The sequence below is a fragment of the Chiloscyllium punctatum genome, chromosome 28 (genome assembly GCF_047496795.1).
Source record: "Chiloscyllium punctatum isolate Juve2018m chromosome 28, sChiPun1.3, whole genome shotgun sequence".
Classification (NCBI taxonomy): domain Eukaryota; kingdom Metazoa; phylum Chordata; class Chondrichthyes; order Orectolobiformes; family Hemiscylliidae; genus Chiloscyllium; species Chiloscyllium punctatum.
In genome coordinates, this window is record NC_092766.1 from 9,206,369 (window position 1) to 9,350,547 (window position 144,179).

Genomic DNA, 144,179 nt, shown 5'->3' on the forward strand with positions numbered 1-144,179 from the left:
GCAGTGCTCTGAAAGCTCATACATCCAAACAAACCTGTTCGACTATAACTTGGTGTTGTGTGATTTTTAGTGTGGAGATGGGAGCTGTGAGATTAAAATTGCACACAACAGGTGATGAGCTGAATCCTCTCCCTGATGTCCTCAGCACAGAGCTTCCAGCAGGGACCTTTGGAGAGCACTCAGGAATTCTGGCTAATTTATTTTCTTCCACGTCCTGGTTGCAGAAGTCATGTGCCTTTTTAACTGCTGTGCAGCTGAAATCAGCTGAGCAAGGTTTACAGGCACTACATGAAAACCTCCAGGTGTGACCACACAACATCCATGCACTGAGATACCAGTGATGCTTCTGTTATTGATAGAAGAACATGAGTCTAATGGTTTCAACAGGAGAGGCAGGTTATTGGTACATTTTGTCTATGTTTTGTTTCATGGTGAATAATTTAAAAACAATTTGTTTCTAGTGTTCTGTTCACCCAGAGTGGAGCAGCTACAGTCCGAACATCAAAGTAAATGTTAGCAGATCCGGTTCCTTGACACTTGGCTGTGAGCCACTCACCTTTCAGAAGTGGAGTCACATTTAGATCTGGAGCTGATTAAATCTCAAAATGTACTTATACCTCCCCCAGGTGGTAACATTCAAATTCACAAACTGTAACCTTGGGAAAAAAGACATCACAGGGGAGACAGTGACATAGTGGTAATCGAAATCCAAAGTCACCAGATTCCAAGGCTTGGGTCTGATTCCCATGAGGAAATGTAAATTAATTTTTAAAAAAATACTGGAACTAAAAGTTATTCTAATGTTGACGAGGTAACCACTATCAATTGCTGTAAAACACCACCTGGTCACTAATAAAATGCCCATTAGGGAAAGATATCTTCAGTCTTTACCTGGTCTGGTCTACAAGGAGAAAGTGAGGACTGTAGATGCTGAAGATCAGAGCTGAAAATGTGTTGCTGGAAAAGCACAGCAGGTCAGACAGCATCCAAGGAGCAGGAGAATCGACATTTCGGGCATAAGCCCTTCTTCAGGAATGAGGAAAGTGTGACCAGCAGGCTAAGATAAAAGGTAGGGAGGAGGGACTTGGGGGAGGGGCATTGGGAATGCGATAGGTGGAAGGAGGTCAAGGTGAGGGTGATAGGCTGGAGTGGAGTGGGGGGCGGAGAGGTCAGGAAGAAGATTGCAGGTTAGGAAGGCAGTGCTGAGTTCGAGGGTTGGGACTGAGACAAGGTGGGGGGAGGGGAAATGAGGGAACTGGAGAAATCTGAGTTCATCCCTTGTGGTTGGAGGGTTCCCAGGTGGAAGATGAGGTGCTCTTCCTCCAACCGTCGTGTTGCTATGGTCTGGCGATGGAGGAGTCCAAGGACCTGCATGTCCTTGGTGGAGTGGGAGGGGGAGTTGAAGTGTTGAGCCACGGGGTGGTTGGGTTGGTTGGTCCGGGTGTCCCAGAGGTGTTCTCTGAAACGTTCCGCAAGTAGGCGGCCTGTCTCCCCAATATAGAGGAGGCCACATCGGGTGCAGTGGATGCAATAGATGATGTGTGTGGAGGTGCAGGTGAATTTGTGGCGGATATGGAAGGATCCCTTGGGCCCTTGGAGGGAAGTGAGGGGGGAGGTGTGGGCGCAAGTTTTGCATTTCTTGCGGTTGCAGGGGAAAGTGCCGAGAGTGGAGGTTGGGTTGGTGGGGGGTGTGGACCTGATGAGCGAGTCACGGAGGGAGTGGTCTTTTCAGAACGCTGATAGGGGAGGGAAGGGAAATATATCCCTGGTGGTGGGGTCCGTTTGGAGGTGGCGGAAATGATGGCGGATGATACGCTGTACATGGAGGTTGGTGGGGTGGTAGGTGAGGACCAGTGGGGTTCTGTCCTGGTGGCGGTTGGAGGGGCGGGGCTGAAGGGCGGAGGAGCAGGAAGTGGAAGAGATGTGGTGGAGGGCATTGTCGACCACATCTGGGGGAAATTGTGGTCCTTGAAGAAGGAGGCCATTTGGGTTGTACGGTTTTGGAACTGGTTCTCCTGGGAGCAGATGCGGCGGAGACGAAGGAATTGGGAATTTGGGATGGCGTTTTTACAGGGGGCAGGGTGGGAAGAGGTGTAATCTAGGTAGCTGTGGGAGTCGATCGGTTTATAATAAATGTCCGTGTTGATTCTGGTCTGGTCTACATGTGACTCCAGACCTACAATTATGTCATAGAGTCATAGAGATGTACAGCATGGAAACAGACCCTTCGGTCCAACTTGTCCAATCCGACTAGGTATCCCAACCCAATCTAGTCCCACCTGCCAGCACCCAGCCCATATCCCTCCAAACCCTTCCTATTCATATACCCATCCAAATGCCTTTGAAATTTTGCAAACGTACCAGCCTCCACCATTTCCTCTGGCAGCTCATTCCATACACGTACCACCCTCTGTGTGAAAAAGTTGCCCCTTAGGTCTCTTTTATATCTTTCCCCTCTCACCCTAAACCTATGCCCTCTAGTTCTGGACTCCCCCACCCCAGGGAAAAAACCTTGTCTATTTATCCTATCCATGTCTCTCATGATTTTATAAACCTCCCTAAGGCTGAGGTTCCCTCACCCTCTGACGCTCCAGGGAAAACAGCCCTAGCCTATTCAGCCTCTCCCTATAGCTCAAATCCTCCAACCCTGGCAATATCCTTGTAAATCTTTTCTGAACCCTTTCAACTTTCACAACATCTTTCCAATAGGAAGGAGACCAGAATTGTACGCAATATTCCAACAGTGGCCTAACCAATGTCCTGTACAGCCGCAACATGACCTCCCAACTCCTGTACTCAATACTCTGACCAATAAAAGAAAGCATACCAAACATCTTCTTCACTATCCTATCTACCTGGGACTCTACTTTCAAGGAGCTATGAACCTGTACTCCAAGGTCTCTTTGTTCAGCAACACTCCCTAGGACCTTACCATTAAGTGTATAAGTCCTGCTAAGCCAAAAGAGAGAATGCTGGAAAGTCTCAGCAGGTCTGGCAGCATCTGTAAGGAGAGAAAAGAGCTGACGTTTTGAGTCTAACTGACTCTTTCTCAAAGCTAAATAAAGGGAGAAATAGGGAGGTAGGTGTGATCTGTGTGGACTTCAGTAAGGCGTTCGACAAGGTTCTCCCTATTTCTCTCTTTTTTTTGCTTTGACAAAGGGTCAGTTAGACTTGAAACGTTAGCTCTTTTCTCTCCTTACAGATGCTGCCAGACCTGCTGAGATTTTCCAGCACTTTCTCTTTTGGTTTCAGATTCCAGCATCTGCAGTAATTTGCTTTTATCCAGTGTTTAAGTCCTGCTAAGATTTGCTTTCCCAAAATGCAACACCTCATATTTATCTAAATTAAACTACATCTGCCACTTCTCAGCCCATTGTCCCAAAAGATCAAGATCCTGTTGTAATCTGAGGTAACCTTCTTTGCTGTCCACTACACCCCCAATTTTGGTGTCATCTGCAAACTTAATAACTATACCTCTTATGCTCACATCCAAATCATTCATATAAATGATGTAAAATAGTGGACTCAGCACTGATCCTTGTGGCACTCCACTGGTCACAGGCCTCCAGTCTGAAAAACAACCCTCCACCACCACCCTCTGTCTTCTACCTTTGAGCCAGTTCTGTATCCAAATGGCTAGTTCACCCTGTATTCTATGAGATCTAATCTTGTTATCCAGTCTCCCATAGGGAACCTTGTCGAATGCCTTACTGAAGTCCATATAAATTACATCTACTGCTCTGCCCTCATCAATCCTCTTTGTTACTTCTTCAAAAAACTCAATCAAGTTTGTGAGACATGATTTCTCAGGCACAAAGCCATGTTGACTATCCCCGATCAGTCCTTGCCTTCCCAAATATACGTACATCCTGTCGCTCAGGATTCCATCCAACAACATGCCCACCACCGACGTCAGGTTCACTGGTCTATAGTTCCCTGGTTTGCCCTTACCACCCTTCTTAAACAGTGGCACCTCGTTAGCCAACCTCCAGTCTTCCAGCACCTCACCTGTGACTATTGATGATACAAATATCTCAGTAAGAGGCCCAGCAATCACTTCTCTAGCTTCCCACAGAGTTTGATCAGGTCCTGGGGATTTATCCACTTTTATACATTTCAAGACATCCAGCACTTCCTCCTCTCTAATATGGACGTTTTTCAAGATGTCACCATCTATTTCATGACATTCTATATCTTCCATGTCCTTTTCTACAGTAAACACTGATGCAAAATACTTGTTTAATATCTCCCCTATCTCCTGCGGCTCCACACAAAGGCTGCTTTGCTGATCTTTGAGGGGCCCTATTCTCTCCCCAGTTACCCTTTTGTCCTTAATAGTGATTGACTCTTAAATACCTTCTAAAATAGCTTAGAAAGTCACTCAAATCAAAAGGAAATTAGAGCAGTAGACAAAAAAGTAGTGGCCCCTTGAGGTACACTCACATCTCATGAATGAAGGAAACAAACTTCAGAGATTAAAAGAAAGGGAACATTTGAAATAACACCGCAGCTTTGACAGCATCTGTGAAAAGGGAAACAGGTTAATAAAGAGGTCAGAGACGAGGGATATTGCAGCGAGTAACTCACCTCCTGACACCCTAAAGTCTATCTACCATCTACAAGGTACAAGTCAGGAGGGTGATGGAATACTCCCCAGTTGCCTGGATGGGTGCAGATCCAACAATACTCAATACTCCAGGACAAACCAACCTACCTGACTGGCACCACATCTACAAACATCCACTCCCTCCCCCACTGACAGTCAGTAGCAGCAGTGTGTACTATCTACAAGATGCACTGCAGAAATTCACCAAAGATCCTTAGACAGCACCTTCCAAACCCACGACCACCTCCATCTAGAAGAACATGGGCAGCAGGTACTTAGGAACACCACCCCCTGCAAATTCCCCTCCAAGCCACTCACCACCCTGACTTGGAAATACACTGCTGTTCCTTCACAGTCATTGGGTCAAAAGCCTGGAACTCCCTCTCTCCTGGCACTGTGGGTGACCCCACAGCAAGTGGACTGCAGCGATTCAAGAAGGCAGCTCACCCCCACCTTCTCAAGGGGCAAATAGGGATGGGCTATCAGTGCTGGCCAGTCAGTCCCACAAACGAATAAAAAAATCAAGATCATTGACGTTTCATTGTTGACCCTGAGGAAAGCTCTTCAACTTTCAGCTGTTAACTGTTTCTCTCTGTGTAGATGTTGCCAATGCTCCTGAGTATTTGCAGCATTTTCTGTTTTAATTTTAAACTTCCAGCACAGCTGCCTTTTGATTTTAGTATTTCAGAAGAGGTATTTTGTATTCTCCCTTCTGTTGAGAGCATCAATTCAAATAGCCCCTCATAAGCTGGATCTGCCATTCATGAACTGAAATCTCCCCTTTACAATCCTTCACTGCTTAAACCTCGCGTTCACTGGGTCAAATTCTGGATTTCCCTCCTTCAGAGCATTGTGGGTTAACCTACAGCATGTGGCCTGCAGCAGTTGAAGACAGCAGCTCACCACTACCTTCTCAAGAGACCAAGGGGTGGGCAATAATCGCTGGCCCAGCCAGCAGTGCCCATGTCCCCGAATTAATAAAATAAAAACCAACAGACAATCACTGACTTTAACTGGCAATCAATAATTAAGTCTATCGCCAGTTATCACTGGAAATTATCAACAATAACCATCAATCGTTGCCATTCACCAGCAATCACCAATTACTTGTTTTCAACAGCAATTACTGGTGCTCATGAGTAATTGAAGAAAATTACTGGATTTCACCAGGAATTGCCATAAACCCCTTGGTATTGGAAGATAATGAGACTACAAAATTGAAAGAAAAAAACATAAGATTTTTGAAAAATTACATTACAGTGTGGAAACAGGCCCTTCGGCCCAACAAGTCCACACCGACCCGCCGAAGCGCAACCCACCCATACCCCTACATTTACCCCTTACCTAACACTACGGGCAATTTAGCACGGCCAATTCACCTGGCCTGCACATCTTTGGACTGTGGGAGGAAACCGGAGCACCCGGAGGAAACCCACACAGACTCGGGGAGAACGTGCAAACTCCACACAGAGAGTCGCCTGAGGTGGGAATTGAACCTGGGTCTCAGGCGCTGTGAGGCAGCAGTGCTAACCACTGTGCCACCGTGCCACCCTTAAACTGTGGCAAAGATCAGTGCTAACCTTCAGGATTGAGAAAGATTTAAAAACCAACAAAAAATGGCCAAAAATTAATAAAGAGGGAGAAAGTAAACTTTGATGGGTAACTAACAAGTTTATTTATATATATAAAAATAAACTAAATGATCCATTAAATATGTAAAAAGGAAGAAAATGCTAATACTAACATTGGCTGCTTCGAGAATGGAGCTAGAGGAAGAACAAAATGGAGCCAGGAAATAGCGGAGGAGTTGAATTAATACTTTGCTTCGGTCGTCACACCAAAAAAAAACACGAATAGCATTCCAAAAATACTAAATAATCAAGGGGAAAAGAAGGTGAGCAGGTGGGACCACCATGACCTCAACTGGTACAGGAATTGAACCTGTGCTGTTGGTAATAGGAAAAGCAAATGGAGTTTTAGCTTTTATTTGGGAATGAGGATAAAATTATGGAAGAACTATATAAACTATACTATATAGCTAAAACTATACAAACATGAGTCAGCGCAGACTTATAATACTGGGAACAGCTTTGGGCCCCTTACCTAAGGATATATATATACCAGCATCGGAGGCAGAAACTTCTCTGGGTTGATCCTGGGCAAGGATGGTTTTTTTGGTGAGGGGAAGTTCTGTAAACTGGTTCATTCATTAGTGTTTCGAAGAAAAGAGGAGACATTATTGAAATATAAAAAATTCTCGGGGACTTGACTAGGTAGATACAGAAATATTGTTGCTCTGTTGGGAGAGGTTAGGACTAGAGGCATAATCTCAGAATAAGTGGTCCCCCATTTGAGTCTGACATGTGATGTCATTCATTCCTGATGAAGAGTTTTTGCCCGAAACATCGATTTTCCTGCTCCTTGGATGCTGCCTGACCTGCTGTGCCTTTCCAGCACCACACTAATTTGGAGGAATTTCCTAGATTTTAGTGAAACTATGGAATTCTTTCCCACACAGACCTGTCAAGACTGAGTCACTAAGTCTATTTAAGGAAGAGATGGACAGATTTCTAATCAGTAAGGGAATCAAGGTTATGGAGAAAAGGCAGGAAAATTGAGTTGAGGATTATCAGGTCAGCCATGATCTCATTGAATTGCAGAACAGATTCAATGGGCTGAATAGTCTATTTCTGCCCCAACATCTCTCGCCACACCAACAATAATTAATTCTCACAGAAAGGAAAGAGTTTTAGAGGTGGGATAGATAGGTTTACAAACCAAAAGGACATGGCAGTTTGCAGGGCAGTTATTTCGGTAATGATACCCAGAGTGGATAGGAGGAGGCATGAAGGAATTCTGGCACTAAACAGGAAAGGTGGCCTGATTGTCTTAATATGGAATATGAGGATTATTAGATCTAAGGAAAGGGCATGCAAATTGGCCCCTGAGGTGTGGGAGGACTTTAAATTTCAAAAAAAATAGGTTAGAAAGATTGATCAAGAAAGGGAAAATAGAGTACAACAGTAAGTTTGTTCAGAGAAAGTGATTAGTGAAAACAAATGTCGGTCCCTTACAGTCAGAAACGGGGTAAGTTAGAATGTGGAACCAACTAAATACATCATTTGTTTTTATTTCCTAAAGGAGAATTCCAAAAACATTGAGGAACCGTTGGTCACATGGGAGGAACTAAAGGAAATCAGAATTAGTAGAAAAATAGTGTTGGGAATTTTATGGGTTTAAAGGCTTTTTTAAATCTACGTCCCAGAGTACTTAAGGTAATGACCCAGAAATGATGGATGCATTGATGGGTCATCTTTCAAGATACTAAAGACTCTGGAACAGTTGCTGGATTGGAAGGTACGTTCTTTAACATCACTATTTTTAATGAAGAGGAAGAATGAAAACAGATAATTATAAACTGGTTAGCCTGATGTAGAGTAGTAGGAAAAATGTGAGAATCTATAATAAAAGAATAAAGAATATCAGAGCACTTGGAAAACAGTGATAGGACTGAATAGAGTCAGCATGGATTTGTGAAAGGGAAATCATGTTTGACAAACCCAGAATTCTTCAAGGATGTAACTAGCAGAGTTGATAAGGGGAACCGTGAATGTGGTTGACTTGGATTTTCAGAAGGTGTTCAATAAGGTCTCACATAAAAGATTAGCATGTAAAATTAAAATACATGAGATTGGGGGTAATATACTGACATTGGTAGAGAGCTGAAAAAAAAGAGAAGGAATCAACTGCTTTTTCTTTGTCTTTTAGGGCAGTTTAGGGTACACTGTTGCATACTGTGAACTCGCGTTTTGTGAAATAACTTTTCCTTTTCTTTTGAGGCAGGCCTTTGGGATTGAGGATGACTTGCTTCGATTCCAGTTCAGCGGGTTTTCAGACAGGCTGCTAAATCCAACACATGGTCTGCAACTGTCAAATGTGAGGGAGGTAGTGCTTTTGGGTCAGGTGGTTATGGGATTTGGAAAATTGTGCTCTCTCCAATGCCTTGACATGATATCTGTGTTTCTGACAAAGTCTTGTGATGTGTTTGGTCTGTCCCCAAATTACCCATCTCCACTTGGTTGCTCACAAGCTGAGCATTCCCAGGAGATAGCAGTGAGGTACTTTGTAGACATACCTAAAGAACTTGCACTGTCCACCTGGGAGACTTCTGCTGTGACTGGTACAGCAGTTGCTTTGAGGGTCTGTTGTTAGGCGTACCAACAACATGCCCCACCCTACAGAACTGGTTTTAAATGATTAGCACCTCAGTGCAGGCCGTGTAGGAATGGAAAAAGACATTAGTATTGGACTGCTTTTCTTACAACTGAATTGAATCAATCTTACAAAGGCACTGCTGGAAGTACTAGTTAATTGCGGTGAGTACTAGTTAATTTGCAGTCGATTACTCCTAAAGCACATTGGACATATTAGGTGAAATCACATCAACAGTCCAGTTCAAAACTCCCAACCATGTACTGGCTGTATCCAGTAGAATGGTGAAGACAGATGTGACGTGATGTGATTAAGTAGCCCGAAAGGTGAATTTCATTGTCCTATCACAATAAGTGAATCACTTGAGATAATGAGTTCTTTGGACAAGTAATGGCAGTTCCCTTGGTATTACCCAAAGCAGCTCTGTTCCTTCTAACTTCTTTCACACTTTCCCCAGTCTTTCACTATGAGGGTCGACTGTTACTGAGCATGGAGAAGTTCTTTTTTTATAAATATCCTGTACCACCTTTGATTGTAACTGGGTATATATGGGTCTATTGTGATCAGATTCTGTCCAACACTGACCCTGTGTGTTCACAATCGCATTCTGGAAGGGGTTTTGACCTTATTATGAATTGCTCAATGTCCAATGAGGAAGAAGCTGTCACTGTCCCAGGGCAATTTGCCAGAAGGTGCTGAAACTTGCAGAAAAAAAAGTGGAGGCCCCTTTAAGTGTCAGTTCAAGCCCGAGTGAGCAGAGTCGTTCCTTTTGTTGGTGTGAGGGAAAAGGGCGGGTTCCGAGAAACCCTTTTAGACCAAATGCTGTTGCAGGGGAAGCCGCAGACTGCTCCCTCGGAGCTGAAGACTGAGTGCTGCCGAAGCAGGGAACCCTGTCCCCAGGGAGGAGGGCAGCTGTGAAAGATGTGTTTCTGAGCAGAGAAGCTTCGGAAGCTGTTGCAAAGAAGTTAATAATGCAGTAAAATGAACCGAGGTAAGAACAAAACAGAGAAAATAAATCGTTGTTAATTTGAAGTGAAGTTGAATTCTCCAGATCTGTTGGGTTTACAGTTTTATAACAGGGAGTTAACGTTTACCTTGCTCTTTGAGTAAACTTTGTAAAAACTTTCCCCCGCTCTGGTTTCTAGTTCTCCTTTTGTTCCTCTCCTTTTTCATCACTTTCTCCCCCCTCCTTTTCTCCCTCTTCTGCCTCTCTATTGAGCTGGTTTTGCGGAGTTGCTAGGTGCCCCGTCACCATGACGACCACCAGTTCCTCTATACAGCCCAGTTATTCATTATGTAATGTTTGTTTTTGTCCTTTCCCAAGAAACCCAACTTGGCTTACCAAGTGAAAAAGAAGAATTTGCAGCATCGTGGCCCTCTGTTCGAAGCAGGCATTAATCCATACACCGTGTTTCTTTAATTGTCATAACCTGAGCTCAACCACAGTCTTTGCCTTCACTAAAATCCTCTAATCAAGAAAAATATTTTATCCAGAGCTGGAAAAGTGATGGTGAAATTAATTCAGCGATCTCAAAGAACTTTGATTCATGGATGCTAATATCCCGTAGAGATTAGTTTAGACCAAGAACGATTAAGTCAAGGATTAGGTTAGGTTAGATTCCCTACAGTGTGGAAACAGGCCCTTTAACCCAACAAGGTAAAAACAATTACTACAGATGCTGGAAACCAGATTCTGGATTAGTGGTGCTGGAAGACCACAGCAGTTCAGGCAGCATCCGAGGAGTAGTAAAATCGACATTTCGGGCAAAAGCCCTTCATCAGGAATGAAGGGCTTTTGCCTGAAATGTAGATTTTACTGCTCCTCAGATGCTGCCTGAACTGCTGTGCCCTTCAACCCAACCAGTCCACACCGACCCACCGAAGAGTAACCCACCCAGACCCATTTCCCTCTGAATGATGCACCTAACACTACGGGCAATTTAGCACGGCCAATCCACCCTAACCTGCACATCTTTGGACTGTGGGAGGAAACCAGAGCACCCGGAGGAAACCCACGCAGACACCGGGAGAATGTACAAACTCCACTCCGAGGCTGGAATCAAACCTGGGTCCTGGCGCTTTGAGGTTGCAGTGCTAACCACTGACCCACCATGCCGCCCAAAGCAGTAAGGAGCAGACCAGTAGGCCCCTTGATACCTGATAAGATCATAGCTGATCTGATTGTGGTCTCAAGGTCACCATACTGTCGACCCTGGTTATAGTCTTTGACTCCCTTGAATTGGGAATCTATGTCAACTCAAGCCTTGAAAATATTCTTTGACCTTGCTCTCCTTGACTAACAACTCTCTAAGGAAAAGAAATCTCCATCTTAAATTTGAAGCCCCTATATTTTTAAATTGTGTCCTCTGGTATCTCCATCAGGAACTCACCTTGCCAATCCCATTAGCATTGATGTGTTTCAATAAGAGCATCTCTCAATCTTCTGTCCTCAATCTCCAAACAAAATAATCTCCACTGGGAAATTAACCTCAAGACCTTTCCAGCGAGATTAATCCAGAAATTCCCACATCTGAAGTAGAGGGTTTCAACTGAACATGTTTCACATCACTGCTTGCAATGTTGTATCACAAAATGATTGCAATTCTGATGTAGGTAAGTTTGGAACATTTTAGCTTTCTCCATATTGGAGTTGATGTGTGTGCTGGTGTTAGATTTAGGTGGACTACATCCAAACTCACACCACACCAGTAGCTCGACAGGTTTATTTGAAATCACATGCTTTTGGAGCAATGCTCATTTGTGCGATGGAATAGTGCTCCAAAAGCTTGTGATTTCAAATAAACCTGTTGGACTATAACCTGGTGTCGTGTAACTTCTGACCTTTACCAGATTTCTGAACTAGAACACCTTCAATAATATTCTTTCACAGATTAAAATTTATGAAACCAAAATAACTCCTGAAGAATGAATTTAAAACATTGTGTTTTGCTTTAGAAATCTAAGATCATCCAAATAAATGCTCCTGAGACTGGCTTGTCACTTTATTTCTGAGACAGATACTCAACCCGTTGGACTTGTTTCCTTCCCCACCAATTCTTCCTTTGTTTAAATGCTGCTATTATCTCCTTCAGGTTGATTGGTAATGTTACAGAATTGAAGAAGCTACTCTAACTGACCGTCTGGTGCGGGATGAGGTGCACTGTTGTCTCATTACCTTCCAATATTGCACTCGTCCCGGCCTCCTGGTCTGGCTGGATTGCCACGCTGGGTGGTAATTGCTGTGATCAGATATGGCAGGATTCCTTTCATTCTAAGGTTGGGAGGGCTGTAATTTGCATTGAGTTTTTTCTTAAAGGCATTGCACTCATCCCGGCCAGAGTCTGAGAGGGTTGCACAGCTCAGGAACATGTCGCTTTAATTGGAAGATGCTTAATGGACTCTCTTCTTGTCCACGAAGAACTCCACAACTGGCCTGGTGTGTCCTCTTGCCTCATCCAGCAGATCAACAGGAAACAAGATACATAGGCTGGGATCCCACCTAATAACTTAAATATTCACTCCCACCCACCATTGATACACAGTGGCAGCAGTATGGATCAACAACAAGATGCACTTGAGCAACTTACCCAGAGTTCTCTGACAGCACCTTCCTAACCCGTGACCTCTACTATGTAGAAACAAAAGAGCAACAGATACGTCAAACATCCCCACCTACAAGTTCTCCTCCAAGTCACACACTATCCTGATTTGAAATTTGATTGCATTTCGTTTACTGTTGCTGGGTCAAAGTCCTGGAGTCCCCTTCGTTAACAGCACTGTGCCTGCCCGTGTTACATGGACTGCAGTGACACAAGGAGGCAGCTGAACTTCACTCTCTCATGGGCAATTAATGATGGAAAATAAAGCTGGCCCACCCAGTATGGTCTTATGCTAGCATGGGACATGGCCAGTATTTGTCACTCATCCCTAAATGCCATGAAGTCAATAGTTTGCTAGGTCACTTTAGAGGGTAGTTAAGCATATCACAACGTTTGAAGTCAGACAAAGGCCAGACCAGGTAAGGATGTCAGATTTCTTTCCCTAAAGGACATTAATGAACTGGATGGCATTTTATGACAATCTGCAGTGGCCATAGGCCTTCCATCAGACCAACTTTTAATTCCAGATGTTTTTTAAACCGAATTCAAATTTCACTAATATGCCAAGAAATGTTGCCAGAACAGAAATGCTTTGCTTTCAGATGATCTCCTGAAGGGCAACATGTCGACAAAAAAATGGGAGGCAGCTAAGGAGGACATCCGATATTATGGCTCAGGAACAGGTCACCATAGTCAGGAATAGGAAGAGTGTCTCACTTTGATGAGATTGAACCAGATGACAGCAGTTTCAGTTGGACGTTGATGGAAAAGCGTTGGAGGAGGATGGTGGGGACTCCTGTGTCAAAACTTACCGACAGGTCAAAAAGGATGACAAAGGAAAGTTTACTTTTGTCACTGAGACAGTGAATATGAATTATGATTTGGATAAGTTGCTTGTGATTGCATACCATGGCAAGGGCAGAAGTTTGATTAAATGTCTCCAAGAATGGAGTTCCAGAAAAGATGGTCACAGATTTAGAGGTGACAGCATAATCAAGGTCCTTATGGAAGAGAGAAAGGTTGGGAATGGGTGTTACTTTACAGAGATGGTGGGATCAAGGATTTATTTTTTATTTTGACTTCAGAGATGGTAATGGCAGAGAGAGAGAGAGAGAGAGCGAGACAAGAGTCTAGATTGGAGTGGTGCTGGAAAAGCACAGCAGGTCAGGCAGCATCCAAGGAGCAGGAAAATCGACGTTTTGGGCAAAAGCCCTTCATCAGGAATAAGGCAGGGAGCCTCCAGGGTGGAGAGATAAATGGGAGGGGGGGTGGGCCTGGGGAGAAGGTAGCATAGAGTACAATAGGTGGATGGAGGTGATAGGTCGGAGAGGAGGGTGGAGTGGATAGGTGGGAGGGAAGATTGGCAGGTAGGACAGGTCATAGGGATGGTGCTGAGCTGGAAGGTTGGAACTGGGGTAAGGTGGGGGAGGGGAAATGAGGAAGCTGGTGAAGTCCACTAAGTCCGAAACGTCGATTTTAGATTAGATTACTTTTACAGTGTGGAAACAGGCCCTTCGGCCCAAGTCCACACTGACCCGCCGAAGCGCACCCACCCAGACCCATTCCCCTACATTTACCCCTGCACCTAACACTATAGGCAATTTAGCACGGCCAATTCACCTGACCTGCACATCTTTAGACTGTGGGAGGAAACCGGAGCACTGGAGGAAACCCACACAGACACTGGGAGAATGTGCAAACTCCATACAGTCAGTTGCCTGAGGCGGGATTTTCCTGCTCCTCAGATGCTGCCTGACCTGCTGCGCTTTTCCAGCACCACTCTGATCTAATCTCTGATCTCCAGCATCTGCAGTCCTCACGTTCCCCTAGACAGAGAGAGAGAGAGAGAGAGAGAGAGAAAACCCCTTCAGAGAAACAGTTTATAATACAAGTCAGCATGGGTCCAGAACGAAAGGTTAAGTGGTGAACAGCTTTGTGGGAACTGGTTAAGAGAGGACGGGAGGTGGAAAAAGTGAGCTTGAAGGGGACGGGGATGGGGATGGGGACTGGGGTGGGGGCGGGGGTGGGGTGAAGATAAGCAACAAATAGGAGAAAGGTGAAATTTGAACTTTCAAAGACATTTGGCCCATTGGTATTGTGGAATGACAGGACATAGCATAGTCAGCTATCAGGTACTCCCACTCATAGTGACAGAGAAGTATGTGAACTGTTTCTACTTACAGCTTCAGGTAGGGGTGGAGGAAAAGGGTGGATGAATAAGTAACTGATGAATATCTACTTCCTTACTGAAATAACTCCATAGAGGCCAGTATGCCGTCACCAAGTCACCCTTTATTTACATGTAGAGATACTGATCCAGCTCCTTCAGAGCCAGTTTTCAGAATGAACAGGGTGTCTGACACTCCTGTTCTTATCTGTCACACAGATTGGACCAGATTAACAGCTCCAGTCAGCAAACCACCTGGTTTCTCTCACACTGGAAGGGGAGTAATGTGTCTGATGTGCATAGTGACACCACTGCTCCCTCTCAATGGAAAATCTTAGACATGTACAAGAGTAAAAACTTCAAATGCCTGGCTGGAGTGAGTCAAACTGGCAGACAACAGCTGCTCAACGTGGAGACGCTGATACCAAGGACTGGCCTGTGCCAAAGACAGTGGTGAGATGAGGAGGGGTAATTTACGAATTGGAAGCTCAGTAGTGAAAGACAGATTAGAGGGAGAAAACATCTGTAAATATTTGTTATTGAAATGGAAACCTTGGGGGAAATAACATAATGACCCCTCGCTGTCACCCCTCGTAACCCTTGCCCCCTGGCAGTGACCCTGGACCAACATTTACTTTGACAATCAGACTGCCAGCCAGGTTTTACCATTTTCTTTTCTATTTTAAAAATTTTTTTTTGAGTTTTAAACAGTTGTTTGACGTTGAAATTTTGGCCAAATTCACTGGTTCTGGAAACGATTGACAAGGGCTCCTGATGTCACCTGGCAATAAGAACCTCTCAAATCTTCAGCGTGCTCCCATCTGGAGTTGCAGCAACTTCCGAAATGGCTCAAAGTCATCAGGAATTGTGTCTGTGAGACAAACAAGCAGAGGAAGGAAAGATCAAGTGAGCTGAATAATCAATCTGACATATTTCTCCTCTGTGCCCAGCCAAGCATTTCCATCACTATTAATTTGAAGTTAGTATTTTGTGGGCTATGGGCAGCTTCCAAGCCAATCACCATTCCTGACTTAGAATTGTAACACCATTCCTTCAATACCACGAGCTCAAAATCCTGGAATTCCCTCCATAACCGCGAGGTGATAGCTCAAGAAGGCAGATCACCTTCACCTTGTCAAGGGCTGTTATTGCTTGGGCTGCAGAGTTTTGGCTATGAAGTCAGATTGGATGGTCTGGGGTGGTTTTCCTTGGAACAGAGGAGACTGATTGAGATGTTTAAAATTGTGGGGGGGCGTAATCAGGATAGACAGGAAGAAATGTTTCTTCCTAGCGAGGGGACCAATGATCAGGTAGCATAGATTTAAAATAAAGGGTAGGAGGTTTAGAAAGGATATGAAGATATGTTTTTTTCATGCAGAGGGTGATGAGTATCTGGAACCCACTGCTGGTAAGGGTGGTAGAGGCCAAACCCTCCACATTGAAGGAAAATTCACGCAACAATGCTAAGGCATGCAAGACCATTGGCAAAGTGCTAGAAAATGGGACTAGAACAGTTTGGTGGCTGTTCTGATTGGCAAGACTCAATGGGCCGAAAGACTTTTTTTCTGTGCTGTAGACCTCTATGACTAGAGACAGGCATTAAGTGCTGACCCAGCCAGCAATTCCCACATTTTAAGTGAATGAATAAAAAAAAAGCTGTTCTCACCATTACACCTGTAGCGCAGATTGGACCAAATAATATTCTCCTGAGAGAAGCAGAAGACACCAAGGCGTCCTCCACGCATGGTTGTATCAATTGTAACGCCTGAATCTGCCACAAGATTAGGTCCTTCATACAATTTGACTCTGAAAGGAGAATGAAGACACAGCTTTATAACTAAATGAAATGTTTATTGTTTGTACCCCTTAAAATGGCACAGTGTGTTTGTAATCACTAACATTGTCTGCCTAGTGAAATAGAGCTGGAAATATACAGCAGATTATTCAGTCTGCAAGCTGGACTACGGACCTTTGGCTGTGTAGCCTTCAGACACCCATGCTGCGAAAAAAAATGGAGGACGTGGATCTGAAATCTTGGCTCAATGTTAGGTCAGAAGGCAGCAGAGTAATCAGATGCTGAGCTCAAAATTTGTGTGAAACTACACTGAAACAGTGGAGGGGAAGAGAGATCAGTCAATTAAAGTAGGTGTGGGTGTGTTCCAAGAAGCGGGTGATGGAGGAGGGTGATCGAGATCACATGCAGACACAAAGACATTGACAAATATAGAAAGTGCGAGAGAAACTGAGCAGGTTTGGCTGCAGCTATTGAGACAAAAACAGAGTTAATTTCTCATGTTGCATATGACTCTTAATACTTAAGACATTAAGCTCTACAGACAGATACTCAATATTTAATCTTGAGAAACATATTTCACTCATACCTTTTGAGGAAAGTGGTTAGGGTATGGAATGTCTGCCCAGGAGTTTAGTGAAGGCAGGTTCAATCACAAAGAAATTGAATACGCACCTGAAGGGACAAAATGTATGAGGTGATAGGGAAAGAATGGGACTGCTACTTTATCCTACAAACCTATGACAAGGGAAATCACACTCCAGAACTGTACACACTAACTGAGAGAGGGATCAATCGAGTAAAAGTCAGAATTCACAGAAAACTAGACAATATTTCTGTTTTCCCAGGAGCGTTAGAGGCTGAGGGGTGACCTTATAGAGGTTTACAAAATTATGACAGGCACGGATAGGATAAATAGACAAAGTCTTTTCCCTGGGGTGGGGGAGTCCAGAACTAGAGGGCGTAGGTTTAGGGTGAGAGGGGAAAGATATAAAAGAGACCTAAGGGGTAACTTTTTCATGCAGAGGGTGACACGTGTATAGAATGAGCTGCCAGAGGAAGTGGTGGAGGCTGGTACAATTGCAACATTTAAGAGGCATTTGATTGGGTATATGAATAGGAAGGGTTTGGAGGGATATGGGCTGGGTGCTGGCAGGTGGGACTAGATTAGGTTGGGATATCTGGTCGGCATGGATGGGTTGGACTGAAGGGTCTGTATTCATGCTGTACATCTCTATGACTCTATTTGCAACTCAACTTTGCACTACCAATATTTCTCTCTAACTGCACTGTGTGGCTGTGTGTCTGTCTCCTAAGTTGGCCTCTCTTTGACCCTTTACCCTACCTCCTTTCTCAGTCTCTAAATACACTGTATGTGCCTCTGACAATTGTCTGTGTTTCTTGGTCTGTGTGTAAGTATGTTTCTCAATCTCTCACTGTGCTTCCCTATCTTCTCACTATCTGTGCCTCTCTGCCTTTAACTGCACGTTTCAGCAAACTGAATCTTTTTTCTGAGTTTGCTTTCAGGATCTGAAATCGGACAGAGTTCTAACAACGGAACAAATGGAATTGCTGGAAGTTGGGAGTCATGCTGAACTGATGATGCAGAACTCAGATTCCAAACAGTAACTTCAGCCTGTCAGCTATTGTCTCCAGATTTACATTTCAATAGAAATGGGGCCCTAACTGACCTGCCAGGATCCTGTTGCTATGGGAATGTTTCTTGGTTACCAGAGGAAAAGGATGTCTTTTGTGCTTGGAGAACGTGTTCAGCATTCACTAGAATGACAAAACACAACTCCAAAATCAAACCTCCAATCAGCCAACATATGGGCTGTCTCTACTCATTGGGACTGATTCCAAGGTACAAGATTACCAGGCAAACCTTTGTCAAACCTTCAAAATCCCTAAACCATCCATGGCTTCCACAGATTCTTTAATAGCCATCACTGAAAATTCAAATCTATTGTGAATACGCAAAGGATAACTGACCAATTCTTCTGGGAAGAAATAGGGAAACTTTGACTCGGGGTTGGGGAGATTTCTGATGACCATAACTCTCCTATGGCCAGGTGCTGGCAGGTGGGACTAGATTGGGTTGGGATCACTGATCAGCATGGATAGTTGGATGGAAGGGTCTGTTTCCATGCTGAACATCTCTGTGACCCTATGACGATACTGGCTAACAAAAAGGCAAAGGCAAGGTTCAGTATTCCACCTTATGTCCCCTGGAATTCTCTCCCTCAACCTCTCCACTCCCCTCCTTTAAGATGCTCCTTCAAATCTACCTCTCATCTGTTCCAATGTTTGTGACACAGTGTCAAATTCTATTTACGATTTCACAGTGAACCGTTTTCGACATTTCACTCTATAATAGCACTATTTAAATTAAAGGTACATTTAATAAGGGCTCAGTGTGTGTTTGTGAATGGGACTTAGACTTACCGGTGTCTAATGAACATGTGACTGTATGCTCACCTGATATAGCCGACTTGTGGCCTGTGCACCAGCTGCCATCTGTAGGATGTCTTGTCCTTCCATCCCACATCACGGGGATCTTTCCACAGCAGTGTGACCTGGTCTTGGGTGGTGCCAGTATTCCACAGTGCATTCCTGAGGTATTCTCCTGGGCCAGTCTTTGATTTCACGGCCTGATTGGGAACCAAAGTGAAGGACAAGTTAGTAATCTGAATGATGCATCATCGCCATAAACATCATATTTAAATTCATTATACAGACCCATTGTTTAGGCTAATTGGTGGATCACTCAGTATGTGTGTGTGAACGTCACACTTTTGAGCCAGTGCTTCTAATGGTGTGGGAAGCTGAATGGATTGATCCCCTTCCTGTATTTCTGCACCAAAGTGGTCAAGTTCAGTGTTTACATGTAGACAATCTAATCATTTTGATCCCTGAACTCTCTTTCTCTTTGGTGACACAAAGCAGGGCTATTATACTGTTAGTGATCGCTTTGCTGACATGAGGGACATCTGGAGAGGAGGTGAGCCAGATTTGTTGGGGGCAAGGCCAGGGGGAGTTGTGAGGAGAGAGTGAGTAAATGTAGGGTTCTTTGGTGATGCCAAAAGAAGGATGCCTCAGTGCCAGGGACCTGGGTTTAATTCCCGCCTCGGGCGACTGTCTGTGTGGAGTTTGCACATTCTCCCAGTGTCTGCGTGGGTTTCCTCTCACAGTCCAAAGATATGCAGGTCAGGTGAATTGGCCATGCTAAATTGCCCGTAGTGTTAGGTAGATTAGTCAGGAGTAAATGTAGGGGAATGGGTCGTTCTTCGGAGGGTCGGTGTGGACTTGTTGGGCTGAAGGGCGTGTTTCCACACTGTAGGGAATCTAATAAAAAAACCTGAGGGTACAGGGCAATGAGGGGAAGGGCAGGGGGCTGATTTAATGTTCAAGGAGGATGCAGACCGGGGTGGCCCGCCAAGGATTCAGCAGCATTGGCAGTCACCCATGTACCTGGCTGTCTGGGGTTAAGAGCCTGAAAGAGGGAACAAAGCTGAAGAGGGTCTTTGTTTACTGTGGCTCCACCAACAATGTGTAGTCTGGAGAATTTCAGCTGCAATAATTTGATAGCAGTCTGCAGCAACTCAATGTGTGTCTGTGAGTCGAACACAGCTCCTTATTAGGGGAGGATTGGGTACACAGTTAGGTCAGGTATACTATGTGCCTCAAATTATCAGCTTGGAGAATAATCACTATTCACTTGTTGAGATTCTGGTTACTGAGTTAGCAGGAACAGTCTATTAATTGCTGAGAATCTGATTACTGAGTTAGCTGAAATGTGTCTGGCATTCACTGAGATTCTGGTTACCGAGTTAGCAGGGACAGGTCTGTCACTCGCTGAGATTCTGGTTAGTGAGTTACCAGGAACAGGTCGGTCACTCACTGAGATTCTGGTTACTGAGTTAGCAGGAACAGGTCTGTCACTCACTAAGATACTGGTTACTGAGTTAGCAGGGACAGGTCTGTCACTTGCTGAGATTCTGGTTACTGAGTTATCAGGAACAGGTCAGTCTGTTTATGAGACTCTGGTTACTGAGTTAGCAGGGACAGGTCTGTCACTCACTGAGATTCTGGTTACTGAGTTAGCAGGGACAGGTCTGTCTCTCACTGAGATTCTTGTTTCTGAGTTAGCAGGAACAGGTCTATATCTCGCTGAGATTCTGGTTACTGAGTTAGCAGGAACAGGTCTATATCTCGCTGAGATTCCGGTTACTGAGTTAGCAGGGACAGGTCTGTCAGTTGCTAAGTTTCTGGTAAGTGAGTTAGCAGGGATTAGTCTGTCACTCACTAAGATTCTGGGTACTGAGTTAGCATAGACAGGTCTGTCTCTCACTGAGACTCTGGTTACTGAGTTAGCAGGAACAGGTCTGTCTCTCGCTGAGATTCTGGTTACTGAGTTATCAGGAACAGGTCTATGTCTCGCTGAGATTCTGGTTACTGAGTTAGCAGGAACAGGTTTGTCACTCACTGAGATTCTTGTTCCTGAGTTGGCGGGGACAGGTCTGTCTCTCACTGAGATTCTGGTTACTGAGTTAGTAGAAACAGATCTGTCTCTCACTGAGATTCTGGTTACTGAGTTAGCAGGAACAGGTCTATGTCTCCCTGAGATTCTGGTTACTCAGTTAGCAGAAACAGATCTGTCTCTCACTGAGAGTCAGGGTACTGAGTTAGCAGGGACAGGTCTGTCTCTCACTGAAATTCTGGTTACTGAGTTAGCAGGAACAGGTCTATGTCTCACTGAGATTCTGGTTACTGAGTTAGTAGAAACAGATCTGTCTCTCACTGAGATTCTGGTTACTGAGTTAGCAGGAACATGTCTGTCTCTCACTGAGGTTCTGGTTACTGAGTTAGCAGGGACAGGTCTGTCTCTCACTGAGATTCTTGTTGCTGAGTTAGCAGGGACAGGTCTGTCAGTTGCTAAGTTTCTGGTAAGTGAGTTAGCAGGGATTAGTCTGTCACTCACTGAGATTCTGGTTACTGAGTTAGCATAGACAGGTCTGTCTCTCACTGAGACTCTGGTTACTGAGTTAGCAGGAACAGATCTGTCTCTCACTGAGACTCTGGTTACTGAGTTAGCAGGGACAGGTCTGTCTCTCACTGAGATTCTGGTTAATGAGTTAGCAGGAACAGGTCCGTCTCTCGCTGAGAGTCTGGTTACTGAGTTAGCAGGAACAGGTCTATGTCTCCCTGAGATTCTGGTTACTCAGTTAGCAGAAACAGATCTGTCTCTCACTGAGAGTCAGGGTACTGAGTTAGCAGGGACAGGTCTGTCTCTCACTGAAATTCTGGTTACTGAGTTAGCAGGAACAGGTCTATGTCTCACTGAGATTCTGGTTACTGAGTTAGTAGAAACAGATCTGTCTCTCACTGAGATTCTGGTTACTGAGTTAGCAGGAACATGTCTGTCTCTCACTGAGGTTCTGGTTACTGAGTTAGCAGGGACAGGTCTGTCTCTCACTGAGATTCTTGTTGCTGAGTTAGCAGGGACAGGTCTGTCAGTTGCTAAGTTTCTGGTAAGTGAGTTAGCAGGGATTAGTCTGTCACTCACTGAGATTCTGGTTACTGAGTTAGCATAGACAGGTCTGTCTCTCACTGAGACTCTGGTTACTGAGTTAGCAGGAACAGATCTGTCTCTCACTGAGACTCTGGTTACTGAGTTAGCAGGGACAGGTCTGTCTCTCACTGAGATTCTGGTTAATGAGTTAGCAGGAACAGGTCCGTCTCTCGCTGAGAGTCTGGTTACTGAGTTAGCAGGGACAGGTCTATGTCTCGCTGAGATTCTGGTTACTGAGTTAGCAGGAACAGGTCTGTCTCTCGCTGAGATTCTGGTTACTGAGTTAGCAGGGACAGGTCTGTCTCTCACTGAGATTCTGGTTACTGAGTTAGCAGGAACAGGTCCGTCTGTTTGTGGAGATTCGGGTTACTGAGCATGCAAGAACCAGCTTGACTGTTGCTGAGATTCTGGTGACTGTGCGTGCAGGGAACGACCTGTCTCTCGCCCAGTTTCTGGCTATTGGGAGTGCTGGGACAGGTCTATTTATCACTGAGCTTCAGGTTGGTGAGTTAGCAGGAACAGGACCATCTCTCGCTGATATTCAAGTTATTGAGTGAGGAGGAAGAGGCCTATCTCTCACAACTTGGTGCATTGGTTTCACCTTGAGCTGAAGACCAGGCTCAGCCATTGCACGGAATGGTGTAGATTGCCAGTATAACTGCTCTGTCTGTTTCCACATCACCACGTAGAAGCTGGAACTGTCCTGGTAGCCAAAGATAAAGCCAGCGTAATCATCATCTGTCACAGTATTCACGTGGAATGTGCCTTCAAAGTCCACACCATTGAACGCAGTATAACCTGGGACATGAGTGCGGGAATAGTATGATCAACATTATCTTCTTACAACAGCATCAACCACTCAGTTTGAATGATGTTGCGTCAAACAACAGCTGATGAAAACATAATCAAAAATCTCCTGTTAACTTTATCGATCTTTGCTTTTATAAAGGAGCAATGTTAAATTCCATGTATATTGGGGCCGAATCTAACAAAACTTCAAACACTCTCAGCACTCGTGAGATACGGTATAAAGTTCCCTCAAGATTGTCCACATCGACCTGTCAGGATGTGGGAAACATCTGGATTTCTAATGTAGAAGTTTTCAAGATTAGTTCAATAATAAAACCCTGATGATTGTGGTCAATGAAACCATTCTGTTTTCAGTCAGTCTAGTTCAGGTTGTGTTGCTAACATCACATTTCACTGATTGAACAAATCACACCAACTTACCGACAGCTAATCCAGGGTCACTGTTCATAGTCTGAACAATCTCCATTCCCTGTCACACAAACACAAAAATTATTTATGAAACACCAGGACCTGCTGGGCTTGTTGAAGGAAGGTGAGGAGCACGCCAAGGTCAGGGATACTTGGGAGGCTGGAGCGGGATGATTTTGTCTTACCAATGTTTAACCTGAGGGCTTTGTAGTTGGTCCAACATTAGATGTTGAAGTGTAACAGCAGAGAAGGCGTTATCAGGGTACCTTTGCAAACTGAAACCTTTGCATAATGTTACCTAACGGGTAGCAAGCTGGTCAATGAGAAAGAGGTCAGAAAACAAGAAAACATTTCCAATGAGCCAACAACAAGCAACAAGTGGAGAACACATTGTTGAAGATACTGTGCCTGTATTTGGATAAATCAGTAAAATTAGATCGTTCCATGGAAAAGGGAGACAGCTGTTGAAGAATGAAGTCAAATCATGTAAGTCAATGTTGCCAAGAGATTGAGAAGTAATAATGATCCATATTTGTAGCTGAAGAGAATTTTGTTCATTACCTTTGTTAGGATTTTGAATATTATGGGACAGTTCCAGAGATTTATAGCTGAGTTGTGGAAAAGATGTCATCATGGCTTTTGGAGATTTTCATCGTGTTTTTGTGAGTGGTGAGATGTTGACCAGGTTGGGTTAGATTTGGGTTGTACTGATGGTGATAGACAGCAGGAGTCCAGAGACAGTTATTCAGAACTGCCAAGCATCTTCCAACTGGCCTCTGACAACTGCACATTGCTCAGTGAGTGCATCATAACAACATGGTGATGGGCCAATGTACCCTTAATCACGAATGCAGTCAGAACGATCCTTCTAAGTGCTGAGTGAATCCAACTCCACCAACATAAAGAGGAGGGATGAGCTTTAAATGGTTGGGGAGAGGGGGTGCACAGGTCAGGGGATATAATAAGTTTCAGGCAGAAGGATGGGGTTCAGTGCTGGGGCTGATATTGGGGAGATACAGCGTGGTTCAGAAATTTTGGTGGATTTTGAGAAGGGATCAAACGGCATGTGGGATGAGGTTGGATGTGTGACAGCAGGATAAATACCTGAGGAGGGGGGGGTCAAAGTGACCCTGGGGGGGGAACAGTCGGAAAAATACGTGAGGAGTGGGGTCAGTCAGAGTGACCCTGGGGGGGAACAGTAGGGTAAATACCTGAGGAACGGGGTCAGTCAGAGTTAATGTGGAGCTGAATGTACAAGTGGAGCTCTGGAGGTGACATTACAACTCAAAAAGTTGTGTTACCTTGGCTCCTCAGGAACCTGGTTTTCAGACTGAGTGAATCGTGTCTGCAGGGAGACTAGGTGCTTAATTTTTATAGTTGTTGTCTGCTAGGAATAGAGTGGGAGTAAGAGACCTGAGTTTGGTGACTAGTGTTTCAGTTAGTGCAGTCAGTTCCTGAATTGTTGTCTGCAGTTAATAAAGTTGAGTGGCATGAGAACTTTCCCCCACAGAATGCTCTTCCTGCAATGTGTGGGAAATCAGGGACATTACCAGTGTCTATGAAATATGCAGGAAATGTGTTCACCTGCGGATAGACTCACTATGGAGCATCCCTTAGGATGAGAGAATGTCATGAGTTGGTCACAACAATAGAAACAGCTGCATAGACAGAGAAGAGTTGGGTGATCATGAGGAAGGTGAGTTAAGTGTTGACGGGCAGTGTAGGAGTCCCATGTGGCCATTCCCCTGTCAAACTGGTATGTACTGTTTTGGATACTGTTGGCGGGGGATGGTCTGTCAGGGAAAGCAGCAGTCACATAGGTGACACCACGATTGCCGCTGTTGTACAGCATGGAGGGCTGAAGTGCAAGTGGACAGGAGTGACAGGGGACTCTATAGAAAAGGCATTTCTCTGGTTGCAAGTGACACTCCCAGGACAGTATGTTTCCTCCCTGGGGTCAGGGTCAAGCATGCATCTGAATACGAACAGGGGTGGGAAGGTAGCCAGAGGTTGTGGTCCATATTGGTACCAAAGACATCAGCAGAGAGAGAGAGAGATGTGACCCTGCAAAGGGAATTCTGAGAGTTTGGTGAAAAGCAGTATCTCTACGATTGCAATCTCAGGATTACTTCCCATGCCACGTGCCAGTATAGCTAGGTCGTGAGTATAATTAAATATATGGCTAAAGAAGTGGTGTAGGAGCAACAGTTTCAAACACATGGATCATTGGGAGGTCTTCAGGGCCAGGTGGGACCTGTCCAAGAAGAACAGGCTGCACTTAAACTGGACGGGCACCAAAATCCTGGCAGTCTAGTGCCAGTCAGGAGAGTTTAAATTTGTGTGACCCTGGGGAAGGGGTGGGGGGAAGGAGCTGTCGGTCGACAAGCCAAGTGACCAAGGAGGAATCAAAGACTGAGAGCAGTCACACTAAGAGGAAGGGCAGACATAGAGGGGATACTGAACATGGCAGGACTGATGGTCTGAGGTGCATTTGTCTTAACATGAGGAGTATGACAGGTAAGGCAGTTGAACTTGGAATAATATATATAACAAGGATATAGCTATTATAGAGACTTAGTAGAGAGAAGAACAAAGACTGGCAGCTTAATGTTCCAGGATTTAGATGTTAGTGGAATATGGACCATGTAAAGGCAAAAGTCTTTTAGTTTAGAAAGGCATCATGTAATGGTACAGTCTTCGTGGGCTGAATGGCCTGTTGTAGTAATCTTTGTCCAAGCACAGAGGGGTTAAAGGCTGTTCATTTTGAGGAGCAAGTTTTAAAGATAAGAGCAATAGGTAAAGAGAGGGAACCATTTGCAACATCAACTGAACTGGGACTGAATGGGAGGTTGAGTGAGGAGCGATTTAGTATGAATAAAGCCAAAACAGCAGAAAATAGGTGTTATGGATAAAATGAGCTTGGTAAAGGTATGGGGGAGATAGGAAAGATAAAGATTTATTCAGGTTAAAGAAGAGTTGATTTTAGATGGAGGTGTTCTTTATCAAAGTGGAAGCAGAACCTAAGGGATAGGGGGTGAAGAGGCAATTTTAACCTACGCTACATGCTGGGTGACCACAGAATTAGGTTTACAAGCAGCATTCCACTGAGCTCATGGGTTCCCCAACTGGGGAATTAGGTTGGTATCCCTCAGAAACAATACTGTCTTACCTTCTACATCGTTCAGACCTACATCAAGTCAGTAATGACCATGTTTCATTGAAACGGCTATCAGTTATAATAAATTAAATGAACCAATTATTTTAAGGAGTTCAGGAAGTTTGTACACTGGCTGTGTGCTTGCCTTCTCCCTATGCTCACCCTCTGTCCACCGTCACCCACTCAAAGGCTGAGTTTTTCAAGCAATGTGGAATTTGAGTTGTTTCAATAAGTTGCTTGTACTTTGTTAACATGTTGAGAGTGTGGTGCTGGAAAAACACAGCAGGTCAGGCAGCATCCAAGGAGCAGGAGAATCGACGTTTTGGGCATACGCCCTTCATCAGGAATATATGGTGCTTTTCTAGCATCACACTCTCGACTTTGATCTCCAGCATCTGTAGTCCTCACTTTCTCCTTTGTTAATATGTCATTACTGATCAGATTTTGGATTCACTGCTCAAAGTGTGGACAGAAAGTTGTTTCACAATCATCATCTAGTCACTAAAACACTGAATAAACACAAATACTGAACACCCCCTATAGACAGTGGTGTTGTACATGAAACAATCATTATTTACAAAAAGGAAATAAGCCAGTCCGTCTGTGTTTAACCTTCCCTCATGTCAACAGTTCTAATCACATCTACGTGTTTTGTTCCCTAACTTTCAACCACCAAATCAGTTCAGTCTACTCAAATCTGGAATGTTAACAGTTATTACCTCAAACACTGACTCTGGGTGAGAATTGCATCACCTCACAACTGTAAACATTTCCCCTGACCTCTACTCTTTCAGATATTTGTTGCCCCTCATTCCAAAAAACAGTTGGAAACAAGTTATTTCTATTCACTGTTTCTGCTATGGTTAAATGGTCCTGTCACATCACCCTGTAATCTATGTTCTAGCTAAACAAAACACAATTTCTGATCTTTGCACAGTCATTTGTTTAGAATTAGAATTAGATTCCCTACAGTGTGGAAACAGGCCCTTCAGCCCAACAAATCCACACTGACCCTCCAAAGAGTAACCCACCCAGACACATCCCCTGACATTAACCCTGACTAATAACCTACACTATTGGGAATTTAACATGGCCAATTCACCTGATCTGTGCATCTTTGGTCTGTGGGAGGAAACCAGAGCACCCAGAGGAAACCCACGCAGACAGAGGGAGAATGTACAAACTCCACACAGACAGTCGCCCAAGGCTGGAATCAAACCCGGGACCCTGGTGCTGTGAGGCAGCAGCGCTAACCACTGAGCCTCTTTACCACTCCACGCCTCAGTAAATCTGTACTGAACTCTCTTTGCTGCTTTAATGCACTTCCCATAGTTTGTAGTCCTCTACTTCATGCAGTGTCTTGACTGAGATCTGATAAAGGTTTTCTATTGGCTTGGCTTTAACAGGTTAGAGAAAGAGATTTGAAAGAAACATTAGACATTAGATTAGATTACATTACAGTATGGAAACAGGCCCTTCGGCCCAACAAGTCCACACTGACCCGCCGAAGCGCAACCCACCCATACCCCTGCATTTACCCCTTACCTAACACTATGGGCAATTTAGCATGGCCAATTCACCTTGACCTGCATATCTTTGGACTGTGGGAGGAAACCGGAGCACTCGGAGGAAACCCATGCAGACACGGGGAGAACGTGCAAACTCCACACAGTTAGTCACCTGAGGCGGGAATTGAACCCAGGTCTCTGGCGCTGTGAGGCAGCAGTGCTACCCACTGTGCCGCAGCACAAACATGCAAGAGGGACTGAGAATTAATACAAATAAAGAGATGCAGTAAGAATAAATTCACCTGGTTGAGGACTACCCAATTTGGGTCAATCTGTGCATCACCCTCAGGATCCAGAACGACAGTCTGATAGGCTCGGAAATCAGTAAGAGTGACCTCTGCACTCTCAGGACAGACATCAAACTGGTCAAAGACAGCATCATTATCAAAGTCATTTTCACAAGCATCACCAATCCCGTTATCTAGATAAAGGACAAGCCACACATCAGAATGAAACAATGGCACTGACTTATCTGACCCAGCTACTGGGAATCAACTCCCCCTCCTGCTCCAAAAATTCATGCATTCCATAAACCTCCACACCATCACTGAACCTCAACTCCACCTCTCAATTAACCCTCATCCTCAAACCCCAGCACTTTATGAAATATACACCAGAAACTACCACTTCATGCTGAGAAAGTTGGTTTGAGACAAAGTTTCATAGTAATTGAAGCAGGAGTAGGCCATTTTGCCTGTTGAGCTTGCTCTACCATTCATTAAGATCATGGCTGATCTATCCATCATCTCAGCTCCTCCTACTTGCATTATCCCCATAACCCTTAATTCCCTACCATGCAAAAATCCATCCAACTGTGTCTTGAACATATTTAAAGAGGCTGCCTCTACTGCTTCCTTGGGCAGAGAGTTCCATCGATTCACTCCTCTCTGGAAAAAACAATTCCTCCTCATCTCTGTCCTAAATCTACTACCCTATAATCTTAAGGCCATGTCCCCTAGTTCTGGTTTTGCCAGCAGAAACAACTTGTCTATCTATATCTTATCTATCCCTTTCATAATTTTATATGTTTCTATAAGATCCCCTGTCTTTTATCTAAATTCTAGAGAGTACAGTCCCAGGAGACTCAACCTCCCCCCATAGGATAACCCCCTCATCTCCAGAATCAATCTAGTGAACTTCCTCTGCACCACTTCCAAAGCCAGTATATCCTCCTTCAAGGAAGGAGACCAGAATTGGCGTACAATACTCTAAGTGTGGCCTCACCAACACCTTGTACAATTGCAGCAGAACCTCCCTGCTCTTAAATTCAATCCTATGAGAGTGAAAGCCAATATTCCGTTTGCCTTCCTGATTACCCATCACACCTGCAAATCAACTTTTAGTGATTCATGTACAAACACTCCTAAGTCTTTCTGCACAATAGCATGCTGCAATCTTTCACCTTTTTAAATCCTATTATTTTTACTTACAAAGTGAATCACCTCACATTTACCAACATTGTATTCCATCTGCCAGACTCTTGCCCACTAAATCTAAATCTCTAAATCTAAATCTCTCTGCAGACCCTCCACTTCCTCTGCACCGTTTGCCTTTCCACTCAATTTAGTGTCATCAGCAAACTTGGATAGGTTACACTCGGTCTCCTCTTCCAAATCAATTTTATACATATGACCAACACTGACCCCTGTGACACCCCACACTGACCCCTGTGACACCCCACTCACCACTGATCTCCAAACAGAGAAACACCCATTTACCCCAGATCTCTGCTTTCTGTCGGTTAACCAGTTCCCTATCCATGCTAGTACATTCCCCACAGCCCCATGCATTCTTACCTTATGGATGAGTCTCTTATGCGGCACTTTATCGAACACCTTCTGGAAATCCAAGTATACAACATCCACCTGTTCCTGCCCATCCACCGTGCTTGTTATGTCCTCAAAGAACTCCACTAAGTTTGTCAAACATGACCTTCCCTTCTTGAATCCATGCTGCATCTGCCTGATGGAACCCTTTCCAGTCAGATGTCTCACTATTTCTTCTTTAATGATAGCCTCCAGCATTTCCCCTATTACAGATGTTAAGCTAACTGGCCGAGAGTTACCTTCCTTTTGCCTACACACCCCTTTTTAAACAGCAGTGTGACATCCGCTGTGTTCCAGTCCACTGGGACCTGCCTGGAGTCCAGTGAATTTTGGTAAATTACCACTAACACATCTACTGTAACTTCCTCCATTTCTTTCAGCACCCTGGAATGTATTCCATCGGGACTAGGGGACTTATCTACCTTGAGACCCTCAAGTTTGCTCAACACTACCTCTTTAGTGATAACAATTGAATTTAAGTCCTCACCTCCCATCATTTCTTTAACATCATTCTTTGGCATGTTCGATACATCTTCCAGCGTGAAGACTGATACAAAATACTTAGTCAAGGTCTAGCCATTTCAGCATTACCCATTCTCATCCTGCAAGGGACCTATCTATGTCCACTTTAGCCACCCCTTTCTGTTTTATATTTTCATAAAAACCTTTCCTGCCTTTTTTTTTATATTCTGTGCTATGTTGCATTCATAATCTAGCTTTCCTTTCTTTATTACTTGCATTGTGGCTCTTTGTTGCTTTTTAACATTTTCCTAATCTTCCTGTTTCCCATTACTCTTGACTACTTTGTCACCCTGAGCTTTTAATTGGATGCCTCCCTTTATTTCTTTGGCTATCCAAGGCTGGCTCTTCCTACCCTTGCTATCCTTGTTTTTGACTGGATTATGCTTTCCTTGAGCACTGTGAAAATCTCTTTGAAAGTCCTCCACTGATCCTCATCCATTCCACCATATAACTTTGTGTTCCTGGTCAAACTTAGCCAACTCCTTCCTCATCCCATTATAGTCTCCCTTGTTTAAGCAGAACACTGTGGTTTCATACAATACTATTTCACTCTCCATTTGTATCTGAAATTCGACCATATTGTGATCACTCTTTCCGAGAGTCACTAACCATCAGAATCCTTCTGATTGGGGTTCACGATTAAGCGGCAGTTATCAGGACCTGATGGCCCGTAGTCAGGAACCCCATCATTGTCATCATCATCATCACACTCATCGCCCAACCCGTCATTGTCAGAGTCCAACTGAGAGCTGTTAGGAGTTTCTGGACAATTGTCTTTGGAGTCCTGATGCCCATCGCCATCACTACAACCCAAACCCAACAAAAAATAGTCACCATTTCACCATAATATACACACGTAGTGTCAACAGCTCACCATCTGTCTCTGTCTCTCACTCACACACAGAGTCAATAACTCATCATTACACATACACACACGGCCAATATCTTACCATTACATACACACACATGGTCAATATCTCACCATTACATACATACACGGTCAATATCTCACCATTGTATATGGTGACACACACACAGACAGACTCAATATCTCTATAGAACCCTGTTAGACCACACTTGGAAATTTGTGTTCAGTTCTGGTCGCCTCATTATAGGAAGGATGTGGAAGCTTTAGAAAGGGTACAGAGGAGGTTTACCAGGATACTCCCTGGACTGGAGGGATTGTCTGATGAAGAAAGGTTGAGGAAGCTAGGGCTTTTCTCATTGAAGCAAATAAGGACAAGATATGGGTGTGCAAGATGGAAAGAGGCATAGACAGAGTGGATGGCCAGAGACTTTTTCCCAGGGCAGGAATATCTATCAGGAGGGTTAAGGTGATTGGAGGAAGGTTTAAGGGAGATGTCAGAGGTCGATTCTTTACACAGAGAGTGGTGGGTGTGTGGAATGCACTGCCATCAGGGTAATAAAGTCAGATACATTAGGGACATTTAAGCAACTCTTGGATGGGCACATGACAAATAGTATAATGAAGGAAATGCAGATTAGTTTGATCTTAGAGTACGATAAGAGGTCAACACAACATTGAGGGCTGAAGAACCTGTACTGTTTTATGTACTATCTCACCATTACATACACACAGACACAGACAATAATATCTTAGCATTACACAGACACACACATGGTCAATATCTCACCATTACTTACAGACACATATACTTAATATCTCCATAACATACACAAACAATGATCACTATCTCACCACACAATCACCAATACAGAATTGGTTGTTTCCCCATTTTCCAGTTGGCATCCCATGACAATGGGCTTCCACAGGGGTCAGTGCTGACATCGCAAATGTTTACAATAAATATTAATGACTTGGAGAAAGGAAGTGAATATACTGTAGCCAAATTTGCAGACAACAGTAAAATAGGTGGCAAGGCAGGTTGCAAGAGGGATAAAAACAATTTACAGAGTGATCGTGGGAGATTATTAAGTGGGCAAGACATTGGGAAATGGAATATAATGTGAGAAAATGCAAAGCTGTTATTGTGGAAGGGAGAAAAAAAAACAGGATATTATTTAAATGGATAAAAAAACTGTAGAAAGCTGTAATATACAGGGACTTGGTGGTACATGTGCATGAAACACAGGAAGCTGTAACACAGGGGCAGCGGGTATTCAGGAAGGTGAATGGAATGTTGACCCTTATTTCAAGGGGGTTGGAGTATACAGGTAGGGAAGTCTGACTGTAACTGTACAAGGTGAGATCACATCTCGAGGACTGTGAGCTGTTTTGATCCCCTTACTTAAGGAAAGATACTTCATTAGAGGTTGTTCAGAGAAGGGTCTCTCGGACGATCCCTGTTACGGAAGGATTGTCTTATGAGCAAAGATTGGAACACTATTTGTCTGAGTTTAGAAGAATGAGAGGTGATCTCATTGAAACACATCGGATTCTTAAGGGGCTTGACAGGGTCAATGCTGAGAGGGAGAGTCTAGGCTCAGAGGACACAGTCTCAGAATAAAGGGGTGCCAATTTAAGATTGAGATGAGAAGGAATTTCTTCTTTCAGTGGATTGAATATCTTTGGAACTCATTGCCACAAAGAACTATAGGAGCACAGTTTTTCAGTATATTTAAGATGGAGGGCTTTTGCCTGAAACGTCTACTCTCCTGCTCCTCAGATGCTGCCTGACCTGCTGTGCTTTTCCAGCAACACACTCTCAACACACGAACAGCAGTCAACAACTCATAACATGCACACAAAATGGTCAATGTTCATTATAGTGAAAAAATAAGTCAACATTCATTATGACGTACACAAAATGGACATGTATGCAAAAAACAAGATATGGTCAGAGTAAAACAAATAATGACGGGAACAGAAATGGCACCTGAATTGGAATTGCAGGAATGGTAGACAAAAGATAACAGAAAATCAATGCTCAGAAGAGGGAAGAATGGATCAGTGGAGGTGTACAAGGAACAGGAATCATGTCATGATGGTGGGTGGAGTAGTGGAAGAATGAGAACAAGAGCAGACACCGGCAGGAAGCATGTGGGAGGTCGTGTAGGTGCAGAGGAAGATGTTAGGATGAATAGTCATTAGGCCAGAAACTTAAAAGGTATTAATCAGAAAACTTTCTCCCTCCTCAACTACATCTGCTGCATGTGTACAGGGGCTGTAGATATTGGAGGAGGTTTCCTAATGAGATGTTCATTACGTGTATGCAACTTATTGTCTACATTAAACCCTGTGCAAGTGCATAATTGGTAATCCTCTACCTAAGATTTTTGCTTCTATTAGGTAGAAACTATCAGCAGCACGTTCCACAAAAACAGGCATTACAATTAGGCTTCATACTGAACTCTTTGATGGCACAGACCAATGGATTTTGCAGAATGGATCACGAGACAAATGATCAGAAAATTGTTACTAATACTATTGGTATTAGTCAGACTATCCAGTGACAGAGATTGAAAATGGAATCATATTAAACTATGGAATCATATTAAACTGCACAGCGAGGGTGTGTGTGTGTGTGTGTGTGTCTGTGTGTGTGTGTGTGTGTGCACTAGAGAGAGAGAGAGAGAGAGAGATGTGTGAGTGAGTGAGTGAGTGAATGAGTGACAGAGAGAGAAAGACAGAGACCATAAGCTGGCAGTATGTGCAGTTTAAAAGACAGTGACATACCTGTCTTGATTATTATCACAAGCATCGCCAACAAGGTCATCATCTGCATCAGTCTATAGACAGAAAACAAAGTTAGACAAATTCATTTAGAATGCAACTCACCCCTAACATTACAACAAACACATGAACTCCTAACTTCAAACACAGGCCTCCCCTAACCCCACTCCAAACACAGGCCTCCCCTAACCCCACTCCAAACACAGGCCTCCCTTAACCCCACTCCAAACGCAGGCCTCCCTTAACCCCACTCCAAACACAGGCCTCCCCCAAACCTCACTCCAAACACAGGCCTCCCCTAACCTCACTCCAAACACAGGTCTCCCCCTAACCTCACACCAAACACAGGCCTCCCCTAACTGCACTCCAAACGCAGGCCTCCCCTAACCCCACTCCAAACGCAGGCCTCCCCTAACCCCACTCCAAACGCAGGCCTCCCCTAACCCCACACCAAACACAGGCCTCCCCTAACCCCACTCCAAACACAGGCCTCCCCAAACCTCACTCCAAACGCAGGCCTCCCCTAACCTCACACCAAACGCAGGCCTCCCCTAACCCCACTCCAAACACAGGCCTCCCCTATCCTTACACCAAACGCAGGCCTCCCCTAACCGCACTCCAAACGCAGGCCTCCCCTAACCCCACTCCAAATGCAGGCCTCCCCTAACCTCACTCCAAACGCAGGCCTCCCCCAAACCTCACACCAAACACAGGCCTCCCCTAACCTCACTCCAAACACAGGCCTCCCCCAAACCTCACTCCAAACACAGGCCTCCCCCAAACCTCACACCAAACACAGGCTTCCCCTAACCTCACTCCAAACACAGGCCTCCCCCAAACCTCACTCCAAACACAGGCCTCCCCTAACCTCACTCCAAACACAGGTCTCCCCCTAACCTCACACCAAACACAGGCCTCCCCTAACTGCACTCCAAACGCAGGCCTCCCCTAACCCCACTCCAAACGCAGGCCTCCCCTAACCCCACTCCAAACGCAGGCCTCCCCCTAACCCCACTCCAAACGCAGGCCTCCCCCAAACCTCACACCAAACACAGGCCTCCCCTAACCTCACTCCAAACACAGGCTCTCCCAAACCTCACTCCAAACACAGGCCTCCCCCAAACCTCACACCAAACACAGGCCTCCCCTAACCTCACTCCAAACACAGGCCTCCCCCAAACCTCACTCCAAACACAGGCCTCCCCTAACCTCACTCCAAACACAGGCCTCCCCTAACTGCGCTCCAAACGCAGGCCTCCCCTAACCACACTCAAAACGCAGGCCTCCCCTAACCACACTCAAAACGCAGGCCTCCCCTAACCTCACACCAAACGCAGCCCGCCCCTAACCACACTCAAAACGCAGGCCTCCCCTAACCTCACACCAAACACAGCCCGCCCTAACCCCACTCCAAACACAGCCCGCCCTAACCACACTCAAAACGCAGGCCTCCCCATACCTCACACTAAATGTAGGTCTCCCCTAAGCTCTCACCAAACACAATGCACATGATTTACACGAAGCACAATCCCCTCAAACAAAATATGTCATTAGCAGAGTTTATTTCCACGGACAATCCATGCACAGTCATCTACGAGCTTCACTGTCTAATTGTGACCTTGAAATCCACCTCCAGCATTCCGATCTGGATCAATGGCTGGCAATCAATAACAGAACCACCATGGGATGGATTATTTCAACACAGCCTCCAGATTAGGACAAGATTGTTTTCTGACAGGTGAGTTGCTATCATCCCTTCAGATCGATAGTTTGTTTAAGGGATGTATGCAACCAGAGTGTTACAGTAAACATTGACGACTTTAATCTGCAAAAAGAGTTGATAAACCACATCGGCAGTAATATTGTGGTGGATGTGTACAAGATAGACTTTTAGACCAAAACATTGAGGAACCAACGAGGGAATAGAATTAGAATCCCTACAGCGTGGAAACAGGCCTTTGGCCCACCAAGTCCACACCGACCCTCCGAAGAGTAGCCACCCAGACCCATTACCCTACATTTTCCCCTGACTAATGCACCTAACCTTCACATGCCTGAACACTACGGGCAATTTAGCCTCGCCAATTCACCTGACCTGCACATCTTTGGATTGTGGGAGGAAACTACAGCACCAGAAGGAAACCCAATGCAGACACAGGGAGAATATACAAACTCCACCCAGACAGTCACCCCAGGGTGGAATTGAACCCAGGTCCCTGGCGCCGTGAGGCAGCAGTGCTAACCACTGAGCCACCGTGCCACCCGGATTTGGATTTGTGCAATGAGAACACATTAATTAACAATCTTTGTGGAGGTCTTTGAGGGAAATGTGATCATAACATGGGAGAATTCTTCACTTGAATAGAATGTGAAATAGTCCAATCTGAAACTTGGTCTTCAATCTAAATAAAGATAACTACAAAGAATGAAGCATGAGTTAGCTTCAATAAACGGAGTAGTTTCACTGGAGAGCATAACAATGGTTAATATTTAAGGAACAAATGCATACATTGCAACAGCTATAGATTCCTTTCAGGTGGAAGAACATAACATGAAACCATGACTAACAAAAGAAATTAAGGTTAGTATTAGGTGCTGAGAGTTCATATAAAGTTCTTAGAAAATGTAGCAAGCTTGAGGACTGGGAAAAGTTTTGAATTCAGCAAAGGCAGACAAATGATTGATTAAGAGGGGAAAAAATAGAATTAGGAGTAAATTGAAAAGGACCATAAAAGCCGAGTGTAAAAGCTTCTATTAGCATATAAAAAGAAAAAGGTCAGTGAAAATAAATGTAGGTGCCTTACAATCTGAACTGGGAAAATTGATAATGGAGTTAAGGAAATGGCAAAAACAATTAAACATCTTCTTTAATTCACTCTACTGAGAAGTCACAAATAACTTCACTGAAGTACGAGGAAAACAAGGACCTATTTGGATGAAAGAACTTGAAGGAACTTCCTAGCAGTCAAAAAAGGCAGTGGAGAAATAACTGAGCCTGAAAACGGAGCAATTCCCAGAGCCTGAGAAACCCATCCCACCGTATTAAAGGAGGTGGCCATGGGAATAATGGATGTGTTCGGTTGTCAGCTTCAAAATTCTGGCGATTATGGAAAAGAATAGAGGTTAGAAATGCAACCCCTCACTGTTTAAAAAAGGAGGGAGAGAGAACATCAGGAATTCCAGAAGCCTGACATCAAATGTCGGGAAAATTCTCAAGCCTACTACAAAGGATAGGATAAAATAATGTTTAGGCAATACCAATGGGATTAACAAAGTCAACATGGGTTCATGAAAGGCAAATGGTGTTGACAAACTTACTGGAGATTTGCAAGGCTATAACGAGTGGTAAATATAGAGAGAACCAGTGGGTGTCGTATGCTTGGATTTTCAGAAAGCTTTTGATAAAGTTCTACTTTAGAGGCTTCCATGTCAAATTAAAGCAGATGGGATTGAGGGGAATATACTGTCATGGACTGAGAACAGGAAGCAGAGGGTCAGAATAAATGGGTCTTTTTCAGCGTGGATGGTGGAAACAAGTGTTGTACTGCTGGGATAAGTGCTCCCCCCAGCTACTCACAATATTTATCCATCTGGATGAGGGAATGCAGTGTAATATTGCCAAGTCTGCAGATGACACTAAACTAGGTATGAGTGGCTTCAAGGTGACTTACTCAGATTGAGTGAATGGGCAGATGTATGGCAGAAGCAGTTTAATGTGGGTAAATGTGAAGTTAATGGCAGATTATTATTTAAATGGTGATATATTGGGAAAGGTTAATATACAAAGGGACCTGAATGTCCTTGTACATCAGTCACTGAAAGTAAGCATGCAGGTCCAGTCAATAGTTAGGATGAAAAGTTGCAGAAGCAAAGAATTCTTACTGCAGTTGTACAGGGCCTTGGTGAGAGCACAGCTGGAGGAGTGTGTGCAACCAGGTCTCTTTACCAAACAAAAGGTACACTTGCTCGAGAAGGAGGGCAGCCAAGGGTCACCCGGTTGATTCCTGGGTTGACAGGTTTGTCATGTGCGGAGAGATTGGGTCGACTGGGTCTGTATTCATCAGAATTTTGAAGAATGAGGAGGGATCTCACTGAAATATATACAATTCTGACAGAGCTACACAGACTGGTTGCAGGGAGAATGCTTCCCCCATCAGAGGGTCCAGAAGAAGGTGTGAACCTGTGGAATTTTCTACCACAGAAGGTTCTGGAGGACAAATCATTAAATGTGTTAGATTTCTAACAGATAGATTTCTAGAGGCTAAAAGAATCAAGGATTATGGGGATGGAGTTGGAGTATGGTGATAAAGTAGATTAGTTATGATCATGTTGAATGGTGAAGTTGGCCCACTGCTGCTCCTATTCTGGAACATCTCCTTAAATATCGGCTGCTTCTGCTTCTCTATTGATGTATCTCCTAGTTTAGTATTCAGTTCACTTCAGCTTTTAGGACCACATAGTTGCCCTTATTTAAGTTTTAAGTACTGGTCTTAGACCCACTCTTCTCCCTTTCAAACTAGATGTAAAATTCAGTCGTACTCTGGTCACTGCTGCCTAGACACTTTTACTCTGAAGTCATTCATTATTATTTTCGATGTTTCTGGAACCAAAAAGGGTTTAACAGACATCACAAGTTTCATCCACTCGGGTTTAAAAAAAAGATGCGATTGGGAGGAGCTAACTAAATAGTCATATTGTGCCTTCAGTTTGTACCTCAGTGATTTTTCTTTGCGCTTACAATATTCAGATGAAGTAGCAAAGTGAACTTAACTCTTCAGTTGAACCTGATGCCTCATGTACCTTTAGATGTAATATAGCTAGCTGTCCAGTAGAACACAGAACATAGACCATAGAAAAGTACAGCACAGAACAGGCCCTTTGGCCCACAATGTTGTGCCGAGATTTAATCCTAATGTAAAATATAGTAACTTAACCTACACACCCCTCAACTCACTGCTATCCTTGTGCCTGTCCAGCAGTTGCTTAAATGTCCCCAATGACTCTGCTTCCACCACCACCGCTGGCAATACATTCCATGCATTCGCAACTCTCTGTGTAAAGAACCTACCTCTGACATCTCCTTTATACCTCCCTCTTAATACCTTCAAACTATGACTTCTCATACCAGTCAATCCTGTCCTGGGAAAAGGTCTCTGGCTATTGACTCTATCTATTCCTCTCACTATCTTGTACCAGTAAGATGGAATGAACCTTTTAATCATTTGTCAAAATTGATCCCGCTCTCTGCCTCAGATACTGAGACAAACTTCCCTTCATGATCCTTGTAGCCTGGGCTAATACCAGCAAGAGGGATTGATGCCTGTAAATCTATCCAAGGCATTCCAGATGGGTCCAGTGGGATCCAACACTATTAAAAAGTGTGTACATAGAAGAAACAAATCCAAGCAAGGAGTAACAAAGAGGATTGATGAGGGCAGAGCGGTTGACATGATCTACATGAACTTAAGTAAGGCATTCAACAAGGTTCCCCATGGAAGACTGGTTAGCAAGGTTAGATCTCACGGAATACAGGGAGAACTAGCCATTTGGATACAGAACTGGCTCAAAGGTAGAAGACAGAGGGTGGAGGTGGAGGGTTGTGTTTTTCAGACTGGAGGCCTGTGACCAGTGGAGTGCCACAAGGATCGGTGCTGGGTCCTCTACTTTTTGTCATTTACATAAATGATTTGGATGCGAGCATAAGAGGTACAGTTAGTAAGTTGGCAGATAACACCAAAATTGGAGGTGTAGTGGACAGCGATGAGGATTACCTCAGATTACAACAGGATCTGGACCAGATGGGCCAATGGGCTGAGAAGTGGCAGATGGAGTTTATTTAGATAAATGCGAGGTGCTGCATTTTGGAAAAGCAAATCAGAGCAGGACTTATACACTTAATGATGTATAAGTCCTAGGGAGTGATGCTGAATAAAGAGACCTTGGAGTGCAGGTTCATAGCTCCTTAAAAGTGAAGTCGCAGGTAGATAGGATAGTGAAGGCAGCGTTTGGTATGCTTTCCTTTATTGGTCAGAGTATTGAGTACAGGAGTTGGGAGGTCATGTTGCGGTTGTACAGGACATTGGTTAGGCCACTGTTGGAATATTGTGTGCAATTCTGGTCTCCTTCCTATTGGAAGGATGTTGTGAAAATTGAAAGGGTTCAGAAAAGATTTACAAGGATGTTGCCAGGGTTGGAGGATTTGAGCTATAGGGAGAGGCTGAACAGGCTGGGGCTGTTTCCCTGGAGCGTCGGAGGCTGAGGGGTGACCTTATAGAGGTTTATAAAATCATGAGGGGCATGGATAGGATAAATAGGCAAAGTCTCTTCCCTGGGGTGGGGGGAAGTCCAGAACTAGAGGGTATATGTTTAGGGTGAGAGGGGAAAGACATAAAACGGACCTAAGGGGCAACATTTTCATGCAGAGGGTGGTACGTGTATGGAATGGGCTGCCAGAGGAAGCGGTGGAGGCTAGAACAATTACAGCATTTAAAAGGCACCTGGATGGGTATATGAATAGGAAGGGTTTAGAGGGATATGGGCCAACTGCTGGCAAATGGGACTAGATTGTGATGGGATATCTGGTCGGCATGGACAAGTTGGACCGAAGGGTCTGTTTCCATGCTGTACATCTCTGACTGTAGACTGGAGTAGACCAGCAAGAGGTGACCGGAATCGCACTGAAAAGTACAGACACCGAACCCTGAGTAGAATCTGGATTCTGCTGCAGGTATTTTGTTGTTTACATTAAAGAGTAGAAGGTGTTGGACAGTACCTGAGTGGGATTACTCATCTCAGGACAGCTGTCACACGCATCTCCGACTCCATCTCCATCCCTATCTGTCTGGAGAGGATTTGGAACCCCAGCACAATTGTCCAGAAGATTGGGAATACCTGGAAACAAAATAAAACCATAAGTAGAGAAGGTTTAGTGGCAGTTTCCTGAAGGATTCAGGTAACAGAATCTCAGGTTTTATGCTTTGAGGTGAGCTGTGGTGTGCGGGGTGTGCGGGGTGTGGGGGGGGTGGGTGGGTGGGGGTGGGTTGGGGGGTAGTGGTGGTGGTGGTGGTGCAGGCACACACCCATAGGGACCTTGAGAAAGAGGGTAGACTCTGTCAGAGCAATAGGAGGCAGAGGGCTGGAGATGGGTGGGGAATGTGTGGTACAGATACTGCAGGATCAATGGCAGAGGAATTAGCATGGGGAGGAAAAGGAAGGGTGGTTACAGTTACATGGGTATTGGGGCAGATTTACCCGGCATTTGACAGGTAGGCATTCTCGGATTTTGGAACATAGCATTCTTGGGCTGGGGGCAGGGGTGAAGGTTGCACAGAGTTTCAGAGTGGAGGGGGAGTGGAGAGAGTGCTTGAGGGTTTGGAGAGGGAAGAATGCCCCTGGGCATTGGGGTAAAGTTGGAGGATGGGGAAGGGGAAGTAGTGCTTTAGGGCTTTGGTAGTGAGAGGGGCTACGGTTTCCTTGGGCTCGAGGTGTAAACCTTCCTGAGGTTTTGAGAAGTGGACTTTCCATGAACAAACATTTGGAGAAACGTAAAGGATCGGGCGCGGCTGTGATATGGAAGGTGTATTGCTGTAAAATACCGTCTCCGTCAATGTCATTATCACAGGCATCTCCCTCTCCATTGTTGTCTGTGTCCTTTTGGTTGTTGTTGGGAACATTGGGACAATTGTCACACGCATCTCCAAATGAATCTGCGTCAGAGTTCTGCTGGTCCTTGTTATGGACCAGCCTGCAGTTATCCTGTGGAAGGAAAGGAGAGGGTTTACTTCAGACGTGTGTGTGTGTGTGTGTGGTGTCCTGGCTTATATTTATCCCTCACTTAGTATCAAAGGTCACAGATTGTGGTGAGGTTGGGGGGAGCAGTTTCCACTTTATTGAGGATCATTGCTGACATTCTCTGACATTCAGGGGCCTTTTAAACAATTGCAAATTTCTGATAATTATCCACTGCCTCCATTCCACAACGTGACGTCCTAAGGGTTGCACACATGATAAAGAGCTGCACGTGAGATTGTTGCCCTTCTCAAAGAATTCAAACAGGTTTGCCAGTCCCATTTTCATTTATGGTTTCACTGCAGGCTTTTTATAACTAATGTCTCTACGAGACTAGTGTGTAGAAGGAGCTAGAAGACAAAGTAGCAGGACTCTTGTGGTGCACTGACCGTGTCCCTGCCTGTATATCAGGTGGTCTGAGTTTAAGTCCCACCTCCCCCAGAGGTGTAGGATCACATTTCCAAGCACATTGATGAAAGTCAATAACTGAGCAGTGAATCTGTTTCAGAGATATTGGCAGAGCATTATAGATTAGTCAAGCTTCAGTCGGTCTAAGACTGAGTGGTTCATTAACTCTCGTCTGCAAAGAAAGTTGTCTCAAACTGACATTTGCAACATGAGGAAAGCACTGAAAAAATCCTTATGACAATGTAAACTTCGCAACTTTAATATTTTTGTGGATTTAAAGAATCACCAATAACTCTTTCTGGAATAAACGGTTTCTTGAGATTAGAGGGACAAAGAGAAACTGCTCTTAAGGAATTAGAAACAACTTGCAAATGAACCATCTCTGGAAAGGAGTTGAACAACATAAACAAGCAGCATTCTGGGAGAGAGGAGATAACAATTACTTGATCATTTACTACCTTGTGACAAATAGACAATTAAGTCTGCCTGTGGAAGTAACGCTTTGGAGTAAAGGGCTTAATTGCAGGAAAAGCTGTGTTATAAACAGGCAGCTAACCCCAAATGTAATAAGAAACAGGTGAGTTACTGCTGATAAGGCAGCAAGCTACAGACTTGAGGTCTCCAGAAGTATAATCAGTCTTGGGGATGAAAGAATCTATTGAATTATCAATAATGTCATACCCCAAATTTGAAAGAGTGAAAATCATATAAGAATCTAACACCAGAACAATTTAATAACAGAACTTCGAAGAACAACACTATAAGAATTGAACCCTGGAATCATGCCAAGTGCCACCATTAATCTGGTAATAGCCAAGTTGAGTTGTGAAACTTAACTTGTTGACTTGAAGGGCCTTATTTTGGTTGCTCCATGCAGTAAAGTTTAAATCATTGTTTCAGTACTTGATTATCTGAGCTTTCTTAATAAATAGCTGAATTAAAGGTAACTCGTAGTGGTGAGTTTATCCATAACACCCTAACAAAAACAGGAATAGCTGCAGAAACTCTGCAAGTCTGGCAACATCTCTGGAGAGAAAGTAAAGTCAACTTCTGCTTTTGCCTAGTGACTCTGCTGTTTCGTTCCCATTTTCATTTGGATTTCTGGATCAAACCTATAGTGTCCCTGCACCAAGCCATTATTCACACAAACCAAATGCTTAAACATTTTACTTTTCACGATTAGAGGGGAAGCTGTGAGCTATTACGCCGCTAAATCTTTCTGAAGTATTTTGTTGCACGCACTGCAGCAACTGACCAAGCCTCATTGGATGATGTCTTCTAAACCCACTTCCATCTCGAAGGACAAAGGCAGCAGATACACGGGAACAACATCACCTGCAAGTTCCCCACCAAGCCCCTCACCATCCTGACTTGGAAATATCTCGCTGTTCCTTCAGTGTCGCTGGGTCAAAATTCAGGAACTGGGGTCTACCTACAGCACATGGGGACTGCAGCAGTTCAAGAAGGCAGCTCACCGCCACCTTCTCAAGGGCAACTAGGGACGGGGAATAAATACTGGTCAACCAGTGATACCCAAACCACATGGGTGAATTAAAACAAAACTGCATGTTGTCACATGTGGAGTGGTGGTACTAATGACACCTTCCTGATGAAGAGCTTATGCTCGAAACATCGACTCTCCTGCTCCTCAGATGCTGCCTGACCTGCTGTGCTTTTCCAGCACTCCACATATTGACTCTGATCTCCAGCATCTGCAGTGCTCAGTTCCTCCTAGTGCACTCCTCGAATATCAGTCAGATTGAGAAGGCTCTGGGATCTGCTGGAGGCCAAGCCAACCTGAGATACTGCCCAACTCCAGATTCACCCGACACCCTTCCCCTCCTCTGCCCTTAGAAGACAAGGATGAGATCAGGCTCAGGTGACCAGGAGCTGCAATCACTGGACTCGTTCCCATACTTTGGAACGGCCCTCTCTTCCCCTGCACACACACTGCCAGGGACATTGGTACAAACCTCGACATTCTTAATGCCATCTCCATCTGCGTCATTGTCACACTGATCTCCAACACGGTCATTATCAGCATCCTCCTGACCTGAATTCGGGGTATACCGGCAATTATCCTGAGTGAGGTGACAGAAAGACACTTAAAAGGAAGTGAACAACATATCAAGAACAGTTCTCCAAATATACAAATCATAAGGAAACTTTCAAAATCCATGGACCACAAAATGAAAATTTCACAGGAACGCATCATTTTCCAAGTCCAAGTGTTTAACTCATACAGGTGAATGACCTGGCCCAGTTGGTTGTGTACCTGCCTCTTAAACAGAAGGTTCTTGTTGAAGCCTCAATACATGGATGATACTGGGAGTACTGGAGGTGTCAGAGGGTCGTATTGAAAAAGGACTGTATTCCCAAATGGACTGGGCTGAGTGAATACCACAAAGTCTGAGGGTCAATACTGAACAGCTGTTGGAGTCATTGCCTTTTGATTTTTGAGCAAAAGATGTGTACTTTGTCACATCGTGGGAGCATCTCCTAATGCTATTCAGAGGTGGTAAGAGCACTGCTGGCTCACTACCTAACATGTTGTTAAGAAAGCATAGGGTGTTTTGACTTTCATTAACAGGGGGATCGAGTTTAAGAGGCGTGAAATTTTGTTATGGCTCTACAAGTCCCGGGTGAGACCACAATTGGAATATTGTGTCCAGTTCTGGTCGCCCTACTATAGGAAAGATACAGAGGTTTTGGATAGGGTGCAAAGAAGGTTTACCAGGATGCTGCCAGGACTGGAGGGCTTGCCTTATGAAGAAAGGTTGAATAAGCTTGGACTTCTCTCTCTGGAAAGAATGAGGAAGAGAGGAGACCTGGTCGAGGCATAACAAAATAATGAGAAGAATAGAGAGTCAATAGCCAGAGACGTTTCCCCAGGGCAGGATTGACTGGTATGAGAAGTCATAGTTTGAATGCATTGCCAGCGGTGGTGGTGGAAGCAGAGTCATTGGGGACATTTAAGCGACTGCTGGACAGGCACATGGATAGCAGTGAGTTGAGGGGTGTGTAGGTTAAGTTACTATATTTTACATTAGGATTAAATCTCAGCACAACATCGTGGGCCAAAGGGCCTGTTCTGTGCTGTACTTTTCTATGGTCTATGTTCTATCTCTCAACCATCGGTGATCAGGCAGTCATCAGGCAGGCTCTTTCATTTTTAGCTATAAACGTGATTACACATTGATAGAAGAAAACGTCTTGATGATCCTGTGAACACTCACCTTCTTACAGTGACGATGATTGTCAATGCAGGGCAGGTCATGGTCCGGATAGCCATCGATATCTGTGTCTGTTCCACACACATATCCATTTCCAGCCCAGCCAACTCTGCACTGAGGACAGACAGTCACAACAAGAAATGTACACAATTCCAGGATACTTCCCCTGCCCCAGTACCACAGCCCCATCTCTCCTGGAGACAGCAGACAGAAGTCTGCAATGAAGGAGGACTGCATGATAATCCAAAATAGCCAACATACACATCTCACGACCTTCAGCCAGCGCTGCTTCTGACAGGAAACAAAGATAGGCAGATAGGTGAAGCTCAAAGCTGAACTTGACAGTACAGGATCACCCACCTCACTACCAGACTGCAAAAGTAACAAGACTCGACAATCAGAATGTCAGTATCGAATGGGGATCAGAGGGGGACAACACTGAACTTCAGTAAAACTGTCAGAGAGTGAGGGGGACGATACTGTCAGACTGTGAGACTGTCAGAGAGTGAGGGGGACGATACTGTCAGACAGTGAGACTGTCAGAGAGTGAGGGGGACGATACTGTCAGACAGTGAGACTGTCAGAGAGTGAGGGGAATGATACTGTCAGACAGTGAGACTGTCAGAGAGTGAGGGGGACGATACTGTCAGACAGTGAGACTGTCAGAGGGTGAGGGGGACGATACTGTCAGACTGTGAGACTGTCAGAGAATGAGGGGGACGATACTGTCAGACAGTGAGACTGTCAGACATTGAGGGGGACGATACTGTCAGAGAGTGAGACTGTCAGAGAGTGAGGGCGATGATACTGTCAGACAATGAGACTGTCAGAGAGTGAGGGGGACGATACTGTCACACAGTGAGACTGTCAGAGAGTGAGGGGACGATACTGTCAGACTGTGAGACTGTCAGAGAATGAGGGGGACGATACTGTCAGACAGTGAGACTGTCAGACATTGAAGGGGGCGATACTGTCAGAGAGTGAGACTGTCAGAGAGTGAGGGTGACGATACTGTCAGACAGTGAGACTGTCAGACAGTGAGGGGGATAATACAGTGAGACTGTCAGAGAGTGAGGGGGACGATACTGTCACACAGTGAGGGGGACGATACTGTCAGACAGTGAGACTGTCAGACGGTGAGGGGGATGATACTGTCAGAGAGTGAGACTGTCAGAGAGTGAGGGGAACGATGCTGTCAGACAGTGAGAGGGACGATACTGTCAGAGAGTGAGGGCGACGATACTGTCAGACAGTGAGACTGTCAGAGAGTGAGGGGGACGATACTGTCAGACTGTGAGACTGTCAGAGAATGAGGGGGACGATACTGTCAGACAGTGAGACTGTCAGTCATTGAGGGGGACGATACTGTCAGAGAGTGAGACTGTCAGAGAGTGAGGGCGACGATACTGTCAGACAGTGAGACTGTCAGAGTGTGACAGTCTCACTGTCTGACAGTATCGTCGCCCTCACTCTCTGACAGTCTCACTCTCTGACAGTATCATCCCCCTCAATGTCTGACAGTCTCACTGTCTGACAGTATCGTCCCCCTCACTCTCTGACAGTCTCACTGTCTGACAGTATCGTCCCTCTCACTCTCTGACAGTATCGTCCCCCTCACTCTCTGACAGTCTCACTGTATCATTCCCCTCACTCTCTGACAGTCTCACTGTCTGACAGTATCGTCCCCCTCACTCTCTGACAGTCTCACTGTCTGACAGTATTGTCCCTCTCACTGTCTGACAGCATCGTTCCCCTCACTCTCTGACAGTCTCACTCTCTGACAGTATCATCCCCCTCACTGTCTGACAGTCTCACTGTCTGACAGTATCGTCCCCTCACTCTCTGACAGTCTCACAGTCTGACAGTATCGTCCCCTCACTCTCTGACAGTCTCACTGTCTGACAGTATCGTCGCCCTCACTCTCTGACAGTCTCACTCTCTGACAGTATCATCCCCCTCAATGTCTGACAGTCTCACTGTCTGACAGTATCGTCCCTCTCACTGTCTGACAGTATCGTCCCCCTCACTCTCTGACAGTCTCACTGTCTGACAGTATCGTCCCTCTCATTCTCTGACAGTATCGTCCCCCTCACTCTCTGACAGTCTCACTGTATCATTCCCCTCACTCTCTGACAGTCTCACTGTCTGACAGTATCGTCCCCCTCACTCTCTGACAGTCTCACTGTCTGACAGTATCGTCCCTCTCACTGTCTGACAGCATCGTTCCCCTCACTCTCTGACAGTCTCACTCTCTGACAGTATCATCCCCCTCACTGTCTGACAGTCTCACTGTCTGACAGTATCGTCCCCTCACTCTCTGACAGTCTCACAGTCTGACAGTATCGTCCCCTCACTCTCTGACAGTCTCACTGTCTGACAGTATCGTCGCCCTCACTCTCTGACAGTCTCACTCTCTGACAGTATCATCCCCCTCAATGTCTGACAGTCTCACTGTCTGACAGTATCGTCCCCCTCACTCTCTGACAGTCTCACTGTCTGACAGTATCGTCCCTCTCACTCTCTGACAGTATCGTCCCCCTCACTCTCTGACAGTCTCACTGTATCATTCCCCTCACTCTCTGACAGTCTCACTGTCTGACAGTATCGTCCCCCTCACTCTCTGACAGTCTCACTGTCTGACAGTATTGTCCCTCTCACTGTCTGACAGCATCGTTCCCCTCACTCTCTGACAGTCTCACTCTCTGACAGTATCATCCCCCTCACTGTCTGACAGTCTCACTGTCTGACAGTATCGTCCCCTCACTCTCTGACAGTCTCACAGTCTGACAGTATCGTCCCCTCACTCTCTGACAGTCTCACTGTCTGACAGTATCGTCGCCCTCACTCTCTGACAGTCTCACTCTCTGACAGTATCATCCCCCTCAATGTCTGACAGTCTCACTGTCTGACAGTATCGTCCCTCTCACTGTCTGACAGTATCGTCCCCCTCACTCTCTGACAGTCTCACTGTCTGACAGTATCGTCCCTCTCATTCTCTGACAGTATCGTCCCCCTCACTCTCTGACAGTCTCACTGTATCATTCCCCTCACTCTCTGACAGTCTCACTGTCTGACAGTATCGTCCCCCTCACTCTCTGACAGTCTCACTGTCTGACAGTATCGTCCCTCTCACTGTCTGACAGCATCGTTCCCCTCACTCTCTGACAGTCTCACTCTCTGACAGTATCATCCCCCTCACTGTCTGACAGTCTCACTGTCTGACAGTATCGTCCCCTCACTCTCTGACAGTCTCACAGTCTGACAGTATCGTCCCCTCACTCTCTGACAGTCTCACTGTCTGACAGTATCGTCGCCCTCACTCTCTGACAGTCTCACTCTCTGACAGTATCGTCCCCCTCAATGACTGACAGTCTCACTGTCTGACAGTATCGTTCCCCCTCATTCTCTGACAGTCTCACTGTCTGACAGTATCGTCCCTCTCACTGTCTGACAGTATCGTTCCCCCTCACTCTCTGACAGTCTCACAATATCATTCCCCTCACTCTCTGACAGTCTCACTGTCTGACAGTATCGTCTCCCTCACTCTCTGAAAGTATCGTCCCCCTCACTCTCTGACAGTCTTACAGTATCATCCCCCTCACTGTCTGACAGTCTCACTGTCTGATAGTATCATCCCCCTCACTGTCTGACAGTGAGGGGGACGATACTGTCAGACTGTGAGACTGTCAGAGAGTGAGGGGAATGATACTGTCAGACAGTGAGACTGTCAGACGGTGAGGGGGATGATACTGTCAGAGAGTGAGACTGTCAGAGAGTGAGGGGAACGATGCTGTCAGACAGTGAGAGGGACGATACTGTCAGACAGTGAGAGGGACGATACTGTCAGACAGTGAGACTGTCAGAGAGTGAGGGGGACGATACTGTCAGACAGTGAGACTGTCAGAGAGTGAGGGGAATGATACTGTGAGACTGTCAGAGAGTGAGGGGGACGATACTGTCAGAGAGTGAGAGGGACGATACTGTCAGACAGTGAGACTGTCAGAGAGTGAGGGGGACGATACTGTTAGACAGTGAGAGGGACGATGCTGTCAGACAGTGAGACTGTCAGACATTGAGGGGGACGATACTGTCAGAGAGTGAGACTGTCAGAGAGTGAGGGCGACGATACTTTCAGAGAGTGAGGGAGACGATTCTGTCAGACAGTGAGACTGTCAGAGTGTGACGGGAATGATACTGTGAGACTGTCAGAGAGTGAGTGGGAACGATACTGTCAGAGAGTGAGAGGGACGATACTGTCAGACAGTGAGAGGGACGATACTGTCAGACAGTGAGAGGGACGATACTGTCAGACAGTGAGAGAGACGATACTGTCAGACAGTGAGACTGTCAGAGAGTGAGGGGGACGATACGGTCAGAGAGTGAGAGGGACGATACTGTCAGACAGTGAGACTGTCAGAGAGTGAGGGGGACGATACTGTCAGACAGTGAGAGGGACGATACTGTCAGACAGTGAGACTGTCAGAGAGTGAGGGGGACGATACTGTCAGACAGTGAGACTGTCAGAGAGTGAGGGGGACGATACTGTCAGAAAGTGAGACTGTCAGAGAGTGAGGGGTACGATACTGTCAGACAGTGAGACTGTCAGAGAGTGAGGGGGACGATACTGTCAGACAGTGAGACTGTCAGAGAGTGAGGGGGACGATACTGTCAGACTGTGAGACTGTCAGACAGTGAGGGGGACGATACTGTCAGACAGTGAGACTGTCAGAGAGTGAGCGGGACGATACTGTGAGAGTGAAAATCACACAATACCTGGTTATAGTCCAACAGGTTTAATTGGAAGCACACTAGCTTTCAGAGCGCTGCTCCTTCATCAGGTGATTGTCGCTCCGAAAGCTAATTTGCTTCCAAGTAAACCTGTTGGTCTATAACCTGGTGTTGTGTGATTTTTAAACTTTGTACACCCCAGTCCAACACCGGCATCTCCAAATCATATCAGAGAGTGAGACTGTCAGGGAGTGATGGGGACGATACTTTCTGAGAGTGAGACTGTCAGTGAGTGATGGGGACGATACTGTCTTACAGTGTGACTGTCAGAGTGATGGGGACAATACTGTCTGAGAGTGAGACTGTCAGGGAGTGATGGGGACGATACTGTCTGAGAGTGAGACTGTCAGTGAGTGATGGGGACGATACTGTCTGACAGTGCGACTGTCAGAGTGATGGGGACGATACTGTCTGAGAGTGAGACTGTCAGGGAGTGATGGGGATGATACTGTCTGACAGTGCGACTGTCAGAGTGATGGGGACGATACTGTCTGAGAGTGAGACTGTCAGGGAGTGATGGGGACGATACTGTCTGAGAGTGAGACTGTCAGGGAGTGATGGGGACGATACTGTCTGAGAGTGAGACTGTCAGGGAGTGATGGGGACGATACTGTCTGAGAGTGAGACTGTCAGGGAATGATGGGGATGATACTGTATGACAGTGCGACTGTCAGAGTGATGGGGACAATACTGTCTGAGAATGCGACTGTCAGACTGTGAGGGGACAACACTGACAGACAGTGAGACTGTCAGAGAATGATGTGGAATGACACTGTCAGAGAGTAAGGGAGGGTCAACACTGTCAGACAGTGAGACTCACAGACAGTGAGACTATCAGATACTGCGCGGGACAACACTGTCAGACAGTCTCACTGTCTGACAATGAGATGGTCAGAGAGATGGGAAAATGAGGCCACATTGCCGACTGAGAGGAAATAACCATTGAATATTTCAGACTCAGTTTGTCCAATGACAAATCATTTTCTTTGTAGATGTTGCTGTTGGACATAAGATAATTACTCACAATCTTCTAATCTTCTTCCTCCCTCCCTGAAACCTTGGCTGGCCAGATTTAAAAGCAGGAGCTTGTGCGGAAACACTGAGACTTACATGGCAGGACACCTCTCCGTTGCGTTCGATGGAACACTGTGCGTTAACATCACATGGATTGACCACAGCACTGCTGCATGTTGTCTGGTGGAGACAGCCAATTGTCTGGTTTCCAACAAACCCCCTTCGGCATGGACCACATTTAAACGAACCCTGCACAAGAAACAGTGAATTCACCTGCAGGTACACAAAAGGGTCCCTGAATATTCATCACTGATCGCCAAGCTACAGCTGATGCAGTTGGAAAGGAAGGGGCTGTCTGAAAGCCAGCATTTCATGTTAGAGCTAATGTTAACTCCCTGAAACGTGGGTGATATTGAAATGCTCAGGATTCTCTCCCACAGGTTATCAAAATGTTCACAGTCCCCTTGTTGAGTTAATGCCAATATTTTTACACAAAGGGACATATTCAAAGGGACTGGAGGAGGCCACTCAGCCCCAGGAGCCTGTCCCACCATTCTATTGGATCATGACTGATCTGATGGTAGCCTCAGCCCATGTTCCTTTAATTCTCTGATCAGTAAAGAACCAAACTTAAAAATTTTCAGTGTACTCACCTGCACTAACTCTCTCTGCAGAAGAGAACTCCACGGTCACACAAACTGCAACAGAACATTTTTGTGCTCATCTCTATCTTAAATGGGAGACACCAACCTCTTCTGAAATTGTATCACCTAGTTTTAGTCTCTCAGACAAGGGGAGACATCGACACTGAAACACAGCAGGTCCTGAGGAATCTTGACAATCACCACCCATTCTCTAAAACTCCAGTGGATATTGACCCCAAACTGTCCTCAGAAGACAAGACCCCTCCATCCCAGGACTGAGGACAACTGATGAAGTACTGGGGAATAGAATATGAATGTAATTTGGCTAAAATCATAAAGGTGCACTGTCGAAGCTTTAATAGGTCTGCAAAATGGAAATGCTTGGCTAAAACAAACATGGGTCCATTACAGTCAGAAGATAAAATATCACTGCACTGTTTAAGAAGGGAATAAGAGATGAAACAGGGATGTACAGACCTTACATCAGCAGCAGAACCAATGGATGGAGAAGACTTTTGATAAAGTCTGCCACTGGAGGCTGGTTAGAAAATGTTAAGAGCACATAGGATAGAAAGTAATGTACTATCATAGGTTAATGATTGGCTAACAGACAGAAAACAGAGCAGGAGTAAATGCGATCATTCTTGTGTTGGCAGGGGTGGAGTATGACAAGGATCAGTGCTTGGGCCCCAGCTAGTCACAATATTGATCAATAATTTGGCAACAATTGTAATATTTCCAAATTTTTAGATGATACAAAGCTGAGCAGGAATTTATGTGATGGGGGAAGATGAAAAGAACTTCAGGAGGATTTGGACAGGCATCCTGACTGGACACAAACATGGCAGATGGAATATAATGTGGATTAATATGAGGTATCTGGTTTGGTAGGAGGAGCAGATGTACAGAGTATTTCTTAAATGGTAAAGGGTTGGAATCTGTAGTTGTACAAGGGACCTAGGTGTCCTTGTCATTAAGTCACTGGGAGATAACATGCAGGTGCAGCAACCTATTAGCAAGGCTAGTGGAATTGTAGTTTTTCTTGCAGGAGGATTCAAATGTAGGAGTACTAATTAAGTCTTACTTCAATTATCTAGGAGCTTGGTTAGACCATAACTGAAATACATGTGTTGATTGAGAATCCTTATCTCAGGAAGAATATTATTGCCTTCGAGAGAGTGGCATCACTAGATTTATTACCGATATATTTACAAAGAACAAAGAGAATGTACGGCCCAGTAACAGGCCCTTCGGCCCTCCAAACCTGAGCTGATCCAAATGTACTGTCTAAACCTGTCGGTTTGGAATGGAGGGACTGACCAATGAAGAGAGAGATTGGGCAAACTGGGAGTGTATTCTCTTAAGTTTTGAGAGGAGAGAGTGAGAGAGAGAGTGAGTGAGAGAGAGAGTGTGAGAGAGTGAGTGAGTGAGTGAGAGAGAGTGAGAGTGTGAGAGAGTGAGTGAGTGAGAGAGAGTGAGAGAGTGAGTGAGTGAGAGAGAGTGAGTGAGTGAGAGAGTGAGTGAGAGAGAAAGAAAAAAAAACAGGCTTTGGTCTAACATGTCCATGCTAATTAGGTTTCCGAAACTAAAGTTGTCCCGTTTTCCTGTGTTTGGCTCATATCCTCCTAAACCCTTCCTATTCATTTACCTGTCCAAGTATCTTTTAAATGTTGTAACTGTACTTGTATCGACCACTTTTTTAGGCTGTTTATTCTACATAAAAACTACCCTCTGTGTGAAAATGTTGCCCCTTAGATCCCTTAAAACCTTACTCCTCTCACCTTAAAATCATGCCCTCTAGTTTTGATCTCCCTCACCTTATGGAAACGACCTTTGCTATTCACAATATCTATGTGTGTCATATTTTATAAACCTCCATAAGGTCACCCCTCAACACTCCAGCGAAAAAAGATCCCAGTTTATCCAGCCTGTCCTTATAACAAGCACAAGTGTGAAAGGTGGTACAGAATAGGCTATGTTGTTTAGAAAAGGGTTGGGATTGATATAAGATGGGGGGAGGGGAAATGAGGAAGCTGGAAAAATCTGCATTCATCCCTTGTTTTTAGGTGGGTTTCTAGGCGGAAGGTGAGGCGCTCTTCCTCCAGGCATCTGGCCTCCTTCTTCAAAGACTGCAATTTCACCTCAGACGTGGTTGACTATGCTCTCCACTGCATCTCCTCCACTTCCCGCTCCTCTGCCCTTGAACCCAGCCCCTCCAATCGCCACCAGGACAGAACCCCACTGGTCCTCACCTACCACACCATCAACCTCCAGATACATTGTATCATCCTTCATCATTTCTGCCACCTCCAAACAGACCCCATCACCAAGGATATATTTCCCTCCCCTCCCCTATCAGCGTTCCAGAAAGACCACTCCCTTGCGACTCCTTCGTCAGATCCACACCCCCCACCAACCCAACCTCCACTCCCGGCACCTTCCCCTGCAACCGCAAGAAATGCAAAACTTGTGCCCACACCTCCCCCCTCACTTCCCTCCAAGGCCCCAAGGGATCCTTCCATATCTGTCAGAAATTCACCTGCACCACCACACACATCATTTACTGCACCCGATGTGGCCTCCTCTATATTGGGGAGACAGGCCGCCTATTTGCGGAACTTTTCAGAGAACACCTCTGGGACACCCGCACCAACCAACCCAACCGCCCCGTGGCTGAATACTTTAACTCCCCTTCCCACTCCACCAAGGACATGCAGGTCCTTGGCCTCCTCCATCGCCAGACCATGGCAACACGACGCCTGGAGGAGGAGCGCCTCATCTTCCGCCTAGAAACCCTCCAACCCCAAGGGATGAATGCAGATTTCTCCAGCTTCCTCATTTTCCCTCCCCTCACCTTTTCTCAGTCCCAACCCTCAGACTCAGCACCACCTTCTTGACCTGCAATCTTCTTCCCGACCTCTCCGCCCCCACCCCCTCTCCGGCCTATCATCCTCACCTTAACCTCCTTCCACCTATCGTATTCCCAATGCCCCTCCCCCAAGTCCCTCCTCCCTTCCTTTTATCTTAGCCTACTTGGCACACCCTCCTCATTCCTGAAGAAGGGCTCATGCCCGAAACGTCGATTCTCCTGCTCCTTGGATGCTGCCTGACCTGCTGTGCTTTTCCAGCAACACATTTTCAGCTCTGATCTCCAGCATCTGCAGTCCTCACTTTCTCCTATGTTGTTTAGAAATACATTTTCCTCTTAGCCAGTTCATCAGTATTAAGAATGACATGCTTTCACTCAGATTCGATTAATTCTATTCTTTTGATCAGTCATAAAACAGGGTCTCTTGTGAGCCAGTGGGAATTCTTTTTTAACCTATTCAAGGTTGATTTCTAAAGTGTTTTCGTTGTCCTCCAGGAGTCTCTTGGCGTGACCAAGTCCCAAACAAAACACTTGCTTCTGGAGTTTGATGAAAGTGAGGAATGCAGATGCTGGAGATCAGAGTTGAGACAGTGGTGCTGGAAAAGCACAACAGGTCAGGCAGCATCCGAGGAGCAGGAGAGTCGACGATTCGGGCAAAATGTGGCTGATTCCTGATGAAGGGCTAATGCCTGTTCCCCAATACCCTTTGATTTACTGCCTAACCAGAATCTATTCATCCCTGCCTTACAAATATTCAACAACCCCCACTGCCACTGACCTTGGAGGCAGAAAAGTTGGAGAACAATCTGAGGGGAGACATCTCATGTGTGATAAATGGGTAATTTTAAACGAGGGCCCCTTCATTTGGGATTTCCCCACAACAGGAAACAGGCTTTGCAACTGAATGTAATTCTTTCCAATGTTCCCAGACTGTTGGGAATTCATTCTGAGGGATAGGAGTTGATTTGGAATCATTTACCAGTGAATGTCATGCAACAGCAGTCACCAGTTGTTCAACCTCTTTGCTTTAATGTTGAACTGCACAATCCAAGTGTTGAATCAGGTGAAAGTAGTAGCCAGTGAGTAATAGTTAGCCTGTCCACTGAGCCACTGGATACCTTCCACAGGAGGGTACCAGCCCCAGGATTCCTACCACTCACCACTGTATTTATGCAGAGGGAGTTTATTATGCAGCCACCATTATTCCCATCATTGCATTCATCGATGTCTGAGCAAACCTGAAAAAAAAACAAGACAGCATCAACCAGAAATTATTACATCACAGCCAGAGCTTTGGACAAAACAACGGAGTCCTTTATGCAGAAGTGTTATTTTGAAATCATTCAGAGGCTGACAAACTGAGTGAACAGGAGAAGGACAACTGCTCCTGTTCTGCTTCGACGGGTTTTCAGAAAGTCAAAAAGGATCATGAACATAAAACTGCCTCTTTCCTGGCCCCAGGTGGACAGCAGGAAACAATGCAAGTGAAGCTGCAATCCTCACAGTTCAGACCGTTTGACAGATGGCTCTTTAACAAGTGGGAATGCCTACAGTATTAATCATAGCAGGATCTCCAGGCAGCTGTGGAGAATCCAGCTCCTCAGGATGGGACTGGGAATTCCAAGCATCTATGTGTAACCAATTGTCTGACATTAAATCCTGGTTATGACTTTTTGTTGTATCCTTGGTATCTTTGAAACCAGAGTCTCGGACATGTCCCACTAGTCAGAAAAAAATGTCATCTTTAATTTGTCCAAACTCACATTTAAACACTAAATGGCAAATTCAGTTCAATTTGAAAGTCAGTGTGTGCATTCACTGTGTAACAAAGTCTAAGTCATTAGTTTATACAAACCCAACTGAGTATAATTTAGTTTGTAGTTTGTGTTAAATTGAAATCTCCAGTTTAAATTCTGTAGCTAGACTTAAGCAGGCTTTTATTTTTCCAAGGCAAACTCCAAGAAATGAAGAATAATTTTTTGCGTATTTCTGTAACCATGATGAGACACAGCTTTCGAATTACTACATTTTTGTGCATTGCTGATGGATCTTTATTTACATTAGATTGCTTTCCAACCCAGTTAAGAAAAATAATCGGGCCTCAGTGTTTTCCAGGGATTTCAGGAACTTGTTTTTAAAAATAAGAGGAACCCCGTAGCTAGACAGAGAGACTTTTAAAATGTTACTTTGAATTTGAAGTTGTCCTGTGACGTTATTGGATAAACATGATCGTATAAACCGATGCTCTTGAGAAGGGAAGGACATAGTGAGCGAGATTGCCTTAGATTGAAGAGTTAATGTTAGTCCCAGACCAAGAGTGTTGGGATAAACCCCGAAAACATTACTTATAGAGTCATAGAGATGTACAGCATGGAAACAGACCCTTCGGTCCAACCTGTGCATGCTGTTCTTAAAGTGGAGTATTTTTAAACTCATAGTAACTCCTTGAAGAAGCCTTCCACAGTTCCAGTCAATACATTAAATTCTCAAGTGATTTAAACCTATCGAGATGTCAATGACAAAACTCTACTGTGAGGAATGTGATATTTTTACGTAGAAACATGGTATTTTTGGGTACTGTACTAAGGTACGTTTAGGGTATTACACAAAAGCTGCAGTTTTTCTTTTCAATCTGCAAAGGAGTATTTTGAGTTTAATGACGTTATGCCTTTACTATATGTTTAAAAATCTTTGAATTCGTGTTATAAATAGTTAATTTGGTTTATTCTATTTTAATCTTCATTTCTTTAGTTAATGAACTTGTATTTTATTGTTAAGGCAAAATCTGCAACATTGCTGGCTTATGTTTTAGAGAGAGACCACCGTGTTAAAACCAAAACAAATTAAAATACAATCTATCAAAACAGGTTTCAGTCTGGGGTCTGACTTGTCAAATAATAACTTCATCAGAACAATTGGAGGCTCTTCCAGGAACTTTGAATTCACTGAATTTTAAGAGGAAGATTTGTCTTTCTTGTTAGAGTAATGGTTGTGTGGTATAAAGTCGCTGGGTTGAAGTGATGTTTATTGAGCAGCAATTTGAAGATGTGCAAAGAGTTTTCTGGAAGTGGAAGATCTAACAGTGAATTATTTACACGTTTTGGTGAAAGCCAGGCTGAGGGATTAAGCAGATAAACTGAAGGCAGAAGGAGAAGCAGGATCTGAGAAGGATGTGTTTCACGTGATTATCCCATATTTAGAATCCGAGAAGAGGAAATCTGACATTGGGATAATGCAGTCTGAATTCACTAAAAAAGCTAGAAATAAAAAAGATGATTCAGAGAAAGAGAAGTGAAAGGTTAAAATCGTGGAAAATGAAAAACAGAGGACAGGAAAAAAGAGAAGCAGAGAGAAATGGAACTAAAAAAGCTTGAAGTCTAAAGACATAAGGAAATTAGAGAAGAGTTAGCCATAAAATCGCTCAGAGAAAAGAGAAAGAGAAAGTCCTGGGTGAAAGAGGAGCTAGTTTTCAATAACAAACAGAACAGACAGAAAACTAATGTAGGATCAGGACTGTCATGAAAATGCTTTTGTTGAAGGTTAACAAGGAGACTCAAGGAGTGTCAGTGGCTCAGGCACATCCACAGGATGAACAACACAGTCTCATAACCAAAGATTGCCTGTGTGGTGAAGCGGTTGATCAGAAGTTGAAAGCTTGGCTTCAAGGATGTTTGGAAAGGTGTCCTGGACATTATAGACATTGAATATCACACTTGGCAATCACTAGCTGGGTAAATGGAAAATGGGGACACGAGGCACCAGCGCAATGATGAATAGCTTAGTAACAAGTGTTAACCAAAAGTAATAAGCCATGATGTTTGAGAGCTTCATGCCTGGCTCCTAAGACAGAACCTGCCTCTGAAGTATTGGTCTCTCTAGCTATCAGCCACGTTGCACCACAGGAAAATACCCATCGGAAATGACCGACACCTTCAGAAATGTAACAAAATTATTCAAAAACGAATTGGATCACATTCTTCCAAGGTGGATATGCAACATGTAAGTTAAAAAATAATTAATAATTATATCCGGAAGAACAGCAGCACCTTAAAATTAAAATGCAGGGCAAGAATACAAATCACTGACCACACCTTCCTCTAGAAACAGGAAGAAGAAACCAGTTGCTGAGCACATGGTACAGCACTGCCTTCGGTTCTCACTGTAAAATATATTTCTCCGTCTGTCTTGTAAGGTTTGTCTCCAAACATTTTCTGTTTGTTACTCACCTGCCTCGTTGTCATTGCATATTGCACTCCAACACCAGCTACAATTGTTCCTTCATATCCCAAGGGACAGGACTCACAGCGGAATCCTGGCACTGCGTTTATGCATTTGGATTCAGAGAAACAGGGATTGGCGAAGAGGCACTGAAGATGTAACGAGCACAGGCAGAACATTAATGCTGACACTCAACAGAAAGCCATCCCACTTCACTCTCCAGTTTAAAATTTAATTCTACTTCAATCTGCATCAAACATGACCTTCTGCAGCTGTTGTCACTAACATCATCAGAGTTAGTATAAGTTCAGCCTGCTTTCTGAAACATAAGCAAACACTACAGCATATTCATCGCAATACAATCTACGTACCTTCCCCCACCCTCCCCCTGCATTCTGAGACTTCCTAAACTAGATCCCAGCCTGAAACACACTCCAATTAACAAGATATGGGTGTAGAAAAGGCAGCATTTATTGTCCATCATTGAGAAGATAGCAAGGAGCCATCTTCTAACTGCTGCAGTTCACTTAGAGTAGGTACAGTGATGTCACCTGCAAGACTTTGAAACCGTGGTCATAAAAGAACGGCGATCAAATGCAAGTCAGAATGGGATGTCTTCACTCAATCAGGCAAGAGGGGAGTATTCCATCACACCCCTGACTTGTGCCTGGGCAGGCTTTGAGGAGTCCAGTTGTGATTTATTCCTAGCCTCTGACCTGCTCTTGGAGCCAGTGTTTGTCCAGTTGGTATATGATCCAGACTGTTTCTGATCAATGACAACCCCAGGCTGATAGTGGAGGGTTTGATGATGTAAGCCACATGTAAGTTGATGCCCAAGGCACACTCAATCTGCAACTCCTTCTCCATGGCCAGGTGAACATTCTGCAACACATTTTCTAATAGCACTGGGTAGGTACCCCCACCAGATGAACTGCAGTGATTTAAGAAGATCTCACCTCAACCTGCTCAAGGCCAACTACTGGCAAGCAAAACGTATTGTATAAAAGAACACCGACTGGGCTTTTGTGCCTATAACATATCTATACTCGATATTGATGCCACATTTAATCAATTAATTCAATTCCAGTCGATCCCTCAAAACAACTGAATTCCAGGCTGGAACTAAGCACGCATCTCCAGATAATAAAGAGATGATGATTTAAAATTAATGTCAGACCTCATCAATATCGGTGCAATGTGTGCCGTTTCCTGTAAAGCCTTCAGGACAGGATCCACAGCGGAAACCAGGGTATTCATAGGTTTCCATACATTCCACAGTTTCAAAACAAGGACTGGGATCACACTTGGACCGATGGTCATGAAACCCTTTGAAAGGAAGGGAAAAGGCTTTGATGAAAAATATACCGTCCACTCGCCAATATGTTCCCATTAGACAGAATCCCAATGGAGCAAATTCTTTACCTTTCACTCCCTTTGGACAGAACCCCAGCAGATCAAACCCCATCTCTTCACTCCCATTGGACAGAACCCCAGCAGATCAAACCCCTTCTCTTCACTCCCATTGGAAGATCCCCAGCAGATCAAACCCCTTCTTTTTCACTACAATTTGACAGAACTCCAGCTGATCAAACCCCTTCTCTTTCACTCCCATTGGACAGAACCACAGCTGATCAAACCCCTTCTCTTTCACTCCCATTGAACAGAACCACAGCTGATCAAACCCCTTCTCTTTCACTCCCATTGGACAGAACTCCAGCAGATCAAACCTCTCCCCTTTCACTCCCATTGGACAGAATAATAGTGGATCAAACACCTTCCGTTATATTCCCATTGGACATAACCCCAGCTGATCAAACCCCCTCTCTTCACTCCCATTGGACAGAACCCCAGCTGATCAAACCCCTTCTCTTTCACTCCCATTGGACAGAACCCCAGCTGATCAAATCCCTTCTCTTTCACTCCCATTGGAAAGAACCCCAGCTGATCAAACCCCTTCACATCACTCCTATTGGACAGAACCCCAGCTGATCAAGCCCATTCTCTTCACTCCAATTTGACAGAATCCTAGCAGATCAAACCCCTTCCCTTTCACTCCCATTGGACAGAACCCCAGCTAATCAAACCCCTTCTCTTCACTCCCATTGGACAGACTCCAGCTGATCAAACCCCTTTCCCCTTCATTCCTATTGGACAGAACCCCAACTGATCAAACCCCTTCTCTTTCACTCCCATTGGACAGAACTCCAGCTGATCAAACCCCTTCTCTTCACTCCCATTGGACAAAACCCCAGCTGATCAAACCCCTTCTCTTCATTCCCATTGGACAGAATACTAGTGGATCAAACGCCTTCCCTTTCACTCCCATTGGTCAGAACCCCAGCTGATCAAACACCTTCCCTTTCACTCCCATTGGACAGAATACTAGTGGATCAAACACCTTCCCTTTCACTCCCATTGGATAGAACCCCAGCTGATCAAACACCTTCCCTTTCACTCCCATTGGACAGCATGCTAGTGGATCAAACACCTTCCCTTTCACTCCCATTGGACAGCATGCTAGTGGATCAAACACCTTCCCTTTCACTCCCATTGGACAAAATCCCAGCTGATCAAACGCCTTCCCTTTCACTCCCATTGGACAGAATACTAGTGGATCAAACACCTTCCCTTTCACTCCCACTGGACAGAACTCCAGCTGATCAAACCCCTTCTCTTCATTCACATTGGACCGAATACTAGTCGATCATACGCCTTCCCTTTCACTCCCATTGGTCAGAACCCCAGCTGATCAAACACCTTCCCTTTCACTCTCATTGGACAGAATACTAGTGGATCAAACACCTTCCCTTTCACTCCCATTGGTCAGAACTCCAGCTGATCAAACACCTTCCCTTTCACTCCCATTGGACAGAACCCCAGCTGCTCAAACACCTTCCCTTTCACTCCCATTGGACAGAACCCCAGCTGATCAAACACCTTCGCTTTCACTCCCATTGGACAGAATACTAGTGGATCAAACACCTTCCCTTTCACTCCCATTGGACAGAACCCCAGCTGATCAAACGCCTTCCCTTTCACTCCCATTGGACAGAACCCCAGCTGCTCAAACGCCTTCCCTTTCACTCCCATTGGTCAGAACCCCAGCTGATCAAACACCTTCCCTTTCACTCCCATTGGACAGAATACTAGTGGATCAAACGCCTTCCCTTTCACTCCCATTGGACAGAACTCCAGCTGATCAAACGCCTTCCCTTTCACTCCCATTGGACAGAACTCTAACTGATCAAACGCCTTCCCTTTCACTCCCATTGGACAAATCCCAGTCAGATAAACTGTTCCCTGCTAATTTCTATTATACACAACTCAAATGGACTTTACCCCCGTTCTGATTGCTACCAATTCCAGTGGATCAAAGGGACCAAAGCTGCTCTTGGACTGATTCTGCTTCGGAGTGTCCTCTTAGCTTCTAAATCTATTTATTGGTCCTAGATTTTACCCAAACTGACAAGGATTCATGGCCACTGTTTGGCCACAGCAAGCCTCTAAAGTTTTGCTCTAAGATTTTTCTCCCACTCACCACACACTTGACACTCCAGGATGGTGTTCCGTATCAGTGACATTTCCTTCACCTGTTCATGAAAGCAGGAAACTGGATCAAAGACAAAAATGCCAGACTTTGACCTTCCCATTCACTGTACACTGACCACTGCAGCTGCCCCTGACTCCATGTTCACACCATTCACCTCCTGGTCCAGGCACTGACCCCACCTCCGCTTCACATATTAGTGTTCCCCACCAACTCCCAAAGCTGCTCAGGTCAATATCCCCTCTGGCCCATGACTGGGATACTGGCCCCACGCTGCTTCATGCACTGACCTGAACACTGCCCAGGAGAAGTACCCTCGATCTCCCATCCAGGACAACTACCCTTTTGCTCAGGGCACTGACCCCTGGTCAGGATATCCCTTCTGTGTAATGTAAGACAATATCCCTCCACCCTCCTCTGTATCCAAGTGCCAAAAACACATCTTCCAGATGATTTACCTGCACTTCACTCAATCTAGTCTGCTGCATTCACTGCTCACAATGCAGTCTCCTTTATGTTGGGGAAGTAAAGCCGAGACCAGGTAACCACTTTACAGAACACCTACACTCTGTGTGCAAAAAAGACCCTGAGCTTCCAGTTGTCTGCCATTTCAACACCCCACCATGTTCCCTGGCCAATATTCCTGCCTCAGCCTTACTGCAGTGCTCCAGTGAAGCTCAGCACAAGTTGGAAGAACAGCACCTCATCTTCTGCCTGGGGACTCTGCAGCCTTCTGGACTCAATGCTGAATTCAATAATTTTAGGGCTAGGGGCACTGTCTCCCACGTCCTTACCCCAAACCCCACACATCAGGCCTTCTTATCGCATGGTCTGCTACTACACACAGGGAGACAGTGAGGTTTGCAGATGCTGGAGATCAGAGTTGAGAGTGTGTTGCTGGAAAAGCACAGCAGGTCAGGCAGCATCCGAGGAGCAGGAAAATCGATGTTTCAGGCAAAAGCCTTTCATCAGGAATCCTGATGAAGGGCTCCGGCCCAAAACGTCAATTTTCCTGCTCCTCGGATGCTGCCTGACTTGCTGTGCTTTTCCAGCACCGCACTCTCGACTCTGCTATTACACACAACCCATTGGAGCCACTAACAGTCCCCATTGGTAGTGACTTATTCCCAGAGGCTGATCGTTATTCATTCCTTTATATGTCCATCTGTTCATCTCTCTCTCTCTATGGGCTCTATCCCCACCTATCGTTTACTCCTCCCCCCTCCCTAACTTCTGCATTCAGAAAACATTTTTCTAAACTCCCAACAGAAGGGTCACTGGATCAGAAATATTAACTCTGATTTCTCTCCACAGATGCTACTGGACCTGCTGAGCTTTTCCAGCAATTCCTGTTTTCATTTCTGATTTCCAGCATCTGCAGTTCTTTCAGTTTTTAACTAACCCTTGATGCGCAGTTCAGGGAAGTGGCCTGCTCTGTGCAGGATACTTACCTGCTCATGGATATCTTCCCTCAGGTCACGGAGGACCTGATTAAAAAGAGCCAACTGATTGACCAGTGCTGTTGTCTGGTCACCTGGAGGGAAAGCAGACACAAACTTGGATGAGACTTCAATGCCCTCTCAACATCCTCACCTTTAACATTTTAAAGGCTCAATCTCAATGAAATCCAACACAGCCAGCATGTGTCCAAAGACATATACAGTACTCACCCAGAACAGAATTTGCACCATTCACTGCAAAAAGACAAAATAAATGATTAACCAGCATCAAGAAGCATAACACAGACAGGGAATCCCCTCCCTGAACACAGACAGGGAATCCCTCCACCCCTGAACACTGACAGGGAATCCCCCTCACCCCCGAACACAGACAGGGAATCTCCCCCAAATACAGACAGGGAAGCCCCCCAAATACAGACAGGGAATCGCCCCCCCCAGACACAGACAGGGAATCTCCCTCACCCCCGAACACAGACAGGGAATCCCCCTCACCCAGACACAGACAGGGAATCCCCCTCACCCCCGAACACAGACAGGGAATCCCCCTCACCCAGACACAGACAGGGAATCCCCCTCACCTCTGAACACAGACAGGGAAATCCCCCCCCTCAAACACAGACAGGGAATCCCCCCCTGAACACAGACAGGGAATCCCCCTCACCCCCGAACACAGATAGGGAATTCCCTGCCCCCCCCAAACACAGACAGAGAATCCCCCCCCCCCCCCGAACACAGACAGGGAATCCCTCTCACCCCCGAACATAGACAGGGAATCCCTCTCACCCCCGAACACAGACAGGGAATTCCCCCCCCAAACACAGACAGGGAATCCCCCTCACCCCCGAACACAGACAGGGAATCCCCCAACCCTTGAACACAGTCAATGAATCCCCCCACCCCTCGAATACAGTCAATGAATTCCCCCCCCCAAACACAGACAGGGAATCCCCCTCACTCCCGAACACAGACAGGGAATCCCCCCACCACTGAACAAAGACAGGGAATCCCCCCTCCCCCCGAACACAGACAGGGAATCCCCCAACCCTCGAACACAGTCAATGAATTCCCCACCCCTCAAACACAGTCAATGAATTCCCCACCCCAAACACAGACAGGGAATCCTCCCCTCCCCCCAAACACAGACAGGGAATCCCCCAACCCTCGAACACAGTCAATGAATTCCCCACCCCAAACACAGACAGGGAATGTCCCCCCCCGAACACAGACAGGAAATCCCCCCACCCCCTAACACAGTCAAGGAATTTCCCACCCCAAACACAGACAGGGAATCCCCCCCCACCCCTGAACACAGACAGGGAATTCCCCTCCCCGAACACAGATAGGGAATTCCCCACACCACCAACCCCCGAATACAGACAGGGAATCACACCCCGAACACAGACAGGGACCCCCCCCCCCCCCTGCCGAACACAGACAGGGAATCATCCCCCACGAACACAGACAGGGAATTCCCCCCTGAACACAGATAGGGAATCCCACCCCCTGAACACAGACAGGGAATCCCCCCACCCCCGAACACAGACAGGGAGCCCCCCCCCAGAACACAGACAGGGAATCCCCTCCCTGAACACAGACAGGGAATCCTCCAATACAGATCTGAGCTCTGCAGTCCTGCCACATCAAGTTGAGACTGGTGCTGGATAATTAAACAATTCACTGGAGGAGGAGGCTCCAGACAATTCGCATCCTCAATGATGGAAGAGCCCAGCACATCAGTGAAGAAGATAAGGCCAAGTGTATGCAGTAACCTTCACCCAGAAGTGCCAAGTGATCTCATCCTCTTCCAGATGTCCCCAGCATCATAGATACCAGTCTTCAGTCACTTTGATTCACTCCATGACAACACTACTATTATAGGGCAAACCAAACAGAGAACAGCCAGGGAATTCCTAGAGGCATGGCACTCATCCACAGATTCAATCAATAAGCACATCGACCTGGACCCAATATACCGGCCACTGCAGCGGACAGCCTGAACTGACAACCGGAAGCAGCAGAGACAGGCCACTATAAATGCCGGAGGAAAGATCACAGAAGCGCTTCACAGGAGGCTCCCAAGCACTGAGGATGTCACCTAGACAGGGGACGAAACGTCTGCAACACAAATTCCCAGCTCGGCGAACACAACCACAACACCATGTGATATCAAGTAACAGTTGGAGACACTGGATACTGCAAAGGCTATGGGCCCTGACTACGTTCCAGCAACAGTACTGAAGACTTGTGCTCCAGAACTTGCCACACCCCAAGCTAGGCTGTTTCAGTACAGTTACAACACTGGCATCTACCCAATAATGTGAAAAATTCGAACATAGACCATAGAAAAGTACAGCACAGAACAGGCCCTTTGGCCCATGATGTTGTGCTGAGATTTAATCCTAATGTAAAATATAATAACTTAACCTACACACCCCTCAACTCACTGCTATCCATGTGCCTGTCCAGCAGTCGCTTAAATGTCCCCAATGACTCTGCTTCCACCACCACCGTTGGCAACGCATTCCATGCATTCACAACTCTCTGCATAAAGAACCTATCTCTGACATCTTCTCTGTACATTCCTCCTAATATCTTAAGACTATGACCCCCTGTACCAGTCAATCCTGCCCTGGGGAAAAGTCTCTGGCTATTGACTCTATCTATTCCTCTCATTATCTTGTATACCTCATCCAAAGTTGTCCAAGTTTGTCCTGTACACTAAAATCCAACCCGGCCAATCACTGCCTCATACAGGAAGTCATCGTTTGAAGATGTTAGGAGGAAATCTTCAGTCAAGGGATGGAAGGTGTCATCAATAGTGCTACCAAGCAGCACCTGCTCAGTTACGCCCAGTTTAGGTTCTGTCAGAACCACTCAGCTCCTGATCTCATTACAGCCCTGGTTCAAACATGGAGAAAAGAGCTGAATTCCAGAGGGGAGGGGGGAGTGACAGCCCTTGACATCCAGGCTGCATTCAACCGAGTGTGGCATCAAGGAGCCCGGGCAAAACTGGAATCAATGGGTATCAGGGGACAAACTCTCCACTGGTAAGTATCATACTTGACACACAGGAAGATGGTAGAGGTTGTTGGAGATCAGTCATCTCAGCTCCAGGACATCTCTGCAGGAGTTCCTCAGAGTAGTATCCTAGGCCCAACCATCTTCAGCTGCTTCATCAATGCTTTCCCTCCATCATATGGACAGAGGAAGGATGTTTGATGATGATTTTATAGTGTTCAGCACCATTCGCAACTCCTCAGATACTGAAACAGTCCATATTCAAATGCAACAAGAACTGGACAATATCCAGGCCTGAGCTGACAAGTGGCGAGTAACATCAATGGCAGGCTATTACCATCACCAATATGACACAATCTAAACATCACCCCTTGACAATTAATAGTGTTACCCCCATGATCAACACCCTGGGGGTTATCATTGACTAGAAACTCAACAAAGTGGCTACAAGAGCAGGTCAGAGGCTAGGAATACTGAAGTGAGTAACTCACCTTAATTCCTGACCATCATTGACAAGGCATCAGTCAGGAGTGTGATGGAATACTCCCCACTTTCCCAAATGAGGGCAGTCCTTACAACACTCGAGAAGCTTGACACCATCTGGGACAAAGCAGTCACCTGATTGGCCCCACATCCAGAAGCATCCCCTCCCTCCACCTCCAACGCTCAGTAGCAGCAGTGTGTACTATCTAGAAGATGCACTTCAGCAATCACCAAAGATCTTCAGACAACACCTTCCAAACCCACAGCCACTTCCGTCTCGAAGGCCAAGGGCAGCAGATGCAAGGGAACACGACCACCTGAGTCTAGATTAGAGTGGTGCTGGAAAAGCACAGCAGGTCTGGCAGCAGCAGAGGAGCAGGAAAATCAACATTTCAGGCAAAAACCCTTCGCCAGGAATAAAGCAGCAAGCCTCCAGGGTGGACTGATAAATGAGAGGAGGGTGGGGCTAGGAGAAGAGTACAATGGGTGGATGGGGGTGGGGATGAAGGTGATAGGTCAGAGAGGAGGGTGGGGTGGATAGATGGGAAGGGAGATTGGCAGGTAGGACAGGTCATGAGGATGACGCTGAGCTGGAAGGGTGGAACTGGGGTATGGTGGGGGAAGGGGAGATGAGGAAACTAGTGAAGTCCACATTGATGCCCTGGGGTTGAAGTGTTCCGAGGTGGAAGATGAGGCATTCTTCTCCAGGCATCGGATGGTGAGGGAGCAGCGGTGGAGGAGGTCCAGGACCTCCATGTTCTCGGAAGAGTGGGAGGGGGAGTTGAAATGTTGGCGGGCGGTGGGGTTGATTGGTGCGGGTGTCCCGAAGGTGTTCCCTAAAGCGCTCTGCGAGAAGGCGTCCGGTCTCCCCAATGTAGAGGAGACCGCATTGGGAGCAAGAGATATAATAAATGACATTGGTGGATATGCAGGTGAAACTTTAAAGTCATAGAGTCATAGAGATGTACAGCATGGAAACAGACCCTTTGGTCCAACCCGTCCATGCCAACCAGATATCCCAACCCAACCTAGTCCCACCTGCCAGCACCCGACCCATATCCCTCCAAACCCTTCCTATTCATATACCCATCCAAATGCCTTTTAAATGTAAAAATTGTACTGGCATCCACCACTTCCTCTGGCAGCTTATTCCATACACGTACCACCCTCTGCGTGAAAAAGTTGCACCTTAGATCTTTTTTATATCTTTCCCCTCTCACCCTAAACCTATGCCCTCTAGTTCTGGACTTCCTGACCCCAGAGAAAAGATTTTGTCCATTTATCCTATCCAAGCCCCTCATAATTTTGTAAACCTCTATAAGGTCACCCCTCAGCCTCCGACGGTCCAGGGAAAACAGCCCGAGCCTATTCAGCCTCTCCCTATGGCAGTCCCAATCTATGTTTGGAAAGTTAAAATCCCCTACCATGTCCACCCTATTATTCTTACAGATAGCTGAGATCTCCTTACAAGTTTGTTTCTCAATTTCCCTCTGACTATTGGGGGGGTCTATAATACAATCCCAATAAGGTGATCATCCCTTTCTTATTCCTCAGTTCCACCCAAATAACTTCCCTAAATGTATTTCTGGGATTTTCCACCCTCAGCACAGCTGTAATGCTATCCCTTATCAAAAATGCCACTTCCCCTCTTCTCTTGCCTCCCTTTCTATCCTTCCTGTAGCATTTGTATCCTGGAACATTAAGTTGCCAGTCCTGTCCATCCCTGAGCCATGTTTCCGTAATTGCTATGATATCCCAGTCCCATGTTCCTAACCATGCCCTGAGTTCATCTGCCTTCCCCGTTAGGCCCCTTGCATTGAAATAAATGCAGTTTAATTTATTAGTCCTACCTTGTCCCTGCCTGCCCTGACTGTCTGACTCGCTTATGTTCTCAGCTGTATCCGTCTCAGATCGATCTCTTTCCTCACTATCTCTCTGGGTCTCACCCCACCTTACTAGTTTAAATCCTCCCGAGCAGTTCTAGCAAATTTCCCTGCCAGTATATTAGTCCCCTTCCAAATTAGGTCATTTCTAGCCCAAAAGAGATTCCAATGATCCAGAAATGTGAATCCTTCTCCCATACACCAGCTCCTCAGCCATGCATTCATCTGCTCTATCCTCCTATTCCTGCCCTCACTAGCTCGTAGCACTGGGAGAAATCCAGATATTACTACCTTTGAGGACTCCCTTTTAAAATTTCTGCCTAACTCTCTGCAGTCTCCCTTCAGAGTCTCAACCTTTTCCCTTATGTCATTGGTTCCAATGTGGACAATGACCTCTTGCTGACCCCTCTCCCCCGTGAGAACATTCTGCACCCTGTCTGAGACATCCTTGATCCTGGCACCAGGGAAGCAACACACCATTCTGCTTTTTTGCTGCTAGCCACAGAAACGTCTGTCTGTACCTCGGACTAGAGAATCCCCTAACACAATTGATCTCTTGGAACCCAACGTACCCCTCATTTCATTAGAGCCAGTCTCAATACCAGAAACATGGCTATTCGTGCTACGTTCCCCTGAGAATGCATCACCCCTACATTTTCCAAAACAGCATACCTGTTTGAAATGGGTATATCCACAAAAGACTCCTGCTCTGGCTGCCTACCTCTCTTACCCTTCCTGGAGTTAACCCATCTACGTGACTGTATCTGAGACATCCCCCCTTCCTATAACTGCCATCCATCACATACTGTTGGCTGTTGCAAATTCCTCATCGCTTCTATCTGTCTCTCCAACCGATCCATTCGATCTGATAAGATTCGCAGCCAACAGCATTTATGGCAGATATAATCCGTAACCCTTAAACTCTCTTTAAACTCCCACATCTGACAAGAAGTACATATCACTCTATTAAAGGCCATTTTTGCTCCTTCACAATTTACAGATCCAGAAAATAACACCGTCTTATTCCTCTACAAACACTACTCCAGGTTAAATTAGTAGTTATGGCTTATCCAACCTTGATGGATATGGAAGGCTTCTTCGGGGCCTTGGATGGAGGTGAGGGGGGAGGTGTGGGTGCAGATTTTGCAATTCCTGCAACACCTTCCACCCTACAAAACTTTGCATAAACCACCTCATCCGCCGACATTTCCGCCACCTCCAAACAGACCCACCAACAGGGATATACTTCTCTCCCCACCCATTTCCGCCTTCTGCAAAGACTGTTCCCCCCGTGACTACCTGGTCAGGTCCACGCCACCCAACAACCCACCCTCCCCTCCTGGCACCTTCCCCTGCCACTGCAGGAATTGCAAAACCTGTGCCCACACCTCCTCCCTCACCTCCATCCAAGGCCCCAAAGGAGCCTTCCACATCCAATGTTTCACCTGCACATCCACCAATATCATTTATTGTATCCATTGCTCCCGCTGCGGTCTCCTCTACATTGGGGAGACCGGACGCCTTCTCGCAGAGCACTTTAGGGAACATCTCCGGGACACCCGCACCAATCAATCCCACCGCCCGTGGCCCAACATTTCACCTCTCCCTCCCACTCTGCTGAAGACATGTAGGTCCAGGGCCTCCTTCACCGCCGCTCCCTCACCACCCGACGCCTGGAGGAAGAACGCCTCATCTTCCGCCTCAGAACACATCAACTCCAGGGCATCAATGTGGATTTCACCAGTTTCCTCATTTCTCCTCCCTCCACCTTACCCCAGTTCCAACCTGCCAGCTCAACACCATCCTCTGACCTGTCCTACCTGTCAATCTTCCTTCCCACCAATCCACTCCACCCTCCTCTCTGATCTATCACCTTTATGCCCACCTCCTTCCACCTATTGTACTCTTGGCTACCTTATCCCCAGTCTCACCCCCTCCCATTTATTAGATTAGATTCACTACAGCATGGAAACAGGCCCTTCAGCCCAGCAAGTCCACACCGACCCTTTGAAGAGCAACCCACCCAGACCCATTCCCCTACATTCACCCCTGACTAATACACATAACACTACGGGCAATTTAGCATGGTCAATTCACCTAACCTGCACATCTTTGGATTGTGGGAGGAAACTGGAGCACCCGGAGGAAACCCACGCAGACACGGGGAGAATGTGTAAACTCTACACAGACAGTCGCCTGAGGCAGGAATTGAACCAGGTCACTGGTGCTGTGAGGCAACAGTGCTAACCACTGAGCCACCGTGCCACCCCTCTCTCCACCCCAAAGACACCCTGCCTTCATTCCTGAAGGGCTTTTGCCCGAAACGTTGATTTTCCTGCTCCTCGGATGCTGCTTTTCCAGCACCACTCTAATGTAGACTCGGATTTCCAGCATCTGCAGTCCTCACATTTGCCTAATTGATTTTAACACCACCATCTGCACATTCTCCACTAAGCCACTCCCCATCCTGACTTGGAAATGTATCGCCGTTACTTCAGTGTCGTTGGGTCAAAATCCTGGGATTCCCTTCCTAACAGCTTCGTAGTTCTACCTGCAGCACATGGACAGCACAGGGCAGCTCACCTTCACCTTCTCAAGGGGCAACTAGGGACAGGCAGTAAATGCTGGGTCAGCTAGCAACACCCACGTCCCAACAGTGACTCTAAAAAAACACAGGCAGAGAATCCCGAACCCATGACATTGAGCCATGGAACTACAATATACAATATATAATACCATTCACAAAAACTGGTCACTGCAGCCCATCACCAGCCCCATGCACTAGAAACAGATGTTAGAGACCACACTCAGAACACTGCCACTAGGAAAAGTCAGTAGATGCTGCAGGCAGTCAGGGCATAGAAAATGGACTAAAAGACACATAATGGATATTGGACAACATTGGGCACTCAATACAGTTTACTGCACGGATAGGAGTCCTGAGTCTACAATGCTCATTCACTCTTGGGGGAAGACACAGGTTTCAGGAAAGCTCTGAATCAGATTAAGTCACAGATAGACATCTGACAGACATTGTAACTTGTAGAATGCCCAAAGGTTCTGAGGAAGACGACCTGCCCAGTCGTTCAACATTAAAAATAGCGAAATGTGAGTATGGAGTTTGGGGGAAATAATCCAGATGAACTCAAATCATACCCATGTTCCTTAGAGCATCATCTCTCTGAAATGGACACTCCTGCAATGCACCAACCCGGACCACTGTCCCTCCCAGGAATAACTTCAATTCCTCCAATGAGCCCTGAGTATAGAACAAAAACATCATTTCATTCATTGAATTATTTTATTTCTCTTTGACATAATGAACAAAATATATCTTTAAATCAAAACAATTATCACTCCTGCAGAATAATTATGTAACTTGCTAAATGATGGATCGCAGAAGTTCAGTTTCTGAAATTAATAATAATGGGACACGGTATCCTGAGGTGACAAACCACAGCTTGAGATTGCTGTGAACCGTTCAGAATTCACACCAAAACCAATCAAGAAACCATACAAATAAAGGTAAGCAGACATGATCTTATAGCTTTTAAAAAGACATGGCTATAAGCAGATCAAAGCTGCGGGGGGGGGGGGTCGGGGGTGTGATTTTTTTTTCAAAAAGACAGAAGGAAAAGATGGTGGCATAGCGTCTTTAGTACGAGATGAAGGGTAAACCATGCCTTACATATCTTAGAATCCTTTGAGGAGATAAGAAGCCGGATAGATAAAGGAGATCCAGTAGTTTTAATACATTTGAATTTCCAAAGAGTTCAATAAGGTTCACTAAGACTACTTAGTAAAATCAGAGTCTATAGAGGTTTATAAAATCATGAGGGACATGGATAAGGAAAATAGACAAGGTCTTTTCCCTGGGGTGTCCAGAACAAGAGGGCATAGGTTCAGGGTGAGAGGGGAAAGATACAAAAGAGACCTAAGGGGCATCTTTTTCACTCAGAGGGTGGTACGTGTATGGAATGAGCTGCCAGAGGAAGTGGTGGAGGCTGGTACAGTTACAACATTTAAAAGGCATCTGGATAGGTTTATGAATAGGAAGGGTTTGGAGGGATATGGGCCGGGTGCTGGCAGGTGGGACTAGATTGGGTTGGGATATCTGGTCAGCATGGATGGTTTGGACAGAAGGGTCTGTTTCCCTGCTGTACATCTCTATGGCTCTATGATGCTGAAGCAATATATTAGTCTGGATTGCTAACAAATAGAAGACAGAGTTGGGATAAAGGGAGACATTTTCTGGATGGCAATCAATAGTCCCACAGAGATCAGTGCTGGGGTCACAGTTCTTTATTGTATATATTAATGACATAAGTGTGGAAGATGAATGTACTATAGCTAAGTTTGCAGATGACACAACAGTTGGTGGGAAGGCAAGTGGCAAGGATGACACTATGATTCTGTAGAGGGACATAGACAGGTTAGGTGAGTGGGCAAAAACTAGTAGATGGAGGAAAATGTGAACTTATACATTTTGGCAGGAAGAGGAAAGGAGCTGAATATTATTTAAATGGACAGGGGTCGCAGAAAACTGCAGCAAATAGAGACTTGGGAGCCCTCTCACATAAATCACAAAAAGCTTGCATCCAAGTACAGCACGTAATAGGACGGAAAATACAATGTTGGGTTTTATTTCAAAGGGATTGGAATAAAAAGTAGGAAAGTTTAGCTAAAATTATACATGGAACTAGTCAGACCAGACCCTAAGTCCTTATCTAGGGACAGATATACTGGCATTGGAGGCAGTCCAGAGAAGGTGCATGGGGTTGATGTCACATATGGAGGGATTTTCTTATGAGAGAATTTGCAAATTAGTCTTGTACTCATTGGAGTTTAAAAGAATGAGAGGCAATCTTATTGAAATGTACAATATTCTTCGGGGGCTTGAAAGGGTAGTTGTGGAAAGATTATTCACCCACGTGGGAATGTCTTCATCTCTTGGAGTTACCTTTTTAAGATAGAAATGAGGAGAAATTTATTCTCTCAGAGAGTGGTGAATCTATGGACTCTATCAGAGGAGTGGATCATTAAGTATATTCAAAGCTGAGGTTGAGATATTTTTAGTCAGTAAGGGAATCAAGGGTTATGGGGGAAAGGCAGGAAAGTGGAGTTGATCCATGATGATCTTGGTAATGCACATGAACAGAGAGATCTGTGTTCAGGTGCATAAATCCCTGAAAGTTGTTACCCAGGTTGATAGGATTGTTAAGGAGGCATACGGTATGTTGGCGTTTATCGGTAGGGGGATTGAGTTTCGGAACCATGACGTCATGCTTCAGCTGTACAAGACACTGGTGCGGCTGCACCTGGGGTATTATGTACAGTTCTGGTCACTGCATTATAGGAAGGATGTGGAAGCTTTGAAAAGGGTTCAGAGAAGATTTACTTGGATGTTGCCTGGTATGGAGGGAGGGTCTTATGAGCAAAGGCTGAGGGAACTGAGGCTTTTTTCATTTTAGAGAAGAAGGTTGAGAGGTGACTTAATCAAGATGTATAAGATAATCAGAGGGTTAGATTGGGTGGACAGGGAGAGCCTTTTCCCGAAGATGGTGAGGGCTAACATGAGGGGACATAGCTTTAAATTGAGCAGTGATAGGTTTAGGACAGATGTTAGGGGTAGTTTCTTCACTCAGAGAGTAGTAGGGGTGTGGAATGGCTTGCCTGCAACAGTAAGAGCATTTAAAGGGGAGTGGACATACACATTGTTAATAATAGAACGGTGTAGGTTAGATGGGTATCAGATTATTTTCACAGGCCGGTATAACATCGAGGATCGAAGGGCCTGTACTGCGCTGTAACATTTTATGTTTTATATTCTATCTGTATGGCAGAGCAAACTCAATGGGCTGACTTTCTCCTGCTTCAAGGTCTAACAAACTAAGTGAGATATGAAAGGGTGGCTATGGGTTCACAGCTGGATGATTGAGCCCTCACAAAGTGAGTGCAATGATTGTCAGTTGGTCGAGTCAGTAGTAGGTCGCTGGCTAACGCTGTTGCCTTGTCTTTCTGTTTCTCACGTTGTCCTTACTCAGCCACTGCTTTGGTCAATTACAAAAATCTTGATGTCATTTTTGATGATAAATTATAATCTTGGTAATTATTTAGCATTTGTTTCCCAAGTATTTCTGTTAAAACAGCAGACTTTCAGATTGTCTTGGATAGATTCCTCTTGTCTCCATGTGAACAGGCTTCCTGGTGTAGTTCCAAGTGGTCCATGTGTTTGGTCAGACTCAAGTTAGGAGATTCTGTCAATGTGTCACAATCATCAAAGCTGAAGGCAGAACATCACAAGCTCTATACTTTGCAGGACCGAATCTTCAAAGACACTTGTGTCTGTTGTTTTGTCTTACAACTTCATCCACAAAACTCCTCTAAGACAGATGCGTAGGTCCTTATTGAGAATCATGATAATTGGATGGAGAATATTGAAATTGAGAGTGATGGATAATTAGGTGGATCAGTGAATCAGTACATCAGTCTCTTCAGAGCCTGAGGTCAGAGAGTCAGCATTACACAGGATAAGAAGGGCTTGGATTTGGATGAGTGGGAAAGATTGCTGCTCCTGCCTGATCAAAGTTTCCCCAGAGCAGGAAACCCTCATCATCCTCTGATCAGTAAACAGCATTGGCAGTGACAGGCACAACGGGCTGAATGACTTTTTTTTGTATCATATGTCAATTCTAGACAATTCACATGATGTCAACCTGTGGTTGGTCATTAATATTGCTCTGTTATCCAATCCCATAAAAAATCCTTGTTCTCATCATGATCTAGTGAAGTTTAGGAAGATCATGTCATATTGCATTTTAACCAGCAAACCAGGTAATGTGGCATGTATTCCAGAGTTGACCCAGGTTACTGAAAACATAGGCAGGCTAAGACACACTCAGATTCCGTCAGCTCTCCCCAGTATTCAATGTTTCCAGTACTTCACGCCACTTCCCTTACCCAAGCACAAAGACCATCTGCCACCTCTTATCTCCTCAGTCTTCCTGAGCTGCATTGACAATGTGGTTATTCACAGGACTGGGAAACATCAACTGCCCCTCAAACGAACGCTGTGAGAGCTAACTAACTATGATCACGACCTGACCAAGTTGCTCACCTGCATCCGTGCGTAAGCCCTGTGACCAGTCCGTACATCGATCGTATCTGCCTGCTCTGGGGGTACTTTCACCATGGCTGGGAGCCCCACACTGGAATCCACCTGTCTGCAGTCAACATACAGCTCCATGGTGATCATGTCACGCTGGAGACCACTGACTCGCAGGATGATGGAATGAGGGTTTCCGTCTGACAAGTTTGCATTTTGTAAATTCACAGACTGAGTCTTGCTATCTTCTCTCAGGTAGCGGACAAGCACTATGTAGAAGAGAGGGTGAACACATTAATCAGCTACTCTTCTTCCTTTCCTTATTCCACTCTGAAATCTCCTGAGCGTCATCTCTCCTCTCCTCCCACCACCTCCCCCCTCCCCCCCCCCACCCACCCCACTATACCATCTTTACACCACCTCATGTGGCAATATTCCTTTCACTGTAGTAACATCTCTTACCTCTGTTGATCTTGCCCATCACAGTGACCTCCAGGTATCTCATGTTGTCTCTCTTGGCATAGAACCCCAGCAGAATACCCCCCTGTCTGGGTGGCAGCCTGAATACAGACAGGACAAAGAGCTCATTCACTGTTAGAATCTCTGTGGCCAGCTTCTCCACTATTGAGGCCTCCTGTTTCACATTGTGCATTGATCCGAAATCAATCACTGTTGGGACAGAGGTAGAAGGAATGATTAAAGCAGAAAGTCAACTAAACACTGAAATTCCAAAGAAGGAACAAATTATGGAGAGGAGCACAACATAAATCACAACAGAAAGACAAGCATTGACTGAGCTAAACCAAAGATGATCATAGCAGCTCCCAGTGCCAACTCTTTGACTTCAAATATAATGGGGGAAAACACCTGAGATTATTAACCAGAAAGTGATCCCATTGGCTGGACTGCACAGAACTGTTAGTCAGTGTAAGCTGTTCTGAGGAAGGGTCACTAAACATGAAACATTAACTTTGATTCATCTCAGACGCTGCCAGACCTGCTGAGCCTTTCCAGCAATTTCTGTTTTCGTTTCGGAATTCTAGCATCCATGGCTCTTGTGCTTTTTAGGCATTGCAAGTTCTTTATCAGGTACTGGTAAAGCTGACTGGGAGATGTAGTGTTTCCTTATTGTAAACTGTAATTATTGATCAATTAAGCTGCTATTCATCAGCTAAATCACAATGAAATTGGCAGGGAAGGTGATGTGTTGTGTCTGCAGGATGTGGGAGTTTCTGGATGCCAGCATCATCCAGAGTGAACAGATATGTAGTCTGTATCTGCCGATGCAGGAACTTCGGCTCAGAATCAACGGACTGGAGTCTGAGCTGCAGAAGCAATGTGAAGGGGGACATTGTCTGGACATCTGATTCCAAGTTGTGGTAACACTCTCTAAGATAGCGTTAGCTGATTTGACCAGTAGTCAGGGACAGGAAAGTATGACGACTAGTGAGGCAACTAAGAGGACTCAGAGAGCAGGGGCACAAGAGCCGCAATCTTTGCAAGTTTCCAATGGGTTTGAGTACTTTCAATTCATTGAATAAGAGTAAGTGCTGCTGGGAGAATGATGCCAATCAACAGAGGGAGCAAAAAGGAAAGTAGTGTCAGTAGAGGACAGCATGATATTGTTCTCTGAGGCAAAACACATGGGTCCAGACATGTGCCAGGATCTGGGATATATCCCTCTGGTCTGGAGGGGAACTGGCATTGGGAAGGGGAGGCTCCAGTGTTTGTAGTCTTCATCAGTACCAACAATGTAGGTGGAATTAAGAAAGAGGTTCTATGAGGGAGTGAGAAACTAGGTGCTAAATTGAAAAGCAGAACATCTCTGTAATAATCTCTGAATTACTACCTGAGTCAGTGCAATTAGCATACAACAAATGTGATCAGAGAAATTCACATGTGGTGTGAGGAAGCTTGGTTCTGCACCAGCATCAGTACTGGGAAATTGAAGCCAATATTCCCTCCAAGGTCTGTGGAAATCAATTTTTCAATATGTCTGGGGGTTGGTGTAACCTCAGAGTGGCTGTACAGTTTACAGGGATGTTGTCCAACTGAACGGTACTGGGACTGGTGTTCCAGCAAGCCACAAAACGAGGGAGGTGGAAACACCTAGAATTTAAACAAAGGGGGAAGTTGAGGAATCAAGCTTGGATAGATGTAGCAGACCAAGGGAAGAGTCAAGTCAGGACAAGAAAATAATAATCTAGGAAATGAAGGTCAGAAAATGGAAGGAAAGGGTAGAGAGAGAAAAACCACAGAATGTACCAATAGTCAAGACTAAATGTTACAAAGATAACACAAAGATAAAACTAAAGGCATTATTTGTGAATATACACAGCACTTAAAGTAAATGAATCGATAACTTAGTGAAGTTAATAAATATGATCTGATAGCTATTAGGGAAATGTGGCGGCTGTATGACCAGGGTTTGCGTGCTGGATATTGGAGAATATTCAAGAAGATTAGGAAGCTCAGTAAAGATGGAAGGATGGCACTGTTCATTATGGATGGCATTAGTACAATAATGAGACACTACTGGATCAAGACATTGGGATGTAGAATCAGTTTGGGTGGAGATGGGAATAGCAGAGGGAAGAAATGACTCAGAAGGTGGGCAACAGCGACCGCCCCCTCCCCTCCCCCGCCTCTCAGTAGAATCACAATGTGGGAGAAAGTAAAAGAATATTGGTTACTCGTGATAAAAGGATAGCAATAACCATGAGTGATTCGATTCTATATTATCAACCGGAAAAATCAGATTAACAATGGAAGTCTGAATGAGGCGTCCACATAAAGCTTTCAAGACAGTTTCTTAGAGCGGCACGTTCTGGAACCTATCAAAGAACAGTTTATATTTGACTTGTGATTGGGTAATGTGAAAAGATTGATTAATAGCCTCAGAGTAAAGGCATCTCTAGGCAGCAGTGACCAGAGTACGACTAAATTTTATATCTGGTTTGAAAGGGAGAAGAGTGGGTCTAAGACTGGTACTTAAAACTTAAATAAGAGCAACTATGTGGTCCTAAAAGGTGAAGTGAACTGAATACTAAACTAGGAGATACATCAATAGAGAAGCAGCAGCAGACATTTAAGGAGATGTTCCGGAATAGGAAATAGAAAATAAGAGCAGGAATAGGCCGTTTGGACAATTGAGCCCACCTTACTGATCCACCAAATAAACGTTGTACTCCTACCCTATCCCCGTACTCCTTGATTGTTTTAGCCTCGAGAAATCTTTTTTTTTCTAAACATGATTAGTGATTTGGCCTCGACAGCCTTTGGTGGCAGAGATGTCAATAGGTTCTCCACCCACTGAGTGAAGAAATGTTTAATCTCTGTCCAAAATAGCCTGGGTACCCTGAGACAGTGACCCTTGTTCTAGCAGTGGAAACATCCTCCCTGCATCCAGTCTGTCTAGCCCTGCCAGAATTGTGTACGTTCCAACAAGATCCCTTCTTACATTTCTAAGTTCCAGTGAATTACAGGCCCAGTTGACCCAACATATGACAAACTGGTCATTCTAAGAAACAGTCTGGTGAACCATCACTGAACTCCCTCTATGGCAAATATACCTTTTGTGGAAGGAAGAAGAATTTAGCATATTGCTGCCTGATGGGATACTTGACCAAGGCAAAAGGTATCTTGGCTCTCAGGCTCACAGCTTTAGTGGAAAAACACTACTAGAAATAAAAATTGAGGTTGTATCACTTTAGCTTGACAAAATATAGGCAGTCTATCTTTAGCTCACTAGTTTCTCTGTCCTTGAGCAACATCAAAGAAAAAAGGTGATAGCTGCATTGTGTTTATCTTTATCTTGAATTATTGTATAATGCAGAATGTAAGCGAAGTTGTTTGTATCATTTTATAAGTATAGGCTGACTGTTCGGCTCGAGAGAGAGTACTGTGAGACAGTGATAACTGTACCAGCCTCTCCGTGAATTCACAAAAAAAAAGCTTCTTGCAACAAGGCTCAAAGTCTCAGACGAAGTAATTTCCTCGACAGAATCTGGCGTAGTCGGCAGGATTCCAATTAATGTGGGATCCAAAAGAAGTAAAGGAGGAAATACTGGAGATAGTGCAGTATAGTCTGAGCTGAAAGGGAGACTAGGCCTAGTGCTCCCTTCACGGCGCGGGCACAGTATAGAGACTGTCCAGTGTCCAGCCGGTGACTCTAGCTGAGCCAAGACTACTGAAAGGATGAGGCAAGATCACAGAGAAGACAAAACTTACCAGGGCAGTGAGAGAGACTAAGAAGTGGTAGCTACCCAATTGAAATAGGCTCCAGACTTCAAGACCTTGTGGACGGAAGAGAAATACTGTGAACGCTTATCGTAGATTAATGCGTGCGGGTGTGGGTAGCAGTTTTGTCTCTCCTTTTCTTTTCTTGGTGAGTGACATCTCTTTGTAGATTACAGAAATCAGTAGTCAGCGCCTCTCTGTAAACGTGGATGTGAGGCACCCAGAAGACGGCCCAAAGATGGAAAAGTGAACAAAACAAAGACATTGTAAGGTGCTAAGATCATGGCAACAGGTAGGAAACCCCCATCATTCCAGTGGGATCACAGGTGGATATGGTGCTCTGTGAAACACGAGATTCTGGATTTGTCATTCCTTTGTTTAGTGATCTTTATGGATGGTCCCTGGGCTGTTGGCCCTACTGTGGCTCTTTTGACTTCAGTAAATTAAGGAATGGCAAGAAATTACTCAGGAAGGAGGAGGCAATCCCACTTGGGACAAATGTTATATGATGCATTATTTCGTTAAATGGTTCGAGGTTACTAAGCGTCAACAACTTCCCAAATGGAAACCTAAGAAAGATGCTGATGCACAGGAGGGACCTTCCAATGTCGTGATGGGGCTGTATCCCCGGCTTGAATCTCAGGAGGATACAGTTACTGAGAACATCCTCCTGACAGCGACTGTGTGAGAACAGCAGCCCCGGCCTCTTCAACCTCCACATTACCAGGATGTAGTCCATACGACTGGCCTGCCTACAGCCCCACCTGATTCTACCCAACCCATTCTGATGCGGAACTCCCATGGTGGAATAACAGTCCCAACCTGTTCCCATTCAGATTGATCAGCAAAAGGTAGAGGAGCCATTTGTCATTGTCAAGAATTCACCTGTTTGCCTGTTGGCTCGCCAGTCCCTGTGTAAACTCGGTGCTTCGATCCACTGTTCTGATCAGGGCCTGTTCTTGGAGCTCCCTGATCACTCTGTGGGACAGGTCCTGAATTTGCTGATGCAGTGCTCTGACCCTGTGACCAAGGCTGCATTGTACTGCTGGCAACTACAGAACAATTCTGTTGAACCTCTCCTGCACCCCCTGATAGTGGATCTGAAAGAAAGCACCAATCCCTGCTTCAGTTTTCTCCAGCACCTATTCCTTACATCCTGCTCTCCAGAAACCATCCATTACATAGCCCTTTGTACCCACGGTCCAGTCCCTGACTGATATGCAAACCTCACAGCCCCTTGTTTGGGTCAGTAAGGTTCACTGCAGTTTAATTGGTGAGTTTATTTCAGTCCCATGGGCCTAGTTGCTTCTGTCCGGCTTGATACTGTACAATCAGCTTTGTTGGCAATGGGTCCCACCTCAGTGCTCCATGTCACTGTCCGTGTTAAATCCCCATATCGGCCTGAGGAAATTGGTCCTATGATCCAATTCTTGTCCTGCAGTGAATCACTAAGGGAGACCCATTGTGGGAACTTTCAGATGACTGTATTCTCTGATGAGGCCAGTTGCATCTGACTCCCATCTGTTCATTGGTTGATAATTTGTCTCCGGTATCAGCCACCCTCATCCCATGACGATATGCCCCCACTGATCCCCTCTCCCTTCCATAAAAATCAAGTGGGGTTGGTGCTTTCAGATCCATGTTCCTGTCCATCCTGGTGCGGTCCTCCGTTGCGTCCATCAATATAGACTGTCCCCTGGTGCTGAAATAGGCAGTCGGCCTGTTATTGATGCTCTGCTCTCTCAGGGGCTGTTGTGTTCTACTCGCAGTCCCTGTAATACTCCCATTTTAACTATTCCTAAACCAGGCAGGAACAGTGAGTGACAGTTTGTTCAGGATTTGCATGCCATAAATCAGATTGTTACCTCCGTGGCACTGTAGTCCCTGATACAAATGTCATCTTTTCCTCACTAGCCCCGGATTCGGCTTGTTACACTGTCATACACCGATGCTCAACAGTTTGCTCCATTGCCCTGCATGAGGACAGCCAGGATCTCTTCGCCTTCACCTACAGGAGCCAACAACTCACCTGGACGTGTCTTCCTCAGGGCTTGATGAAAGCCTGACAGTGTCTGCTGCGGCAGTTGCGAGGTGATCTGTCTCAGCTCTCTCTGCCTGTAACAGCACTGTGTTACAATATGCTGATGACCGCCTTGTCACCTTGCTGTCCCACACTGATTGTCAGTGGGATTCTGTGACCTTGTTGATCCACTTAAGACTCCTGTGGGCACCCCATTTCTGCTGCCAAGCTGTTCCTGATGAAGGGCTTATGCCTGAAACGTCGATTCTCCTACTTCTTGGATACTGCCTGACCTGCTGTGTTTTTCCAGCACTACACTCTCGACTACAATTATGCCAGACCTTAATACAATACCTTAGCTGCATCCTGGAGAACAGTACACGTCGTCTGGGTCCTGATTGTGTAGCTGCTATTCTCAATGCCCCGCGACCCTCCACACAACAGGAGATACTGTATTTTCTCAGCTTGGCGAACTATTGCCGCCAATCGGTGCCTGAATATCGGTGCACGGATGCGATTTTGTGTCAGGTTACCCTTAAGAGTCAGCCTCGTTCTGTTGATTGGACCCCCGAGCGGTTGCAAGTGTTTGAAGAAATCCGTACTACTCTGACACAGGCCCCAGCCTTGGGCTTACCCAATTATCATAAACCTTTCATCCTCCATGTTAACGAATGAGAGGGTCTCGTGAGCAGAGTCCTTGTGTAAATCCACGGCAGTCTGAAATGTCCTATGGCCTGTAACTCCTCTCAGTTACCTCTGGTGGTCTATGGCCTGCTAGCCAGCTCCACCCCATCGCCATCACTGCTACCACACCGGAAACGTTGAACCCTATTGTTCCGGATTACCATTGATATGGCCCCTCATGCTGTTTTGCTTCTTCTCAATTCAGCTGCTACTCAGCATTTCCCTACAGCCCATAGGACTGGGTGTGAGGTCATGCTATGGTCCAAGCTGAATCTATCATTCCACCGCGTCCACTCAATGAATCCAGCTACCATCCTTCCTGCTTCCTCTGACTTGGACTCCTACTACCATGACACCTACAGGTGGTCGACCCCATGACCTCTCCTCGGCCTAATTTATCCTCCACGCCCCTTGACAATCCTATCTTTATCCTGTTCACTGATGGTTCGTCCATGCGTCCCTCCAATGATCATTCCTTGTCGGTGACACAATCGTTATTCCCTTCGAAATGCTAGAGGCATGCGCTCCCCTGTCTGGGACTTCAGCCTGGGTTGCTGAGCGCTTTGCCCTTACCCATGTGTGTATCCTTGCCATGGGAAAATCCATTAACATTTACACTGATTCCCGCTAAGCCTCTGGAGTGGTCCACGACTTCGGTACACTCTAGAAAAATTGTGAGTTTGTTATCTCATCTGGTAAACCAATTCAACATGTGACTCTTATCAACATATTGTGGGTAGTGCTTTACCCTGCATGTGTCATGGTTGTCAAATGGGAAGCTCATACTACCTCTGAGGACAAGGTGCCCCTGCAACACTGCCGCATATGCTGCTGCCCGTGAGGCCCCTTGGGCACGTGCAGTCATGTTCCCCTTCTTCGTTAAGATACAACTCCCCTCTACTGTCGACCATACAGCTGTTCTCCAGGCGCAGGATGCAGCTGCAGAGGCACAGCGTGATTTCTGAGCTTGTGCTAGGTGTTCCCCTGATGCCTCTGGTCTTTAGCTGCATCCTAATGGTAGGGTGGTCTGTCTGTGTACTCTCATCCATGCCCTTGCCCAGCTGGCACATGGACAGGGGCATGTAGGAAAAGGAGGGATGCTACATCAAATTGCCCAACAACGATTTGCTCCCGGCATATAAACTACCTTAAAACAAATAGCCAAAACATGTGTTATTTGCCAACAGTACAATAGAGGAAGTACATCGGCACATTTTGATCATTTATTTATCAATGAAGGGCCATTTGGAAACTTGCAAATTGATTTGGTCCATATGACTCCCTCAGGAGGGTTTAACTACATACTGATCATGGCAGATATGTTCTCTAGATGGATGGAGGCATTTCCCACTAGAAGGGATGATGCCCGAACGGTAGTAAAATGCTTTATGGAAGATATCATTTGCTGATTTGGAATACTGGGACAAATGAATAGTGACAGAGGTACCCACTTTACTGGAAAAATAATAACAGCACTGTGTGCAGTATTGGGACTTATATGGAAGGTTCATATCCAGTATCAACCCCAGTCCTATCAAAGTGCCCGTATGGCGGGAAAAGAAACTGACTATTGAGTATGTTCCCATTTGCCGACCCATTCATGATATGTAATACTTCGCGTTAGAGTTTTGGATGGGTTACCTTCACATCTGAAGTCCAAGACATCACGCAGCACGGTGGCTCAGTGATTAGCACTGCTGCCTCACAGCGCCAGAGACCTGGGTTCAATTCACGCCTCAGGCGACTAACTGTGTGGAGTTTGCACATTCTCCCCGTGTCTGCATGGGTTTCCTCCGGGTGCTCTGGTTTCCTCCCACAGTCCAATGGTGTGCAGGTTAGGTGAATTGGCTGAGTTAAATTGCCCACAGTGTTAGGTGAAGGGGTAAATGTAGGGGAGTGGGTCTGGGTGGGTTGCTCTTCGGCGGGTCGGTGTTGTGGACTTGTTGGGCCGAAGGGCCTGTTTCCACACTGTAAGTAATCTAATCTAAAAAAAGTCCCTGGATTGTGATGTCTTCTCCTTCTCAATCAAGGATTGAGCCAATTAAAGACAGGATTGGAAACTGTCGTTAATGATACCTCTGAGGCTCTGACTGAGATCAATGCTGAGCCTGTCACAGTTCGAATAGTGGCCCTTCAGAATCACTTAGCCTTGGATTTTATATTATCCAAGGAGGATGGCACTTGTGCTATTATTCGACAGGTATGCTGTACCTACAAACCAGACAACTCTAAAAATGTCTCCAATTTGGTGACTCACATTCACACGGAAGTCAAGAAATTGAGCTTAGTCAAGGGGCACGTCACCTTTACTCTCATACTCCTGATACTTTGTATCATGTGGAGAACTACAGGCTGTAGTGGTTCACAATTCGTTCCTACCACAGTTTTCACTCCAAAACCAGTGATCATCTACCAGACCATACCCCATGATGACCCCTATGATGAACAAGCATGTATGAGTAGGCACACTTTTCCAGGAGGATATGAGCCCCTTTTTTGGATGAGGTAGTATCCTAAACTTAGGTGTTGATCTGGAAGATCAACAAGGAGGGAATTGTGGAAGTAGTAAGAACTCAGCTGACTGCTGCATGATGGGATACTTGACCAAGGTTAAAAAATATCTTGGCGCTCAGGCTCGCAGCTCTAGTAGAAAGGTACTGCTAGAGATAAAGACTGAGGTTGTGTCATTATAGTTTGACAAAATGTAGGGAGTGTATCTTAAGCTCATTAATGGGAGCGCATCTTTTGCTTTTTAGTTTCTCTGTCCTTGAGCAACATTGAAGAAAAAGATGATAGTTGCACTGTGCTTATCTTTATCTTGAATTAGTATAAAGTGCAGAATGTAAGCAAAGTTGTTGTATCATTGTATAAGTATAGGCTGACTGTCGAGACCCAACCTCCACGCCCGGCACCTTCCCCTGCAACCTTACCCTGCAAGAAATGCAAAACATGTGCCCACACCTCCCCCCTCACTTTCCTCCAAGGCCCCAAGGGATCCTTCCATATTCGTCAGAAATTCACCTGCACCTCCACACACATCATTTACTGCATCCGCTGCACCCGATGTGGCCTCCTATATATTGCGGAGACAGGCCGCCTACTTGCGGAACGTTTCAGGGAACACCTCTGGGACACCCGGACCAACCAACCCAATAGCCCCGTGGCTGAACACTTTAACTTCCCCTCTCACTCCGCCAAGGACATGCAGGTCCTTGGCCTCCTCCATCGCCAGACTATGGCAACACGACGCCTGGAGGAAGAGCACCTCATCTTCCGCCTGGGAACCCTCCAACCACAAGGGATGAATGCAGATTTCTCCAGCTTTCTCATTTCCACTCCCCCCACCTTTTCTCAGTCCCAACACCGCCTTCTTGACCTGCAATCTTCTTTCAGACCTCTTCGCCCCCACCCCCTCTCTGGCCTATCACCCTCACCTTAACCTCCTTCCACCTATCGCATTCCCAACGCCCCTCCCCCAAGTCCCTCCTCCCTACCTTTTATCTTAGCCTGCTTGGCACACCCTCCTCATTCCTGAAGAAGGGCTTATGCCCGAAACGTAGATTCTCCTGTTCCTTTGATGCTGCCTGACCTGCTGCGCTTTTCCAGCAACACATTTTTCAGCTCTGATAACTTTCTCAACCCCATTCTCCCACTTTCACCCCATAACCCTTGATTCCCTTAACAATCAAGAACCTATCAATCTCAGTCTTAAATATACCCAAAGACTTGGTCTCCACAGCCTTCTGTGGCAGTGAATTCCACAGATTCACCACTCTCTGGCTGAAGACGTTTCTCCTCATCTCTGTTCTAAAGGATCTTTCCTTCACTCCAAGGCTGTGCCCTCGGGTCCTCATCTTTCCTGCCAATGGAAACATCTTCCCAATGTCCACTCTGTCCAGGCCATTCAGTATTCTGTAAATTTCAATAAGATCTCCCCTCATCCTTCGAAACTCCATTGAGTATGAACCCAGAGTCCTCAAACATACCCCCCATGTAAAGAAGGATAAAGACAGCAGATACTTGAGAATAAACAAATCCGCACCATCTCCTCCAAGCCATGAATGAATAACAAAGCGAGGATTTGAGATTGAATGATTTAAGAATGACAAACGGAATTCAAGAGGTGACAGGTTAAACGATATGTTGCAGCTGCAGCAGATGAGTTGCTGAATACCAAAGGTTTTTTTTCAGTCAGTCATGGGATGTGGGTGTCAATGCTTTTACTGTCTGTCCCTATTTGTCCTTGAGAAGATAGTGAGCTGCAAGTTTGAGCTACTGCAGTCAGACCCACAATGCTGTTAGGATGGGAGTCCAAGATTTTGACCCAATGATATAAACAAACAGCAATATATTTTCCAATCAGGGTGGTGAGCACCCGGGAGGAGGATTTGCAGCTGGTGGTGTTTCAATGTCCTTGTCCCTCGAGATTGAAATGGTCATGGTTTTGGAAGGTGCTGTCTAAGGATTTTTGTTGAGTTGCATCTTGTAGATAGTCCACACTGCTGCTACCGAGTGTCAGTGGTGGTGGGAATGAATGTTTACAGATGTGTTGCCAATCAACCGGGCTGCTTTCTCCTGGATAGTGTTGAATTTTTTTGAGTGTTGTTGGAGGTCTCCCCTTACAGGGCAAGTGGGGAGTATTCCATCACAATCCTGACCTGTGCCTTGTAGATGATGATCAGAAATTGGGGAGTCAGGAAGTGAGTTACTCACTATGGTATTCCGGGCATCAAACCTGCTCTTGTAGCCAGAGTATTTATATGATTAGAGAGGTAAAAACAATGACTGCAGATGCTGGAAAGCAAATACTGGATTAGTGGTGCTGGAAGAGCACAGCAGTTCAGGTAGCATCCAAGGGGCTTCGAAATCGACGTTTCGGGCAAAAGCCCATTGTACTCAATGCTACTTTCTCCCCACCCCCACCCTCCTCTAGCTTATCTCTCCACGCTTCAGGCTCACTGCCTTTAATCCTGATGAAGGGCTTTTGCCCAAAGCGTCAATTTCGAAGCCCCTTGGATGCTGCCTGAACTGCTGTGCTCTTCCAGCACCATTAATCCAGTATTTATATGATTAGTCCTGTTCAGTTTCTGTTCAGCAGTAATCCCAAGGATGTCAATTGTGAGGGATTCAGTGATGGTAATGCTTTTGATGTAAAAGGTGTTAGTTAAGTTCTCTCTTGTTGGAGATGGTCATTGCCTGACAATTGTGTGGCACAAATGTTACACTCTCAAGTGCCAGACAAGGGTGATCTCCAACAAGAGATAATCTAACCATTGTCCTCTGATCCACATTGGTTGTATTGTCACAAAGCTGGTTCGCTTTTTTCTAAAGGCTGTTCCTTCTCTCAAGGATACTGTGTCCTTGATTTTTCTGAAGGGTAATAAATAGTTCCCAGCTCCAAGGTGACTAGTTTGGTACAAAGATGAAAAAGGGTATTGAGAGGCCTTTTGTTTATATGTAAACATATGAGACTTCAGGCCAAAGTGGTCATGTTTGTCCAGAACTAGTTAGGAGTTCAGCTGTGTGGAAACAGGCTCTCTCTCTCTTTCTGTCATTCTAACTTCAACCTGAAAGAATCTGTCCCATTTTTAGTGTCTTTAAGGGGTTTTGCTTATTGGGACCATTGTATATATTCAGAACAGCATAATTAAGTCTAGTTTGGATAGACTGAGGTCTGTAGGGGTTCTTTATTCTACTCTTTGTACTTCATTGTGTAATTTTGTGAATAAATTTCTGTCTTGTTTTAAAACCTGGTAGTCAACCCAGCTAGCTCAGTCCGGGTAATTTTCACTGTGCACTTACCAAAACAAACTGCAAAGTTATAGTCTGGCCTACCTGCATAAGAATGTTTTGAGTAGTCTGGCCTAGTCCATAACAGATATGAAACAGCTAGTGTCTTTATTTCGGGTGTTGGTTTCATTGGGTAGACAAGGCCTTGGGATAATTCATGGCTCTTTCAGTCGCCAAAGGTTTTCTGGAAGTGGATGCAGTGACTTTGGAAGTTTGCAAAAGGTGAATAAGACCAAGCTGAAGGAATTAGCAGACCAGCTGGAATTGGAACTGCCTGCTTCTGTGAGGAAAGGAGAGATAATTACAGCAGCAGCTCAGCCTTTAAATTTGCCGGAGAAACCATCAGAATCTATAGAGATGGCAAGGATTCAATTGCAAATGAAGCAGCTTGAGTTAGAGGTGAGAGATAAGGAAAGGGCAGCAGAAATGAATCAGAACAAAGAGACCTTGGAGTGCAGGTTCATAGCTCCTTGAAAGTGGAGTCGCAGGATCGTGAAGAAGGCATTTGGTATGCTTTCCTTTATTGGTCAGAGTATTGAGTACAGGAGTTGGGAGGTCATGTTGCGGCTGTACAGGACATTGGTTAGGCCACTGTTGGAATATTGCGTGCAATTCTGGTCTCCTTCCTATCAGAAAGATGTTGTGAAACTTGAAAGGGTTCAGAAAAGATTTACAAGGATGTTGCCAGGGTTGGAGGATCTGAGCTACAGGGAGAGGCTGAACAGGCTGGGGCTGTTTTCCCTGGAGCGTCGGAGGCTGAGTGGTGACCTTATAGAGGTATACAAAATTATGAGGGGCATGGATAGGATAAATAAGCAAAGTCTTTTCCCTGAGGTTGGGGAGTCCAGAACTAGAGGGGCATATGTTTAGGTGAGAGGGGAAAGATATAAAAGAGACTGAAGGGGCAACTTTTTCACACAGAGGGTGGTAAGTGTATGGAATGAGCTGCCAGAGGATGTGGTGGAGGCTGGTACAATTGCAACATTTAAGAGGTATATGAATAGGAAGGGTTTGGAGGGATATGGGCCGGGTGTTGGCAGGTGGGACTAGATTGGGTTGGGATATGGGTCGGCATGGATGGGTTGGACCAAAGGGTCTGTTTCCATGCTGTACATCTCTATGACTCTATGAGTTTGAGTTATGATTAAAAGCAGAAGAGAGGGAAAAAGAGAGAGCAGCAGAAGAGAAGAATAAAGAGAGAGCAACAGAAGAGAAGAATAAAGAAAGAGCAACAGAAGAGAAAGAAAAAGAGACAGCAGCAGAACAGAGAGAAAAAGAGACAGCATTGGAACCTCAGAAACTGACACTTAAGGAGGAAAGTCAGGTTAAAAGGCTGTGGGGAGGTTTAATAAGGAAGAGAGTGAGGACGAGCAAGCCCCGGTTGTCAGAAGCCCAGTGAGAAACTGTTAAAGTATGTTCAAGCATTGCCTAAGTCTGATGAGAAGGATGTGGAAGCCTTTTCCATCTCATTTGAAAAGGTGGCTAAACAAATGCAGTGGCCAGTGGCAATGTGGTTTTTGTCAATCCAAACAAAACTGGTAGGTAGGACTAGTGAAATATTTGCATCATTATCAGAGGAGGTATCTGGGGTGTCTGAGGAGGTGAAAAAAGCCATTTTAAGTGCATATGAGCTTGTACCAGAAGCCTATAGACAACGTTTCAGGAATCCAAGGAGGGACCAGGTCAAACCTATATTGAGTTTGAAAGGATCGTCAAACAGAGTAATTTTAATAGATGGATAAGAGCTTTAAAAATCGAGCAAACCTTTAATGCCCTTGGAGAGGTAATTATTTTGGAAGAATTCAAATATTTACTGCCTGGGTAGTACAAAACACACGTGGAAGAGCAGAAAGTTAAAACAGCAAAGTTAGCAGCTGAAGTGGCTGATCATTATGAGCTGGTCCGTAAAACTCGGTTTGGCTTCCAGAATCAGTTTCATACCATGAGGGATAGAAATTGGAGCAAAGAGAAATCCTCACGTGCAAATGGAAAGGTAGATCTCAGTGAAGATCGTAAGGATAACTTACCACAGGGTAAAACAGAAATCCTGGAAGGGGACAAAGAAATTGCAAAGTTCCGGTGTTTTCACTGTAATAAAGCGGGCCACACAAAATCAGAGTGTTGGTGGGCTAGGAGAAAGGCAGATGTAGGAAAACCAGACAAGCTTGGACATTTTGTTGGACTAGTAACAAAAAGCACAAGGAAAGTTAGACAACTGCCTCAGAGTGTACAAGATGATCAGAGGTTGGTTAAGGAGGAAGTGCCAGATGTGCTTAAAAATATATATTTGCAAGGGTAATGTTTATTCATGTAAGCCAGGAGCAGTAAGTAAGGAGGTTACAATATTAAGGGACAAAGATCTTCTCAGTCTGTAATACTGAAGGATGAGGAGACATGTACTCCTGAGGAACTATTGCCAGAGAAGATACTGGTCACAGGGATTCATGGAGAGACAATAAGTGCTCAATTATGTAAAGTGAGGCGTGAGAGTCCAGAGAAGAGTGGAGAATTTGTGAAGGAGCAATGGACAAACTCTCAACTCCAGGAATACAATTTATCCTTGCAAATGACATAGCTGATTTACTGGTAGGTGTGTTGCCTACTGTAGTTGAAAAGCCAATGGAGATGCAGGCAACTGAAGAAATGAAGGATGTTTATCCAGGAATTTTCCCAGATTGTGTGATCACAAGATCACAGAGGCACAATTTGAAGCAGAAGAGATCAAAAGGCACAGGTAAGGAAGCTGACATAGCTTCATCAGGGACTTTGTTTGAACAGATAAGTGGGACAGAACAGGAGCAAATAGGTAAACGTGCAAGTGTCTTTAGCTCTGCTAAACTGATTGAGTTACAGCAGAAAGGTGAGAAGTTAAAACAGTCGTATCAAAAGGCATATACAGAGGAGACTAAATGCATCCCTCTGTGTTATTACTTAACAAATGATGTCTTAATGAGGAAATGGAGACCATCACACATTCAAGCAGTTGAGAAACGGGCAGAGATTCAACAAATTGTTTTGCCAGTAGGGTATAGAAAAGAGCTGCTGCAAGTGACGTATGAGCTACCACTTGGAGGTCATTTAGGGGTGAGGAAAACAGCAGCTAAAATACAAAGACATTTTTACTGGCCTGGAATACACAAAGATGTAGTTGAATTTTGCCAGACGTGTCATACATGCCAGCTAATCGGAAAACCACAGACAGTAATAAAACCTGCAGCTTTAATACCTATTCCAGTATTTGCAGAGCCTTTCACAAGAGTTTTGATTGATTACATATGTCCCCTCAAACAAAAAGTGGGAATAAGTATTTATTAACAATAATTGATGTGGCGACTAGATTTCCAGAGGCAATCCCACTGCGCAACATGAAAGCTGAAAGAGTTGTAGAAGAATTAATCAAATTTTTGTGACCAGGTAAAGACTACCAACAGAGATCCAGTCAGATCAAGGATTCAACTTCATATCCAAACTATTCAAGGAGTTTATCGATAACTTGGGAATAAAGCAATTCAAATCTACCATCCAAAATCGTAGGGAGCGCTAGAGAGATGGCATCAAACATTAAAGACTATGTTGAGAATTATCCAGATGATTGGGATAAGGGAATTCCATTTGTACTTATTGTGATCCAAATGAATCGACCAAATTCAGTCCATTTGATTTAAGTTTTGGGCATGAAGTAAGAGGACCATTAAAATTGACTAAGGAGAAATTAATAAATCAGAATTGAGAGACCATCCATTTGGACTATGTGTCAAATTTTAGAGAATGACTGAATAGAGCAGGGGAGTTGGCTGGACAGCATTTAAAAGTATCACAGCATACAGTGAAACAGGAAGCGGATAGGAAATCACAAATTCACAATTTTGCAATTGGGGATAAGGTATTGGTGTTGCTTCCAGTAATAGGTGAGCCTTTAAAAGCAGGCTTTAGTGGACCTTATCAAATCGAGAGGAAATTAAGTGAGGTGAACTACTTGATAAGGACTCCAGACAGGAAGAAATCTCACACAGTGTGTCATGTGAATATGCTCAAAAGGTATTTGAGAGGGAAGGGAAGAAAGAGGAGAAGGTGTTCATGATTACAGCACAGAAGGAAGAGCCAAGTTCAGACAATTCTGAATTGGACATTCCTCAAATCAAATTAGACTATGGTTGAGCCATTTGCTATGAAAAACACTCCAGCCAACAGACTGACTAAGAAGGTCATCGCTGGATTACACAAGTGTGTTCTGTACATTGATGACCTGGTGTTTTTTAGTCACTCATGGAAGGAAGATTTGCTACATTTATTGGACTTGTTTGATTGACTCAAAAGGCATTTGACAGCCTGAAAATGGTGTTAGTCACTGCCCCAGTATTAGCCACACCGGATTACACAAAGACTTTCAAGGTGTCTATCAATGCCAGTGATGTGGGTGTTGGTGCAGTGCTCCTGCAGGAAGATTACAAGGGATTGGAAAGAGCCATCAGGTATTTTTCCAGGAAGTTGAATGTTCAACAACAGAAATATTTAAGGGTGGGGAAAGAGACTTTAAGCTTGGTGTTGGCATTACAACATTTCAGCGTTTATATTACCAGCAATGCATCTGAGACAATGGTAAACACTGATCATAGCACATTGACATTTGTGGAGAAATTTAAGGACAAAAATACCAGACAGTTTCGACGGAGCTTGTTGTTGCAGCCAGTCAATTTGACAATTGTGCAGGTGGCAGGTCGTGAAAATGTGATTGCCGAATGTGTTACCGAGACTCGAATGAGATAGAGGCATTTGGTGGCGGGATTGCCGCGGCCTGAATTTGCATGTGGTTGTGCATGTTTATAGTTAGTATCGTGCATATGTGTGGGAGAAAGTGAAGTCTGCAGATGCTGGAGATCAGAGTTGAGAGTGTGTTGCTGGAAAAACACAGCAGGTCAGGCAGCATCCGAGAGCAGGAAAGGCAACGTTACGTCCAGAGCCCTTAGATTCCCTACAGTGTGGAAACAGGCCCCTCGGCCCAACAAGTCCACACCGACCCTCCGAAGAGTAACCCACCCAGACTCATTTCCCTCTGACTATGGGCAATTTAGCATGGCCAATTCACCAGACTTGCACATCTTTGGACTGTGGGAGGAAACCGGAGCACCCGGAGGAAACCCACACAGACACGGGGAGAATGTACAAACTCCACACAGTCACCCGAGTCTGGAATCGAACCTGGGACCCTGGTGCTGTGAGGCAGCAATGCTGATTACTGAGCCACTGTGCCGCCCCTAATGCATATGTGTGTTTAGACTAAAAACCGGGTTTTTGAAGGGCTTTAAAAATGAAGCCATCTTTTGATATTGATGTATTTTTTTAAGGGGAGAGGTATCATAAAACTGGTCCCTTTTTTGTAAAAGCTGTTCCTTTTCTCAAGGATACTGTATCCTAGGTTTTCCTGAAGGGTCACAAGCAGCTCCAAGCTCCGAGTTTGACCAGTTTGGTACAAAGATGAAAAAGGATGTTGAGAGGCCTTTTATTTATATGTAAACAGATGAGACTTCAGGCCAAAGTGGACATGTTTTAGAAGTGGCCTGTAGAATGAAAGGGGAATGGTCAGCTCTGTAGCTAGGCAGTTAAGTCCAGAACTAGTTAGGAGTTCAACAGGAATCTCCTTGTGGTAGGCGATAGTACAATTGGGGGAATAGATATTGTCCTCTGCAGATGTGAGTGAAAGACCTGAAGACTGTTTTGGCTGCTGGTGATCAGGCTCAGAACATCCATCAAAGGGGAAATAAAGTTAAGGAATCCAACATGTATCTCAAAGATTGATGTGGGAGCAATGGGTTCAGTTCATGGGCACTTGCACCAGTCCTGGGGCACACTTAAAATAGAGTTTTGCTCCTGTTAATAAAGGTCAAATATACTAGCATTGGATTACTAGGTTGGTCCTGGGTACAAAAGACTGTCTTAATTGGGGTGGGGGTGGGGGGTGGGTTGCGGTTGAGAAAGTTTAGATAAATAAGGGGAGACCTTACTGAAACACAGAAGATTCTTAGAAGGCGAAAGGCTTAAGGTTTGAGAATTTGTTTTTTGCCGGTTGGGATGAGGTGTTTGTTAGTCATTTTGCTCTTCTGGCTGGTTGCATCACTCAGTCAGTTCCTGGTTCCCTGGGACTGCCCCACGTTTGTTTGCACCTTTGGATTAATTTAAGAATTGCAATTTAATGCAAACAAAAAAGCAATGATTGCCTGTGTGTAGATGTTAGCACTGGCACTCTCTGAGTTTACATATGTTTCCTCTCCTGACTTCAGTTTGAAAGCTCTGGCGTTCCCAAACCCAGACGTTCTGGCCAGTGGGAATGGATTTAAACACAGAGGACACTGGAAAAACTCAGCAATGACTTGACTTGAAGGCTGGAGCCTGAGAAGGGATCCCCACTGGATCCTGTTTCTCTCTCTCTCTCTCTCTCTCTGTCTCAGAGAGTTTTCCTGCACTCTGCTTGGGTTCAGATTCCCAGCATCTGGAGAATGTTGGGTTTATTCGAGTGAAACTTGATTCTGCGTTGTCTTTCACGAAACACCTTGGCACACTCTGATGTTAACGGCGCTATATAAATGTAACCGAGTTGATTTCAGACTTTGCTCAGACCACCCTTGTATTCCAGGTCTCCCCCCAGCGTGGGGAAGGGAGCTGGTGGGACCAGAAAGCGGTTCTCACGATGGGAAGCTCAGACCCTGCTGGAACTCAGCAAGTTGTGAAAGGTCTCTGCCGTGTCCCTCTCCCGAAGCGGGGAGTATTTATCCCGACAGAGGCGAGCACCGTGCCCTGGGATGGGACAGGGAACGGTCAGAGGCAGGATCCCCATTCCGGGGAAAGCTGCTGGCTGCCTATGGAAAGGTTTTCCGAGCCCGGGAGCAGCGGTCGGTTCTTACCTTGCATTTCTTGCCGGGCTGCAGTGATCCTGCAAAGAACCAGCAGCAGGAACGGGAACGGGAACAGAACCATGGCCGGTCTGGGAGAGCAATAAAACCGAGCTACACACCGAGAGTCCTGCACCGTGCAGCACGGCCGCGGGATGTGAGAGTCCGGGAAGGGAGGGAGGGGAGGGGAGGGGAGAGGAGACTGGGGAAGGAGGGGAGGGGAGGGGAGACTGGGGAAGGAGGGGAGGGGAGGGGAGACTGGGGAGGGGAGGGGAGGGGAGACTGGGGAAGGAGGGGAGGGGAGACTGGGGAAGGAGGGGAGGGGAGGGGAGACTGGGGAGGGGAGGGGAGACTGGGGAAGGGAGGGGAGACTGGGGAAGGAGGGGAGGGGAGGGGAGACTGGGGAGGGGAGGGGAGACTGGGGAGGGGAGGGGAGACTGGGGAAGGAGGGGAGGGGAGGGGAGACTGGGGAAGGGAGGGGAGACTGGGGAAGGAGGGGAGGGGAGGGGAGGGGAGACTGGGGAAGGAGGGGAGGGGAGGGGAGGGGAGACTGGGGAGGGGAGGGGAGACTGGGGAAGGAGGGGAGGGAAGGGGAGACTGGGGAGGGGAGGGGAGACTGGGAAGGGAGGGGAGACTGGGGAAGGAGGGGAGGGGAGACTGGGGAAGGAGGGGAGACTGGGGAAGGAGGGGAGGGGAGACTGGGGAAGGAGGGGAGGGGAGACTGGGGAAGGAGGGGAGACTGGGGAAGGAGGGGAGGGGAGGGGAGACTGGGGAGGGGAGGGGAGACTGGGGAAGGAGGGGAGGGGAGGGGAGACTGGGGAAGGAGGGGAGGGGAGGGGAGACTGGGGAGGGGAGGGGAGACTAGGGAGGGGAGGGGAGACTGGGGAAGGAGGGGAGGGGAGGGGAGGGGAGACTGGGGAAGGAGGGGAGGGGAGGGGAGACTGGGGAAGGAGGGGAGGGGAGGGGAGACTGGGGAGGGGAGGGGAGGGGAGACTGGGGAAGGAGGGGAGACTGGGGAAGGAGGGGAGGGGAGACGAGACTGGGGAAGGAGGGGAGGGGAGGGGAGACTGGGGAAGGAGGGGAGACTGGGGAAGGAGGGGAGGGGAGGGGAGACTGGGGAGGGGAGGGGAGACTAGGGAAGGAGGGGAGGGGAGACTGGGGAAGGAGGGGAGGGGAGGGGAGACTGGGGAAGGAGGGGAGGGGAGGGGAGACTGGGGAAGGAGGGGAGAGGAGACTGGGGAGGGGAGGGGAGAGGAGACTGGGGAGGGGAGGGGAGGGGAGACTGGGGAGGGGAGGGGAGACTGGGGAAGGAGGGGAGGGGAGGGGAGACTGGGGAGGGGAGGGGAGACTGGGGAGGGGAGGGGAGGGGAGACTGGGGAAGGGAGGGGAGACTGGGGAAGGAGGGGAGGGGAGACTGGGGAAGGAGGGGAGGGGAGACTGGGGAAGGACGGGAGAGGAGACTGGGGAGGGGAGGGGAGGGGAGACTGGGGAGGGGAGCGGAGACTGGGGAAGGAGGGGAGGGGAGGGGAGACTGGGGAGGGGAGGGGAGGGGAGGGGAGGGGAGGGGAGGGGAGGGGAGACTGGGGAAGGAGGGGAGGGGAGACTGGGGAAGGAGGGGAGGGGAGGGGAGACTGGGGAAGGAGGAGAGACTGGGGAAGGAGGGGAGGGGAGACTGGGGAAGGACGGGAGAGGAGGGGAGACTGGGGAGTGGAGGGGAGGGGAGACTGGGGAGGGGAGGGGAGGGGAGACTGGGGAGGGGAGGGGAGGGGAGACTGGGGAGGGGAGGGGAGACTGGGGAAGGAGGGGAGGGGAGGGGAGACTGGGGAGGGGAGGGGAGGGGAGACTGGGGAGGGGAGGGGAGGGGAGACTGGGGAGGGGAGGGGAGACTGGGGAAGGAGGGGAGGGGAGGGGAGACTGGGGAGGGGAGGGGAGACTGGGGAAGGGAGGGGAGACTGGGGAAGGAGGGGAGGGGAGGGGAGACTGGGGAAGGAGGGGAGGGGAGGGGAGACTGGGGAGGGGAGGGGAGACTGGGGAAGGAGGGGAGGGGAGGGGAGACTGGGGAGGGGAGGGGAGACTGGGGAAGGGAGGGGAGACTGGGGAAGGAGGGGAGGGGAGGGGAGACTGGGGAGGGGAGGGGAGACTGGGGAGGGGAGGGGAGACTGGGGAAGGAGGGGAGGGGAGGGGAGACTGGGGAGGGGAGGGGAGACTGGGGAAGGGAGGGGAGACTGGGGAAGGAGGGGAGGGGAGGGGAGACTGGGGAGGGGAGGGGAGACTGGGGAAGGAGGGGAGGGGAGGGGAGACTGGGGAGGGGAGGGGAGACTGGGGAAGGAGGGGAGGGGAGACTGGGGAAGGAGGGGAGACTGGGGAAGGAGGGGAGGGGAGACTGGGGAAGGAGGGGAGGGGAGACTGGGGAAGGAGGGGAGACTGGGGAAGGAGGGGAGGGGAGGGGAGACTGGGGAGGGGAGGGGAGACTGGGGAAGGAGGGGAGGGGAGGGGAGACTGGGGAGGGGAGGGGAGACTGGGGAGGGGAGGGGAGACTGGGGAAGGAGGGGAGGGGAGGGGAGACTGGGGAGGGGAGGGGAGACTGGGGAAGGGAGGGGAGACTGGGGAAGGAGGGGAGGGGAGGGGAGACTGGGGAGGGGAGGGGAGACTGGGGAAGGAGGGGAGGGGAGGGGAGACTGGGGAGGGGAGGGGAGACTGGGGAAGGAGGGGAGGGGAGACTGGGGAAGGAGGGGAGACTGGGGAAGGAGGGGAGGGGAGACTGGGGAAGGAGGGGAGGGGAGACTGGGGAAGGAGGGGAGACTGGGGAAGGAGGGGAGACTGGGGAAGGAGGGGAGGGGAGACTGGGGAAGGAGGGGAGGGGAGACTGGGGAAGGAGGGGAGACTGGGGAAGGAGGGGAGGGGAGGGGAGACTGGGGAGGGGAGGGGAGACTGGGGAAGGAGGGGAGGGGAGGGGAGACTGGGGAAGGAGGGGAGGGGAGACTGGGGAAGGAGGGGAGGGGAGGGGAGACTGGGGAAGGAGGGGAGAGGAGACTGGGGAGGGGAGGGGAGGGGAGGGGAGGGGAGGGGAGACTGGGGAGGGGAGGGGAGGGGAGGGGAGACTGCGGAGGGGAGGGGAGACTGGGGAAGGAGGGGAGGGGAGGGGAGACTGGGGAAGGAGGGGAGGGGAGGGGAGACTGGGGAGGGGAGGGGAGGGGAGACTGGGGAGGGGAGGGGAGGGGAGACTGGGGAAGGGAGGGGAGACTGGGGAAGGAGGGGAGGGGAGACTGGGGAAGGAGGGGAGGGGAGACTGGGGAAGGAGGGGAGACTGGGGAAGGAGGGGAGGGAGGGGAGACTGGGGAAGGAGGGGAGACTGGGGAAGGAGGGGAGGGGAGACTGGGGAAGGAGGGGAGGGGAGGGGAGACTGGGGAAGGAGGGGAGGGGAGGGGAGACTGGGGAAGGAGGGGAGGGGAGGGGAGACTGGGGAAGGAGGGGAGACTGGGGAAGGAGGGGAGGGGAGGGGAGACTGGGGAGGGGAGGGGAGACTGGGGAAGGAGGGGAGGGGAGGGGAGACTGGGGAAGGAGGGGAGGGGAGACTGGGGAAGGAGGGGAGGGGAGGGGAGACTGGGGAAGGAGGGGAGGGGAGACTGGGGAGGGGAGGGGAGGGGAGACTGGGGAGGGGAGGGGAGGGGAGACTGGGGAGGGGAGGGGAGGGGAGACTGGGGAAGGAGGGGAGGGGAGGGGAGACTGGGGAGGGGAGGGGAGTGGAGACTGGGGAGGGGAGGGGAGACTGGGGAGGGGAGGGGAGACTGGGGAAGGAGGGGAGGGGAGGGGAGACTGGGGAAGGAGGGGAGGGGAGACTGGGGAAGGAGGGGAGGGGAGGGGAGGGGAGGGGAGACTGGGGAAGGAGGGGAGGGGAGGGGAGACTGGGGAAGGAGGGGAGGGGAGGGGAGGGGAGGGGAGGGGAGGGGAGACTGGGGAAGGAGGGGAGGGGAGGGGAGGGGAGACTGGGGAGGGGAGGGGAGACTGGGGAGGGAGGGGAGACTGGGGAGGGAGGGGAGGGGAGGGGAGGGGAGGGGAGACTAGGGAGGGGAGGGGAGGGGAGACTGGGTAGGGAGGGGAGGGGAGGGGAGACTGGGGAGGGAGGGGAGGGGAGGGGAGACTGGGGAGGGGAGGGGAGGGGAGACTGGGGAGGGAGGGGAGACTGGGGAGGGAGGGGAGGGGAGGGGAGACTAGGGAGGGGAGGGGAGGGGAGACTAGGGAGGGGAGGGGAGGGGAGACTGGGGAGGGAGGGGAGGGGAGGGGAGACTGGGGAGGGGAGGGGAGACTGGGGAAGGAGGGGAGACTGGGGAAGGAGGGGAGGGGAGGGGAGACTGGGGAAGGAGGGGAGGGGAGGGGAGACTGGGGAGGGGAGGGGAGACTGGGGAAGGAGGGGAGACTGGGGAAGGAGGGGAGGGGAGGGGAGACTGGGGAAGGAGGGGAGGGGAGACTGGGAAGGAGGGGAGACTGGGGAAGGAGGGGAGGGGAGGGGAGACTGGGGAAGGAGGGGAGGGGAGGGGAGACTGGGGAGGGGAGGGGAGACTGGGGAAGGAGGGGAGACTGGGGAAGGAGGGGAGGGGAGGGGAGACTGGGGAAGGAGGGGAGGGGAGGGGAGACTGGGGAGGGGAGGGGAGACTGGGGAAGGAGGGGAGGGGAGGGGAGACAGGGGAAGGAGGGGAGGGGAGGGGAGACTGGGGAGGGGAGGGGAGACTAGGGAGGGGAGGGGAGACTGGGGAAGTAGGGGAGGGGAGGGGAGGGGAGACTGGGGAAGGAGGGGAGGGGAGGGGAGACTGGGGAAGGAGGGGAGGGGAGGGAAGACTGGGGAGGGGAGGGGAGACTGGGGAAGGAGGGGAGACTGGGGAGGGGAGGGGAGACTGGGGAAGGAGGGGAGGGGAGGGGAGACTGGGGAAGGAGGGGAGGGGAGACTGGGGAGGGGAGGGGAGACTGGGGAAGGGAGGGGAGACTGGGGAAGGAGGGGAGGGGAGACTGGGGAAGGAGGGGAGGGGAGGGGAGACTGGGGAAGGAGGGGAGACTGGGGAAGGAGGGGAGGGGAGGGGAGACTGGGGAAGGAGGGGAGGGGAGGGGAGACTGGGGAAGGAGGGGAGGGGAGACTGGGGAAGGAGGGGAGGGGAGGGGAGACTGGGGAAGGAGGGGAGAGGAGACTGGGGAGGGGAGGGGAGGGGAGGGGAGACTGGGGAGGGGAGGGGAGGGGAGACTGCGGAGGGGAGGGGAGACTGGGGAAGGAGGGGAGGGGAGGGGAGACTGGGGAGGGGAGGGGAGGGGAGACTGGGGAGGGGAGGGGAGGGGAGACTGGGGAAGGAGGGGAGGGGAGACTGGGGAAGGAGGGGAGGGGAGACTGGGGAAGGAGGGGAGGGGAGACTGGGGAAGGAGGGGAGACTGGGGAAGGAGGGGAGGGGAGGGGAGACTGGGGAAGGAGGGGAGGGGAGGGGAGACTGGGGAGGGGAGGGGAGACTGGGGAAGGAGGGGAGGGGAGGGGAGACTGGGGAAGGAGGGGAGGGGAGACTGGGGAGGGGAGGGGAGACTGGGGAAGGAGGGGAGGGGAGGGGAGACTGGGGAAGGAGGGGAGGGGAGACTGGGGAAGGAGGGGAGGGGAGGGGAGACTGGGGAAGGAGGGGAGGGGAGGGGAGACTGGGGAAGGAGGGGAGAGGAGACTGGGGAGGGGAGGGGAGGGGAGGGGAGACTGGGGAGGGGAGGGGAGGGGAGACTGGGGAGGGGAGGGGAGACTGGGGAAGGAGGGGAGGGGAGGGGAGACTGGGGAGGGGAGGGGAGGGGAGACTGGGGAGGGGAGGGGAGGGGAGACTGGGGAGGGGAGGGGAGACTGGGGAAGGAGGGGAGGGGAGGGGAGACTGGGGAGGGGAGGGGAGACTGGGGAAGGAGGGGAGGGGAGACTGGGGAAGGAGGGGAGACTGGGGAAGGAGGGGAGGGGAGACTGGGGAAGGAGGGGAGGGGAGGGGAGACTGGGGAGGGGAGGGGAGGGGAGACTGGGGAAGGAGGGGAGGGGAGACTGGGGAGGGGAGCGGAGACTGGGGAAGGAGGGGAGGGGAGGGGAGACTGGGGAGGGGAGGGGAGGGGAGGGGAGGGGAGGGGAGGGGAGACTGGGGAAGGAGGGGAGGGGAGACTGGGGAAGGAGGGGAGGGGAGGGGAGACTGGGGAAGGAGGAGAGACTGGGGAAGGAGGGGAGGGGAGACTGGGGAAGGACGGGAGAGGAGGGGAGACTGGGGAGTGGAGGGGAGGGGAGACTGGGGAGGGGAGGGGAGGGGAGACTGGGGAGGGGAGGGGAGGGGAGACTGGGGAGGGGAGGGGAGACTGGGGAAGGAGGGGAGGGGAGGGGAGACTGGGGAGGGGAGGGGAGGGGAGACTGGGGAGGGGAGGGGAGGGGAGACTGGGGAGGGGAGGGGAGACTGGGGAAGGAGGGGAGGGGAGGGGAGACTGGGGAGGGGAGGGGAGACTGGGGAAGGGAGGGGAGACTGGGGAAGGAGGGGAGGGGAGGGGAGACTGGGGAAGGAGGGGAGGGGAGGGGAGACTGGGGAGGGGAGGGGAGACTGGGGAAGGAGGGGAGGGGAGGGGAGACTGGGGAGGGGAGGGGAGACTGGGGAAGGGAGGGGAGACTGGGGAAGGAGGGGAGGGGAGGGGAGACTGGGGAGGGGAGGGGAGACTGGGGAGGGGAGGGGAGACTGGGGAAGGAGGGGAGGGGAGGGGAGACTGGGGAGGGGAGGGGAGACTGGGGAAGGGAGGGGAGACTGGGGAAGGAGGGGAGGGGAGGGGAGACTGGGGAGGGGAGGGGAGACTGGGGAAGGAGGGGAGGGGAGGGGAGACTGGGGAGGGGAGGGGAGACTGGGGAAGGAGGGGAGGGGAGACTGGGGAAGGAGGGGAGACTGGGGAAGGAGGGGAGGGGAGACTGGGGAAGGAGGGGAGGGGAGACTGGGGAAGGAGGGGAGACTGGGGAAGGAGGGGAGGGGAGGGGAGACTGGGGAGGGGAGGGGAGACTGGGGAAGGAGGGGAGGGGAGGGGAGACTGGGGAAGGAGGGGAGGGGAGGGGAGACTGGGGAGGGGAGGGGAGACTGGGGAGGGGAGGGGAGACTGGGGAAGGAGGGGAGGGGAGGGGAGACTGGGGAGGGGAGGGGAGACTGGGGAAGGGAGGGGAGACTGGGGAAGGAGGGGAGGGGAGGGGAGACTGGGGAGGGGAGGGGAGACTGGGGAAGGAGGGGAGGGGAGGGGAGACTGGGGAGGGGAGGGGAGACTGGGGAAGGAGGGGAGGGGAGACTGGGGAAGGAGGGGAGACTGGGGAAGGAGGGGAGGGGAGACTGGGGAAGGAGGGGAGGGGAGACTGGGGAAGGAGGGGAGACTGGGGAAGGAGGGGAGGGGAGACTGGGGAAGGAGGGGAGGGGAGACTGGGGAAGGAGGGGAGACTGGGGAAGGAGGGGAGGGGAGGGGAGACTGGGGAGGGGAGGGGAGACTGGGGAAGGAGGGGAGGGGAGGGGAGACTGGGGAAGGAGGGGAGGGGAGACTGGGGAAGGAGGGGAGGGGAGGGGAGACTGGGGAAGGAGGGGAGAGGAGACTGGGGAGGGGAGGGGAGGGGAGGGGAGGGGAGGGGAGGGGAGACTGGGGAGGGGAGGGGAGGGGAGGGGAGACTGCGGAGGGGAGGGGAGACTGGGGAAGGAGGGGAGGGGAGGGGAGACTGGGGAAGGAGGGGAGGGGAGGGGAGACTGGGGAGGGGAGGGGAGGGGAGACTGGGGAGGGGAGGGGAGGGGAGACTGGGGAAGGGAGGGGAGACTGGGGAAGGAGGGGAGGGGAGACTGGGGAAGGAGGGGAGGGGAGACTGGGGAAGGAGGGGAGACTGGGGAAGGAGGGGAGGGGAGGGGAGACTGGGGAAGGAGGGGAGACTGGGGAAGGAGGGGAGGGGAGACTGGGGAAGGAGGGGAGGGGAGGGGAGACTGGGGAAGGAGGGGAGGGGAGGGGAGACTGGGGAAGGAGGGGAGGGGAGGGGAGACTGGGGAAGGAGGGGAGACTGGGGAAGGAGGGGAGGGGAGGGGAGACTGGGGAGGGGAGGGGAGACTGGGGAAGGAGGGGAGGGGAGGGGAGACTGGGGAAGGAGGGGAGGGGAGACTGGGGAAGGAGGGGAGGGGAGGGGAGACTGGGGAAGGAGGGGAGGGGAGACTGGGGAGGGGAGGGGAGGGGAGACTGGGGAGGGGAGGGGAGGGGAGACTGGGGAGGGGAGGGGAGGGGAGACTGGGGAAGGAGGGGAGGGGAGGGGAGACTGGGGAGGGGAGGGGAGTGGAGACTGGGGAGGGGAGGGGAGACTGGGGAGGGGAGGGGAGACTGGGGAAGGAGGGGAGGGGAGGGGAGACTGGGGAAGGAGGGGAGGGGAGACTGGGGAAGGAGGGGAGGGGAGGGGAGGGGAGACTGGGGAAGGAGGGGAGGGGAGGGGAGACTGGGGAAGGAGGGGAGGGGAGGGGAGACTGGGGAAGGAGGGGAGGGGAGGGGAGACTGGGGAAGGAGGGGAGGGGAGGGGAGGGGAGACTGGGGAGGGGAGGGGAGACTGGGGAGGGAGGGGAGACTGGGGAGGGAGGGGAGGGGAGGGGAGGGGAGGGGAGACTAGGGAGGGGAGGGGAGGGGAGACTGGGTAGGGAGGGGAGGGGAGGGGAGACTGGGGAGGGAGGGGAGGGGAGGGGAGACTGGGGAGGGGAGGGGAGGGGAGACTGGGGAGGGAGGGGAGACTGGGGAGGGAGGGGAGGGGAGGGGAGACTAGGGAGGGGAGGGGAGGGGAGACTAGGGAGGGGAGGGGAGGGGAGACTGGGGAGGGAGGGGAGGGGAGGGGAGACTGGGGAGGGGAGGGGAGACTGGGGAAGGAGGGGAGACTGGGGAAGGAGGGGAGGGGAGGGGAGACTGGGGAAGGAGGGGAGGGGAGGGGAGACTGGGGAGGGGAGGGGAGACTGGGGAAGGAGGGGAGACTGGGGAAGGAGGGGAGGGGAGGGGAGACTGGGGAAGGAGGGGAGGGGAGGGGAGACTGGGGAGGGGAGGGGAGACTGGGGAAGGAGGGGAGGGGAGGGGAGACAGGGGAAGGAGGGGAGGGGAGGGGAGACTGGGGAGGGGAGGGGAGACTAGGGAGGGGAGGGGAGACTGGGGAAGGAGGGGAGGGGAGGGGAGGGGAGACTGGGGAAGGAGGGGAGGGGAGGGGAGACTGGGGAAGGAGGGGAGGGGAGGGAAGACTGGGGAGGGGAGGGGAGACTGGGGAAGGAGGGGAGACTGGGGAGGGGAGGGGAGACTGGGGAAGGAGGGGAGGGGAGGGGAGACTGGGGAAGGAGGGGAGGGGAGACTGGGGAGGGGAGGGGAGACTGGGGAAGGGAGGGGAGACTGGGGAAGGAGGGGAGGGGAGACTGGGGAAGGAGGGGAGGGGAGGGGAGACTGGGGAAGGAGGGGAGACTGGGGAAGGAGGGGAGGGGAGGGGAGACTGGGGAAGGAGGGGAGGGGAGGGGAGACTGGGGAAGGAGGGGAGGGGAGACTGGGGAAGGAGGGGAGGGGAGGGGAGACTGGGGAAGGAGGGGAGAGGAGACTGGGGAGGGGAGGGGAGGGGAGGGGAGACTGGGGAGGGGAGGGGAGGGGAGACTGCGGAGGGGAGGGGAGACTGGGGAAGGAGGGGAGGGGAGGGGAGACTGGGGAGGGGAGGGGAGGGGAGACTGGGGAGGGGAGGGGAGGGGAGACTGGGGAAGGAGGGGAGGGGAGACTGGGGAAGGAGGGGAGGGGAGACTGGGGAAGGAGGGGAGGGGAGACTGGGGAAGGAGGGGAGACTGGGGAAGGAGGGGAGGGGAGGGGAGACTGGGGAAGGAGGGGAGGGGAGGGGAGACTGGGGAGGGGAGGGGAGACTGGGGAAGGAGGGGAGGGGAGGGGAGACTGGGGAAGGAGGGGAGGGGAGACTGGGGAGGGGAGGGGAGACTGGGGAAGGAGGGGAGGGGAGGGGAGACTGGGGAAGGAGGGGAGGGGAGACTGGGGAAGGAGGGGAGGGGAGGGGAGACTGGGGAAGGAGGGGAGGGGAGGGGAGACTGGGGAAGGAGGGGAGAGGAGACTGGGGAGGGGAGGGGAGGGGAGGGGAGACTGGGGAGGGGAGGGGAGGGGAGACTGGGGAGGGGAGGGGAGACTGGGGAAGGAGGGGAGGGGAGGGGAGACTGGGGAGGGGAGGGGAGGGGAGACTGGGGAGGGGAGGGGAGGGGAGACTGGGGAGGGGAGGGGAGACTGGGGAAGGAGGGGAGGGGAGGGGAGACTGGGGAGGGGAGGGGAGACTGGGGAAGGAGGGGAGGGGAGACTGGGGAAGGAGGGGAGACTGGGGAAGGAGGGGAGGGGAGACTGGGGAAGGAGGGGAGGGGAGGGGAGACTGGGGAGGGGAGGGGAGGGGAGACTGGGGAAGGAGGGGAGGGGAGGGGAGACTGGGGAAGGAGGGGAGGGGAGGGGAGGGGAGACTGGGGAAGGAGGGGAGGGGAGGGGAGACTGGGGAGGGGAGGGGAGACTGGGGAGGGAGGGGAGGGGAGGGGAGGGGAGACTGGGGAGGGAGGGGAGGGGAGGGGAGACTGGGGAGGGGAGGGGAGACTGGGGAGGGGAGGGGAGACTGGGGAGGGGAGGGGAGACTGGGGAGGGGAGGGGAGGGGAGACTGGGGAGGGAGGGGAGACTGGGGAGGGAGGGGAGACTGGGGAGGGAGGGGAGGGGAGGGGAGACTAGGGAGGGGAGGGGAGGGGAGACTAGGGAGGGGAGGGGAGGGGAGACTGGGGAGGGAGGGGAGGGGAGGGGAGACTGGGGAGGGGAGGGGAGACTGGGGGGGGAGGGGAGGGGAGACTGGGGAAGGAGGGGAGGGGAGGGGAGACTGGGGAGGGGAGGGGAGACTGGGGAAGGAGGGGAGGGGAGACTGGGGAAGGAGGGGAGGGGAGACTGGGGAAGGAGGGGAGGGGAGGGGAGACTGGGGAGGGGAGGGGAGACTGGGGAAGGAGGGGAGGGGAGGGGAGACTGGGGAGGGGAGACTGGGGAGGGGAGGGGAGACTGGGGAAGGAGGGGAGGGGAGGGGAGGAGAGACTGGGGAAGGAGGGGAGGGGAGGGGAGACTGGGGAAGGAGGGGAGGGGAGGGGAGACTAAGGAGGGGAGGGGAGGGGAGACTGGGGAGGGGAGGGGAGACTGGGGAAGGAGGGGAGACTGGGGAAGGAGGGGAGGGGAGGGGAGACTGGGGAGGGGAGGGGAGACTGGGGAGGGGAGGGGAGACTAGGGAGGGGAGGGGAGACTGGGGAAGGAGGGGAGGGGAGACTGGGGAAGGAGGGGAGGGGAGGGGAGACTGGGGAAGGAGGGGAGACTGGGGAAGGAGGGGAGGGGAGGGGAGACTGGGGAAGGAGGGGAGGGGAGGGGAGACTGGGGAGGGGAGGGGAGGGGAGACTGGGGAGGGGAGGGGAGGGGAGACTGGGGAAGGAGGGGAGGGGAGGGGAGACTGGGGAGGGGAGGGGAGACTAGGGAGGGGAGGGGAGACTGGGGAAGGAGGGGAGGGGAGACTGGGGAAGGAGGGGAGGGGAGGGGAGACTGGGGAAGGAGGGGAGGGGAGGGGAGACTGGGGAGGGGAGGGGAGGGGAGACTGGGGAAGGAGGGGAGGGGAGACTGGGGAGGGGAGGGGAGACTGGGGAGGGGAGGGGAGGGGAGGGGAGACTGGGGAGGGGAGGGGAGGGGAGACTGGGGAGGGGAGACTGGGGAGGGAGGGGAGGGGAGACTGGGGAGGGGAGACTGGGGAGGGAGGGGAGGGAGGGGAGGGGAGACGAGACTGGGGAGGGAGGGGAGGGGAGGGGAGACTAGGGAGGGGAGGGGAGACTGGGGAAGGAGGGGAGGGGAGACTGGGGAAGGAGGGGAGGGGAGACTGGGGAAGGGAGGGGAGACTGGGGAGGGGAGACTGGGGAGGGGAGGGGAGGGGAGGGGAGGGGAGACTGGGGAGGGGAGGGGAGACTGGGGAGGGGAGGGGAGACAGGGGAGGGAGGGGAGGGGAGACTGGGGAAGGAGGGGAGACTGGGGGGGGGAGGGGAGGGGAGACTGGGGAGGGAGGGGAGGGGAGACTGGGGAGGAGAGACAGGGGAGGGGAGGGGAGACTGGGGAGGAGAGGGGAGACTGGGGAGGAGAGGGGAGACTGGGGAGGAGAGGGGAGACTGGGGAGGAGAGGGGAGACAGGGGAGGGGAGGGGAGGGGAGGGGAGACTAGGGAGGGGAGACTAGGGAGGGGAGGGGAGGGGGGGGGAGGGGAGGGGAGGGGAGGGGAGAGGGGAGGGGAGGCAGGGGAGGGGAGGGGAGACTGGGGAGGGAGGGGAGGGGAGGGGAGACTAGGGAGGGGAGACAGGGGAGGGGAGGGGAGGGAGGGGAGACAGGGGAGGGGAGGGGAGGGAGGGGGGGAGGGGAGGGAGGGGGGGAGGGGAGGGGAGGGAGGGGAGGGGAGGGGAGAGGGGAGGGGAGGCAGGGGAGGGGAGGGGAGGGGAGGCAGGGGAGGGGAGGGGAGGGGAGGCAGGGGAGGGGAGGCAGGGGAGGCAGGGGAGGGGAGGCAGGGGAGGGGAGGGGAGGGGAGGGGAGGGGAGGGAGGGGAGGGGAGACGGGGAGGGGAGGGGAGACGGGGGAGGGGAGACGGGGGAGGAGACGACGGAGGGGAAGGGAGACGGGGGAGGGGAGGGAGACGACGGAGGGGAAGGGAGACGGGGGAGGGGAGGGAGGGGAGGGGAGGGGAGGGGAGACGGGGGAGGGGAGACGGGGGAGGGGAGGGAGGGGAGGGGAGGGGAGGGGAGGGGAGACGACGGAGGGGAAGGGAGACGGGGGAGGGGAAGGAGGGGAGGGAGGGGAGGGGAGACGGGGGAGGGGAGACGGGGGAGGGGAGACGGGGGAGACGGGGGAGGGGAGACGGGGGAGGGGAGACGGGGGAGACGGGGGAGGGGAGACGGGACGGGGGAGGGGAGACGGGGGAGGGGAGACGGGGGAGGGGAGGGAGGGGAGGGGAGGGGAGGGGAGGGGAGGGAGGGGAGGGGAGGGGAGGGGAGGGTGGGGAGGGGAGGGTGGGGAGGGGAGGGGAGGGGAGACGGGGGAGGGGAGGGGAGACGGGGGAGGGGAGGGGAGACAGGGGAGGGAGGGGAGGGGAGGGGGGAGGGAGGGGAGACAGGGGGGGAGGGGAGGGGAGACTGGGGGGGAGGGGAGGGGAGACTGGGGGGGGAGGGGACGGGAGGGGAGGGGAGACGAGACTGGGGGGAGGGGAGGGGAGGGGAGACTGGGGAAGGAGGGGAGGGGAGGGGAGACTGGGGAGGGGAGACTGGGGAGGGGAGGGGAGACTGGGGAAGGAGGGGAGGGAAGACTGGGGAAGGAGGGGAGGGGAGACTGGGGAGGGGAGGGGAGACTGGGGAGGGGAGGGGAGACTGGGGAAGGAGGGGAGGGGAGACTGGGGAGGGGAGGGGAGACTGGGGAGGGGAGACTGGGGAAGGAGGGGAGGGGAGGGGAGACTGGGGAGGGGAGGGGAGACTGGGGAGGGGAGTGGAGGGGAGACTGGGGAAGGAGGGGAGGGGAGGGGAGACTGGGGAGGGGAGGGGAGACAGGGGAGGGGAGGGGAGGGGAGACTGGGGAAGGAGGGGAGACTGGGGAAGGAGGGGAGGGGAGGGGAGACTGGGGAAGGAGGGGAGGGGAGGGGAGACTGGGGGGGGAGGGGACGGGAGGGGAGGGGAGACGAGACTGGGGAGGGGAGGGGAGGGGAGAGGAGACTGGGGGGAGGGGAGGGGAGACTGGGGGGGAGTGGAGGGGAGACTGGGGGGGGGAGTGGAGGGGAGACTGGGGGGGGGAGTGGAGGGGAGACGGGGGGGAGGGGAGACTGGGGGGGGAGGGGAGACTGGGGGGGGAGGGGAGACTGGGGGGGAGGGTAGGGGAGGGGGGAGGGGCGACGGGGGGAGGGGAGGGGAAACGGGGGGAGGGGAGGGGAGGGGAGGGGAGACGAGAGACTGGGGGAGAGGGGAGGGAAGGGGAGGGGAGACTGGGGGAGAGGGGAGACTGGGGGAGAGGAGAGGGGAGGGGAGGGTAGGGGAGATTGGGGGAGAGGGGAGGGTAGGGAAGGCTGGGGGAGAGGGGAGGGGAGGGAAGGCTGGAGGAGAGGGAAGGGGAGGGGAGGGAAGGCTGGGGGAGAGGGGAGGGGAGGGGAGGGGAGACGAGACTGGGGAGACTGGAGAGACTGGAGGGGAGGGGAGACTGGGGAGGGGGGGGAGACTGGAGGGAGGGGGAGAGGGGAGACTGGGGGGGAGAGAAGGGAGGGGAGACTGTCCAAGTGTGAAATAATTTACAAATTACACTGTTCAGATGGGGTGAACAGTTTATTCATTATTCTCCTCGTCTGGACAGTGTAATTTATTCATTGTTCACCACATCTGGATAGTGTAATTTATTTATTATTTACCACATCTGGACAGTGTAATTTATTTATTATTTACCTCATCTAGACAGTGTAATTTATTTGTTATTCATCTAGTCTGGACAGTGTAATTTATTGATTATTCAGAATGCATGAACAGTATAATTTATTCATTGTTCCCTTTGTCTGTACAGTGTAATTTATTAATTACTCACCCCATCTGGACAGTGTAATTTATTCATTATTCATCCAGTCTGTGCAGTGTATTCATTTATTCACCCCAACTGGACTGTGTAATTTATTCATTATTCATCTAGTCTGGACAGCGTAACTTATTCATTTATTCACCCCGTCTGAACAGTGTTCTGTATTCATTGTTCACCCCATCTGGACAGTGTACTGTATTCATTATTCACCCAGTTTGGACAGTGTAATTTATTTGTTATTCAGCTTGTCTGAACAGTGTAAATTATTCATTATTCATCTCATCTGCAAAGTGTAATTGATTCATTATTCAGCATGCATGAACAGTGTAATTTATACATTATTCACCCAGTCTGGACAGTGTAATTTATTCATTTTATGCTCACTGTCAAATATTCATTATTCATCTTGTCTAGACACTGTAATCTATTATGTACCAGGTCAGCACAGCATAATATATTCACCCACGTACTGAGACTGGACATTATATTCACTGTACACTGATACTGAAAATTGTAAAAGATTCATTACAAAGACCAACACTGGTTCCGTGATATATTCACGATCCACAGAGTCTGGACATTGCAAAATATTCATTGTACAGCAAACCAGGCAAATGTAACATATTCATTAAATATCGTGGCAGTAAAGTGTAATATGTTGATTATCTTCTGAGACTGGACAGTATAATCTTCTGAGACTGAGGTTGGACAGTGTGATATATTCATTATATAGGGAGACTGGACAGTTTAATGTACCCCTTACATACTGAGAACAAACACTGTAATATAATCATTATATACAGTGATTGGACCTTAATATGTTCATTCAGACCAAGACTGGACACTGCGATGTATTCATTATACACCGTGGCTGGACACTACAATGTGTACATTATACACCGGGGCCGGACACTGCAATGTATACATTATACACGGGGGCCGGACACTGCAATGTATTCGTTACACACCGGGGCCGGACACTGCATTGTATACATTATACACCGAGGCCGGACACTGCAATGTATTCATTATACACCGAGGCCGGACACTGCAATGTATTCATTATACACCGAGGCAGGACACAGCAATGTATTCGTTATACACCGGGGCCGGACACTGCAATGTATACGTTATACACCGAGGCCGGACACTGCAATGTATACGTTATACACCGGGGCCGGACACTGCAATGTATTCGTTATACACCGAGGCCGGACACTGCAATGTATTCGTTATACACCGGGGCCGCGTACTGCAATGTATACATTATACACCATGGCCGGACACTGCAATGTATTCGTTATACACCGGGGCCACGTACTGCAATGTATACATTATACACCGAGGCCGGACACTGCAATGTATTCGTTGTACACCGGGGCCGTACACTGCAATGTATACATTATACACCGAGGCCGGACACTGCAATGTATTCGTTATACACCGGGGCCGGGTGCTGCAATGTATACATTAAACACCGGGGCCGGACACTGCAATGTATTCGTTATACACCGGGGCCGGACACTGCAATGTATACATTATACACCGAGGACGGACACTGCAATGTATTCGTTATACACCAGGGCCGGACACTGCAATGTATACATTATACACCGAGGCCGGACACTGCAATGTATTCGTTATACACCGGGGCCGGACACTGCAATGTATACGTTATACACCGAGGACGGACACTGCAATGTATTCGTTATACACCGAGGCCGGACACTGCAATGTATACATTATACACCGAGGCCGGACACTGCAATGTATTCATTATACACCGAGGCCGGACACTGCAATGTATTCGTTATACACCGAGGCCGGACACTGCAATGTATTCGTTATACACCGGGGCCGGACACTGCAATGTATACATAATACACCAAGGCCGGACACTGCAATGTATTCGTTATACACCGTGGCCAGACACTGGAATGTATTCGTTATACACCGAGGCCGGACACTGCAATATATACATTATACACCGGGGCCGGACACTGCAATGTATTCGTTATACACCGGGGCCGGACACTGCAATGTATACATAATACACCGAGGCCGGACACTGCAATGTATTCGTTATACACCGTGGCCGGACACTGCAATGTATACGTTATACACCGAGGCCGGACACTGCAATGTATTCGTTATAAACCGGGGCCGGACACTGCAATGTATACGTTATACACCGGGGCCGGACACTGCAATGTATTCGTTATACACCGGGGCCGGACACTGCAATGTATTCGTTATACACCGGGGCCGGACACTGCAATGTATACATTATACACTGGGGCCGGACACTGCAATGTATTCGTTATACACTGAGGCCGGACACTGCAATGTATTCGTTATACACTGAGGCCGGACACAGCAATGTATACATTATACACCGGGGCCGGACACTGCAATGTATTCGTTATACACCGAGGCCGGACACTGCAATGTATACGTTATACACCGGGGCCGGACACTGCAATGTATACCTTATACACCGAGGCCGGACACTGCGATGTATTCGTTATACACCGGGGCCGGACACTGCAATGTCTATATTATACATCGAGGCCGGACACTGCAATGTATACGTTATACACCGGGGCCGGACACTGCAATGTATACATTATACACCGAGGCCGGACACTGCGATGTATTCGTTATACACCGGGGCCGGACACTGCAATGTCTATATTATACATCGAGGCCGGACACTGCAATGTATACGTTATACACCGGGGCCGGACACTGCAATGTATACATTATACACCGAGGTCGGACACTGCAATGTATACGTTATACACCGGGGCCGGACACTGCAATGTATTTGTTATACACCGGGGCCGGACACTGCAATGTATTCGTTATACACCGGGGCCGGACACTGCAATGTATACATTATACACTGGGGCCGGACACTGCAATGTATTCGTTATACACTGAGGCCGGACACTGCAATGTATTCGTTATACACTGAGGCCGGACACAGCAATGTATACGTTATACACCGGGGCCGGACACTGCAATGTATTCGTTATACACCGAGGCCGGACACTGCAATGTATACGTTATACACCGGGGCCGGACACTGCAATGTATACCTTATACACCGAGGCCGGACACTGCGATGTATTCGTTATACACCGGGGCCGGACACTGCAATGTCTATATTATACATCGAGGCCGGACACTGCAATGTATACGTTATACACCGGGGCCGGACACTGCAATGTATACATTATACACCGAGGCCGGACACTGCGATGTATTCGTTATACACCGGGGCCGGACACTGCAATGTCTATATTATACATCGAGGCCGGACACTGCAATGTATACGTTATACACCGGGGCCGGACACTGCAATGTATACATTATACACCGAGGTCGGACACTGCAATGTATTCGTTATACACCGAGGCCGGACACTGCAATGTATACATTATACACCGAGGCCGGACACTGCGATGTATTCATTAAACACCGAGGCCGGACACTGCGATGTATACATTAAACACCGAGGTCGGACACTGCAATGTATTCGTTATACACCCAGGCCGGACACTGCAATGTATTCATTATACACCGAGGTCGGACACTGCAAAGTATACATTATACACCCAGGCCGGACACTGCAATGTATTCATTATACACCGAGGCCGGACACTGCAATGTATTCATTATACACCGAGGTCGGACACTGCAAAGTATACATTATACACCGAGGCTGGACACTGCAATGTATATGTTATACACCGGGGCCGGACACTGCAATGTATACATTATACACCGAGGCCGGACACTGCAATGTATTCGTTATACACCGGGGCCGGACACTGCAATGTATACGTTATACACCGAGGCCGGACACTGCAATGTATACATTATACACCAAGGACGGACACTGCAATGTATTCGTTATACACCGGGGCCGGACACTGCAATGTATACGTTACACACCGAGGATGGACACTGCAATGTATTCGTTATACACTGGGGCCGGACACTGCAATGTATACATTATACACCGGGGCCGGACACAGCAATGTATTCGTTATACACCGAGGCCGGAACTGCAATGTATACATTATACACCGGGGCCGGACACAGCAATGTATTCGTTATACACCGAGGCCGGACACTGCAATGTATACATTATACACCGGGGCCGGACACTGCAATGTATATATTATACACCGGGGCCGGACACTGCAATGTATTCGTTATACACCCAGGCCGGACACTGCAATGTATACATTACACACCGGGGCCGGACACTGCAATGTATTCGTTATACACCGAGGCTGGACACTGCAATGTATACAATATACACCGAGGCTGGACACTGCAATGTATTCATTACACACCGGGGCCGGACACTGCAATGTATTCATTACACACCGGGGCCGGACACTGCAACGTATTCATTACACACCGGGGCCGGACACTGCAATGTATTCGTTATACACCCAGGCCGGACACTGCAATGTAATCGTTATACACCGGGGCCGGACACTGCAATGTATTCGTTATACACCGAGGCTGGACACTGCAATGTATACATTATACACCGGGGCCGGACACTGCAATGTATTCGTTATACACTGGGGCCGGACACTGCAATGGATTCATTATACATCGGGGCCGGACACTGCAATGTATTCGTTATACACTGAGGCCGGACACAGCAATGTATACATTATACACCGGGGCCGGACACTGCAATGTATTCGTTATACACCGGGGCCGGACACTGCAATGTATACATTATACACCGGGGCCGTACACTGCAATGTCTATATTATACACCGAGGACGGACACTGCAATGTATTCGTTATACACTGGGGCCGGACACTGCAATGTATACGTTACACACCGAGGTCGGACACTGCAATGTATACATTATACACCGGGGCCGTACACTGCAATGTATTCGTTTTACACCGGGGCCGGACACTGCAATGTCTATATTATACATCGAGGCCGGACACTGCAATGTATACATTATACACCGAGGCCGGACACTGCAATGTATACATTATACACCGGGGCCGGACACTGCAATGTATACATTATACACCGGGGCCGTACACTGCAATGTCTATATTATACACCGAGGACGGACACTGCAATGTATTCATTATACACCGGGGCCGGACACTGCAATGTATACGTTACACACCGAGGTCGGACACTGCAATGTATACATTATACACCGGGGCCGTACACTGCAATGTATTCGTTTTCCACCGGGGCCGTACACTGCAATGTATTCGTTTTACACCGGGGCCGGACACTGCAATGTCTATATTATACATCGAGGCCGGACACTGCAATGTATACATTATACACCGAGGCCGGACACTGCAATGTATACATTATACACCGGGGCCAGACACTGCAATGTATACATTATACACCGAGGCCGGACACTGCAATGTATTCGTTATACACCGAGGCCGGACACTGCAATGTATAGATTATACACCGAGGCCGGACACTGCAATGTATACATTATACACCGGGGACGGACACTGCAATGTACACATTATACACCGGGGCCGGACACTGCAATGTATACATTATACACCGAGGCCAGACACTGCAATGTATTCGTTATACACCAGGGCCGTACACTGCAATGTATACGTTATACACCGGGGCCGGACACTGCAATATATTCATTATACACCGGGGTCGGACAGTGCAATGTATACATTATACACCGAGGCCAGACACTGCAATGTGTTCGTTATACACCGGGGCCGGACACTGCAATGTATACGTTATACACCGAGGCCGGACACTGCAATATATTCATTATACACCGGGGTCGGACAGTGCAATGTATTCGTTATACACCCGGGCCGTACACTGCAATGTATACATTATACACCGGGGCCAGACACTGCAATGTATTCGTTATACACCGAGGCCGGACACTGCAATGTATTCATTACACACCGGGGCCGGACACTGCAATGTATTCGTTATACACCGGGGCCGGACACTGCAATGTATTCGTTATACACCGGGGCCGGACACTGCAATGTATACATTATACATCGAGGCCGGACACTGCAATGTATTCGTTATACACCGGGGCCGGACACTGCAATGTATTCGTTATACACCGAGGCCGGACACTGCAATGTATACGTTATACACTGGGGCCGGACACTGCAATGTATACGTTACACACTGGGGCCGGACACTGCAATGTATTCGTTATACACCGGGGCCAGACACAGCAATGTATACATTATACACCGAGGCCGGACACTGCAATGGATTCATTATACATCGGGGCCGGACACTGCAATGTATTCGTTATACACCGAGGCCGGACACAGCAATGTATACAGTATACACCGGGGCCGGACACTGCAATGTATTCGTTATACACCAGGGCCGGACACTGCAATGTATACATTATACACCGGGGCCGTACACTGCAATGTATTCGTTTTCCACCGGGGCCGTACACTGCAATGTATTCGTTATACACCGCGGCCGGACACTGCAATGTCTATATTATACATCGAGGCCGGACACTGCAATGTATACATTATACACCGAAGCCGGACACTGCAATGTATTCGTTATACACCGGGGCCGGACACTGCAATGTCTTCTTTATGCACCGGGGCCAGACACTACAATGTATACGTTATACACCGGGGCCGGATGCTGCAATGTATACATTATACACCGGGGACGGACACTGCAATGTATTCATTATACATCGAGGCCGGACACTGCAATGTATAGATTATACACCGAGGCCGGACACTGCAATGTATACATTATACACCGGGGACGGACACTGCAATGTACACATTATACACCGGGGCCGGACACTGCAATGTATACATTATACACCGAGGCCAGACACTGCAATGTATTCGTTATACACCAGGGCCGTACACTGCAATGTATACGTTATACACCGGGGCCGGACACTGCAATATATTCATTATACACCGGGGTCGGACAGTGCAATGTATACATTATACACCGAGGCCAGACACTGCAATGTGTTCGTTATACACCGGGGCCGGACACTGCAATGTATACGTTATACACCGAGGCCGGACACTGCAATATATTCATTATACACCGGGGTCGGACAGTGCAATGTATTCGTTATACACCCGGGCCGTACACTGCAATGTATACATTATACACCGGGGCCAGACACTGCAATGTATTCGTTATACACCGAGGCCGGACACTGCAATGTATTCATTACACACCGGGGCCGGACACTGCAATGTATTCGTTATACACCGGGGCCGGACACTGCAATGTATTCGTTATACACCGGGGCCGGACACTGCAATGTATACATTATACATCGAGGCCGGACACTGCAATGTATTCGTTATACACCGGGGCCGGACACTGCAATGTATTCGTTATACACCGAGGCCGGACACTGCAATGTATACGTTATACACTGGGGCCGGACACTGCAATGTATACGTTACACACTGGGGCCGGACACTGCAATGTATTCGTTATACACCGGGGCCAGACACAGCAATGTATACATTATACACCGAGGCCGGACACTGCAATGGATTCATTATACATCGGGGCCGGACACTGCAATGTATTCGTTATACACCGAGGCCGGACACAGCAATGTATACAGTATACACCGGGGCCGGACACTGCAATGTATTCGTTATACACCAGGGCCGGACACTGCAATGTATACATTATACACCGGGGCCGTACACTGCAATGTATTCGTTTTCCACCGGGGCCGTACACTGCAATGTATTCGTTATACACCGCGGCCGGACACTGCAATGTCTATATTATACATCGAGGCCGGACACTGCAATGTATACATTATACACCGAAGCCGGACACTGCAATGTATTCGTTATACACCGGGGCCGGACACTGCAATGTCTTCTTTATGCACCGGGGCCAGACACTACAATGTATACGTTATACACCGGGGCCGGATGCTGCAATGTATACATTATACACCGGGGACGGACACTGCAATGTATTCATTATACATCGAGGCCGGACACTGCAATGTATACATTATACACCGGGGCCGGACACTGCAATGTATACATTATACACCGGGGCCAGACACTGCAATGTATACATTATACACCGAGGCCGGACACTGCAATGTATTCGTTATACACCGAGGCTGGACACTGCAATGTATACATTATACATCGAGGCCGGACACTGCAATGTATACATTATACACCGGGGCCGGACACTGCAATGTATTCGTTATACACCGAGGCGGTACACTGCAATGTACACATTATACACCGGGGCCGGACACTGCAATGTATTCGTTATACACCGGGGCCGGACACTGCAATGTATACATTATACATCGAGGCCGGACACTGCAATGTATACATTATACACCGGGGCCGGACACTGCAATGTATTCGTTATACACCGGGGCCGGACACTGCAATGTATACGTTATACACCGGGGCCGGACACTGCAATGTATACGTTATACACTGGGGCCGGACATTGCAATGTCTATATTATACATCGAGGCTGGACACTGCAATGTATACATTATACACCGAAGCCGGACACTGCAATGTATTCGTTATACACCGGGGCCGGACACTGCAATGTCTTCTTTATGCACCGGGGCCGGACACTACAATGTATATGTTATACACCGGGGCCGGACACTGCAATGTCTTCTTTATGCACCGGGGCCAGACACTACAATGTATACGTTATACACCGGGGCCGGATGCTGCAATGTATACATTATACACCGGGGATGGACACTGCAATGTATTCATTATACACCGAGGCCGGACACTGCAATGTATACATTATACACCGGGGCCGGACACTGCAATGTATACATTATACACCGAGGCCGGACACTGCAATGTATACATTATACACCGGGGCCAGACACTGCAATGTATTCGTTATACACCCAGGCCGGACACTGCAATGTATTCATTACACACCGGGGCCGGACACTGCAATGTATTCGTTATACACCGGGGCCGGACACTGCAATGTATTCGTTATACACCGGGGCCGGACACTGCAATGTATTCGTTATACACCGAGGCCGGACACTGCAATGTATACGTTACACACTGGGGCCGGACACTGCAATGTATTCGTTATACACCGGGGCCAGACACAGCAATGTATACATTATACACCGAGGCCGGACACTGCAATGGATTCATTATACATCGGGGCCGGACACTGCAATGTATTCGTTATACACCGAGGCCGGACACTGCAATGTATACATTATACACCGGGGCCGGACACTGCAATGTATTCGTTATACACCGGGGCCGGACACTGCAATGTATACATTATACACCGGGGCCGTACACTGCAATGTATTCGTTTTCCACCGGGGCCGTACACTGCAATGTATTCGTTATACACCGCGGCCGGACACTGCAATGTCTATATTATACATCGAGGCCGGACACTGCAATGTATACATTATACACCGAAGCCGGACACTGCAATGTATTCGTTATACACCGGGGCCGGACACTGCAATGTCTTCTTTATGCACCGGGGCCGGACACTACAATGTATACGTTATACACCGGGGCCGGACACTGCAATGTCTTCTTTATGCACCGGGGCCAGACACTACAATGTATACGTTATACACCGGGGCCGGATGCTGCAATGTATACATTATACACTGGGGACGGACACTGCAATGTATTCATTATACACCGAGGCCGGACACTGCAATGTATACATTATACACCGGGGCCGGACACTGCAATGTATACATTATACACCGAGGCCGGACACTGCAATGTATACATTATACACCGGGGCCAGACACTGCAATGTATACATTATACACCGAGGCCGGACACTGCAATGTATTCGTTATACACCGAGGCCGGACACTGCAATGTATAGATTATACACCGAGGCCGGACACTGCAATGTGTACAGTATACACCGGGGACGGACACTGCAATGTGTACATTATACACCGGGGACGGACACTGCAATGTATACATTATACACCGAGGCCGGACACTGCAATGTATTCGTTATACACCGGGGCCGTACACTGCAATGTGTTCGTTATACACCGGGGCCGGACACTGCAATGTATACGTTATACACCGAGGCCGGACACTGCAATATATTCATTATACACCGGGGTCGGACACTGCAATGTATTCGTTATACACCGGGGCCGGACACTGCAATGTATACGTTATACACCGGGGCCGTAGACTGCAATGTATTCGTTATACACCGGGGCCGGACACTGCAATGTATACATTATACACCGGGGCCGGACACTGCAATGTATTCGTTATACACCGAGGCCAGACACTGCAATGTGTTTGTTATACACCGGGGCCGGACACTGCAATGTATTCGTTATACACCGTGGTCGGACACTGCAATGTATACATTATACACCGAGGCTGGACACAGCAATGTATTCATTATACACCGAGGCCGGACACTGCAATGTAATCGTTATACACCGGGGCCGGACACAGCAATGTATTCGTTATACACCGAGGCCAGACACTGCAATGTAATCGTTATACACCGGGGCCAGACACTGCAATGTATTCGTTATACACCGGGGCCGGACATTGCAATGTATTCGTTATACACCGGGGCCGGACACTGCAATGTATACGTTATACACCGAGGCTGGACACTGCAATGTATACGTTATACACCTAGGCCGGACACTGCAATGTATACATTATACGCCAGGGCCGGACACTGCAATGTATACATTACACACCGAGGCCGGACACTGCAATGTATTCGTTATACACCGAGGCCGGACACTGCAATATATTCATTATACACCGGGGTCGGACACTGCAATGTATTCATTATACACCGGGGCCGGACACTGCAATGTATACATTATACACCGAGGCCGTACACTGCAATGTATTCGTTATACACCGGGGCCGTACACTGCAATGTATTCGTTATACACCGAGGCCGGACACTGCAATATATTCATAATACACCGGGGTCGGACACTGCAATGTGTTCGTTATACACCGGGGCCGTTCACTGCAATGTATTCGTTATACACCGGGGCCGTACACTGCAAAGTATTCGTTATACACCGAGGCCGGACACTGCAATATATTCATAATACACCGGGGTCGGACACTGCAATGTATTCGTTATACACCGGGGCCGGACACTGCAATGTATACATTATACACCGGGGCCGTACACTGCAATGTATTTGTTATACACCGAGGCTGGACACTGCAATATATTCATAATACACCGGGGCCGTACACTGCAATGTATTCGTTATACACCGAGGCCGGACACTGCAATATATTCATAATACACCGGGGCCGTACACTGCAATGTATTTGTTATACACCGAGGCCGGACACTGCAATATATTCATAATACACCGGGGTCGGACACTGCAATGTATTCGTTATACACCGGGGCCGGACACTGCAATGTATACATTGTGCACCGAGGCCGGATACAGCAATGTATACAATATACACCGAGGCCGGATACAGCAATGTATACATTATACACCGAGGCCGGATACAGCAATGTATACGTTATACACTGGGGCCGGACACTGCAATGTATTCGTTATACATCGAGGCCGGACACTGCAATGTATTCGTTATACACCGAGGCCGGTCACTGCAATGTATTCATCCTTCACCGAGGCCGGATACTGCAATGTATTCTTTATAGACTGAGGCTGGACACTGCAATGTATACATTATACACCGAGGCTGGATACTGCAATGTATTCGTTATAGACTGAAGCTGGATATTACAATACTGTCATTATACATTGAGTCTGGTCACTGCAACGTATTCATTATTTGCTGAGATCAGACACTGTAATATATCCCTATCATACTGAGACCAGATAGTGTATTAGATTCATTCTACACCAAAACTGGACACTGTAATATATATAATACTTACCAAGGCTGGACAGGGTCATATATTCATTATCTACCAAGGCAGTACATTATAATATATTTATCAGATACTGAGACTGTCCAGTTTTATATATTCATTATATACTGAATCTGGACAGTACAATATATTCATTATACACTGAGACTGGATTGTGTAATATCTTAAATACATACCGAGACTGGTCAGTCTAAGATATAAATTATATACCGGAACTGGACAATAACACATTCATTCTAAACCAAGGCTCAGCATTGTACACCAAGACAGGACAGTGAAATATATTCATTATATACCCAAACTGGACAATGTAAGATACAAATTGTATACCTGAACTGTATAATCACTTTAAAAATATGCTGCCTAGTTTTGAATTCCCCCACCTCAAGGAAAGGATCCTTGTCATTCACCTTGTCTGTGCCCTCATGATTTTATTAACTTCAATGAGGTCACCCATCAGCCTCCGAAGCTCCAGTGACAAAATGTCCCAGCTTTTCCGGTCTATTTTTATATCTCAAAGCTCTATTCCTGGCAACATCTTCGTAAATATTTTCTGAACCTTCTCCAATTAAATAATATCCTTCTTATATCAAGGCACAATTACACTGTTATGTCTTGGTATATAATCAATACATTATCGTGTTCAGCCAAATGAATAATAAACAAATTACTGTCTAGGCTGGGTGAACAAATAAATTACACTGTCCAAATTAGGTGAATAATGAATAAATTAGACCATCCACTGGGTGAATAATGAATAAATTACATTGTAAAGTCCAGTTATACACTGAATAAATTATACTGCCTGGGCAAGGGGAATAATGAAATAAGAGCATAATGAAGACAGGGGAATGAAGACACAGGATAATAAAAATACAAGATAATAAAGACAGGGGATAATGAACATACAGAAGAATAAAAACTGAGTATAATAAAGATATAGAATAGTAAAGACAGAGGATAATGAAGATACAGAAGAATAAACATAGAGGATAATAAAGACATAGAATAGTAAAGACAGAGGATGATGAAGAAATGGAATAATACAAAGAAAGGATAATAAAGACACAGGATAATGAATATGTAGAATAACAAAGAGAGGATAATAAAGATAGAATAATAAAGACTGAGGATAATAAAGTCAGAGGATAATGAAGATACAGAACAATAAAGACAGGATAATAGAGTCATAGAGATGTACAGCACTGAAACAGACCCTTCAGTCCAACTTGTCCATTCCGACCAGATATCCCAACCTAATCGAGTCCCACCTGCCAGCACCCAGACCATATCCCTCCAAACCCTTCCTATTCATATACCCATCCAGATACCTTTTAAATGTTGCAATTGTCCTAGCCTCCACCACTTCCTTTGGCAGTTCATTCCATACACGTAACACCCTCTGCATGAAAAAATTGGCCTTTAGGTCTCTTTTAGGTCTTTCCCCTCTCACCCAAAGAGGGGTGCGTTTTCCGTGGCACAGTGGTTAGCACTGCTGCCTCACAGCACTAGGGTCCCAGGTTGTATTCCAGCCTCGAGTGACTGTCTGTGTGGAGTTTGCACATTCTCCCCGTGTCTGCGTGGGCTTCCTCTGGGTGCTCCAGTTTCCTCCCACAGTCCAAAGATGTGCAGGTCAGGTGAATTGGCCATGCTAAATTGCCCATCGTGCTGGGTGGATTGGTCAGAGGGAAATGGGTCTGGGGGGGGTTACTCTTCGGAGAGGTCGTGTGGACTGGTTGGGCCGAAGGGCCTGTTTCTACACTGTAAGGAATCTAATGTAATCAAATCTATGCCCTCTAGTTCTGGACTCCCTGACCCCAGGGAAAAGACTTTGTGTACTTATCTTATCCATGCCCTTCATGATTGTACAAAAGTCTATAAGGTTATAGTCTATAAGGTTATAGAGGCCTCCGACGCTCCAGGGAAAACAGCCCCAGCCTGTTCAACCTCTCCCTGTAGCTCAAATCCTCCAACCCTGGCAACGTCCTTGCAAATCGTTTCTGAACCCTTTCGGGTTTCACAACATCTTTCTGATAGGAAGGAGACCAGAATTCCACACAATATTCTAACAGTGGCCTAATCAATGTCCTGTACAGCCACAGCATGACCTCCCAACTCCTGTACTCAATAATCTGACCAATAAAGGAAACGCCTTCTTTACTATCCTATCTATGTGCAACTCCACTTTCAAGGAGCTATGAACCTGTACTCCAAGGTCTCTTTGTTCAGCAACACTCCCTAGGACCTTACCATTAAGTGTATAAGTCCTGCTAAGATTTGCTTTCCCAAAATGCAGAACCTCACATTTATCTAAATTAAACTCCATCTGCCACTTCTCAGCCCATTGGCCCATCTGTTCCAGATCCTGTTCTTTGCTGTCCACTACATCTCCAATTTTGGTGTCATCTGCAAACTTACTAACAGAAGTTAATGAAGATAGAGGATAATGAAGCTGGAAAAATGAAGATAGAGTGTTATAGACACACAATAATGAATATAGTGTTATAGATACAGGAAATGAAGATAGTGTTATAGACAGGATAGTGAAGATTCAGTTTATGGACATTGAATAACAAAGTTACAGTGTTCTCGATATAGGATAATGAAGATTGAGTATAATGGAAAAAACAGGATAGTGAAGGAACAGTGTTACATATACAGGATGGTGAAGATAATGTTAGAGGATAACAGTGATACAGACACAGGATAATGAAGATACATTGTTACAGACACTGGATAGATTAGATTAGATTACTTACAGTGTGGAAACAGGCCCTTTAGCCCAACAAGCCCACACAGACCCGCCGAAGCGCAACACAACCGGACCCATTTCCCTCCCTTCACCTAACACTACGGGCAATTCAGCATGGCCAATTCACCTAACGTGCACATTTTTGGAGAATGAAGATAAAGTGTGACAGGCATAGGATAATGAAGATACAGTGTGACAGACACAGGATAATGAAGATACATTGTTACAGACACTGGGATAATGAAGATACAGTGTTACAGACATAAGATAATGAAGATTCAGTGTTACAGACACAGGATAATGAAGATACAGTGTTACAGACACCGGATAATGAAGATACAGTGTTACAGACACAGAATAATGAAGATACAGTGTTACAGACACCGGATAATGAAGATACAGTGTTACAGACACCGGATAATGAAGATACAGTGTTACAGACACAGGATAATGAAGATACATTGTTACAGACACCGGATAATGAAGATAGAGTGTTACACACACAGGATAATGAAGATACAGTGTTACAGACACAGGATAATAAAGATACATTGTTACAGACACCGGATAATGAAGATACAGTGTTACAAACACCGGATAATGAAGATACAGTGTTACAGACACAGGATAATGAAGATACAGTGTTACATACACCGGAAAATGAAGATACATCGTTACAGACACAGGATAATGAAGATACAGTGTTACAGACACAGGATAATGAAGATAGTGTTATAGACACCGGATAATGAAGATACAGTGTTACAGACACAGAATAATGAAGATACAGTGTTACAGACACAGGATAATGAAGATACAGTGTTACAGACACAGGATAATGAAGATACAGTGGTACAGACACCGGATAATGAAGATACAGTGTTACAGACACAGGATAATGTAGATAGTGTTACACACACAGGATAATGAAGATACAGTGTTACAGACACAGGATAATGAAGATACAGTGATACAGGCACCGGAAAATGAAGATACAGTGATACAGACACAGGATAATGAAGATTCAGTGTTACAGACACAGGATAATGAAGATACAGTGTTACAGACACAGGATAATGAAGATACAGTGTTACAGACACAGGATAATGAAGATAGTGTTACACACACAGGATAATGAAGATACAGTGATACAGGCACCGGATAATGCAGTTACAGTGATACAGACAGAGGATAATGAAGATACAGTGTTACAGACACCGGATAATGAAGATAGTGTTACAGACACAGGATAATGAAGATACAGTGATACAGGCACCGGAAAATGAAGATACAGTGATACAGACACAGGATAATGAAGATACAGTGTTACAGACACCGGATAATGAAGATAGTGTTACACACACAGGATAATGAAGATACAGTGTTACAGACACAGGATAATGAAGATACAGTGTTACAGACACCGGATAATGAAGATAGTGTTACACACACAGGATAATGAAGGTAGTGTTACAGACACAGGATAATGAAGATACAGTGTTACACACACAGGATAATGAAGATACTGTGTAACAGACACAGGATAATGAAGATAGTGTTACACACACAGGATAATGAAGATACAGTGTTACAGACACAGAATAATGAAGATACAGTGTTACAGACACAGGATAATGAAGATACAGTGTTACAGACACAGGATAATGGAGATACAGTGGTACAGACACCGGATAATGAAGATACAGTGTTACAGACACCGGATAATGAAGATAGTGTTACACACACAGGATAATGAAGATACAGTGTTACAGACACAGGATAATGAACATACAGTGTTACACACACAGGATAATGAAGATACAGTGTTACAGACACAGGATAATGAAGATTCAGTGTTACAGACACAGGATAATGAAGATACAGTGTTACAGACACAGGATAATGAAGATACAGTGTTACAGACACAGGATAATGAAGATACATTGTTAGAGACACAGGATAATGAAGATACAGTGTTACACACACAGGATAATTAAGATACAGTGTTACAGACACAGGATAATGAAGATACAGTGTTACAGACACAGGATAATGAAGATACAGTGTTACAGACACAGGATAATGAAGATACAGTGTTACAGACACAGGATAATGAAGATAGTGTTACACACACAGGATAATGAAGATAGTGATACAGACACCGGATAATGAAGATAGTGTTACAGACACAGGATAATGAAGATATTGTTACACACACAGGATAATGAAGATACAGTGTTACAGACACCGGATAATGAAGATAGTGTTACACACACAGGATAATGAAGATAGTGTTACACACACAGGATAATGAAGATACAGTGATACAGACACAGGATAATGAAGATACAGTGTTACAGACACCGGATAATGAAGATAGTGTTACACACACAGGATAATGAAGATACAGTGTTACAGACACCGGATAATGAAGATACAGTGTTACAGACACCGGATAATGAAGATAGTGTTACACACACAGGATAATGAAGATACAGTTTTAGAGACACAGGATAATGAAGATACAGTGTTACACACACAGGATAATTAAGATACAGTGTTACAGACACAGGATAATGAAGATTCAGTGTTACAGACACAGGATAATGAAGATACAGTGTTACAGACACAGGATAATGAAGATACATTGTTAGAGACACAGGATAATGAAGATACAGTGTTACACACACAGGATAATTAAGATACAGTGTTACAGACACAGGATAATGAAGATACAGTGTTACAGACACAGGATAATGAAGATTCAGTGTTCCAGACACAGGATAATGAAGATACATTGTTACAGACACAGGATAATGAAGATACAGTGTTACACACACAGGATAATTAAGATACAATGTTACAGACACCAGATAATGGAGATTCAGTGTTCCAGACACAGGATAATGAAGATACAGTGTTACAGACACAGGATAATGAAGATAGTGTTACACACACAGGATAATGAAGATAGTGTTACAGACACCGGATAATGACGATAGTGTTACACACACAGGATAATGAAGATACAGTGATACAGGCACCGGATAATGAAGATAGTGTTACACACACAGGATAATGAAGATACAGTGTTACAGACACAGGATAATGAAGATAGTGTTACACACACAGGATAATGAAGATACAGTGTTACAGACACAGGATAATGAAGATACAGTGTTACAGACACCGGATAATGAAGTTACAGTGTTACAGACACAGGATAATGAAGATAGTGTTACACACACAGGATAATGAAGATACAGTGTTACAGACACAGGATAATGAAGATACATTGTTACAGACACAGGATAATGAAGATACAGTGTTACAGACACAGGATAATGAAGATACAGTGTTACAGACACAGGATAATGAAGATACAGTGTTACAGACACAGGATAATGAAGATACAGTGTTACAGACACAGGATAATGAAGATAGTGTTACACGCACAGGATAATGAAGATACATTGTTACAGACACAGGATAATGAAGATACAGTGTTACAGACACAGGATAATGAAGATACATTGTTACAGACACAGGATAATGACGGTACAGTGTTACACACACAGGATAATGAAGATACAGTGTTACAGACACAGGATAATGAAGATTCAGTGTTACAGACACAGGATAATGAAGATACAGTGTTACAGACACAGGATAATGAAGATACAGTGTTACAGACACAGGATAATGAAGATACAGAGTTACACACACAGGATAATGAAGATACAGTGTTACAGACACAGGATAATGAAGATTCAGTGTTACAGACACAGGATAATGAATATACAGTGTTACATACACAGGATAATGAAGATAGTGTGACACACACAGGATAATGAAGATACAGTGTTACAGACACTGGATAATGAAGATACAGTGTTACAGACACAGGATAATGAAGATAGTGTTACACACACAGGATAATGAAGATACATTGTTACAGACACAGGATAATGAAGATACAGTGTTACAGACACAGGATAATGAAGATACCTTGTTACAGACACAGGATAATGAAGATTCAGTGTTACAGACACAGGATAATGAAGATACAGTGTTACACACACAGGATAATGAAGATGCAGTGTTACAGACACAGGATAATGAAGCTTCAGTGTTACAGACACAGGATAATGAACATACAGTGTTACACACACAGGATAATGAAGATACAGTGTTACACACACAGGATAATGAAGATTCAGTGTTACAGACACAGGATAATGAAGATACAGTGTTACAGACACAGGATAATGAAGATACAGTGTTACAGACACAGGATAATTCAGATACAGAGTTACACACACAGGATAATGAAGATACAGTGTTACACACACAGGATAATGAAGATACATTGTTACAGACACAGGATAATGAAGATACAGTGTTAGACACACAGGATAATGAAGATGCAGTGTTACAGACACAGGATAATGAAGATTCAGTGTTACAGACACAGGATAATGAAGATACAGTGTTACACACACAGGATAATGAAGATACAGTGTTACAGAAACAGGATAATGAAGATACAGTGTTACAGACACCGGATAATGAAGATACAGTGTTACAGACACCGGATAATGAAGATACAGTGTTACAGACACCGGATAATGAAGATACAGTGTTACAGACACAGGATAATGAAGATAGTGTTACACACACAGGATAATGAAGATAGTGTTACAGACACCGGATAATGACAAATAGTGTTACACACACAGGATAATGAAGATACAGTGATACAGGCACCGGATAATGAAGATAGTGTTACACACACAGGATAATGAAGATACAGTGTTACAGACACAGGATAATGAAGATAGTGTTACACACACAGGATAATGAAGATACAGTGTTACAGACACAGGATAATGAAGATAGTGTTACACACACAGGATAATGAAGATACAGTGTTACAGACACAGGATAATGAAGATACAATGTTACAGACACCGGATAATGAAGATACAGTGTTACAGACACAGGATAATGAAGATAGTGTTACACACAGAGGATAATGAAGATACAGTGTTACAGACACAGGATAATGAAGATACATTGTTACAGACACAGGATAATGAAGATTCAGTGTTACAGACACAGGATAATGAAGATACCGTGTTACAGACACAGGATAATGAAGATACCGTGTTACAGACACAGGAAAATGAAGATACAGTGTTACAGACACAGGATAATGAAGATACAGTGTTACAGACACAGGATAATGAAGATAGTGTTACACGCACAGGATAATGAAGATACATTGTTACAGACACAGGATAATGAAGATACAGTGTTACAGACACAGGATAATGAAGATACATTGTTACAGACACAGGATAATGAAGATACAGTGTTACACACACAGGATAATGAAGATACAGTGTTACAGACACAGGATAATGAAGATTCAGTGTTACAGACACAGGATAATGAAGATACAGTGTTACAGACACAGGATAATGAAGATACATTGTTACAGACACAGGATAATGAAGATGCAGAGTTACACACACAGGATAATGAAGATACAGTGTTCCAGACACAGGATAATGAAGATTCAGTGTTACAGACACAGGATAATGAAGATACAGTGTTACAGACACAGAATAATGAAGATAGTGTGACACACACAGGATAATGAAGATACAGTGTTACAGACACCGGATAATGAAGATACAGTGTTACAGACACAGGATAATGAAGATAGTGTTACCCACACAGGATAATGAAGATACAGTGTTACAGACACAGGAAAATGAAGATACAGTGTTACAGACATAGGATAATGAAGATACAGTGTTACAGACACCGGATAATGAAGATACAGTGTTACAGACACAGGATAATGAAGATAGTGTGACACACACAGGATAATGAAGATACAGTGTTACAGACACTGGATAATGAAGATACAGTGTTACAGACACAGGATAATGAAGATAGTGTTACACACACAGGATAATGAAGATACATTGTTACAGACACAGGATAATGAAGATACAGTGTTACAGACACAGGATAATGAAGATACCTTGTTACAGACACAGGATAATGAAGATTCAGTGTTACAGACACAGGATAATGAAGATACAGTGTTACACACACAGGATAATGAAGATGCAGTGTTACAGACACAGGATAATGAAGCTTCAGTGTTACAGACACAGGATAATGAACATACAGTGTTACACACACAGGATAATGAAGATACAGTGTTACACACACAGGATAATGAAGATTCAGTGTTACAGACACAGGATAATGAAGATACAGTGTTACAGACACAGGATAATGAAGATACAGTGTTACAGACACAGGATAATTCAGATACAGAGTTACACACACAGGATAATGAAGATACAGTGTTACACACACAGGATAATGAAGATACATTGTTACAGACACAGGATAATGAAGATACAGTGTTAGACACACAGGATAATGAAGATGCAGTGTTACAGACACAGGATAATGAAGATTCAGTGTTACAGACACAGGATAATGAAGATACAGTGTTACACACACAGGATAATGAAGATCCAGTGTTACAGAAACAGGATAATGAAGATACAGTGTTACAGACACCGGATAATGAAGATACAGTGTTACAGACACCGGATAATGAAGATACAGTGTTACAGACACCGGATAATGAAGATACAGTGTTACAGACACAGGATAATGAAGATAGTGTTACACACACAGGATAATGAAGATAGTGTTACAGACACCGGATAATGACAAATAGTGTTACACACACAGGATAATGAAGATACAGTGATACAGGCACCGGATAATGAAGATAGTGTTACACACACAGGATAATGAAGATACAGTGTTACAGACACAGGATAATGAAGATAGTGTTACACACACAGGATAATGAAGATACAGTGTTACAGACACAGGATAATGAAGATAGTGTTACACACACAGGATAATGAAGATACAGTGTTACAGACACAGGATAATGAAGATACAATGTTACAGACACCGGATAATGAAGATACAGTGTTACAGACACAGGATAATGAAGATAGTGTTACACACAGAGGATAATGAAGATACAGTGTTACAGACACAGGATAATGAAGATACATTGTTACAGACACAGGATAATGAAGATTCAGTGTTACAGACACAGGATAATGAAGATACCGTGTTACAGACACAGGATAATGAAGATACCGTGTTACAGACACAGGAAAATGAAGATACAGTGTTACAGACACAGGATAATGAAGATACAGTGTTACAGACACAGGATAATGAAGATAGTGTTACACGCACAGGATAATGAAGATACATTGTTACAGACACAGGATAATGAAGATACAGTGTTACAGACACAGGATAATGAAGATACATTGTTACAGACACAGGATAATGAAGATACAGTGTTACACACACAGGATAATGAAGATACAGTGTTACAGACACAGGATAATGAAGATTCAGTGTTACAGACACAGGATAATGAAGATACAGTGTTACAGACACAGGATAATGAAGATACATTGTTACAGACACAGGATAATGAAGATGCAGAGTTACACACACAGGATAATGAAGATACAGTGTTCCAGACACAGGATAATGAAGATTCAGTGTTACAGACACAGGATAATGAAGATACAGTGTTACAGACACAGGATAATGAAGATACAGTGTTACAGACACAGAATAATGAAGATAGTGTGACACACACAGGATAATGAAGATACAGTGTTACAGACACCGGATAATGAAGATACAGTGTTACAGACACAGGATAATGAAGATAGTGTTACCCACACAGGATAATGAAGATACAGTGTTACAGACACAGGAAAATGAAGATACAGTGTTACAGACATAGGATAATGAAGATACAGTGTTACAGACACCGGATAATGAAGATACAGTGTTACAGACACAGGATAATGAAGATTCAGTGTTACAGACACCGGATAATGAAGATACAGTGTTACAGACACCGGATAATGAAGATACATTGTTACAGACACAGGATAATGAAGATACAGTGTTACAGACACAGGATAATGAAGATACATCGTTACAGACACAGGATAATGAAGATACAGTGTTACAGACACAGGGTAATGAAGATACAGTGTTACAGACACAGGGCAATGAAGATACATTGTTACACACACAGGATAATGAAGATGCAGTGTTACAGACACAGGATAATGAAGATTCAGTGTTACAGACACAGGATAATGAAGATACAGTGTTACAGACACAGGATAATGAAGATACAGTGTTACGGACACAGGATAATGAAGATAGTTTTACACACACAGGATAATGAAGATACAGTGTTACAGACACCGGATAATGAAGATACAGTGTTACAGACACAGGATAATGAAGATACAGTGTTACAGACACAGGATAATGAAGATAGTGTTACACACACAGGATAATGAAGATACATTGTTGCAGACACAGGATAATGAAGATACAGTGTTACAGACACAGGATAATGAAGATACAGTGTTACAGACACAGGATAATGAAGATTCTGTGTTACAGACACAGGATAATGAAGATACAGTGTTACAGACACAGGATAATGAAGATAGTGTTACACACACAGGATAATGAAGATACATTGTTGCAGACACAGGATAATGAAGATACAGTGTTACAGACACAGGATAATGAAGATACATCGTTACAGACACAGGATAATGAAGATACATCGTTACAGACACAGGATAATGAAGATACAGTGTTACAGACACAGGATAATGAAGATACAGTGATACAGACACCGGATAATGAAGATAGTGTTACACACACAGGATAATGAAGATACAGTGTTACAGACACCAGATAATTAAGATAGTGTTACAGACACAGGATAATGAAGATATTGTTACACACACAGGATAATGAAGATACAGTGTTACAGACACCGGATAATGAAGATAGTGTTACACACACAGGATAATGAAGATACAGTGTTACAGACACCGGATAATGAAGATACAGTGTTACAGACACAGGATAATGAAGATAGTGTTACACACACAGGATAATGAAGATACTGTTACACATACAGGATAATGAAGAAGCAGTGTTACAGACACAGGATAATGAAGATAGAGTGTTACAGACACAGGATAATGAAGATACAGTGATACAGACACCGGATAATGAAGATAGTGTTACACACACAGGATAATGAAGATTCAGTTTTACAGACACAGGATAATGAAGATACAGTGTTACAGACACAGGATAATGAAGATACAGTGTTACACACACAGGATAATGAAGATACAGTGTTGCAGACACAGAATAATGAAGATACAGAGTTACAGACACCGGATAATGAAGATACTGTTACACACACAGGATAATGAAGATACAGTGTTACAGACACCGGATAATGAAGATACAGTGTTACACACACAGGATAATGAAGATACAGTGTTACAGACACAGAATAATGAAGATACTGTTACACACACAGGATAATGAAGATAGTGTTACAGACACAGGATAAGGAGGACACACTCCTCTCGCTGGAGGATAATGAAGATACAGTGTTACAGACACAGGATAATGAAGATACTGTTACACACACAGGATAATGAAGATACAGTGTTACAGACACAGGATAATGAAGATACTGTTACACACACAGGATAATGAAGATACAGTGTTACAGACACAGGATAATGAAGATACAGTGTTACAGACACAGGATAATGAAGATACAGTGTTACAGACACAGGATAATGAAGATACAGTGTTATAAACACAGGATAATGAAGATACAGTGTTACAGACACAGGATAATGAAGATAGTGTTACAGACACAGGATAATGAAGATACAGTGTTACACACACAGGATAATGAAGATACAGTGTTACAGACACAGGATAATGAAGATACAGTGTTACACACACAGAATAATGAAGATACAGTGTTACAGACACAGGATAATGAAGATACAGTGATACAGACACCGGATAATGAAGATAGTGTTACACACACAGGATAATGAAGATACAGTGTTACAGACACCAGATAATTAAGATAGTGTTACAGACACAGGATAATGAAGATATTGTTACACACACAGGATAATGAAGAAACAGTGTTACAGACACAGGATAATGAAGATAGAGTGTTACAGACACAGGATAATGAAGATACAGTGATACAGACACCGGATAATGAATATAGTGTTACACACACAGGATAATGAAGATAGTGTTACAGACACAGGATAATGAAGATACAGTGATACAGGCACCGGATAATGAAGATACAGTGTTACAGACACAGGATAATGAAGATCGTGTTACAGACACAGGATAATGAAGATACAGTGTTACAGACACAGGATAATGAAGATACAGTGTTACAGACATAGGATAATGAAGATACAGTGTTACAGACACCGGATAATGAAGATACAGTGTTACAGACACCGGATAATGAAGATACAGTGTTACAGACACCGGATAATGAAGATAGTGTTACACACACAGGATAATGAAGATACATTGTTGCAGACACAGGATAATGAAGATACAGTGTTACAGACACAGGATAATGAAGATACATCGTTACAGACACAGGATAATGAAGATACAGTGTTACACACACAGGATAATGAAGATACAGTGTTACAGACACAGGATAATGAAGATGCAGAGTTACACACACAGGATAATGAAGATACAGTGTTCCAGACACAGGATAATGAAGATTCAGTGTTACAGACACAGGATAATGAAGATACAGTGTTACAGACACAGAATAATGAAGATAGTGTGACACACACAGGATAATGAAGATACAGTGTTACAGACACCGGATAATGAAGATACAGTGTTACAGACACAGGATAATGAAGATAGTGTTACCCACACAGGATAATGAAGATACAGTGTTACAGACACAGGAAAATGAAGATACAGTGTTACAGACATAGGATAATGAAGATACAGTGTTACAGACACCGGATAATGAAGATACAGTGTTACAGACACAGGATAATGAAGATTCAGTGTTACAGACACCGGATAATGAAGATACAGTGTTACAGACACCGGATAATGAAGATACATTGTTACAGACACAGGATAATGAAGATACAGTGTTACAGACACAGGATAATGAAGATACATCGTTACAGACACAGGATAATGAAGATACAGTGTTACAGACACAGGGTAATGAAGATACAGTGTTACAGACACAGGGCAATGAAGATACATTGTTACACACACAGGATAATGAAGATGCAGTGTTACAGACACAGGATAATGAAGATTCAGTGTTACAGACACAGGATAATGAAGATACAGTGTTACAGACACAGGATAATGAAGATACAGTGTTACGGACACAGGATAATGAAGATAGTTTTACACACACAGGATAATGAAGATACAGTGTTACAGACACCGGATAATGAAGATACAGTGTTACAGACACAGGATAATGAAGATACAGTGTTACAGACACAGGATAATGAAGATAGTGTTACACACACAGGATAATGAAGATACATTGTTGCAGACACAGGATAATGAAGATACAGTGTTACAGACACAGGATAATGAAGATACAGTGTTACAGACACAGGATAATGAAGATTCTGTGTTACAGACACAGGATAATGAAGATACAGTGTTACAGACACAGGATAATGAAGATAGTGTTACACACACAGGATAATGAAGATACATTGTTGCAGACACAGGATAATGAAGATACAGTGTTACAGACACAGGATAATGAAGATACATCGTTACAGACACAGGATAATGAAGATACAGTGTTACAGACACAGGATAATGAAGATACAGTGTTACAGACACAGGATAATGAAGATACAGTGATACAGACACCGGATAATGAAGATAGTGTTACACACACAGGATAATGAAGATACAGTGTTACAGACACCAGATAATTAAGATAGTGTTACAGACACAGGATAATGAAGATATTGTTACACACACAGGATAATGAAGATACAGTGTTACAGACACCGGATAATGAAGATAGTGTTACACACACAGGATAATGAAGATACAGTGTTACAGACACCGGATAATGAAGATACAGTGTTACAGACACAGGATAATGAAGATAGTGTTACACACACAGGATAATGAAGATACTGTTACACATACAGGATAATGAAGAAGCAGTGTTACAGACACAGGATAATGAAGATAGAGTGTTACAGACACAGGATAATGAAGATACAGTGATACAGACACCGGATAATGAAGATAGTGTTACACACACAGGATAATGAAGATTCAGTTTTACAGACACAGGATAATGAAGATACAGTGTTACAGACACAGGATAATGAAGATACAGTGTTACACACACAGGATAATGAAGATACAGTGTTGCAGACACAGAATAATGAAGATACAGAGTTACAGACACCGGATAATGAAGATACTGTTACACACACAGGATAATGAAGATACAGTGTTACAGACACCGGATAATGAAGATACAGTGTTACACACACAGGATAATGAAGATACAGTGTTACAGACACAGAATAATGAAGATACCGTTACACACACAGGATAATGAAGATAGTGTTACAGACACAGGATAAGGAGGACACACTCCTCTCGCTGGAAGATAATGAAGATACAGTGTTACAGACACAGGATAATGAAGATACTGTTACACACACAGGATAATGAAGATACAGTGTTACAGACACAGGATAATGAAGATACTGTTACACACACAGGATAATGAAGATACAGTGTTACAGACACAGGATAATGAAGATACAGTGTTACAGACACAGGATAATGAAGATACAGTGTTACAGACACAGGATAATGAAGATACAGTGTTATAAACACAGGATAATGAAGATACAGTGTTACAGACACAGGATAATGAAGATAGTGTTACAGACACAGGATAATGAAGATACAGTGTTACACACACAGGATAATGAAGATACAGTGTTACAGACACAGGATAATGAAGATACAGTGTTACACACACAGAATAATGAAGATACAGTGTTACAGACACAGGATAATGAAGATACAGTGATACAGACACCGGATAATGAAGATAGTGTTACACACACAGGATAATGAAGATACAGTGTTACAGACACCAGATAATTAAGATAGTGTTACAGACACAGGATAATGAAGATATTGTTACACACACAGGATAATGAAGAAACAGTGTTACAGACACAGGATAATGAAGATAGAGTGTTACAGACACAGGATAATGAAGATACAGTGATACAGACACCGGATAATGAATATAGTGTTACACACACAGGATAATGAAGATAGTGTTACAGACACAGGATAATGAAGATACAGTGATACAGGCACCGGATAATGAAGATACAGTGTTACAGACACAGGATAATGAAGATCGTGTTACAGACACAGGATAATGAAGATACAGTGTTACAGACACAGGATAATGAAGATACAGTGTTACAGACATAGGATAATGAAGATACAGTGTTACAGACACCGGATAATGAAGATACAGTGTTACAGACACCGGATAATGAAGATACAGTGTTACAGACACCGGATAATGAAGATACAGTGTTACAGACACCGGATAATGAAGATAGTGTTACACACACAGGATAATGAAGATACATTGTTGCAGACACAGGATAATGAAGATACAGTGTTACAGACACAGGATAATGAAGATACATCGTTACAGACACAGGATAATGAAGATACAGTGTTACACACACAGGATAATGAAGATACAGTGTTACAGACACAGGATAATGAAGATTCAGTGTTACAGACACAGGATAATGAAGATACAGTGTTACAGACACAGGATAATGAAGATACAGTGATACAGACACCGGATAATGAAGATAGTGTTACACACACAGGATAATGAAGATACAGTGTTACAGACACCAGATAATTAAGATAGTGTTACAGACACAGGATAATGAAGATATTGTTACACACACAGGATAATGAAGATACAGTGTTACAGACACCGGATAATGAAGATAGTGTTACACACACAGGATAATGAATATACAGTGTTACAGACACCGGATAATGAAGATACAGTGTTACAGACACAGGATAATGAAGATAGTGTTACACACACAGGATAATGAAGATACTGTTACACATACAGGATAATGAAGAAGCAGTGTTACAGACACAGGATAATGAAGATAGAGTGTTACAGACACAGGATAATGAAGATACAGTGATACAGACACCGGATAATGAAGATAGTGTTACACACACAGGATAATGAAGATTCAGTGTTACAGACACAGGATAATGAAGATACAGTGTTACAGACACAGGATAATGAAGATACAGTGTTACACACACAGGATAATGAAGATACAGTGTTGCAGACACAGAATAATGAAGATACAGAGTTACAGACACCGGATAATGAAGATACTGTTACACACACAGGATAATGAAGATACAGTGTTACAGACACCGGATAATGAAGATACAGTGTTACACACACAGGATAATGAAGATACAGTGTTACAGACACAGAATAATGAAGATACTGTTACACACACAGGATAATGAAGATAGTGTTACAGACACAGGATAAGGAGGACACACTCCTCTCGCTGGAGGATAATGAAGATACAGTGTTACAGACACAGGATAATGAAGATACTGTTACACACACAGGATAATGAAGATACAGTGTTACAGACACCGGATAATGAAGATACAGTGTTACAGACACAGGATAATGAGGATAGTGTTACAGACACAGGATAATGAAGATACAGTGTTACAGACACAGGATTATGAAGATAGTGTTACAGACACAGGATAATGAAGATACAGTGTTACACACACAGGATAATGAAGATACAGTGTTACAGACACAGGATAATGAAGATAGTGTTACAGACACAGGATAATGAAGATACAGTGTTACACACACAGGATAATGAAGATACAATGTTACACACACAGAATAATGAAGATACAGTGTTACAGACACAGGATAATGAAGATACAGTGATACAGACACCGGATAATGAAGATAGTGTTACACACACAGGATAATGAAGATACAGTGTTACAGACACCAGATAATTAAGATAGTGTTACAGACACAGGATAATGAAGATATTGTTACACACACAGGATAATGAAGATACAGTGTTACAGACACCGGATAATGAAGATAGTGTTACACACACAGGATAATGAAGATACAGTGTTACAGACACCGGATAATGAAGATAGTGTTACAGACACAGGATAATGAAGATAGTGTTACACACACAGGATAATGAAGAAACAGTGTTACAGACACAGGATAATGAAGATAGAGTGTTACAGACACAGGATAATGAAGATACAGTGATACAGACACCGGATAATGAATATAGTGTTACACACACAGGATAATGAAGATAGTGTTACAGACACAGGATAATGAAGATACAGTGATACAGGCACCGGATAATGAAGATACAGTGTTACAGACACAGGATAATGAAGATCGTGTTACAGACACAGGATAATGAAGATACAGTGTTACAGACACAGGATAATGAAGATACAGTGTTACAGACATAGGATAATGAAGATACAGTGTTACAGACACCGGATAATGAAGATACAGTGTTACAGACACCGGATACTGAAGATTCAGTGTTACAGACACCGGATAATGAAGATACAGTGTTACAGACACCGGATAATGAAGATACAGTGTTACAGACACAGGATAATGAAGATAGTGTTACAGACACAGGATAACGAAGATACTGTTACACATACAGGATAATGAAGAAGCAGTGTTACAGACACAGGATAATGAAGATAGAGTGTTACAGACACAGGATAATGAAGATACAGTGATACAGACACCGGATAATGAAGATAGTGTTACACACACAGGATAATGAAGATTCAATGTTACAGACACAGGATAATGAAGATACAGTGTTACAGACACAGGATAATGAAGATACAGTGTTACAGACACAGGATAATGAAGATACAGTGTTACACACACAGGATAATGAAGATACAGTGTTGCAGACACAGAATAATGAAGATACAGAGTTACAGACACCGGATAATGAAGATACTGTTACACACACAGGATAATGAAGATACAGTGTTACAGACACCGGATAATGAAGATACAGTGTTACACACACAGGATAATGAAGATACAGTGTTACAGACACAGAATAATGAAGATACTGTTACACACACAGGATAATGAAGATAGTGTTACAGACACAGGATAAGGAGGACACACTCCTCTCGCTGGAGGATAATGAAGATACAGTGTTACAGACACAGGATAATCAAGATACTGTTACACACACAGGATAATGAAGATACAGTGTTACAGACACAGGATAATGAAGATACTGTTACACACACAGGATAATGAAGATACAGTGTTACAGACACCGGATAATGAAGATACAGTGTTACAGACACAGGATAATGAGGATAGTGTTACAGACACAGGATAATGAAGATACAGTGTTACAGACACAGGATAATGAAGATAGTGTTACAGACACAGGATAATGAAGATACAGTGTTACACACACAGGATAATGAAGATACAGTGTTACAGACACAGGATAATGAAGATACAGTGTTACAGACACAGGATAATGAAGATAGTGTTACAGACACAGGATAATGAAGATACAGTGTTACACACACAGGATAATGAAGATACAGTGTTACAGACACAGGATAATGAAGATAGTGTTACAGACACAGGACAATGAAGATAGTGTTACACACACAGGATAATGAGGATACATTGTTACAGACACAGGATAATGAAGATAGTGTTACAGACACAGGATAATGAAGATAGTGTTACAGACACAGGATAATGAAGATACAGTGTTACAGACACAGGATAATGAAGATAGTGTTACACACACAGGATAATGAAGATACAGTGATACAGACACAGGATAATGAAGATACAGTGTTACAGACACAGGATAATGAAGATAGTGTTACAGACACAGGATAATGAAGATAGTGTTACACACACAGGATAATGAAGATACAGTGTTACAGACACAGGATAATGAAGATACAGTGTTACACACACAGGATAATGAAGATACAGTGTTACAGACACAGGATAATGAAGATACAGTGTTACAGACACAGGATAATGAAGATACAGTGATACAGACACCGGATAATGAAGATAGTGTTACACACACAGGATAATGAAGATACAGTGTTACAGACACCAGATAATTAAGATAGTGTTACAGACACAGGATAATGAAGATATTGTTACACACACAGGATAATGAAGATACAGTGTTACAGACACCGGATAATGAAGATAGTGTTACACACACAGGATAATGAAGATACAGTGTTACAGACACCGGATAATGAAGATACAGTGTTACAGACACAGGATAATGAAGATAGTGTTACACACACAGGATAATGAAGATACTGTTACACATACAGGATAATGAAGAAGCAGTGTTACAGACACAGGATAATGAAGATAGAGTGTTACAGACACAGGATAATGAAGATACAGTGATACAGACACCGGATAATGAAGATAGTGTTACACACACAGGATAATGAAGATTCAGTGTTACAGACACAGGATAATGAAGATACAGTGTTACAGACACAGGATAATGAAGATACAGTGTTACACACACAGGATAATGAAGATACAGTGTTGCAGACACAGAATAATGAAGATACAGAGTTACAGACACCGGATAATGAAGATACTGTTACACACACAGGATAATGAAGATACAGTGTTACAGACACCGGATAATGAAGATACAGTGTTACACACACAGGATAATGAAGATACAGTGTTACAGACACAGAATAATGAAGATACTGTTACACACACAGGATAATGAAGATAGTGTTACAGACACAGGATAAGGAGGACACACTCCTCTCGCTGGAGGATAATGAAGATACAGTGTTACAGACACAGGATAATGAAGATACTGTTATACACACAGGATAATGAAGATACAGTGTTACAGACACCGGATAATGAAGATACAGTGTTACAGACACAGGATAATGAGGATAGTGTTACAGACACAGGATAATGAAGATACAGTGTTACAGACACAGGATTATGAAGATAGTGTTACAGACACAGGATAATGAAGATACAGTGTTACACACACAGGATAATGAAGATACAGTGTTACAGACACAGGATAATGAAGATAGTGTTACAGACACAGGATAATGAAGATACAGTGTTACACACACAGGATAATGAAGATACAATGTTACACACACAGAATAATGAAGATACAGTGGTACAGACACAGGATAATGAAGATACAGTGATACAGACACCGGATAATGAAGATAGTGTTACACACACAGGATAATGAAGATACAGTGTTACAGACACCAGATAATTAAGATAGTGTTACAGACACAGGATAATGAAGATATTGTTACACACACAGGATAATGAAGATACAGTGTTACAGACACCGGATAATGAAGATAGTGTTACACACACAGGATAATGAAGATACAGTGTTACAGACACCGGATAATGAAGATAGTGTTACAGACACAGGATAATGAAGATAGTGTTACACACACAGGATAATGAAGAAACAGTGTTACAGACACAGGATAATGAAGATAGAGTGTTACAGACACAGGATAATGAAGATACAGTGATACAGACACCGGATAATGAATATAGTGTTACACACACAGGATAATGAAGATAGTGTTACAGACACAGGATAATGAAGATACAGTGATACAGGCACCGGAT

At 47.0% G+C, this 144,179-nt stretch overlaps 1 protein-coding gene and 1 long non-coding RNA gene across 2 annotated transcripts; one reads left to right on the top strand and one right to left on the bottom strand.

Moving 5' to 3' along the window:
• Window positions 1-9,527: 9,527 nt before the first annotated feature.
• Window positions 9,528-18,785, top strand: LOC140453975 (uncharacterized). The gene is made up of 2 exons (XR_011952531.1): window positions 9,528-9,809; window positions 17,904-18,785. It is a non-coding gene; the product is annotated as an uncharacterized lncRNA (long non-coding RNA).
• On the bottom strand, window positions 14,690-96,160 carry thbs3a (thrombospondin 3a). Its single transcript, XM_072548862.1, has 23 exons — window positions 95,985-96,160; window positions 76,815-77,021; window positions 76,365-76,621; window positions 72,404-72,506; window positions 64,074-64,097; window positions 63,855-63,937; window positions 62,395-62,446; window positions 60,034-60,182; window positions 58,865-59,005; window positions 55,799-55,876; window positions 51,222-51,374; window positions 45,327-45,437; window positions 44,064-44,171; window positions 41,490-41,649; window positions 40,667-40,785; window positions 33,898-33,950; window positions 30,849-31,042; window positions 28,134-28,312; window positions 23,179-23,227; window positions 22,550-22,746; window positions 18,855-19,027; window positions 16,251-16,390; window positions 14,690-15,455 (listed from the first exon to the last, which is right to left on the bottom strand). The coding sequence occupies exons 1-23, from the start codon at window positions 96,055-96,057 to the stop codon at window positions 15,391-15,393; spliced, it is 2,868 nt and encodes a 955-aa protein (XP_072404963.1). The 5' UTR covers window positions 96,058-96,160; the 3' UTR covers window positions 14,690-15,390.
• Window positions 96,161-144,179: the final 48,019 nt, after the last annotated feature.

Coding starts and splice junctions, on each gene's coding strand:
- thbs3a (XM_072548862.1), bottom strand. CDS start 96,057: ATGGTTCTGTTCCCGTTCCCGTTCCTGCTGCTGGTTCTTTGCAGGATC. Junction 63,938..64,073: donor TGGTGCAAATTCTGTTCTGG/GTGAGTACTGTA, acceptor CTTTCCCTCCAG/GTGACCAGACAACAGCACTG. Junction 28,313..30,848: donor CAATCAGAAGGATTCTGATG/GTTAGTGACTCT, acceptor TCCTTTATCTAG/ATAACGGGATTGGTGATGCT.